General features: G+C 32.1%; 20 protein-coding genes across 25 annotated transcripts; 10 read left to right on the top strand and 10 right to left on the bottom strand.

The window, feature by feature from the left end:
* The first annotated feature begins 8,751 nt into the window (after positions 1-8,751).
* Positions 8,752-11,148, top strand: LOC123906568 (2-methylene-furan-3-one reductase-like). Its single transcript, XM_045956503.1, has 4 exons — positions 8,752-9,294; positions 9,523-9,846; positions 10,098-10,257; positions 10,728-11,148. The coding sequence occupies exons 1-4, from the start codon at positions 9,082-9,084 to the stop codon at positions 10,991-10,993; spliced, it is 963 nt and encodes a 320-aa protein (XP_045812459.1). The 5' UTR covers positions 8,752-9,081; the 3' UTR covers positions 10,994-11,148.
* Positions 11,149-11,168: 20 nt separating this feature from the next.
* LOC123906567 (F-box protein At1g11270-like) lies at positions 11,169-12,630 on the bottom strand. The gene has a single exon (XM_045956502.1). The coding sequence runs from the start codon at positions 12,521-12,523 to the stop codon at positions 11,393-11,395; it is 1,131 nt and encodes a 376-aa protein (XP_045812458.1). The 5' UTR covers positions 12,524-12,630; the 3' UTR covers positions 11,169-11,392.
* An 839-nt stretch (positions 12,631-13,469) lies between these two features.
* Positions 13,470-15,213, bottom strand: LOC123906566 (F-box/kelch-repeat protein At3g06240-like). Its single transcript, XM_045956501.1, has one exon. It carries the CDS (start codon positions 14,944-14,946, stop codon positions 13,678-13,680), a length of 1,269 nt encoding a protein of 422 aa, XP_045812457.1. The 5' UTR covers positions 14,947-15,213; the 3' UTR covers positions 13,470-13,677.
* Positions 15,214-18,411: 3,198 nt separating this feature from the next.
* Positions 18,412-19,621, bottom strand: LOC123906565 (putative F-box protein At3g16210). Its single transcript, XM_045956499.1, has 2 exons — positions 19,055-19,621; positions 18,412-19,017 (listed from the first exon to the last, which is right to left on the bottom strand). Exons 1-2 carry the CDS (start codon positions 19,619-19,621, stop codon positions 18,412-18,414), a joined length of 1,173 nt encoding a protein of 390 aa, XP_045812455.1.
* Positions 19,622-21,079: 1,458 nt separating this feature from the next.
* On the bottom strand, positions 21,080-23,523 carry LOC123904037 (putative F-box protein At5g62660). Its single transcript, XM_045953736.1, has 2 exons — positions 23,509-23,523; positions 21,080-22,358 (listed from the first exon to the last, which is right to left on the bottom strand). Exons 1-2 carry the CDS (start codon positions 23,521-23,523, stop codon positions 21,138-21,140), a joined length of 1,236 nt encoding a protein of 411 aa, XP_045809692.1. The 3' UTR covers positions 21,080-21,137.
* An 850-nt stretch (positions 23,524-24,373) lies between these two features.
* Positions 24,374-27,802, top strand: LOC123906564 (photosystem I assembly factor PSA3, chloroplastic). The gene is made up of 3 exons (XM_045956498.1): positions 24,374-24,853; positions 26,324-26,488; positions 27,221-27,802. Exons 1-3 carry the CDS (start codon positions 24,452-24,454, stop codon positions 27,536-27,538), a joined length of 885 nt encoding a protein of 294 aa, XP_045812454.1. The 5' UTR covers positions 24,374-24,451; the 3' UTR covers positions 27,539-27,802.
* A 325-nt stretch (positions 27,803-28,127) lies between these two features.
* On the bottom strand, positions 28,128-32,079 carry LOC123906563 (formate dehydrogenase 1, mitochondrial). Of its 3 annotated transcripts, none has more exons than XM_045956495.1 (7): positions 31,968-32,079; positions 31,711-31,815; positions 30,430-30,601; positions 29,671-30,211; positions 29,265-29,389; positions 29,000-29,112; positions 28,128-28,410 (listed from the first exon to the last, which is right to left on the bottom strand). In XM_045956495.1, exons 2-7 carry the CDS (start codon positions 31,813-31,815, stop codon positions 28,297-28,299), a joined length of 1,170 nt encoding a protein of 389 aa, XP_045812451.1. In that variant the 5' UTR covers positions 31,968-32,079; the 3' UTR covers positions 28,128-28,296. The 3 variants fall into 3 exon arrangements, with proteins under 3 accessions (XP_045812451.1, XP_045812452.1, XP_045812453.1); XM_045956496.1 differs by having other exon boundaries at positions 31,711-31,845; positions 31,968-32,037; XM_045956497.1 differs by lacking the exon at positions 31,968-32,079 and having other exon boundaries at positions 31,711-31,745; positions 31,782-31,946.
* A 2,045-nt stretch (positions 32,080-34,124) lies between these two features.
* Positions 34,125-40,797, top strand: LOC123906562 (protein farnesyltransferase subunit beta). Of its 2 annotated transcripts, XM_045956493.1 has the most exons (14): positions 34,125-34,707; positions 35,607-35,693; positions 35,808-35,913; positions 36,553-36,588; positions 37,168-37,250; positions 37,365-37,418; positions 37,828-37,879; positions 38,176-38,240; positions 38,939-38,995; positions 39,132-39,204; positions 39,296-39,382; positions 39,464-39,617; positions 39,732-39,856; positions 40,397-40,797. In XM_045956493.1, exons 1-14 carry the CDS (start codon positions 34,565-34,567, stop codon positions 40,631-40,633), a joined length of 1,359 nt encoding a protein of 452 aa, XP_045812449.1. In that variant the 5' UTR covers positions 34,125-34,564; the 3' UTR covers positions 40,634-40,797. The 2 variants fall into 2 exon arrangements, with proteins under 2 accessions (XP_045812449.1, XP_045812450.1); XM_045956494.1 differs by lacking the exon at positions 38,939-38,995 and having other exon boundaries at positions 34,143-34,707.
* A 2,638-nt stretch (positions 40,798-43,435) lies between these two features.
* LOC123906561 (CASP-like protein N24) lies at positions 43,436-45,608 on the top strand. The gene is made up of 3 exons (XM_045956492.1): positions 43,436-43,915; positions 44,595-44,730; positions 45,121-45,608. The coding sequence occupies exons 1-3, from the start codon at positions 43,668-43,670 to the stop codon at positions 45,322-45,324; spliced, it is 588 nt and encodes a 195-aa protein (XP_045812448.1). The 5' UTR covers positions 43,436-43,667; the 3' UTR covers positions 45,325-45,608.
* Positions 45,609-47,951: 2,343 nt separating this feature from the next.
* LOC123906559 (CASP-like protein N24) lies at positions 47,952-49,572 on the top strand. Its single transcript, XM_045956490.1, has 3 exons — positions 47,952-48,444; positions 48,903-49,038; positions 49,266-49,572. Exons 1-3 carry the CDS (start codon positions 47,978-47,980, stop codon positions 49,461-49,463), a joined length of 801 nt encoding a protein of 266 aa, XP_045812446.1. The 5' UTR covers positions 47,952-47,977; the 3' UTR covers positions 49,464-49,572.
* A 3,288-nt stretch (positions 49,573-52,860) lies between these two features.
* Positions 52,861-54,617, top strand: LOC123906558 (2-methylene-furan-3-one reductase-like). The gene is made up of 4 exons (XM_045956489.1): positions 52,861-53,142; positions 53,297-53,620; positions 53,932-54,091; positions 54,190-54,617. Exons 1-4 carry the CDS (start codon positions 52,918-52,920, stop codon positions 54,453-54,455), a joined length of 975 nt encoding a protein of 324 aa, XP_045812445.1. The 5' UTR covers positions 52,861-52,917; the 3' UTR covers positions 54,456-54,617.
* A 932-nt stretch (positions 54,618-55,549) lies between these two features.
* LOC123906557 (nodulin-related protein 1-like) lies at positions 55,550-56,196 on the top strand. Its single transcript, XM_045956488.1, has one exon. The coding sequence runs from the start codon at positions 55,706-55,708 to the stop codon at positions 56,096-56,098; it is 393 nt and encodes a 130-aa protein (XP_045812444.1). The 5' UTR covers positions 55,550-55,705; the 3' UTR covers positions 56,099-56,196.
* A 5,282-nt stretch (positions 56,197-61,478) lies between these two features.
* On the top strand, positions 61,479-68,748 carry LOC123906555 (deoxynucleoside triphosphate triphosphohydrolase SAMHD1 homolog). Its single transcript, XM_045956487.1, has 19 exons — positions 61,479-61,683; positions 61,881-61,918; positions 62,027-62,049; positions 63,629-63,735; positions 63,825-63,876; positions 63,957-64,041; positions 64,224-64,314; positions 66,115-66,153; positions 66,310-66,377; positions 66,462-66,524; positions 66,633-66,688; positions 66,773-66,846; positions 66,950-67,042; positions 67,136-67,237; positions 67,343-67,423; positions 67,526-67,617; positions 67,736-67,751; positions 68,146-68,256; positions 68,342-68,748. Exons 1-19 carry the CDS (start codon positions 61,573-61,575, stop codon positions 68,450-68,452), a joined length of 1,413 nt encoding a protein of 470 aa, XP_045812443.1. The 5' UTR covers positions 61,479-61,572; the 3' UTR covers positions 68,453-68,748.
* Positions 68,749-74,686: 5,938 nt separating this feature from the next.
* On the top strand, positions 74,687-79,314 carry LOC123906554 (serine/threonine-protein kinase STY13). The gene is made up of 6 exons (XM_045956486.1): positions 74,687-75,410; positions 76,815-76,936; positions 77,506-77,702; positions 77,803-77,977; positions 78,252-78,386; positions 78,756-79,314. The coding sequence occupies exons 1-6, from the start codon at positions 75,116-75,118 to the stop codon at positions 78,960-78,962; spliced, it is 1,131 nt and encodes a 376-aa protein (XP_045812442.1). The 5' UTR covers positions 74,687-75,115; the 3' UTR covers positions 78,963-79,314.
* Positions 79,315-81,224: 1,910 nt separating this feature from the next.
* On the bottom strand, positions 81,225-85,905 carry LOC123906553 (peptidyl-prolyl cis-trans isomerase CYP38, chloroplastic). Its single transcript, XM_045956485.1, has 7 exons — positions 85,530-85,905; positions 84,367-84,657; positions 83,952-84,151; positions 83,159-83,394; positions 82,496-82,638; positions 81,887-81,958; positions 81,225-81,755 (listed from the first exon to the last, which is right to left on the bottom strand). The coding sequence occupies exons 1-7, from the start codon at positions 85,719-85,721 to the stop codon at positions 81,528-81,530; spliced, it is 1,362 nt and encodes a 453-aa protein (XP_045812441.1). The 5' UTR covers positions 85,722-85,905; the 3' UTR covers positions 81,225-81,527.
* Positions 85,906-86,374: 469 nt separating this feature from the next.
* On the bottom strand, positions 86,375-90,357 carry LOC123906552 (caltractin-like). The gene is made up of 8 exons (XM_045956484.1): positions 90,222-90,357; positions 88,655-88,711; positions 88,169-88,292; positions 88,046-88,082; positions 87,931-87,958; positions 87,339-87,491; positions 87,161-87,263; positions 86,375-86,570 (listed from the first exon to the last, which is right to left on the bottom strand). Exons 2-8 carry the CDS (start codon positions 88,655-88,657, stop codon positions 86,506-86,508), a joined length of 513 nt encoding a protein of 170 aa, XP_045812440.1. The 5' UTR covers positions 88,658-88,711; positions 90,222-90,357; the 3' UTR covers positions 86,375-86,505.
* Positions 90,358-94,646: 4,289 nt separating this feature from the next.
* Positions 94,647-100,782, bottom strand: LOC123906551. Of its 2 annotated transcripts, XM_045956483.1 has the most exons (6): positions 99,083-99,287; positions 98,390-98,965; positions 97,347-97,801; positions 96,334-96,608; positions 95,550-95,729; positions 94,653-95,470 (listed from the first exon to the last, which is right to left on the bottom strand). In XM_045956483.1, exons 2-4 carry the CDS (start codon positions 98,924-98,926, stop codon positions 96,590-96,592), a joined length of 1,011 nt encoding a protein of 336 aa, XP_045812439.1. In that variant the 5' UTR covers positions 98,927-98,965; positions 99,083-99,287; the 3' UTR covers positions 94,653-95,470; positions 95,550-95,729; positions 96,334-96,589. The 2 variants fall into 2 exon arrangements, with proteins under 2 accessions (XP_045812438.1, XP_045812439.1); XM_045956482.1 differs by having other exon boundaries at positions 94,647-95,729; positions 99,083-100,782.
* Positions 100,783-112,383: 11,601 nt separating this feature from the next.
* LOC123906550 lies at positions 112,384-118,542 on the bottom strand. 2 transcript variants are annotated; one of them, XM_045956480.1, is made up of 6 exons: positions 116,810-118,384; positions 116,117-116,692; positions 115,074-115,528; positions 114,061-114,335; positions 113,277-113,456; positions 112,485-113,197 (listed from the first exon to the last, which is right to left on the bottom strand). In XM_045956480.1, the coding sequence occupies exons 2-4, from the start codon at positions 116,651-116,653 to the stop codon at positions 114,317-114,319; spliced, it is 1,011 nt and encodes a 336-aa protein (XP_045812436.1). In that variant the 5' UTR covers positions 116,654-116,692; positions 116,810-118,384; the 3' UTR covers positions 112,485-113,197; positions 113,277-113,456; positions 114,061-114,316. The 2 variants fall into 2 exon arrangements, with proteins under 2 accessions (XP_045812437.1, XP_045812436.1); XM_045956481.1 differs by having other exon boundaries at positions 112,384-113,456; positions 116,810-118,542.
* A 3,016-nt stretch (positions 118,543-121,558) lies between these two features.
* Positions 121,559-127,083, top strand: LOC123906549 (putative uncharacterized protein DDB_G0290989). Its single transcript, XM_045956478.1, has 2 exons — positions 121,559-124,165; positions 124,780-127,083. The coding sequence occupies exon 1, from the start codon at positions 122,970-122,972 to the stop codon at positions 123,708-123,710; it is 741 nt and encodes a 246-aa protein (XP_045812434.1). The 5' UTR covers positions 121,559-122,969; the 3' UTR covers positions 123,711-124,165; positions 124,780-127,083.
* A 7,439-nt stretch (positions 127,084-134,522) lies between these two features.
* LOC123906548 lies at positions 134,523-139,166 on the bottom strand. The gene is made up of 6 exons (XM_045956477.1): positions 138,957-139,166; positions 138,264-138,839; positions 137,221-137,675; positions 136,208-136,482; positions 135,424-135,603; positions 134,523-135,344 (listed from the first exon to the last, which is right to left on the bottom strand). Exons 2-4 carry the CDS (start codon positions 138,798-138,800, stop codon positions 136,464-136,466), a joined length of 1,011 nt encoding a protein of 336 aa, XP_045812433.1. The 5' UTR covers positions 138,801-138,839; positions 138,957-139,166; the 3' UTR covers positions 134,523-135,344; positions 135,424-135,603; positions 136,208-136,463.
* Positions 139,167-141,171: the final 2,005 nt, after the last annotated feature.

The raw sequence follows: 141,171 nt of genomic DNA, 5'->3' as shown, positions 1-141,171 counted from the left end.
TGTGCATTTTCAGTTTTGTTTGTTTTTACAATTTTTAGGGCCTTTCACCGAATTTTTGTGACGATGGTTGATTGTCATTCCTTGACATATGAAGTGACAACATCATCAGATATGCATATAAATAATATCACCGGGTTGACACTAAATGATAGTGTCAGACGAAAAGTTGAAGAAACGGGTTTTGGGTTCTTGGTCAAGCTCCACGAGATGTTGCCGAAGAAAAAAGGGTTGTTGTTACCCTTGAATTTTGTAAATTCTCTTGTGAGCAACTATAATGCTGAAGCTGACTGTTTTAAAATTAGAAACGGTGCGAATGAGTTTGATTTAGATTTTGGGCTAGAAGATATCCTCTACATTATTGGACTTCCCAATCAATGGGATGCCGGTGATGGGAATAATACCTCAAGATGTTGTCCAAATCTTGTTAACACATTTAGCTATGGAAAAAAACTGATGCATGAAATTTGCTTGAAGTTGAATCAAAACCAAATTTAAAAGTTGGAGTTGATCTACAGAAACTGTTAAAACCTTTTGAGAGGCCTGGTGTTAGATCTACGGTGGATGTTGGGATCCTTGCAAAGGCTTTCATATGTTAGAATTTAGTAATTATTTTGTTTCCTACTCGGTCAAGGACCGGTCAACCACATTATCTGCCTCTTTTGGATGAGGCAATCAAGAATTATGCTCGGGGATCAACAGTGTTGGCCCACATCAAGAGTGATATGGCTGAAATAGTTAAAAAGAGGAAAATCATCAAATCTTTGTTGTTTTAGTTTAGCTTTGACGATATTTGCATTGGAGTGTTTCCCTTCTGTAACGCAGGGAATAGTGACAGCATCCAACTTTCCTCAGATTCTATTTCAGCAAGAAGATCTATAACTAAGTAGTATAATCTGTTGGCCCACATTTCATTCAACTTCACATAGTTATACTCCATCTTCTTTTTCTTCTTGTTAATACCACGAACATAAGATCTAAGATCCATACCTTTATTTACAGATGGTTTGAGAAGACCTCTTTGAAACATCAATATGTCTCACACCATCTTGTGCTAGCCCAAATGTCTATAGCATAAGTCGGGGCAAAACTTATGTATGCTATAAAAGTCAATGCATGGTATGGATCTCAGATCTTATGTTGGTGGTATTAACAGGAAGGTAAAAAAAAAAAAAGAATATAACTATGCGGAGTTGAATGAAATGTGGGCCAACAGATTATCCTACGATGTTATAGATCTTCTTGCTGAAACAGAATTTTAGTTAAGTTGGGCACGTTTCCCTTTCCTAACGTGGGGAATAGTATCTGCGCCCAACTTATAATATCATACACATAGGATTCCTATGTTAACTGATAATCCTTTTTTTTTTTTTTCAGCTACTATTTTTTTCTATTATGTAGCATTCACCATTACTATAGTAACCACCAAATTGCAAACGTTCACATTGACCAAGTATCAAAACGTGCAACAATTCATTAATAGTAATTTATATGAGATTAATGCATTAAGAGATAAGAATAAATAAAAATAAATCAATTTGAGAGTAAAAGAAAAGCATAACTCTTTTCAAATATATTTAATAATAAATTATAAAATGAGCAACTTTTGAAATATACAAAATATCCAACATCTCACCAAAAATGAGGAATTTCGGGAGAATCCAAGTTTGATTCCTGGGTAGAACAATTTCTTGGCCGGACTTTACTTACCTCGCAGCCGAACTTTGAATTAATAGGGCATCATTCCCCTATGAACCAGAGGGTTATAAACAAAAAAAAAAAATCCAACATCTTTCTCTCTAAAAATACAACACGAAATTCATGGATTTGGATCCTCTCCAATTTTTCTCTCATGTTTTCTCTTCTTTTCTTAATTCAATGGTTGATTCTCTCTCTTCTTAAGTGTATTTATTCTTTGTAATTTATTAAGCAAAGGAGAGAATACATAAGGAAAAATTGGTGAGGATTCAAATCCGAAATTCATGCACTCATATTAATGTCAAACTCACCAAAATATGAATCACAATATCACAACACCTAGTATCCAATAAAAAAGAAAATATCACAACACCTACCTAGGTGAATTTATAAGGCATTGTACATTTTATAATTTGAGCTTCTTGAAATGAGTTCTCTTTTCACCGTGTCTTTGTATTCGTAAGCTCGTTCTCTCACTTGGCAACGTTCCTGCAGTAAAGCACTACATAGAAAATGTGAGTATATTGTGGGGTTCAATGGGGCCATTTTAAAAAAATTTATGAGTTGTATTTGTATGAATATTTAAAAAATATAATTAAGTTGTTTAAATAATTGAAAAGTATAAAATAATATAAAAAATATAGTGGAACTCATTTAAAGAACTCAAGTAAGTATAATAGATGTTTATGCTCTTAGACACCGAAAAAATAATTAGGTTAGGAACACTTTAGAAATTATTGTGTCAAAGGAGTGTAACCAGAATGTAAGGGGTGTAACTAGCAAAAATTTAGTGTTTTTTTTCCCTACATTTAGGGGAGAAATGTTTTCAACATTATTGTGTATAGTGTGATTTTCCCCAACAATTTGTCATAGAAAAAATTCACAAACTACTTGAACTAAACATCTTAGTTGACAATTTATGTTGTAAAAATTGACCTAAAATCACATCAATACAAAAACAACGTATAAGTAATCAAACAAATATGAATCAGAATAAAATAAGATAGAGATCATATAGAACTTATCTTATGATTACTGTAATTGTAATCCGCCTCATCCCCCGAATTCAACCGGTATTCTTAATGAGGTAAAGAATTAATTTAGAACAGATTGATGTTAAACTCGGAGACTCAATGTGTGAGAGGAGAAAATAAGCTCCGAGACTCGGTATAGGACAATTTGAGGAATTTAGTTGGCATCGTATTTTTCAGTCTTTCGCCATGCTCTACTGGTCTTTCAATATATATGGTCATTTTAATTATTAAGAAAGTGAATGTTTAGGGTTCCTAGAATTTTGGCATCCAAACCGTAAAACTCAAGAGTGGTTCCTATTCATAAGGAAGCAAAATACATGTGCTTGGAATCAAAAGAAAAAGACACGCGCAATTTTACTAACACATACTGTAATTACTTTTGAAATATATAATTATTATTATAATGAAAATAATAATAATAATAATAATAATAATAATAATAATAACACAACAATTTAATCTTTTGAATTGAAGAAAGTCAATTAATTTATTCATATTCATTCACAACGCAGCGCTGGTCCTGACTATTTGGAGGTCCGGTTTGAATATTAAAAATGAGCATTTAATTAAAAATTATCAAAAAATTAAAAAAGAATTATCATCTATTCAAATTATAAGTAACATAAGAAACATAAAATATAATAAATTGGTTCAAGTGGTAAATGTATGGAGAAAATTCGATTGGAAGGGAAACAATTCATAATCAAGAAACATGTAAGTTTTTCCTAATTAGGATATTATTTTAATAAACGTAAAATATTTTAGGAACATGATCGAGTAATATATAACTATTATTATAGGTCTCAATTAATTTATCGAATACATCTGATATTTTATAATCACTGACAATATATAACTATTATTATAAGACTTCAAAATTTTGAATTGAGACCCCACAATTTTGAGATCTGATGCCGTCGCTCACCTCGAGGCCGGTTCATTATGCCATAATTTTAAAAATCTATGTGTTTTTCAATATTTATTTTTATCATACTTGATAGATCTATTTTAAAAAAATGTTTTGTTTGAAAAGAACTAAAATTTGAATGGTGCTCTATAATTTAAAAGACAAAATTGTAATTTTACAAATTTGAAAGTTTTTTTTTTATAAGCAAAATATGAATTATAAGGAGTACATGAGGTACTCAACCCTTACAATCCAGAAAAAATCACTTTAGATACGTTTCTCTACAATTATCGTATCTTTACAATTTTAAGAACTAAAATGATAATTTGCTTGTTTCTGTCAAATAACCGATTATCCCAAAACCTTAAGGTGTTAGGATAGAGTCATATCAATGGTTTTATATTATTTCTAACACGCCCCCTCACGCAAGAGCCCACTTGGGCTTGAAGCGTGGATAATGCATAGGCCCACCTACCATATGCTTAAATTCCACCTTTTAATTAGAAAGTGAGGGGAGCGGGGATCGAACTCTAGACCACTTAGTCATAGAGGCTCTGATACCATGTCAAATAACCGATTATCCCAAAACCTTAAGGTGTTAGGATAGAGCCATATCAATGGTTTTATATTATTTCTAACAGTTTCTTTCCTTTCTTCATTTGTGAGGTTTCCTTGTATATATGCTTTGTATTGAAAACATGATTGTACGCAACATACATATGCTTGAACGAAATTGCTTAATACTAATTCATTAAACACACACACTACATGCTACAAATTAATTATTTTTACAAAGTGATAGAAAACAAATAAGATTTTGTACCAAAAAAAAAAGAAAACAAATAAGATTGGTACATACATGCATGCTACGGCTACAATTTGGTGTAACAATGTACTAAAAGGAAACTTCTACAAAATAAAAACAGCCACTATGACTTGGATTTAACAATATAATGATGAAATAAAAAATATTTAACCTATATAATAGAATTAATATTTCATATCCAAAGTGTGTATTATAATAAAGACGTGTCATATGATTTTGTAGCACCTCAACCCTCAAGAAAATATATATTTTCTAAGTAAAACAAGTTAAACACTATGGGTGTGTTTGGTAAGTCCAATAAGCTAGCTTATAGCTTATTAGATTAGCTTATAAGCTTGTTTGAAAAAAAAATAAAAGTGTTTAGTAAAAAGTTTTTCTCACGAGTTTATAGCTTTTTTTGAGATGCTATTTCAAGTAGCGTTTGAACTTATAGCTTATAGCTTTTTACAATTTTTTCCATTTTTAACCTTTAATTTAATTTTATTATTTTTTATAAAATAAAAAACTACCCACTAAAAAAAACTACCCCTACATATAAATGTCCTTTTATGTCTTTTTATATTTATCAATCATAAAAAGCTAATTTTACCAAACACTTTAATTTCAACTAGCTAGTTTTTCAGCTATCAGCTATAAGCTAGCTTATAGCTTAATTTTACCAAACAGAACATAAATCGTGGATTTCTTAAATTTATCACAAATGTTCTTGCCATTTGTTGTGAAAACCAAATTGCCGACATAAAAATCGATTTTGTGAACAAGTCGTGTGTTCACTACAACTTCACTATTTCATCCAAAATGGAACTAGCTTTACCCAACCGTACTTCCAATAAGAAACTAATTACGGCTAACAAAATTATTTACTCTTACCGTAAAAAAAAAAATTATTTACTCTTAACAACAAAATGATTTGGTGGGTTAGTTTCAAATATTCTCATAAGTTGTTTTTGGTGGCTTTTTTTTTTGGTACATTTTTTTGGTGGCTTTTATTTATACTTGATATTAGAACGTTAGCAACATATGGGTTCAATAGATACCATCAATTTCACATGGCTTTATATTTGTTATGGTACTATAGTACACTGTTATTTAACCATTATTGACTTTTTGCATTAAAAAAAAACCATTATTGATTTTTTTTTATAAGGTTGAAAGGATATACATGTACATGAAACAACTAAGACATTTCAACTATATATTGGTGTTAGACTTCCACAATTCGATTCGGCATTGCACCTTAAATGTATGATCCGTAATAATAGGCTTCCAAACGCACTTTTTTTTTTGTTGTAATTTCGGAACTGTACTTTCATTACTACACACACTCAACTTGTGTTGTTACGAAAATGGAGTTTTATTTATTTATTTATTATGTTTTTGAGGCATGAAAGCAACATTTGGTCACTTGTAGAGTTTTACGTTCATTTGGCATCAAAGAACAAGTAATGTGTGTGTTTTAAACCATTTATTTTTTGAAATTTTTAAGCATGTCTGTTTACTTGTATTTTGAAATTTACATTTTGAATTGAACTGATATATGTAAATATGCAGTTTTCTTATGAGAAAATCGAGCCAAAACATAACAGATGCCAATTTTCTGTGTTTTGGTCATATAAGACCATTTCGAAACGTATGTTCCAAAGTCGCCTATTTTCGGATTGTAGGTTTCAAAATAAAAGGACATTTTGGATCGTAAGATAAAAAAACTGAGTCCAAATTAAAAATATTTTTAAATTTTTGAGGGCCTGAAAGTATTTAACGGGGTCCAAAGAACAATTTTTATTAGTTAAATTAAACAATTGGGCCATGGGATGGGATGATTTTGAATATTACTTTTGATGTTTTCTCTTCCCCCTCCCATGAATCTTTTATACCCCCAATATTCCAATTTTGTCCTTGTAGAAAAATTCGGTTCGCAGAAACCGAATTTTTTCTAGTGCATATTAAGAGTAAATTTCGGTTTTTAGAAACCGAAATTTGTTTTCAAGGCAAAAAAAAACTTCGGTTTCTACGAACCGAAGTTTTTTCAAGGGCAAAATTGGAAATTCAGGGGATAAAAGATTCATGGGGGTGGGGAGAGAAAATATCATTACTTTTTTCTCGTGGAGATAAGCTTGAGAAGAGGGAAGGTTTTTGTTTTGATGTTCAAACTTCAAAGGGATTCAAAAGTAGATTGAAACCACAATCTTTGTGTATTTTTCTTGTTTAGCCGATTTAATTACGTCTTGAATTTTAATTTGTTTCGTTTTTGTAATTTTTAATTATTCAAAAGTAGAAAATATGAAAGTGAACATTCCGATCAGGGTTTACATAGGTTGGACAAATCCAATCGATCCGGTCAAACTCACCCAATCCAACTTAAAAAAACTGAGTTGAGCAGGGTTGTTGGGTGGGTATGAATGTAAAAATGAAAAATCCGTAAAAAAAAATTGGGTTCCGAACAAAATTGAACTCAAACCCAAAAATTTCACTGAATCAGTTGTGCTATGATTTTTTAATATAATTTTTCATATAAATATCAAAGATTTTCCTCATTAAAAGAGGAAAGCCACAAGTTCAATACCCCAATTTCTAAAACAAGCTGTATATATGTGTGTTTATTTCAAATGGTAAACGCATTATCATTTTTGTGAGAAAAAAAAATGGTGATGATATTATCATTTATGATACTAAAAATGTAGTGAAATCATTAACACTATTTAAAAAAAAAATGTTGAGTTATTTTTATAAAACAATATGATGGGTCGTCATTTAATATTAAAAAAATAATTTAAGTAATCCACAAAAATTTAAGTAATCCACAATATGATGGGTCCAACCCCAAAAATGAGTGGATTTATCCAACCCGGCTCAATGCTAAAGTTGAACGTTATTTTACTCAATCCAATCCAAAGTACCTTATATGGTTCGAATTTTAGTTTTAACTAAACTCAATCCATTCCGACCCACCGTAATTCCGGTACTTCATAATTTAGTTAGGTACCAATACTATATTGGTCCAATTTAGTTAGGTACTTCATAATTCCGTTTTTATTGTTTAATAAGCAACGTTAGTGATTACTACCTCATTCTTAATTATAAGACTCTGTTTGATAAAAATGTACTATTTATTTATCTTGTTTTGATTGTATTTTTTTAATAATATATAAATGTAAATATTAGCATATAAGATCTTGTTTAATTTGTTTTGACAAGTATTTTCAAAATATTAAATTTTTATAATTTTTACTAATAGACAATTAAAAGATATCAATCATCAAAATTGTGCATTGACGTACGTGCAGTAGTCAAACAAGGTCTTATAATTAGGGGCATAACTAGTACTATTTGTTAGGTTATTATTATTTCTATTTGCTCGAGGTTGAATTTTGCTATATAGAAAGGTTTAATGACACAATTTATTGTACGTTTATCTTTCATTTATATGTAATGAAATCTTTAAATAAAAGAAATAATTTTTTTTAACTCAAATTAGGTTTTTGTGTGACTAAAATAATTTATTAATTCAAATCGGTAGAGTACATCAGATAATTCAAGTACAATTCAATACTTCTAAAAAATGAAAAGGATGAATATGCAAACAATCTCACAACATCCAAGTGAATAACATAAAACGGCATACATGCCTACAAATAATGTGATAAAATCAAAGTAAATGTGATAAAATCAAAGTAACCAGAATATCTATGCCTCCAGATCTGTATCTTTGACGAAGTTAATCACTGCGTAAATCAGTAGTTTACCGAAGTTGATCTACCGATTTAATCAAACGAACATCGCAACAAGACAGGAAAACAAACAAACAAACATCGCACCAAGACGGGATATCAAACAATGTCACACCAAGACGACGAAATCACACAAAAAAAACACACAAAAGAAATATGTAATCTATGTGAAAATCACTTATTTAATTTAGATTAAAACAAATGAAAAGAGATGCACGATGGTGATTTCGGGTAAAAAAAAAGACCTAAAATCATCTCGTTTTTAATGAAAGAAGATGAAAAACCTTGAGAAAAAAGATTTATCTCTCTAAGAAAAATTAGGGCATGCTTTCTTGTTTTAGCTACTAGTACTTAACTCAAATTAGTTAAACCGTCTGTCTCACTCACTCAAAACATACATGTAAGTCATGAAGTCACAAATGCTAGTACAAAATTTTGGTTTTATTTTTGTGTGTGATGTCAGTCATGAAGTCACCCAAGGAAACAAAATAGAGCCCTCAAAAAAGAACATTACTCAAAGGAGACATCATCATTTAATGAACTTAGTCGAAAAATCATCTTATCGTACATGCTTCAATGAATTTGGCCTAAATATCAAAAGGGAATCAATATTACTCTCTCTCCGTCACTTAATATAAGAAAAAATTCAATTTTTAGATACATTGATAAATTGATGTATCTAGACTATATTTTAGACTAGATACATTAATTTTTTAGTGTATTTAAAAAGTGAATTTTTTCTTATATTAAGAACCGGAAGGAGTATTAATTATTATTATTATTCCGAAATGTAATGTACAACTCCTATCTATAAAAATAGTAGCCAATTTATGCATCATCACATAAACACAAAGTTCAACTTTCAAAGTCTCATATCATAGTGAAGTGATCATGGCAAACACACCTAGTATTCCATCTCATACGAAAGCTTGGGTTTATTCTCAATATGGTAACATTGAAGAAAATCTAAAGTTTGATACTAATGTACCTACACCACACCCTAAGGAAGATCAAGTTCTCATCAAGGTTGTGGCTGCTGCTCTTAATCCTGTCGATATTAAGAGGGCTATCGGCTATTTCAAGGACATCGACTCTCCTTTGCCGGTAAGATTTTATTGACCATACTATTTTTTTTTTTGTTTACAATGAGCTGAGAATAAAACCAATGACCTATAACGTACATTGACCATACTATTGTTTCAACAAATGTTTTAAAAATTGGGTTGTCAAATCAACCAGTTGAATTGGAAACCGATTAAGTCGTCAAATGATTTGATTAGCATGATTTTATTTCTTGATTTTTAATTCAATATTTTGTGTGGTGGTGTAAAGACTGTACCAGGATATGATGTTGCTGGAGTGGTGGTTAGTGTGGGAAATCAAGTGAAGAAATTTAAGGTCGGAGATGAAGTTTATGGTGATATCAATGAGATCACTTTAGACCATCCAAAAACTGTTGGTTCTTTGGCTGAGTATACTGTTGCTGAAGAGAAAGTACTTGCTCACAAACCATCTAATTTGAGCTTTGTTGAAGCTGCTAGTCTCCCTTTAGCAATAATTACCGCTTATCAAGGACTTGAAAGAATTGAGTTTTCTTCTGGTAAATCTATACTTGTTCTTGGAGGTGCTGGCGGAGTTGGATCTCTTGTTATTCAGGTTTGAATTCTTCTTTCTAAATAAGAATTAATTGAATGTAGTCACATGTGTCAGTGTATTATCAAAGTCATACATCAACACATGTCAGACACTGAACACGAATTTTATCAAAAGTGTTGGTGCTACATATGATTTTTGTATTAATCACTAGTTGAATTCTCTATATATTTCTCATACCACACCTTTTTGGGCACATATAATGCAGTATTTTATCCTCTAATGAAATGAAATTATTTGTTGTGTGACTATAGCTAGCCAAGCATGTTTTTGAGGCATCAAGAATTGCAGCTACTGCCAGTACTACAAAACTTGAATTTTTGAAGAAGTTGGGAGCAGATTTGGCAATTGATTATACTAAGGAGAATTATGAACAACTTTCAGAAAAATTTGATGTAGTGTATGATGCAGTAGGTAAGACATTTGTACTTAATTTGAATCTATATGTTTTGTCTATATATACAGACTAAGTGATTAACACCAGATGAAAACTCACATATAATTGCGATATTCTGAATTTAAACTCGAGTGAAGGTGTTCAACCTGGTAATATCGACCTTACCAATTGAACTAGGGGGCCGTTTGGATTAGCTTATTTTTGAGCTTATGCAAACAACTTATGCAATATAAATTAGGTTTTATGCTATTTTAAAAGTTCACACTAGTGAAAATTGTATTTTTATAAGCTAATCATAAACCACCTTGACAAACTTATAATAAAACATAAAAATTGCATAAGCTCAAAAATAAACTAATCCAAACGGACCCTAGGTCTTACGGACAATATGAATCTATATTACTATGCTTTATTGTATGGTCAATTTTTGATGTATAAATGCAATATAGTTGAAAACTCTTTGAACATTTTTTTATTCCAAAAACAGGTGATAGTGAGAGGGCAGTGAAGGCTGTTAAAGAAGGGGGGAAAGTTGTGACAATACTGCCACCTGGAACACCGCCGGCTATCGCTTTCTTACTGACTTCAGATGGAGCTGTGTTAGAGAAATTGAAACCTTACTTGCAGAGTGGAAAAGTGAAGCCAATATTGGACCCTAAGAGTCCCTTTCCATTTTCTGAGACTGTGGAAGCATATTCATATCTTAATACTAATAGAGCTGTTGGGAAAATAGTTATACATCCTATTCCATGAGAGCTTGATTAATCAATTTCCATGACTTTGGTTTTATACTATTTTGGCTACTTGAATTGAAAGTTTGTTTGTGTGATTATGTAGTAATAAATCTTTTCAGAGATATGTTTGTTCCACAAGTTATAAATAAAACATTGTATTATTATATATTTTTATCTGCATCCAAACTAGTGTCAAAAGCGCTTAACTGGGTGATTTCTAATGCTCATAAAGAATTAAGCAATATGAATTCAAGATAGTACATAAATATTACATAGAACAATACAAATATATGATTAATGTATACCAGTGTATACAAATTCAAGATACTGAGTTTTCAAAAAAAAAAAAAAAAAAAAACTAGAGGCCATTCAATAAGAGAAAAATGTCAATCATTTCATTGATACAGAAAACAATTAATTACTTACTTCCTTCAATTGGAAGAATGCCATCCTTGTATATTATTACCCACAGCCTAGTATAAGGCTCTTGTTTGTAACCAAGCTCCCTAATCATTTGGGTATTTAAATCAAGCCAAACTAGTTCTTCATCTTTTCTGATGAAGACTATTTCTCCTTTTGTCCCAACTATGATAGGACTCTCAACGCAAGGCAATGGTCCAACAGTAAAGAGTTTAGTCCATGATTCCTTCATACCAAATTCACCCAAAATTGATATGTGCAAAGTAGTCGTTTTTGTATGATATGAGATCAATGCAATGGACTCATTTAACACCGCCAAGTTGAACCAATCATCTACATCTGAGGGTATCGGTGTTATGAAGAACTCCTCATTGCTAAAGTAAAATGATACCAAACATTGTTCATTTTCACACAACCAATGACACATTCCATCCATGTAGACTTGGGTGTCGCCATAACATTGCACTGTATATGGCATGTCATTGTCAACATGAAGTTTCCTCCACGAGTTACTTGTTAGGCTATATATCTCCCATAAGTGATCACAATAAAGGTCTTCCAACTGGTCTTGATCCTCAGGGTATGAATCTACAGAAATAGCCACATACCGAATGACCTTATAGTCATTTATAACACGGTCATAACCAAATCCTTGAACATGATATAAAAAAGAAACATCAGCCTCATCTGGGATAAAAAACGACTCGGCCACACTATGAGGAAGGAGCTTGCGTGTTTGGGTAGCTGGTGTCCACAATACAACGTGTGAATCATGCACAGATCCATGGAGACAAAATGTGCCATTAATACTACGAGATCCAAAAATATAGTTTTCACATGAATTTGACCAATCTAATTTAACCTTATTCTCAAACCTCGCACCAGAAAAAGAATAGAAAAGTTCATCACGGTTTTTAAAAACCCTTAGGATGAGAGATGATGGATCATTATAAGATAAGAAATTGTTACGGAACATGTTCATGAAGTGTTGATTTTCAAATAAGAGAGACCATGATTTTTGAACACATTCAAATCGCTTCAAAGATTTAAGAGGTAACTTTGATAGAATTGAGTAAGAAATTTCATCAGGTATGTAGCTGCTTATTACCTTTTCGTTTGTAGAAGCCATTGATTGCAAATTGCTAAGTCTTTCTTCTTTTCTCCGTTTTCCTGAATGCAAAAGTTTTATTTCGTTGACTCTTCTTGAGGGCAAACTCACAATTATTGATGTCTGTGTCTTATGGGCAAACTTTCAGAGCCTATATTTTCAAAATAAACTAATATCATGCCAACTCATACACGTGTGGACTATGAAAAGTCATACCTTAGTTAAGTAGTTCCCATTATTTAATTACTAATTTTGAGTTTTACCAAAATCTGAATGAATATTATCAAATATTGATTCATAGTCATGTGAATGTTGATTTAATTTCCAGAAGTTAAAACCTTCCACAACTCATCATAGAAATTTATTGACAAACAAATTTACAAAGTTCATTTTTCGACAAAGCAGAATCCATTCAAATAAAATTAACTTACAAGTATGTGAATTCTGCGTGTCTACCATAGGTATTTGATTGCTCATCTCAGTCTCAATACTGGTATACCAAATTTGTTCCATAAATTAAACAAAATAACACGTATCCACTGTATATTTCTGTTGAAGTAAAGCTAATAGAGAGAAAAATGATAGAGTGAATTCATTATTGTTCACTTAAAAATCAAAATCTGTTACATCGAGCTAATTATAGAGGAAGTAGTCTGCATCATAAATACAAGCACATACACTAGCTTTACCTAAGGCAGTTACAAACAGTTACAATGGCCAGAAATAACAGAAAATGAAAACTAACACTATAACTTGTTGAACAAGATACAAAATAAGCTTCTTCCATGCTTTCAGCTAAGTATCTTAACAATTTCCACAATGATTCAGCACCTTAACACAGCGAAAATGCACTCCTGCTTGTACTATCTTAACAATTCCTTCAATTGGAAGAATGCCATCCTTGTATATTATTATCCACAGCCAATAATTATTGAAATAGAGTACATCAAATAACATATTGCTGGCAGCATGAAAAAAGTTTCAAATATAGATTTATTGTTCATTAGATTATCAAGTTTTTCAAATAGAAGTTATTTCAACATAAAACTAGAGATCATTCAATAAGGATAAAATGTCAATCATTTCATTGATACATAAACCAAATTAGTTTGCAAATAGGAATAGAGTAAACAAGGTAATATCCCAATAATTACTGAAATAGAGTAAACTATAGATCAATTACTTATTCCTTCAATTGGAAGAATGCTTTCCTTGTATGTTATTATCCGACTAGAACTAGAATAAATCCGTGCTTCATTGTAACCTAGCTCTGCAATCATTTGGGTACTTAAATCAAGCCAGACTAGTTTTCTATCTTTTCTTGTGAAGACTATTTCTCCTTTCATCCCCACTCCGATAGGACGCTCCACACAAGACAATGGTCCAACAATTAAGAGTTTAGTCCACGATTCCTCCAAACCGAATTCACCCAAAATTGATATGTGAAAAGTAGTTGTCTTTTTATGATACGAGATCAATGTAATGGATCCATTTAACACCGCCAATTTTAACCATGTTAATTTATCAACAAAACAATCATCTAGGTCTGAGGGTATCGATGTTTCAAAGTACTCCTCATCGCTAAAGTAAAACGATACCAAACAGGGTACAACGTTAATATAATTTGCTTCACACAACCAATGACATACTCCATCCATGTAGACTTGGGTGTCGTTACTATAAAACAATGAAAACGGCATGTCAACATGAAGTTTCCTCCAGGAGTTACTTCTTAGACTATATATCTCCCAAAAGGGGAAACCAATGAAATTCAAGGGGTCAAAACCTGCGTAACTCAACCAGTCCAAAGTTATAATTTCTTCTTCGAAGTCGTCATCGGATTGGGCTATTGATTCTAAATAAACATTTACAAACCGAATGACCTTATAGTCATTTGTAACAGGGTCATAACCAAATCCGTGAGCATAAGTATCAACAGAACAATGAACAATACCCAAAGCCTCATCTGGGATAGACAAATCAATACCCAGCAGTGCCTCACTGTCAGGAAGGGGCTTTATTGTTTGGGTGACTGGGTTCCACAATACAATGTCGTCATTACCCCCATAGAGACAAAGTATGCCATTAACACTCCCAGAACCAAGAATACGAGTAGTATGAAAACGGTTTTGAGATGAACTTGACCAATCTAATTTAACCTTATTCTCAAACCTCTCACCAGAAAAAGAAATAAAAGCTTCTTCATTATAGTTTAAAAAATCACTAAAGATGAAAGATGATGGGTCATTATTATTAGATAAGAAATTGTTACGGAACATGTTCATGAAGAAATGATTTTCAAATAAGAGAGACCATGATTTTTGAACACATTCAAATCGTTTCAATGACTTAAGAGACAACTTTGATAGAATTGAGTAAGTTATTTCATCAGGTATGTAATTTCTCACCTTTTCGTTTAGATCAGCCATTGATTTCTTCTCCATCGCTTCCAAATTGCACTGCTAAACCCTAAGTAAACCCTAATTTTGAATGTGCTAAGGTATTGGTGGCAAGAGTAGTGAAACAAGAGCGAAGAGACTGAAAGTGAGCGAAAGGAGTGTTGGAGGAGTTCAGTGGGATCGGAGAGTTCCGATCGGAGACAGCAGAGGGAAGATTGGAGGGATGGGAGAGCACAGATTGGAGATTGAAGAAGGTTGTTGAAGATGAAGGGTAATTTTGTCCATATAGATTGGAGTAATATTTAATGAGTCATCAAACTTGAATTGAAAATACTAAAAAGTCAGCAGTGCGTGTGCAAAAACATGACACTTCAGCAATAAATTAGATTCCTCATTCGTATTTCGTAGACTATTTTTAAAATAAATTGAAAGGATATTGACATTATGAAAGTTTTTGAAATTGCTGGGACTAAAATTCAAATGGCTTATATTTTATTAAGAAAAAAAATTATTTATTAATGCTTTAGTTTTTGTTAATATATTAATGGTAAACACATATCCTATCATGTGTTTGATGCACATAGGATAAGAAAGATATTATTATTTTATCATATCTAGTATTTGGTGTACACTTATATTGACATGATATGAAGATACATACTGCATTATATTTAAATGACAAAATTGACCTTAAAAACAAATATTTAATTTTTTTTATATTTTTATTTGACATTAAAGTTTTACATAAAAATAGAAAAAAAAATAATGAAATGAAATGATTTCACATAATTAATAATTAGTTATAAACAAAATTGGTTGACAAAAATCAAAACAATTAACAAACAAGCAAGCACTGGGTTCATTCGTTCTGCCATCGTCTTCTTCATTATTATTCTCCAGCTTTTTTCCCTTTTATAAAGGCAATGTAGACTATTTCAATAATTATCCTGGGGGATTAGAAAAATTTGAAGCATCGATTAGGGATTGCTAGGGATTAGAATAACTTAGAATTTAGAACAAAGCATCGATTAGGGCAAGAAGCATGTCGACCAGAGAATAGAGATAATTAAAAGGAAAAAGGTTTTAAAAATGGTAGAAGCGGTTGCCAGAGAGAGTCGAAGTAGCGTCTTTCACAAATACAAGCGGACATGATAATATTATGCTATCAGGTTGCTAATAGGCATGGAAATAAAACTCATACCCGCGGGTACCCACCCAAACAAAACCCGAGTTGACTGGTTTGGGTTTGGGTTTTCCCCGATTTCAAAAGATGGATTTGGTGCGGGTAATGGGTACATTGATACCCTCCCAGAACCCGTCCATGAACCCGCTCCGCTTATATTAAAAATTAGATTTCACTTCTTTTAAATTAGAAACGCTTAAACAATCTCTTAAATAACGTTCATATATTTACTTTTTTTTTAATAAAAAAATACTAAAATATAATCTAAATTCATGTGAAAAGAGGCGTAATGGGGATACCCGAAACCCGATGGGGATACCCAATCCCCGTTGGGTATGAATTTGGGGTTATCATTTTTATCTCCGCTCGAATTTGGGATGGGTTTGGGGAAAATCGAACTTTATGGGTTTGGGTTTGGGGAAGGCAAAACCCGTCCCCGCCCCGCCTCATTGCCATGCCTAGTTGCTAACCCAAATAAGAATTAAAATAACAAAGAGTGAATAAGATAGGATTAGTGATAGGTTTAAATTATCTTTTTCCTATTGGTGCACCAAACAAAAAATTTAAGTAGAATAGGATAGTACTATCATATCATGTCTCCGCGCACCGAACAGACCTAATATCCATATCCTCATCCATTTGTTTTCAACATTATTATCAAAGAAACCACACAATAAATTGATGCATCCGGATCCTCTACAGTTCTTTCTCTCATGATTTTCATCCTTCCTCATCTCAGTCATCCATTCATCTTTTTCTCTCTTCTGTACTGATCTTTTTTCATTTGTGAATGAACAACAGTTGGAATAGGAAAAGGAGAGAAAATTGGACACAAGCAGCAGGAGAAGATCCAAATCCGAAATTGATCATCTCAAATTTGTTAGTACCATGACCATCTGCAGGATGGGGTATAGGTATAGCTGCAAATTATTATGTATCTTTTTATCATGAAGAGCAAATCTTTCTCAGAAAAGCGGTTTGTGTACTAACTTTAATATTAATTATATTTGTCTTAGCCAAGTTTCATTTCTTGTTCACGTCAAATTTGGAAGCACAAAGAGTGGAACTATTAAAAATAGAAAATTCAAGAAAACTCATTTTACATGTATGGATTATGAAAGTCATACAATGTTCATGAAGTCATACAGGTGTGCACTATTTTCGCCACAGACCGCAAGGATGTGAATACTGTGTGTCTGTCTTCCATCAGTATTTGATTGCTCGTCTCAGTACTGGTATACCAAATTTGTTCCATAAATTCAAAAAAATAACACTTATCCGCTGTATATTTCTGTTAAAGTAAAGTAGTCTTGCATCATAAGCTAGCTATATATACAAGCACATACGCTAGTTTTACCCAAGACAGTTACAATGACCGGAAATAACAGAAAATGAAAACTAACACTATAACTTGTTGAACAAGTTACAAAATAAGCTTCATCCAAGCTTTCAGTTAAGTATCTTAACAATTTCGACAATGATTCAGCACCTTAACACAGCGAAAATGCACTCCCTCTTGTACTATCGTTGTGAACAACGATCTAGAGGAGTTAGAAAAAAACAGAAATAAATGACATTTAAATTAAAGTAACGGCGTCTTAGTTTCAAATGACATTCCACCAACTTCACAGTATCACAAGATTTTGAGTCACTGTCTTACATATATCTACACAATGCAGCTACTATTTCCTCAATTCAGAACACGAGGATGTCTGTACTTCGGTACCATGAAGGTTGAACCAAGCTCAAAGTGACACATACAACAAGTTACCTAAATTAAATCTGTACCAAAATCACTCAAATAACATAATTGAAAAGAGCAGTACATCGAACAACATAATTGAATGACGAAGAAACTACATTGAGAAACTTAGAAGTAGATTGGGAAATTCATAGGGACCATCCAATCTAAGACCTCACGTGAACCGTGAGATTTGACGAGACGAAAATCATAATCGAATTCAAAATAAACTACCAGTTTCGTGTGAATTTCTGAAACTGATATCATTCTTTGCAGTAAAGGCGACATGTAGAAGATTAGTTTGGTTGAACTAAACCAACAAGCTTCAACAAAGCCCCCATAATATTAATCTGGATTTGGAATGCAAAAGAAAATTAAACATATTGGATACATATTGCTGGCACAATGTAATAAAAGTTCAAGGTTTTCATATAGAAGTTATTTCAACATAAAACTAGAGGCCATTCCATATAGGCAAAATGTCAATCATTTCATCGATACACAAACCAAATTAGTTTGCCAATTGAAATAGAGTAAACTTGGGAGGTCTTGGTGAAAACAAGAAAAACAATTAATTACTTATTCTTTAAATTGGAAGAATGCCATCCTTGTATGTTAGTATCCTAATGTGAGGATTCATTACTTTGTAACCAAGCTCCGCAATCATTTGGGTACTTAAATCAAGCCAAACTAGTTCATTATCTTTTCTTATGAAGAATATTTCTCCCTTTCTCCCCACTCCATCAATAGGACGCTCAACACAAGACAATGGTCCAACAATTAAGAGTTTAGTCCACAATTCCTTTGTACCAAATTCACCCAAAATTGTTATGTGAAAAGTAGTCGTCTCTTTATAATATGAGATCAATGCAATGGACCCATTTAACACCGCTAATTTTATCCATGGTTCTTTAACATCAAAACCATAATCTATGTCTGAGGGTAAGGGTGTTATGAAGAACGTCTCATTGCTCAAGTAAAATGATACCAAACATGATTCAACCGTGCTATCAGTTTTACACACCCAATGACACACTCCATCCATGTAGGCTTTGGTGCCGTAAGATAGAAATGAATTCGGCATGTCCACATCAAGTTTCCTCCACGATTTACTTCTTAGGCTATATATCTCCCATGAGTTACCAAACTTTGTGTCTGTCATCCCGCCTAAAGACATAATTTCTTCGAGGTCCTCATGTATTCACCTACTGATCTGATTCTATAAAAACATCCACATACCGAATGACCTTATAGTCATTTCTAACATGGTCATAACCAAATCCATGAAGATAAGACAAAACACAAACATCAGCATAATCTCCAGCATTATCAGGGATAGACAATTCAGCCTCACTGGGAGGAAGGACCTTGATTGTTTGGGTAGTTGGGTTCCACAATACAATTTGGCCAAAATTAACATATCCCTTGAGACAAAGTGTGCCATTAACACTCCCAAAACCAAACATAGAACTACAATTATCGACTTCTTCAGATGAATTTAACCAATCTAATTTAACCTTATTCTCGTACTTTTCACCATAAAAGTGATAGAAAACTTGTTTTTTGTTTTCAGCAACCCTTACCATGAGAGATGCTGGGTCGGAATAAGATAAGAAATTATTACGGAGCATGTTCATGAAGTAATGATTTTCAAATAAAAGAGACCATGATTTTCGAACACATTGAAATCGCTTCAAAGATTTAACGGGCAACTTTGATAGAATTGAGAAGGAAATTTCTTCGGGTATATACTTGCTCACCTTTTCGTTTGTCACAGCCAGTGATTTCTTCACCATAGCTTGCAAATTGCAATGCAAAACAAAACCCTAGTTTTGAAGTTGCTAGGGTTTTGGTTGCAAGAGAAAAGTATCATATGAAGCAGAGAGACTTTATTTAGGTTTCTAATTTCTACCTTATATAGGTTTTCATGATAGAGACTTTATTTTTTTGTTTAAATAAAAGACCATATTTCTGAGTTCATGATAGAGACTTTAAATAAAAGCTTATTCATCAAAATCCTCGAAATCATAGCAGTCTGAGTTCTGTTGTAGCGTGATACAGCCATATTTCTTCTATTCTCAGCAGACCAATATTTCCGTCGTTTAATGCCCCTACCATCACAGCTCCAGTATCAATGAATGCAGCTTGCAGGCTGCAAAGCAAAGCACTATTTCCACCTCAGACAGCAAGGATGTGAGTACTGCGTGTCTTCCATCAGTATTTGATTGCTCGTCTCTCAGTCTCAATACCAGTACCAAATAAGTTCCTCAAAACAAAACCATATAAGATGCATCCATCGTAGTATATTTCTACAATCATTCAGCACCTTAACAACAAACCTTGTCTTCGCACAAACACAATCAGCACAATGATACATGTTCTTATTTCCTTTCCATTCACTCCTTTACATTTCCCATAATCCCACAATGATTATAAAAATAAACCCACACGGAGCTGCCAAGAAACATACCTTCTGATGTGTACGTTGAAAATGCACGTGCACTTCGACTATCTTTGTGAACAACAATCGAGAGCAGTTAGAACAAAACAGATATAAATTAAATTAACAGCGTCTTAGTTTCAAATGACATTCCACAAACTTCATAGTAAATTGCTAATGTTCTGAATTCCAAGAAGATGGAAGCACAAATTCTCAAAGTGACACTTAAAAGATATCTAAAATCAATCTGTAAGAATTAAAAATAACAACAAAAACACAAATTTATGCTTATTATATGACGTTATCAGACAAAACCAAAATCTCGTTGGAAGGTATGGTCAGGTATAGCGAAAAAACATAATTTAGTAACAAAGAAACTACATTGGGAGACTTAAAAGAGACCATCCGGTCCAAGACCACCTGATCCGTAAGATTTGACATGACAAAAATCGTAATGGAATTCAAAATAAACTACCAGTTTTGTCTGAATTTGCTGAAACTGATATCATTCTTAGTAGTAAGGGCCATGTGAAGAAGATTGTTTATTTGAACCAAGCTTCACCAGGCCCATTTTATTAATTTGGATATGGAATGCAAAAGAAAATACAAAGCAGAAAGTTAAACATAGGGATACATATCATTGGCAGAATGTAGTAAAAGTTCAAATTATATTATTTCTTCATATAGAAGTTATTTCAACATAAAAGAGATCATTCAATAAGGGCAAAATGTCAATCATTTCATTGATACATAAATTAAATTAATTTGCAAATAGAAATAGAGTAAACAAGGAAAAATCCCAATAATTACTGAAATAGAGTAAACTTGGAGGTCTTGGTGAAAACAAGAAAAACAATTAATTACTTATTCCCTCAATTTGGAAGAATGCTTTCCTTGTATACTATTATCTCAGTAATACGAGCCTCTCTTTCTTTGTAACCAACCTCCGCAATCATTTGGGTACTTAAATCAAGCCAAACTAGTTCTGCATCTTTTCTTATGAAGAATATTTCTCCTTTTGTCCCAACTTTAATAGGACATTGAACGCAAGACAATGGTCCAACAATTAAGAGTTTAGTCCATGATTCCTTCATACCAAATTCACTCAAAATTGATATGTGAAAAGTAGTCGTCTCTTTATGATATGAGATCAATGCAATATACTCATTTAACACCGCTAAGTTTATCCATGATGGTTGAACATCAAAATCAAAACAATTATCTATGTCCGAGGGTATCAGTGTTACCAAGAACTCCTCATTTCTCAAGTAAAACGATACCAAACATGGTCCAACGTTTCTATAACTTCGACAAAACCAATGACACACTCCATCCATGTAAACTTGGGCGCCGTCAGTACATTCCCATGTATACGGCATGTTAACATGAAGTTTCCTCCACGAGTTACTTCTTAGGCTATATATCTCCCATATAGGATTAAAATTTGTGTCACTCAACCAGTCTGCATCAGATTGAGCTGATGATTGTAAATTATATATTAAAATCCGAATGACCTTATAGTCATTTATAACAGGCTCATAACCAAATCCGTGAACCAAACAATACTCAACCTGTAAATCAACGTAACCAAAAGCCTCATCTGGGATAGACAACTCAACTGACTGTGCCTCACTGGCAGGAAGAGGCTTCATTGTTTGGGTAGTTGGGTTCAACAATACAATTTCGCCATAATCCCCGTAGAGACAAAGTGTGCCATTAAGATGTTGACCAAACAGACCAGTAATTTCAAAATGGTTTTCAAGTGAACTTGACCAATCTAATTTAACCTTATTCTCAAACCTCTCACCAGAAAAAGAATAGAAAATTTCTTCACAGGTAACATTTATGTTTTCAAGAACCCTTAAAAGGATGAGAGATGTTGGATCATTGTAAGATAAGAACCTGTTAAGGAACATGTTCATGAAGTGATGATTTTCACATAAGAGAGACCATGATTTTTGAACACATTTAAATCGCTTCAAAGATTTAAGAGGTAACTTTGATAGAATTGAGTAAGAAATTTCATCAGGTATGTAGCTGCTTATTACCTTTTCGTTTGTAGAAGCCATTGATCGCTTTTGCAAAATGCAATGCTAAACCCCTACTAAAGTGTAGGTCGCAATAGTGATGGCCGAAATTGTTTTGTTTAAATAACCATGTAATAAAATTTAGGGTTTTAACCGATAGTTAGTTGACTTGGACTTGGTACGAAGAATCATAGTTCAATCCTCCGTAATTGGAATCAGGAAGAGGCTGAAACCACTTGATCCCAAAACCGACCCCGAACCAGATTATGTGGTCCACTGAGCTAGATACTGATTGGTGAAACCCAAAAAAATTAGGGTCTTGAAAAAATAAAATAAAATTTAGGGTTTGTTTGACAATACACATTTTATATTTTTTTATGAAGAAAATTTAGAACAAGGGATGATCTCCCAGTTCAAGCCAGCAAAAACTTTAGCTCTTAGAACAATTACAAAAGTAATTACATTTGCTTTCCTCCAAGAGTACTACCTAGCGGAGCTCGAACCCAATACCCGTGTCTTTTTAGGATATGTTTGACAATACACAATTTTTAGGTTAGCTTCTAATATTCATGGAGTATATATCATGAATTTATAATAAGTTATAGTATATTTTGATAAAGTAATTCAATTAGATTATATTTTATCATGTTTTTTTATCGATTTTACTTGTATCATCTTACTTGAATAAAACAATTAAATATTGATTAAATTTATAATATTCAATAAAATTATATATCCTTCAACCGCTAATTTTATTGAATATTATAAATTTAATCGGTTAGCTTATCATTTTTTCTCTTTTACCCATGTCATCTTACTTAGAAAATTTACCCATGTGACCATGTCGTCTTAGTTTTGGTGTAAATCGGGTCACCTCTGCGCGCAACTGCAGAGGCTAATCCTCGAGCCTTGTGAAATTCAATTGGCTGTCAAACTTTTCCGAAGAGTTTTAACACTGCTGGAATCGAACCCATGTCGTCTTGGTTTAAATAATAATGTTAATTTTTTTGAGAAAAAAATTAAATAATATTAATCAACCATTTTTTTTTATGTGATTTCATATTTTTAAACTATTTCAACTACTACCAAATACTAGTTTCAACCTGCTTGTTTCAATACTACTGTTGCGTCTCAAACACTTCACTGACATACCCTCTTCGTTCAATGAGCAAATCAATGGTTGCTGCTACAGACAAAAAGGTGAGTAAGTACATACCTGATGAAATTCCATTCTCAATTCTATCAAAGTTACCTCTTAACAATGTGTTCCTAAATCATGGTCTCTTTTATTTGAAAATCATCATTTCATCAACATGTTTCATAACAAATTATTATCTTATAGTGATCCATCATCTCTCATTTTAAGGGCTGATGAAAACGATGAAGAAGTTTTCTATTATTTTTCTGGTGAAAAGTTTGAGAATAAAGTTAAATTAGATTGGTTAAATTCATCGGAAGAAGACCATGATTGTATTCTTATGTTTGGTTTTGGTAGTGTTAATGGCACACATTGTTTGCATTGATTTGAGAATGATTGTGGAAATATACTGTGGATACGTGTTATATGGTTTTGTTTCAGATCACGTGTTCTGGTCGGAGGTGTGTCCCGGTGTCCGATATGTGTTAGTGTGTAATTACATCATTTTCTCAAAATTTTATCGGTGTTTGTGTCGTGCTTCATAGGATGCAGTTGGTGATTGAGCTCTGAATTGCTCATAGATTACTGCTTTCTTTGTGGACTGTGCTCGCTGTGCTAGGGAAGTTTTTGATAGGATAAGAAGCTGGATAAAAATATGATAACATTATTCTATCATATCCCGTATTTGGTGCACCCTTAATATTTATATGATAAGATACATGTTATATTTAAATGATTAAAGTTATTCTTTTTTTTTTCTTCGGTAAATGATAAAATTATTCTTGTAAAGTGAATATATATATTTTCTTATAAAAAGAAATAACTTTATATTTTTACTATGCATAAAATTTATCCGACTATAGAACAAAAATTATTCCAACATAGAGTTTTAACTATGAAATGAAACAAATGGTCGATCCAACCAACAGGATAACATAACATATATAAACAAGAGGTCAAGAAACAACCTCAAAACAGACAGATAAAACCTCCAAAAACCTCTTAACACTGTCTTCAAACAATGGTTGTACTTTCAAATTTCACATCATCTTCTTCTTCTTCTTCACCTTATTCTCATTTCTTCAATCTCTCATCATTCTCCAAACTCACATCACCATCTTCATCATCACTTCTTTTCCATAGTCACCACCATGTTCATCGCCAAACAAAGCATATCTCAAAAGCTACAACTACACACTTCACCATTAAAGCTTACATGGAGAATCCAAATTCCTTCTCAAATATTGCTAACAAAGTTATTGGTGCTCTTCCTGTTGTTGGTCTTTTAGCTAGGATTATGAGTGATGAAGGTGGTGTTGGTAATGATCTTATTGATTTTGCTGAGTTTAGAAGAAGGGTTGGTAAGAATTGTACTGCTAATGATTCTACTGCTTTTTATCAGTTTCAAGCTCGTAGAGGAAAGGTAATTAATCTTTTTTGCTTATACCCTTTTATTAATTGTTGCATTTTTTTGTTTTCTATGGCGAAATTTTTTACCTTTGAGGTTGATTTTGTGTTCAAAATTCTATCTTTGTGTAGCCTTATAATTTGATTAAGGTTGGTATTATTTAGTAATAAATTGTTTAGCTACTAACCCATGTTCAAATTTTGCATTTTTTTTTTTAATAGTTAGACACATAAATGAGATTGGTTTCGTGCTCAAAATTGTATCTTTGCAACCTTATAATTGACAGATTATGATTGGAAATGAATAAATTGTTTAGCTGCCAACCTGTTGATTATGGCTTACATTTGCTATTAAGTGGTCTATTCGTTTGTTGAGTTACGAATAGGAGGGTTAGGGGTGCGTGGGGCGAAACCCTGTGGTACGATTCGGGGGTAAACATGTAAACTTGACCGTAGAATTTAAACAAAGTTTTGTGTGTGGGGGCGGGGGCGAAACTCCTGTGGCACGATTCAGGGGTAAATTTGTTAACTGGATCGTAGAATTTAAACAAAGTTTTGTACTCTCTAGTCTCTAACCATGAATCATGGCATAATAGAAAAGTATAATAGTCGCTCTGCTGTCGGAAATGTAGGCACAATCGACCGAGTTTCCTGATCAATCGTTATATTCTTGTACTTATGTTAGAGCCGGATTGGTATTCTAACACACACCATGATGAATTTTTTGCAGTTTGGGTGTTTTCTTATAGTTAAATTTATGAGGTTATTTTGTGCTTAAAATTCTTATAATTTCATATGGTTGGCATTTGGCAATGATTAATTTAGTTACCACCCTATGATCAAATTTTGTGTCTTCGTTTTCTTATAGTTAAATACATAAATGAGGTTGGTTTGATGCTCAAAATCCTATTTTTGTAACCTTTTGATTGATAGTTTATTAATGTTGGCGTATATGGCAATGATTATGTGGAATCAATGTCAATCATCAAATGTTTCAATTAGCTAAATTAGTCTATGCCTAAAATGTAAAGCTAATGTGATAGCTACCTTATGATGTGTTTTCTGTTACAGTCAGTGGCTAGTTGAAACCGAATATAGTAGAATTGGGTCGGGTAGTAGCTATATAGGTTATAGCTTAATGCGAGTTGATAGCATAACAACTTGTGAGTGTTTACATGATCATGAAGAGAAATCAGTGAGCATTAGAGGGATTTCTCATCTCGAGCTGCGAAATTCTTGTAACTCTGCATAATTTGATCATGAAATGAAAAACTATAGCCAGCGAGAACGTAGGAGACAATTGCTGCAAACCTCGATAAATCTTGCATTCTTCCTCTTTCCATTTTTTTCGCTTATTCAATTTTCGTAAATGGAATTTCTGCTGCAACCAGTTTTCATCACTGGTTTCAATTCTTAACAGATTATATTTATATGCTACCAACCCATGATCGAAATTTGCATCTAACTCAGTATTTGATGTGTGTAGCCAGGGGAGCCTCTGTATGTTCTGTTATGCTGTTGGCTAGCAGCTATTGGTGCAGGTCTTCTTAAAACTGAGGAGATTTTGGAAGGTGTTGCAAGGCTTAGAATCTCGAACGACATTGAATTTGAAGAAGAAACTTTCATAGCCATGATGGATGAAGCAAGAGAGGTTGGTTTTTCCATCTCTAAAAGCTTTACTCAGTTTTATTATCATGTTGGATTTGAAAAGAAACTATATCAGTAGTAATAGCATGTTTCTGTTGTCTGTACATTCTTACATGGTTATACGCACATTCAAAACCTTAGTTTTGTGAGAAGCACAATTTGTTGGTTTTGTTCAAACATGATTTTTTAGTGTAAACTGGGCATCTCTGTGTGCAACCAAGACTAATCCCTCTAGTCGAGCGCCAAAATATCGTGTCGAATTACAATTCTGGCACGGTCCATTAACAAAATTCAAGGCATCTCAATCTCAACATGTCAAGTACCAACCATGTTGACATAGTATAATGAAAAACTTTATATGTAATCAACTTAATAGATTGAGAAGTTGAAAAGCAATTCCAAGATGCATGACAGACATTCTTGCACTTATAGTCTGTTTGGATTAACTTATTTGAACATATCTACTGACATAAACACTTGTGAAACTAGTTGGACGAATTTATAGAAACAACTTATGACATGTCCTTAAGCTGTTTTCACTTTATTTCCATAAACTCGCAAATGATAGCTTATGAAAACAGCTTATATGAAAACTGTTTGACTTTATTTTTTGTCATAAAAGTAGCTTATACATAAGCACTTATATGTTAAACATTTATGGTATAGGCATTTAACTAAGTTGTTTATCTTTATGCTCCTATCCTAACAACTGGAAAATTTATGTTGAACACTATAGAGAAGGGCAAAACAAAAGGGTGCACCTCCAGTTGTACCAATGGAGGTTCGAGTCGAGAAAGCTCTTGATGCTATTTATGTTTGTTGCTTTGGAAAGGATCCTATAGAGGAAGAAGACGAGAGAATACTACGTACGATACTTGGTGCTGTTTTTCCATCAGTTCAAAAACAAGAGATTCGACGCATAGTTGAAGACATGGTAGAGAAAGTAGAAGATGGAGGTATGGATTATATTCCAGATGCCAAGCCTCTATCAAAAGAAGCTGTTGAAATACAAATGAAAGATCTTAACTTTCTTAAACAAAATAGTGATACTTAAATAAGTGAAGCATGTGTTGTTTTTGACATATAATGCATTGAATGAAATTATATTTTCTAGATAAAGTTGTTTAAGCATTTTGGATACTGATAGGGAAGAAAAATGTATAGTATTCTCTTGTTTCTGATATCCCTATTGAAATGTGGGGTTGTAGGAACATCAATGTGTGAAACAAAGCTAGAAAATAGTATCTCAAATGTAATTTATTTGTTAAGACATTCATGTGATCCAGTTTTTCCTTAAAAAGAAGGTTGTGAGCTTCTACTTCCGAGGCTGGTGGCCGGCAATAGTCATGGTTGAAATTTCAAACAATTTTTAAGTACTAGCCCACCATAGACCACCTAATAAGATGGTTCGCTGTGAAACTTGCCAAACAATATTTAAAATTTGGTTCTCTTTAAACTTCATAAAATCAGTGATTTTAGTATTCAAATTAGTTAAAAATGACAAATACATTTTGAAATAGATAATAACCTTAAATATTTTCAACTCAAAGGTTGAATTGTTTAAATATACCTTCAGAGAAGAGTAACTAAATGCTTGACTCAAACACACACACAGACATACACTAATTACTAGTACATTCAAATTCAGGAGAACACAAGAATCAAACTTGTGTCCATTGCAGTTTTATTAAACTGAGTTTTAACCTCAACAAAGCAAGTATATTATTACAATGCCGCATTAATCTTTATTTAGTAATAATCCATTGGCATTAAAAACAGAAGACACACAAGAACTCTTTGAAACTAATTTATTCACCGATATTGGCTTGCCAATTCACCCTGCTTCACAATGTAGTTCTGTTCAGGAAAGTCTTCACCCTTAAAGTGCCTCTCAAGCATATCTTTCACCCCAGCAGCGTAACGTAACTGAACAAGTTTCAATTATCATCATTATCAGTATTTCACACAAAAAATAGAGCATATGTAGTCAATGAACTTGGCAAAAGAAAAAGGGTATGCTAATAATTCTAAAACATTAACAATGTTGGCCTGATGCTAGCTTTTTACAACAGTTTTTTGGATTCTGATTCATGTCACAATTGGTGCACTAGATTGTGCCTGTGACGAATTTGGATTGCATGCAGATGCAGTCATGATCTCACATCTACGGAGTCAATATATTAGTTGTTGTTGGATTCAAGATCAGACGGTCCGGATTTCACACTCAACATTTTAGATTTTTTTTTAAAAAATAAATCAAAATCTGCACTGAAATCCAAACTGTCCAATCTCAATACAAGAACCACTTTTGTATTGACCGCGTGAACAAGTGGGATGGCTAACTACAGACAATCCAAATCCTCCTATGACATGTTTGCATTTCTCCTAGTAGATGGTGCAACGTATCGATTAAGAACGTGAGACTAAATTGATAAAAAAAAAATTAGAGGACTAATTCGAAACTAGAAATTAAGATAAAGGATCAATGAAGTAATTTTTGTTAAAGTTAAACTACCTGTGCATCAATGGTGGTTCCAGAGATATGAGGAGTCATGGCATGGTTTGGCATGTAACGCCATGGATGATCTTTTGGAGCTGGTTGTGGGAACCAAACATCACCACTGTAACCTATAGATGAAACTCAAGTGTTACATTACTTCAAGCACAGTTTCATATTTTATTTGGAAACATAAATAAAATTCATGTGTTACATTACTTCAAAAATAGACTTATGTTTTATTTGGAAATACAATTTTGTTGTCATAAGGTTTTAGAATTACCTGCAATGTGTCCACTAGAACAAGCATCAGCAACTGCTTGCGTATCCATAATTGCTCCACGAGCATTGTTAACAATCAAGACACCTTTCTTCAACTTAGCAATTCTATTTTTGTCAAACAATCCTCTGAATCAATAAAAAAAAAAACTTTCGTCAAAAACTGAACTATAGTGTATAAACAAGTTGTAATATGTAACCTTGGACTTGAATAATAGAAAGGAACTGCAATCACTCTACAGTCGGAGACTTAGCCACAATTGGCCAAACTCCGTGATCAAATATCGTGTTTTCTCGGTTTACTTTTGACAGGGCTGTTGTTCTAACAATCACCACTCATTAATGTGAAATGATCAAAGAAATCAAATATTCTTAGAATAAAACACCTTGTCTCAATTCTAAAATTATACCTTGTCTTTTCAGTGAGAGGGGTGTTGATAACGATTATGTCGCACTTTGGCAGCATTGCATCAAGGTCCTCTTCATATGTAGCTCCAAGTTCTTTCTCCAATTCAGGCTCTATCTTGAGTCTATCATGATATAAAAGGTTAACGTTAAAGGGTTTCAGCCTTTGGAGTAAAAGCTTCCCGATTCGTCCAGCACCAACCGTTCCAACAGTCTTTCCTTCAAGATCATAGGCCCTATGTGCAATGCCAGCAACATTCCAGTCTCCGGTAATAGCCTGATGGTAACCAGGCACAAAATTCCTCGTCAGAATGAGAATTCTCATGAGCTCATCCTCAGCAACCGACACTGTGTTGCTTCCTGTGACCTCTGCGACAGTTAAACCAGCAGCAGCCGCAGCATTGAGATCGATGTGATCAGAACCAATGCCGGCAGTCAAAAGCAGTTCTAAATTCTTAGCTTTCTTAATTCTTTCCGCGGTGACATAGGCAGGGTGAAATGGTGTTGATATCAGGACATGGAGATCAGGAATGTGCTTCTCAAGTACTGGTAACAGGACAACAAGTACTCATAAGTTAATGCAATCATAAACGTCAGATATTCTATTCTTAAAACATAAGGTAAAATCTAAAAATATATATCAAACAAATATGTAACATTCGTTGAAAAAGAAATTAAATATAACTTTTTGAAGAAAAAAATTAAATATAACTTGGCATGTGTTATTATTGTAGATTAAACGACATTTTGAACATAATGCTAACCAGAATCGAGTCCTTCTTTGTCATCAGTGACAATGTATTCATGTCCTTGTGATTCAAGCCACTCGCGTATACCCAATCCTCCTTCAACACATCCCACAAAATTAGGATTCGATGAAGCATACTCATTGCCTTTGTAGAACACACCTACAATCTTCTTCTTCCCGCCAGAGGCCTATTCTCAATAATAAATTAAAAAATCATGGCAATTAATAAGAAAAGCCAAACAACAAAACAAACATATGTAGAAGTAACATAAAAACAAAACAAACATACAAACTTACAATTTCAATCTTCTGATAAATAGTGAAATATGACTAAATGTCCAAATCAATTTAAAGGGGGTTTAGAAGAACTTATTTGGACTAGACTTCAATTATGACATGTCCGTAAACTGTTTTTAGCTTATTTTATAAATTCTTCTAGATAGAAGGTTTATCCAGCTTATGCAAAAATTTTCCCTCATTTCCTCTTTCATCATACAAATGGCTTATATACAAGCTCCTCTAGATTTAATTAAACTATGTATCCACACACACCCTTATTTTGATAAAAAAAATATTGTCTTGGTTATCCGGAGTTCGACTTTTAGACTAACCAACTAATGGACCAATTAACTATTACTTTATTTTTTATTGTAAAAATAAATAAATAAACTAGTACTTTATATGGCAAACCAACTTTGAGTTTATAATCTCATATGACATAAATATATCTATTTGGTAATAATTTTTTCTCACAAGCTTATAATTTTTTTAAAATAGCTTATATTATTCTTTATATCTTTTTCATATAATTTCATATTTATAAATCAATTCAACCACGCTCGAGTCTGAAAACTTGAGTCTGGAAATCAAGTAAAGTATGACCAACAAATATTTTTATTTTGGTATTAACCATTTGGTTTTCAGGGGAAGAGTCCAGTAATCCACAGCTCGGCCGCAAGCTAAGTACCAGTACCACAATGGAACCCAAAACAAAATTGGGCTGGGCTTGTTGCAAAACTAAGTCCAAATCATTAATGAAAGCCCAAAACAAAAATAAAAGAAATAATAAAAAAATAAAAGAAAAATGGCATAGTAGAGAAAAGTTTGATGAGTTCTATATGTGACAAGTGTGAGAGGAAAAAGGGGGAGACATCACGTGAATGTCACGGATCATGAATTGATGATGCATGCAAGCAAAGAGCAAGGAAAATTGATAGATACCAAATCAAAAGCTTAATAATTGATTAATAATTGATTAAGATGAATAATTAATGATTGAAGAGATGATTGAGCTTACATGAAGGTTTCTGGTGATGATGGAAGAAGCAGAAGATGAAGAAAGAGATGAAATCGTTGAAGAAGTAGTAGTGATCAAGGTGGAAGCAGCACGTTTCATAGCCATCTTCAATCAATTTCAATGAAAGTGAAGAAATTATAGCAATTAGAGAGAAGAAGAAGGAGAAGAAGAATATGGTTAGTGATGAAGTGTGAAGAGTAAAGAGGGGGGTTTATATAGAAATATTTGTGCAGACAGAATAGTGAAAGGCAGCATACCTCTTATAACAACTTAACCTGCTGAGCTGAGGAAGGCTTTACCCTTTTCAGTTCTACTCTCTTTTTAATGTGTAAATAAATAATTGCAAAATTCTAATCCAATTTTTAGTCTCACATATATGAGAGAAATAACTAGAAATGTGAGACTTGCACATCATTTTAGTAATGCGTTTGTTGATTCAAATTGACATATCTACCTTAATTAATTATAGATTTGACGAAGACTTGGATATCAACGTTGTTGATTCGAAAGTATGAAGATTCTGGTTACTTTTATTTTATCATATTTGAAGGCACTTTCATGATGTCGTTGTAATAATGACGTATTTTCAATTTGAATAAATGAATACATATTTTTAGTAAAAAAAATAAAATATAAATGAATGAGAATTAGTGACTTCTTTATTACTCGGTTGGTATAAATATTACATGTAATATATGTAGAAATTGCAATTTTAATTATATCCACTTGTTTTAGGTCCGAATTATATCCTTAAGCCTTTCCAAAAAGAAAATATAGAGATTGAGATTAGAATTATATTCCCTTATCCAATTTTAAAATAGAATTTTAATTTATTTAAAAAAAAACTAAAATAGAAATGAATGGGGAGACAGACATTTTTATGCCAAATTTTGAATTCTAATACGGGGTCGTCACATTTCCTATGTGTGTTTATTTAAATGTGAGGATCATCTATGACTATTTTTTCATATTAATTATTTTTAAATAAACTGAATTTTATCACAATATGATGAATCAAAATATCGACCAAAAAAATGTTAATGTCCGACCATATTTCAAATATAACTATATCTAGTAGATGAAATTTAGAGAAAATCAAAAAGAATTTGTTTTCTATTATTAGTAGTAGTAGGGAGTACAATGTTATTGACTTGTGTTGTGTTATGTAAGTGTCACTTTCATTTCCTATGTGTCACTCTTATCATTATATTGTACTTGCATTTTTTTGGACAATAAAGTATTTGCATGTTTTGTACTTGTAACTTTGAACTTCTAATCCTTGCCAGTTGCCACTTACTTGCAATAGATTCGATTCTGGTCGGGGCAAAGTTAATCTAGAGTAGAGTCTAAAGTCTAAACAATTATAGAAAAAATGATTTTCATTTCTTTTATAAGTCTGCATAAACTACTCCCTCCGGTCCTTATTATAAGAAACACTTTGACAAAATCACACAGACCAAGGAAGGTAAATTTTCTCATTAATGATTCTAACATTTTATGTTATATTCCAAAACTAACCTTTGACTAGCATGGGAAATAAGTCTCTCTAATTAATGCACTAGCATTATAATGAATTATTTGATTGTATTTAATAAGGGTACAAATGGAATTGTGTCAAAGTGTTTCTTATAAAAAGGACCAAATAAAAATTCCAAAGTGTTTCTTATAAAAAGGACCGGAGGGAGTAGTTATTAAGAATATTGCATTTTTTTAACAGCACAGATATTTCTATATATAAAGGATGGGAGAAAAAAGTACAATTTTAATGCTAAATTTATAGAATTATATTGTTAAAAAAAATAATTAAACACAAAAAATAGTAAAATTTAAAAGTAGTTATATTGTGATTTACACGTTTAGAAAATTACAAGTAGTAGTACTATGCGGCTCTGCTTTTAAAAAGAAATAAAAAGGGAAGATGACTAAATCAGTTTTTTTTTTTTGGTCAAAAAAACTCACACATACAAAGTAAAGTGACCGAGGTTCGAACCCCAGTTATGACGTTCGACACTAGCAATTTCGGCATTTCTGCAAGTTGAGCTAGGATTTATGGACGATGACTACTAAATCAGTTCTAATTCTAAACTAAAATGAATTATTATTAAAAAAATAAACAAATAAAAAAATAATTGGATTGAGAACGGTTTTTGATGAAATCTGTACCACACTCGTATGAAATAAAATAAAAAAAAAAACTCAGTACTCTGACAATACGTACGAAGGGGAGTATTGTATGCATACTGGTACCCGGTATGTACCCGATATCGATACTCTGTTTAAAATGACTACTAGTGTCATAGATGTGACTTCAGGTATGCTCCATTTAGTCTAGTCCAACCGGTGGATGGATGACATGTGGCAACAAATAATCCAAGGGATAGTATTAAAAGATTAAAATAACTATTTATTTATTTATTTATTGGACTGTACAACAAAAGTTCATCTCCTTCATCTCACGAACTGCTGCTCCTCCCTCTTCCTCTCCGCCGGTGCCTCCGTCGGTTCCGCCGCCCCCCCCGTCTGTCTTCCCTGATATTGTGCTTCCATATTCTTCATCTTTCTCTTTCCGATATTATCCAAGTTCTCATATTCGTCATTCTTCCAAGTTCTTTCTTCCAGATTTGATTTTCCATAAAATTCTCATTATTTTATTTTGATTCTTTAATACCCAAAGACCCAAGAACAAAGGGTATTTTTTAAAAGGATTTTGAACGAGACAGAATAAAAAGATTGAAGCTTTATTTTGGGTTCTTATTGGGTTGGGCCTGAATTCTCGTTGCATCGGCCCATAAATCTCGAACTTTTCCGTTCAAGTTCAGTTACTAACTAACTCAAACCACCGACGGTGTCACCGATGGCTACTTCTTCACCACCTACGGAGGCGGCGGAGGCACTATCTCCCACGGTGAGTCAGAGAGATCAATGGATAGTTGAATCACATGTCTTTCAGATTTATCAACTCTTCGCCAGTATTCCTCCCAACGCTCAATCGCTCATGTAACATTTCATCTCTTCATCTTCAATTTCTTGCTTTTCAGAATTCAAGATATAAATCTTGTTAATATGTAGTTAATAGTTAGTTAAGTTAGTTATCTTCATTTTTCATTACTCAATATAAGTGAATAGATACTGCAACAATTTTAGATAGTGAGATTATAATGGCTTGAAAATTGTGTAGTAATATTAATTTAGGAATAAATGGCCAAATTAGTCCCTGACATTGTAGTACGCTTTCAAATAGGTCCTCGACTATATGAATACTCCCTCCGGTCCTATATACAAGAAACATTTCACTTTTTAGATTGATCGTAAAATTTATGAATTTAGACTATATTATTGTCTATATACATAAATTCTACAATTAATCTAAAAAGTGAAATGTTTCTCGTATATAAGACAAGAGGGAGTATCATAAAAAGGTCTCTGACTCTATTAAACTATCAAGTTTTTTTTTTTTTGACAGTCTATTAAACTATCAAGTTGGTTGCTACATTTAACTACTTACTACTCCCTCTGGTCCTATATTTAAGAAAAAATGTACTTTTTAGATTCATTGTAGAATTGATGTATGTATACTGAATCTAAAAAGTAAACTTTTTCTTACCATACTTTGAGAAGGACTAATGTGAGTAAAATTTGACAGATTTTGGGACATTTTTGAAATATTCATACAATTAGGGACCTATTTGAGAACATCCTACAAAGTTAGGGATTAATTTGGTGGTTTACTCATTAATTTAGGAGTAAATTTGGAAATAATTAATTAACGTTTCATTCAAAAAGTAAAGCGACGCTTATTTTGGAACAAAATTTCTTTGCTAAAGCGATGCTTATTTTGAAACAGTTTGGTCATAGGTATGTTTGACATTTTCACCAGTCATATTTGCATGTTTCAGGTTGGAGGTGCAGCGAGATAAACACATCGAGTATCTTACTAAAGGACTTCATCACCTCAGTTCAACTTTTTCTGTCTTAGATTCAAAGTATCTATTTCTTTCTGTTTTGATTTTTTCTTTTTGTGATTGTTGTGAATTCTGTTATCATTTTTTTATTTTTGAAAAAAAAAATATGAAGTATTGTTGTGGTTTTTGGTGCAGTCGACCGTGGCTGTGTTATTGGATTATTCATTCAATTGCTTTGTTGGGAGAATTTATTGATGATGAAATCGAAGATAATACCGTTGATTTTCTTAACCGTTGCCAGGTTTCTTTTATTTTTCATATTACTTGACATTTATGAATAATGAATGGATGAAAGCAAACAATCCAGAGAAAATTTAGATGTTGTTTTTTTCATTTTTGAATTTAATTGCTTACAAAGAGTTTTATTTAGATTTCATCTAATTATATCTTAGAGTTTAATGAACATACATAGCCAGTGTAAATCAATTTTACAATGATATCCAGAGAGACTATCATTTTTCCATGACTTATCATCAATTTCAAAATACTCCTGTTAAAGTTGGGTGATGGGGAAAACTAGTTGATTTTTATGGAAAGTATAAAACTAGTTTAGACTGTCTGTGCATATCCCTTCTTATATCTTAATTTTGACATTTGTTTATCTATTTTAGGAAATAGTATTATGAATGACACCATAGTGAGATATGATTATAGACATCTCTGCAAAATATTTTTATGATGTCATTAAACTCTTCATTTTACATGTCTTTAATACAAATTATGGGTCTTTAATACAAGTTTCCATTTTACGCGCTTTAATACAAATTTCCTTTTTAATTGAATCATATTTCATAAAGGGTTTCATTCTTGGATTGTGACATTGTTCTCATTATCCCATTTCTACCCCCATATGAATTTCTTGTTCTTTAAATGCTAACAGGATCCAAATGGTGGATATGCTGGGGGACCTGGCCAGGCAAGCAACTGTTACACTTTTATCTATTTCTAGTCGGACATCAAGCTAGAGTTTTGTTGAATTTGATTCATAGCTTTTCTCTCTCTATGTAACTGCATTTTATTGTCTCTCGCTACCAATTCGTATGCATATGAATAGAAACTAATACCATGGTTAGTTGTAAGTATAATATCCGCATAATTATATATAATATATTATATATAGCTCCTTCTTTTACAAAGATTACGAGAATATGTCAAAGGGTGGTTTACTATCACGGTTTGCGGTTCAGTTAAGTGGCGTAAGAAGGCTGTTGTGTTTGATTCGAACTATATTCAGTTGAATTAGTTTCAGCTTTATTTTTGTCCCATTTCCCTAATTCTGTTGATTGAGTTATAGTCAAGCAGTACGTTATAATTGTTTATTTTTCATGTATTGCATATGTCATGTATTTGTTGGGTCATTTTTTTTTCTTCCGTAACTGCAGTACTTCCTGGAAGGACTACAAGACTTTTCAAAATTTTATGTTGCGTCTTTCCTTTATATTCTTCAATTGTTTGAAAAGCATAATGCTTATAACATCTTTGAAATCTTCCTCAGATGCCTCATCTTGCCACAACATATGCTGCTGTCAATACTCTTATTACTTTGGGTGGTGATAAAGCTTTGGCATCAATTAATAGGTGGTCAGTTTATGCTCTTCAAAGCAAGCTGTAGCAATATTTTGTTTGGTTGAGTGCTATTCTCGTACATTTGGAATTGATCTGTTTTGTACTAACAAATATTATTCATCTCAGAGATAAATTGTATGGGTTTATGCGGCGGATGAAACAGCCAAACGGGGGATTCAGGTTTGATATCTTATTCATCTATGTGCCTTCGATTAACAATAAGAAATTAGATTTATGCCTGCCCATATCCATTTTAGTTGTATCTGGTCTCTGTGAAGCGACAATGCTTGCACATATTGCGATTATTCACACACATGAGTGATGGTAGATCTTGATTTGGTAATGTTTGTGGGGTCTGTTGTGCAAAAATTTAAATCTGCAATCCAAACTGCATGTAACATTCACAGTGTAAAAAGCATTTCTTAATGCTAATTATTTCCTGCACGAATTTAAATGGTGTGACTTTGAGTAGAGTGTTAAAAGCATTTCTTAATGCCAATTATTTTGTTGACACATTCAGAATTTATTTGGGGAACCATCCTTTTTCATTCATTATTTTTTATTTTCAATTATCAAATGCTTCATTCAGCATGCACGATGGAGGAGAGATCGATGCTCGAGCTTGCTACACTGCCATTTCTGTAAGTTGTTTTTCCCTGTATCCTTGTCTTTCTTGCACACATGCTTGTGTGTAGATATGTTAATATGCACAGACATTGCACTTTTTAGATCAGTATCATGTATAGTTGTACACTTTTACTAGTTATTATAATGGTCATTTAATTGTAGTTAGATAAGGTTCATATAACATATTACTAGTTAGGAATGACAGGATGTCAAAGCTATTGGCTAACTTACACCTTTTACACCGTTAGCCTCTATTACTTTCGTTGTTGGAGTGGGACACTTTTAACATTAGGAATCTTGTTGGAGCCAGGTAGCAAGTGTTCTGAATATTTTGGATGAAGAGCTGATCAAGAATGTTGGAGACTTCATTTTAAGGTTAGTTTCAAGAAGAGCTGATCAAGAATTTTGGAATTATATCTGGTTGTATGTTTTGAGTGTGATTGTGCAACATTTTGAGGTTAATTTCAAGAAGCACTAGCAATGTTTAGAATAGAAACTTTGTTTGCACAAGTCAAACTCATCACTTTTTTTCCTACTGCTTTGATTATTGAGTGGTTTTCATTCAGATCAATTTGCAAGGGTTCAAAGTATGCTGGCATTTGAGAAAACATTTTTAATGGTCTCTTCATTAAGTATGTGGGGCCTCACATGGGACCTTTAAACTATATAAACACTGATAACAATTGAAAGCGGCATTAGTCGTGACTTTGGTGGCATGGCGGCTAGGAGTACTGAATTCTCTCCGTTTTTGCTAATCTAATGGTTTTGGCAATAAGGCAAACTGTCATCTTTTCATTAACTATTTCTGGCCTTAAATGGGACCTTTAAGTATAATATTGGGTAATAATTGACAGTCCCAGTTGCCACAATGTTGGTGCCTTGGGGTATGTTGTATTGTGGTACCGTGTTCTCCAATTGTTTTTATTCCTCCTATTTGATGGTTGTCAAACTGAGTTTCGCGCAGTGTAAAAAGTTCTTTGGTCAACTAGAAAAGTAAAATAATTGATTACACATCCGGTGTACTATTTGTTTTGTGTAACACATGTTTTATTCTCCACGTTGTCTCTTTGCAGCTGTCAAACATACGAGGGAGGCATTGCAGGTGAGCCGGGTTCCGAGGCTCATGGTGGGTATGTATCACCATACTTTCCATCCCACCCTTCTCTCATTTCTCTTTTATACCTCTTCACAATGATATGATTTGGAATAAAAAAGAAAAGTGGGTATGGCAAGTCATCTTAGTTTTGTACTTATGTTTTTTATTAGGTATACCTTTTGTGGGTTGGCTGCAATGATTCTGATTGGTGAGGCTAATCGCTTGGATCTGCCTCGCTTACTTGTAAGAGAATCGCTCCTTTCTTAGTGGCTTCCAATTATTTGTAAGAACTTTTTAAGTTGTATTAAATATAAACTATGTTTCCTTTCTTCAGGACTGGGCTGTATTTCGGCAAGGTAAGGAGTGTGGCTTTCAAGGGAGAACAAATAAATTGGTGGATGGATGCTATTCGTTTTGGCAGGTAATTGAAATTTTATATTCTTTTCATCAGTCTTTTTTTGTGATATAGTTGGCTTAAAAGTTAAAACTTGAAATTAATCAGGGAGGTGCTGTTGCACTATTGCAAAGATTACATTCTATCATCGATGAACAAATGGCAGAGGCATCACAGTTTTCTACAATATCCGATGTACATGAAGAAAATGAAAGTTTAGCCGGAACCTCAAGTCATGCTACTTGCCGTATTAAGCATGAAGGTAGGAAACACACATGAAAAATTCTTTAATTACAACATATAAATTTTCCCCACATCCTTCTATTTTCATTTCTCATGACATTAACACTTCACTTTTAAATTCTAATTCTTGCAGGCATGAATGAATCCCATTCACCTGATTTTAAAAATATTGGCTATAACTTCATTAATGAGTGGAGAGCAAGTGAACCACTTTTTCACAGCATGGCCTTACAACAATATATTCTCTTGTGTGCACAGGTTTGCATTTATATTTTGTATATTGGTTCATGTCTTTTGATCTTTGTGTTTTAAATTTCTTTCCAAAGACATATCTTGATCCTTTGATAGCTTGAAATGGAAATCCTGCTTTATATGATCTCATCTTCACCAAGATTTCGAACATTTGTTTTGATTCATTGATTTGACATTATACAGATGGATAACAGGTGGATATTTTAAATTTATGTAACTATAGAAACTGACAGTATCGAAGTATTATTTGAGAGTGAAAAATAAGTATTAATTGAATCAAGTGGCTTTGTCACCTAAAGGAAGATCGATTGCACTTGCATACTACCTAGTATCTATGTACTTGCATACTAGCTTCAATTTGTTGAATTTGCATTACTTTGTTAGTATAAAAATCTAGTGACCATATCACATGTTGGAATGATGCTTTTTGAGTTTTGACTCACTCTTGGGATATTTATTTTGCATTTCATTGTAAATGGCTTTGATTTTTGTTTTTCTTTGACCCTCAGTCAACCATAACCATTAATCTGTGCTTGGTTGATGCAGGATCAAGATGGCGGACTACGGGACAAACCGGGTAAGCGGAGGGATCACTATCACTCATGTTACTGTTTAAGTGGACTCTCATTATGCCAGTATAGTTGGTCAAAGCGCCCAGATTCTCCGCCGCTGCCTAAGGTGGTAATGGGTCCTTACTCCAATCTCTTAGAACCAATCCATCCTCTCTTTAACGTTGTTTTGGAACAATATCGCGAAGCTCGTGAATTCTTTGCTGGGTTGTGATTGGTGACTAGGTTTTAGCTACCAATAGCTGTATCTGTAGAATGTAAAATGTAAAATAATATACTTTGTAATGTTACATAGAAATATGAAATATCAAAAAAACATTATTGGATTGGAATTCATGTGAATCTAATGAACTTGCATGGTTTTCATTCCTTGTTTAATTTTGGCCCTTGTAAAGTGGGTATAATTTACAAGAGTTTTACCAACTAAGATGAAAAGAGTGTGTTACATATCTTATATAGATTTGTTTATAATCTAAGTTGGATGGATTAAATGGAGAAGAGTCTCAAGTGTCTTATACAATACAAATACTGCTCAAACTCAAGGGGGAAAGTTTTATCGCATAGTTGGATGGTATAAAATCAACACATTAATAAAATAAGCGTAGCAGATTAGAGAATGTTGTGTTAGATGTGAGGTAAGACTCAATGGAGTAGAATGAGTAGGACCATAACTACTTTAATGCATATTAACATGTGCCCTTTTAACATGTGCCCTAAGAGTAGGGCAAATGTTAGCAGCACCCTAACACTAATATTTTAAGACTACAAAGTTAAGCTCTCACCGCTTTAATTGACACCTCACGGTCTACTCATTTTATCCTTCAATGAAATGAGAAAATTTATGTTTTCACACACCCCTCCCCCCTTTTTAAATTATTTGTTTAAGGTTAAATTAGAAAAAAAAAAAAAAAAGCCTTTTGGCCTCACGATGCAATAAACTCACAACTGATTTGGGCTCTTGCATGTACGAAATGTTGTAATAATTTGTCAAATTTTTCTACCCCTCCCCCCTCTTCTAGCCCCATCACCCTTTGATTGAAAGAAAGATTTCATCTCTCCTTCTTTCGAAGTTGTAAACAGGTCGAGTAAACGTCGTTGCTATTAGTAGCCTCAAAGTCAATAAGGAATTCAATATCAACTAAATTTAGGAACTAGTGTGTGCTGAAAAATGGACTTTTCTATAAAAACTTCTAAAAATGCGTTCCAAAGTTTTTATTTAAGGGTAAACATAGAAATTTGAGTGGGAGAAAGAGTCACGAGAAAGTGAAAAATTATAATTTGTCAATAGTTATTTGCGGTTAAATTAATCATTTGACCCTTGCATAAACTAAAAGTTAACATTTATAATTTGTTATCACATTTCTAAAATGATAGTTTTGAAATTTGAAGTAGATGAACAACCACAATATGCAAAAGACATTCACATACTTTTCACATTGTAAAAAGGCACCTTTTGGGAGGATGAAGGCAATGAAGGACGGGAAAATTTCTAATCCTCGGGGGTTAACAATGACAAATTGTATGTCGAATGTCGACTGATTCATGGAGCTTAAAGGGTTCAAGGGCAAGGAAAAGACAGCATAAGTGCTTGGGTAGATGAAACCGTTCGACTAAGCGAGGCTGCTACTGTGAAAAAAGTTGGTTATAGGCCGCCCCGGTGCACATAAGTTTTTCAGCAATAAAAGAATGAAGAATTCTTTGGTATCCTTGAAAAAGAGAGTACCAATGTTTGTAAAATTCATTTAAAATTAAAATTCACTTAAAAGTAATTGAATAAAAGTCTAAGGTAACTATTTCATCTTTTGTATATGGGATTGGTTGTGGTACCTCTCATTATGACCAAACGGTATTTCTTTTCCATCAAGAAGAAAAGGTAAGGTCATTTCTAGTTCTTAAGTACCGTGCACACTTATATAATACACACCAAAAGTCAAGAAGTAAACAAATTAAACTAAATACACTTTCATTCTCAATGAACAATAAAAAAAATATCGTTATGAACATGAGCGGATCCAGACGTTTCAGATTCTTGTGGCCAAACATAAAAAAAATTATTAATTAAATTATACTGAAAATAAAAAATAGGTTTTAAGCTTCACCACACCTAATAACATCAATATTATTAGTTGAGGAAGACAAGTGGTAAAAAATAATGACATAAACATAAGGCCCGTCAGCTTCAAAATGTGTGTGGACCATGTGGTGTGTGTTTGCTATTCTTCTTCTTCCTACTTCCTATGTTAAGTGGCGGAGCTAGGACCCTAGACGGCTGGACCAGGGTGTAGACAGTTTAATATTAATAAATTTATTTTTAAATTTATTATTTTTATCATTATTATTAGGGTCTTGTTAACATGTGCCCTAAGGGCACATGTTAAGATATACCAAAATAGAAATTCAATATTTAATGATACAAAAAATTTAATGTTTCAAAAGTCAAAATACACAAATTAGCATTTAATAATTTCTATTTTCGCTTCCTTAACATGTGCCTTAAGGGCACAAGTTAACATTCTCCTTATTATTATTATATATTATATACAATAAAAAAGTAAATCTCCCTTTAAAAAAAATTCATGCTAAATAGTGCCCTTGAATACTTGTTAAGCACACTAAAAAAAGAAATCAAAAGATAAAGTTAATGCTAAAGACATGACTTTTAATGTATTAAATGCACATGTTTTGAGGTAAAACTTTCATGTTGATATGCTTAACTAGTGCATGGGGCACTGTTTAGCATTTTCCTAAAAAAAAAACCCTAAGTGTGGAGAAATATGAATCTTAGATTCGAACTCAAATTCCTACTTATCAGCGTTATTACAGCTATCAACTGAGTTGTACTTATAAAATAAAACGTTAGTTAGCTTTAGAGTAATGTTTTAAATTGAATATAATAATCATAATAATATATATCTTTTATATATGAGAGTATAACAATATATAATATAATATCTTATAAAAAATAAATAAGAGTATATAATGCAACGTGGGGAACCAAAATTCAAATTCCGGCTAAGGAAAGTCCACACACATAATGTCTGACACCATCTTAAATAAGATTACCTTAGGTGAATTTATGGAAAATAAAAAAAATAAAATAAGAGTGTTTAGTTTTTTACTCTCAATAATTTAAAAAAATATAGTGTGTTTAGTTATAAATAAAAAATATAACAAGATAGAGTGTTTTTGTTTTGGTAAATTTTGTATTTAGTATATATTACCTAATAGATTTTGTGCCAGAAAGCAGCATGATGGATCACAAGCACACAAGTGGGGATAGTGAGGCAATCTTGAGGTCTAAGAAAGAGGTGAAGTGGTACATGGCTTTGTTGGGGATTAGGATTGTTGCTTTTGTGTTATGTTTGATTGCTTTCTATATGTTGGGTGCTAATGAGCAAAAGGTTTTGGTAAATGAGGAGATAACAAATTGGTTCTCGATCGGAATCTCTGTTAAAACTCCATACGAATTCCGTTGGTATGACTACGATGAATTCAAGTATGTTGCTCTTCTCACTCCCTTCTATCATATAGTAGCTAGATTTGTGTTTGTAGAAATTGAAATCCTCTCCTATGCAATAATTCTAGCCAAAAATCGAATAATGACTTATGGCTGGACATGATGCATAGGCAGAAAAATTATATTGTTAACTTATTTGTCTTATGTGCAAAATGTCTTTTACTAATCACACATGTCATAATGTTTAGGAAAAGTTTTTTCCTTAGATGCCTTGCGCTATAGCAATTATTCATTTATTACCATTGGAGACATAAGTACAATTAGCTAAACTTCGTTACCAATATTCTTGTATGCGTTTTATTTATTTACTTTAGAACATGACTTAATGTTCGAATAAAATCAAACTATCAAATATATTAGTCTACCAAATGAATATCAATATTTATAGCATAAGAGCTTATTATATAAGGGCTTATGGATTAATTATTTATATAGTTGATTTCAAAAGCTATTTTAGCGAACTTATAGAAATAAGTTGAAAAACAGTTCCTGGACATGTCATAAACTGTTTCCAGACACTCTCCTAAATAGTCTCACAAGTCACGCGTCAATCCAAACACCTTATTGTTATTTCTTCTATATGTTGCAATTGTTATTGTTTGTATTTTCCTATGTGATGATGATGGTGTGTGATTATGGTTTGAGTGTGATTATGCAGGTATAGTTTTTCAGCAAATGTGATTGGATTTGTGTATTCTGGATTGCAAATTTGTTATCTTGTGAAGTACTTAATCACAAAAAATCACACTATAAACCCCAAGTTGCAAGGTTACTTCAATGTTGCTTTTGAGCAGGTAAATCTATAGTGATCTTTAATAAATTTCAAATTAATATAATATTCTACAAACTAATTTTACTATTTGGCTTTTGGTTTTATCAACTCAAAATTTTGTGGTATGCTTGCTCTTGGTAATGAAATAACATGTTTGAGAATCACTTTGTTAATATTTTCCCTTCTCGGCATCTATTCATTTTATATAGCTTCTGAAATTTAAAAATGATTTCACGCCGCAACAATCGCATTGCGTGTTGCAGCAACCGCAATTTTCAAAACTTTTGATTGAGTAGGAATGTGTTATTAAATATCCTTACATATATTTTCTAGCTAGCTTCATGAATCATACATAACATATCCTTACATGCTAAGCAAGTGTGCTAATTAATTGACTTATTTTGAACTGCAGACATTGGCATATGTCCTAATATCAGCTTCATCATCAGCTGCAACTGCAGCTCATCTTTACAAAAGCTATTGGATTGAACATGGTGCACACAAATTCATTGAAATGGCAGATGCATCTGTTGCTATCTCCTTCTTTGCATTTGTAACCTTTGCCTTAGCTTCTCTTGTCTCTGGTTTCATCCTATTTAGGTTCACAATCACATAGTAATAATTACTCTAAATATATGACACATATAGATAATTGAGACAATTAAATTTCAAGTATACAATGGACAAATGATGAAGCTTTATATGTGTCAAGTATACAATGGACGAATGATGAAACTTTATCATTTCTGAATTTTGCAGATTTTCATATTTTAAGAAATAAGGTTTGTTTCAGAGGATCTTTTACTTTTCAAAAATGATAAAATATTACTCTATCTGTACATTTTAAGTGTTACTTTTGACCGTTTTACATACGTCAAAGCACAACTTTGATCGCTAATATATTTAATTAACTATTATAAATACTTATGAAAATTTTATATCTTGAAAATATTCGTCGAAAAAAATTGAACAATATATTATCTGCTAACCTTTATTTTTATATATTAATAAAAATTTATGATCAAAATATATTATGTGAATAGAATACAATAGTCGAAAGTGACACTTAAAAAGGAGCAGAGGGAGTATAACTTTTTTATGCAGAAGCATAAGTTTAATTTATCAATTGAAAATATATTCACAAGCAAACTTTTTCTCTAAATGTAATTGGAGAGCCATGTTGAAAATATATGCCGACCACAAATTTGATTTTCCTCGTCTCCCCTCATTTCCCCTTTGTTTTTGGCGACCGAGTTCTATTGCGAATCAAAATTATAAGTGGTTATAGTAAATCAATACTTAAAAAACATTAAAATTCTAACAACGATCGATAATACTCGTAAGAAGTACTTATTAGCGATTATGTATTTTGAGGAATAGCGACTTCATTAGCTCTCAATTCTACGGCAATTTTGATTGATCGAGAAAGAAATTCAAAAGGAACTTGATTTTTCGTGCAATAGTTAGATAATTGAGACAATTAAATTTCGCTAAAATAGTTTCATTAGCACCCAAGATATTATAATATGTGATTGTTAATTAAATGACGCACATTTGGTAGGATGAAGGGGCAAGGAAGGACGGGAAATCGAATATCTAACCGTTGTTAGGCTTGGCAAGAGGAAATTGATGTTGTCGTCTTCTAACTTCTAAGGAGTGGACCAATTGAAGGGCGACAATAAATTCGAATAGATATAGTTGGACATATGATGATTTACAGGACACATTAGAGGAATGTTGGACGGATAGAAGGGGTGGTGCGATGAGGATTCATGGAGCTTAAAGGGTTCAAGGGCAAGGCAAAGTCGGCATAAGTGTTTGGACAGATGAAAATGGTCGAAAATGTGTTTATCTCTCTCATAAATGAACAAATAATAGAGGACAGTTGAGCAGATGAAAACGGTTGAAAGTGACGCTGCTGGCTGGAGTGGCTGCTATTATGAAAATAGTTGGTTATGTACATAATAGAAAAAAATTAATAACGACAAAAAAAGTATATGAGTGTACATAATTTTTTCACGCAATAAAAGAAATGAAGAATTCTTTGATATCCATGAAAAAGAAGGTACCGATTTTTGTAAAATAAAATTAATTAAAAATTAAATTCACTTACAAATAAATAAATGTAAAAAAATGATTTTTTTTAAGAAAAATGTAAAAAAAATGATGTAGCGTGAAATAATTGAATGTTAAGTAATCCAATAAAAGTCTAAGGTAAATATTTCATCTTTTGTATATGGTATTGGCTGTGGTACCTCTCATTGTGGCCAAACGGTATTTCTTTTCCATCAAGAAGAAAAGGCAAGGTCATTTCTAGCTCTTAAGTAAAATGGTAAAAAAAAAAAAAACGAAGTACTATGCACACCACTTAATACACACCAAAAGTCAAGAGGTAAACAAATTAAACTAAATACACTTTCATTCTCAATGATCAATAAAAAAATAATCATTATTAACCGAATAATAAGAGTGTTTGGTATGTACCAAAAAAAAAAAAAAAGAGTGTTTGGTACTAATTGCATATGATGGAATTTAACTCTCGCAACGTGCCGAACCAAAGTTCAAATTCGAGCTAAGTAAAGTACACACATATAATGTCCGACACCGTTTTAAATAAGATTATCTCAAATAGAGTGAACTTATGGAAAACCAAAAAAATAAATAAAGTGTTTTTATTTGTTTTGGTTTACAATATTGGTAATGAGGATCGAACCTAGGACATTGGCAATGAAGATCGAACGCTATGTTTGGATTGATGGAATATAATGGAATGGAGCGGAGCTGAATAGATGGGAGTGAAATGAGATGGAGTGGAATGAAATAAATCTTTCATTCCATTTTTTGGATATTTTAAAAAGAAGATGAATAAAATTGAAGGTAACTGGTGGTATGGGATGAAATCCATTCCATCTTATTCCATTCCATTATTATTTTTAAAATCCAAACAATGGAACATTATTCTATTTCATCCCGCTCCGCTCCATTATTATATTCCATCAATCCAAACAGAGCATAAAGTCTAGACCTCATGCATACTACTCAAATCTCGCACTACTTGATCAAATTTAGTGGCCTAGTTTCGGAAAATAAAATAAATGATCAGTTTTTTCTCTCAATAATTAAAAAATTACAGAATGTTTAGTTATAAGTAAAAAATATAACAACATATTTTTTATTTATATTTTTTTGCCAAAAAAAAAAAGTTTTTAGTTTTGGTAAATTTTGTATTTAATATATATTACCTAATAGATTTTGTGCTAGAAAGCAGCATGCTTTTTAACCAGTGTTCATTTTACACAAAGTGGAAGCTAAAACTACAACTAGTTGTGCTTTTAGCTGCAAAGGCTTTGATTTTTGAACATAACATTATGAGTATTAGTAGCATTGAAAGCTTAACTCAAGATACTAAAGATGAATCAAAAGAACAAACACAAGAAGAGAACAATGAAGTACTCAAAGTCTTGGAGGAAAAGATCACAATGATAGATCCCAAGCACACAAGTGGGGATAGTGAGGCAATTTCCAATTTCTTGAGGTCTAACAAAGAGGTGAAGTGGTACATGGCTTTGTTGGGGATTAGGATTGTTGCTTTTGTGTTATGTTTGATTGCTTTCTCTGTGTTGGGAGCTAATGAGCAAAAGATTTTGGTAAATGAGGAAATAACAAATTGGTTCTCGAGCGGATTCTCTGTTAAAACTCCATACGAATTCCGTTGGTATGACTACGACGAATTCAAGTATGTTTCTCTTCTTACTCCATTCCATCATATAGTAGCTAGATTTGTGTTTGTAGAAATTGAAATCTTCTCCTATGCAATAATTCTAGCCAAAACTCGAATTTTTTAGTGTACCAAATGAATGTCAATATTTATAGCATAAGAGCTTATAGCTTATGTATAAATTATAAACTATTTATATAACCAACGATAGAATAAAGTAAAACTATTTTTATATAAGTTGGTTTCATAAGCTATCTTAGCGAGCTTATAGAAATAAGTTGAACACAGTTCCTGGACATGTCATAAACCGTTTCCAGACACTCCTAAATAGTCTCACAAGTCACGCATAGTAAATATGTTCAAATAAGTCGATCCAAACACCTTACTGGCATTTCTTCTATATCATGCAATTGTTATTGTTTGTATTGACCTATGTGATGATGGTGTGTGATTATGGTTTGAGTGTGATTATGCAGGTATAGTTTTTCAGCAAATGTGATTGGATTTGTTTATTCTGGATTGCAAATTTGTTATCTAGTGAAGTACTTAATCACAAAAAATCACACTATAAACCCCAAGTTGCATGGTTACTTCAATGTTGCTATTGATCAGGTAAAGCTAAGTGATCTTTAATAAATTTCAAATTAATATAATATTCTACAAACTAATATTACTAATTGGTTTTATCAATTCAAAATTTTGTGGTATGACTTGCTCTTGTTAATGAAAGAATATGTTTGAAAATCATTTTGTTAACATTTTCCTTACATATATTTTCTAGCTTCATATGGATCATAACATGTCCTTAAGTGTTCTGATTGACTTATTTTGAACTGCAGACATTGGCATATGTCCTAATATCAGCTTCATCATCAGCTGCAACTGCAGCTCATCTTTACAAAAGCTATTGGATTGAACATGGTGCACACAAATTCATTGAAATGGCAGATGCATCTGTTTCTATGTCCTTCTTTGCATTTGTAACCTTTGCCTTAGCTTCTCTTGTCTCTGGTTTCATCCTTTTCAGGTTCACCTAGTTTATAAGTACTAAATGTGTCAAGTGTACAATGGATGAATGATCAAACTTTATCATTTCTGAATTTTGCAAATTTTCATATTTTAAGAAATAAGATTTGTTTCAGAGGATGTTTTACTTTGCAAACTTAAAAATTCACCAAAACTATCAAATTGAAGGCTAGAAATTGATAAAATATTACTCTATCAGTTCATTTTAAGTGTTGTTTTTGACCATTGCACGCATGTCAATGCACAACTTTAATTTCTAATATATTTAATTATCTATTATAACAACTTATGAAAATTTTATATCCTAACTTTTATTTTTTATATATTAATAAAAATTTATGGTCAAAATAGATTATATAAATAGTATATAATAGTAAAAAACGACACTTAAAATGAAAAAGAGCTATGTTGCCTAGGCCGGTACGAGTACTGGTATGCGGTACGATATTTTTAGAAAATTTAATGTAAGAGTACGTTAATTGAAATAAATCAACCAAATAATATAATAAAAAATGAGAGATAATTGAAATATAATAAAAAATTATAATATTTTTAAGAAATTTTTCAACAGTCAATATGTTTTAGTCAAATATGTAGTTTAGTGGCTAAAAATTTCACCTCAAAGATAAATAATATAATGTCTCCACCAACTAAGCTAAACTCTTGAGACTTGATCCTTAGATAAATAATATGATATCTTATAATATGCCCTACAAATTTTGAGTGTGGATGACACAAACAACTCAATTAGTTTGAGTTAAAGAAGTTGAAAATATTTCTAGCCACTACTTACCTGACAAAAAAAATTGAAAATTATGTGTTTAAGCTCGAGCACGTAAACAAGATATTAACTTTAGAAAAAACCTAAAAAACAATTTTATTTTTTTTTAAATTGTAACAATTAAAATTTTATTTTTTTGACAGAAAATAATTTTTTTTTTTTTTACATTGAAAAGAAAAAGTTTCTCCTTATATATAACTTTTTATTTTGGTATTTCATTTTGTATAACATTATTTTTTTTATAAGAAAAGGAATTCATTTTGTATAACTTTTGAAATATGAAAATCCGTCAAAAAAAAAAAAAGATCCACATTAAAAAAAAAAATCGTTTGAAATATCCGATATTTATCAACATAACAAACTCTCCAAAATTTACGATCACTTATTTGATATATATACACAAAATAACCAATTCTCCAAAATTTGAGATAACTTATTTGATATATATCCCTCTCTTTTTCCACATACACTCCGCTCTAGTCTGCTGCCTTTGAATTTAAAATAGAAGAAACATGCATCAAATTCCTCTCATGGATCCAAGGTACTATTTTTAGCTTTTATTTTCCTTCAATTCAATAAAATAAAAACCGAAAACATCAATGAATTTATCTATTCTCATTATTAAAATATAGGAACATGATCAACATTAGAGATCGGAGGTTTGAAAAACTAGCTTTGGCCACGGCGATATATTCCATGGTTTTGACTATATTTGTTGGTGCAATAAGTATATCGTCATATATCGGTTATAATTTAGTGGCGGAATATTACACCGTCACGATACTCTCACTTATTTCTATTGCTTTAATTTTTCAAATAGCAATAATTTATTTTACACGACAGCATCTCTCCGATGACAACGACAACAACAACAATATTATGACAATCGTACATATTTTGGTGCTATCAAGTGTAATATCAAGTATGGAAGTGAGCCTTGTTTCAAATATAGCTGCAATAATCACTTTTGTCTTGTGTTTTATCACAATTATATGGTTTGTTACAGTTAATTCACAAGGGATACCAGATCAAATGAAGGGATTTATAGCATGGACTTGGATGGCTCTTTTAATAGTCATTGTTGTTTTCATAGTAATATCTATGTCAAAAATGTAAACAATTTGATGATGATGATCATGATGGTTTGAGTCAAATTTATTTTAATTTTTATTTATTTTACAAATTAAATTGTTCAGCCTATAAAATCATTGATATTTGTATTGAAGTTCTACTAATAACTAGTATTCCTCAATGCCATGTTTTACTCGCTCAAGTTTTTTTATTTTTTTAACTTTTTGATTAATTTCTTCTATTATCTTGATTATTATTTTTTTTACTGCATTCAATTGTCTTGAATGACAAACTATTAATGTAATTAAAATAAAATCAAATATGACTAAGCTACTAAGTTTGATTTAGTGGTTACAGATTTGAGTAGTATGTATGAGGTAAAACATAGTGGTAAGAGATTTCGGTAGTATCTACTCATCTTTACAAAATCGGCTTGTAAAGTGAGAATTGCCATTATTTTATAAACCCACTCAAATCATCTCCCAACCGGTGTGATAGTCATAGGTTCCATCACACCGACTCTATTGTAAACCAAACATGAACTAAATAGTTTATGTGCTGAGAGAGGGCTTCCTCTTTTATTTTGTATAATATATATATATTTTTTACTTTGAACGAAAAAAAACCATATAAAAATGGAAACAAAAAAAGAAAAAACCATATAATTTTTTATTTTTGTTTTGTTTTAACCACCGGTTTAATCTTAGTTGTCCGCGTTCTTAGAGTTATCTTTGTTACACTAAAAAAACACTACATTTGTTTCTTTAAAAAGCAAAATTAAGTGGCATGGCTGTAATTTACGCTTAAGTCGGTGCAGTTGTTTTTTTTTTCCTCTATGCTTTTTTCTTTCTCTTTGACACATTATTTAGAGAGGGTGTTTAGACTTTTTTCTTGTGTAGTTAGTTTAGTGGTTAGAAATTTCACTCATAAGGTGAATAAATGAGATATTCGGCATTCGAACTCTCAACTCATGAATATTAAATGCAATATCTCCATCACTTGAGATAAATTCATGAGAACAACATTAGAGATATTTTAACTATTGAACCAAAATAACATGTCAATATTAATATTGAAATCTTTTTTGTAATGAATGAAAATAAAATTTTATTGCTGGACCAAGTCCATGAACAAGAAAGGTACAATAGTAATGACCTCATTGTGAGAGACATGCATCAGTTTTTCGAAAATGGATTGAGTGGGGTTGATTAAGATGCGGTCAAAATGCAACACAATCATCTGATTAAAATTCAACGGTCCATATTTTATTATAATTTTATTTTTTAAAATATAAAAATTTTGACTTTTAAATTTTAAACGTTCAAATATCAATCGAACAGTCTTGATCTCACTACCTATAATCACAAGGTGTTGACCAACTCAATCCAAGCCTACGGTCAAAGTAAGAGCAGATAGCATGACATCACTTCATGAACTTAGCTCCAAAATCATCTACATGCATGCATGCTCACTGAATTGGTCTATAAAGTAGAGAAAGGGAATGAATTCTTATTTTTATGAAATTATCATCATAAAACAAAATTATTCATATATTAAAACATACAACTCCTATCTATAAATAATAGTCAATTTGATCAGAATCATCATACAAAATGGCAAACACACCTAGTAGCTATAGTACTATTCCATCTAATACAAAAGCTTGGGTTTATTCTCAATATGGTAACATAGAAGAAATTCTAAAGTTTGATCCTAATGTACCAACACCACACCCTAAGAAAGATCAAGTTCTCATCAAGGTTGTAGCTGCTGCCCTTAACCCTATTGATACTAAGAGGGCTCTTGGCTATTTCAAGGACACTGACTCTCCTTTGCCAGTAAGATTTTATTTACCGTGTAGTTATATACTAAAGGCCACTTAATTCATCTCAAGAAATATATTACCTCCTTTTCTTTAGTGACTCTCCTTTTCTTTATGGTGTGTGATTTTGTTTATGGTGTGTGATTTTGTTCTTTTATGGTGGTGTTAAGACTGTGCCAGGATATGATGTTGCTGGAGTGGTGGTTAATGTGGGAGATCAAGTGAAAAAATTTAAGATTGGAGATGAAGTTTATGGTGATATTAATGTGAACAGTATAAACGATCCAAAAACTGTTGGTTCTTTGGCAGAGTATACTGTTGCTGAAGAAAAAGTACTTGCTCACAAACCATCAAGTTTGAGCTTTGTTGAAGCTGCCAGCCTCCCTATAGCAACAATTACTGCTTATCAAGGACTTGAAAAAGTTGAGTTTTCTTCTGGTAAATCTATACTTGTTCTCGGAGGTGCCGGTGGAGTTGGATCTCTTGTTATTCAGGTTTGAATCTAAAGATGAACTTTTTCATTGTTTTGTTGTTTCAATAAAAGTTGGTTTTTGTCCAAGTAATATTCATTTTGATGACTAGATTACTAAAATGATTAACAAAAGACGCAATTAAGTTAATTTTTGTAATTCTCATACATTCAAGGACTATTGTGACAACTTCTCACACATTTAAGGACTAAAGTTGAATTCTCTATGATCCTTGTTTTAGTTCTTGTTTATTTTTAAAGACACAATTTTTGGGCATACAATGAAGTTTATATGCTCTAGTGAATGGAAACAAATTATTTGCTCTGTGATTATAGCTAGCCAAACATGTTTTTGGAGCATCTAGAATTGCAGCTACTGCTAGCACATCAAAACTTGAACTTTTGAAGAAGTTGGGAGCAGACTTGGCTATTGATTATACTAAAGAGAATTATGAAGAACTTGCAGAAAAATTTGATGTGGTGTATGATGCAGTAGGTAAGAACATGAATCTATATTAATACATTTTATCATATGTCTAAGTTTTTCATGTATAAATACAATATAGTTGAACACTAGTTTTGTTCTAAAAATAGGTGAGAGTGAGAGGGGACTAAAGGCAGTTAATGAAGGTGGAAAAGTTGTGACAATAGTGCCGCCCGGAACACCGCCCGCTATCCCTTTCGGACTTACTTCAGACGGAGCTGTGTTAGAGAAATTGAAACCTTACTTGGAGAGTGGCAAGGTGAAGCCAATATTGGATCCTAAGAGTCCTTTTCCATTTTCTCAGACTGTGGAAGCATTTTCTCATCTCAATACTAATAGAGCTATTGGGAAAATAGTTATACATCATATTCCTTAAAAGTATACTATTTTCCCCCGCAACAACTACAAAGAGGGGACTGGAACCACTTACTAGAACTGATCCCCGAACCAGAATAAACCGGTAGTGAAAGTAAAAAAAAATGTATTTGTATGTTTATGAAGTAATAAAAGAATGTGAAATGACACAAGTTATGAATAATTATTGCATTTCTATATGTATAATGTTTCTATTTCTATCTGCATCTAAATTTAAAACACAAGTCTATGAGCAAAGGAGTGTAGGAGTAGAAATTCTGCTGATTATGCAAGTCCCAAATCAACTTGAATTGTCTTATTTAGGATTCGAGACTATCAACCTCCAAGCAATACAAACGATTCATTTTCAAACTCTTCACAACTTCCTATCGTAAACATGATAAGTTGAAAGAAAGTCATGGTTGTGTAGTGTGCTTAATTTCCCACAATGAGTGCATACTTTGCATAAATTTAAGTCGCGCCAAATTACCAAGTAGAAATAGGGGATGGATTCGAACACGCATAATCAATCTTTCTCATCTTATTCTTTCCGAATCTATCAACCCTATCTTTTGATCAAAAGAGAATGCAACTTTATTTTATTGTTTAATTCATAAACAAATTAGTTACTTTGGCACCATTCTTGTGAAGACGAACTTATTATAAATTTATATTTATAGAGTAATGTGTTAGTAATAAAAGTTATCCATTAGACTACTACTATTTTGAAATTTGGTGTTAGTGTGTCTCCTACTATTTTAATCAGTCTCTGCACAAGACGAACAGAGACCTGTATAAAAGTAACAACATAACAGGGCGTTGTATATACGCGGAACGCCGAAAATAAACACCACCTAAAAGAGGTCCACCTCCTAATCCCAAAATCAGAAATGCACCCCTCAGATTTCAGGCCACCAGAAGACACAAACGCAGCCCCAAAAATTGCCACTAGATCGATACTAACTCCCGATCTCGAATAAAAAATTATCGGCCCATCAAAATCTAAAAAACAGCTCCTTCAAACTAAAAGCTGATGAGACAGCGGTAAAATGAGAACCTAGCCATACAAGTCTAGCCCAAAACCGCCTTAAAAGTATCTGAAAGGTAGATTATCTTCGACCACAATTTCTTTAGATATTTTTCCTTTGATAAATCATAATTCATATAATAAACAACTCAACAACCTTATTCAATTAAAGTCTCGCAGAAGCTACATCCTCCTTCTCCGTGAATTAAGCGATTATATAAAAAAAAAAAAAAACAAGAAAAACAATGTCTTCGAAACCTCACAACGCTCCAGAGAAGAAGCATTCAACTAGCGAGCTTATGGCGAGCGCAAAAGTGGTAGCAGAGGCAGCTCATTCAGGTTTCGGGAAAGGAGCTGATGGGAAGGCTGTAGACAAAGGGAAAGTCGCAGCTGCTGCAGCTGATCTTCTAGATGCAGTCGGTCAATATGCTAAATTGGATGATCAGAAGGGGTTAGGACAGTATGTTGATAAGGCTGCTGATTATCTGCATCACTATCATCCTACATCCACCGCCGCCACCGCTGCCGCCGATCATCATCCACCAACTTCCAAACCAGATCATCACAAAAGTGGTAAATCTGAAGGTGGACATGGGATAGGTGATTTTGCAAAAGCTGCTGGAGGCTTCTTTAAATGAAAATAATTATCATTGAATTAGCTTAATTGTTTAATTTGTATGGAAATTTTATTTTACTTTAATAATGTTTGAACCAAGATCTTGCTCTTGTTTGTTTATGGAAATTGTTTAACATAACAATAGGAACAATTTCATGAAACGTTGCTTATGGTTATGAATTATGATTGATGGCTTTCTAGTTCGATTCAGAATCAAGGGAAAGAGATGTTAGATTAGAAAATTCATCGTTGGAGAATTTCCAAAATATATGTAAAATAATGCAACCGTTGGATAGAAACAAATGCGTGGCTTGATTTAATCTTGCAAACTTGTGTGAACAAGAGGGGCTCATATGTATTATTTTTGAGGGTTGTTTTCTTTCATCAATTAGTATTAGTTTCTCTATAAATAAAGTCACTCTAAGAGATTCTCCATTATGCGAAGATGGATACAAGGACGACTGAATTTTTTTTGGTGCAATGTAGTTCCAGCCCGGCTGTTTGGGCTATTGAGGCCGGCTAGCTGGACGATGTTTATAAGTTCACTGTTAACATGCATTCAGTTATGGGTTTGTCTGTTTTCTTTTTCTTTTTTTTTTTTTGGTAGAGAAAGAGGGCAAAAAAGAAAAAGAAAACTATATGGTTACACGAATGTTCCTAGGCATGCAAGCGCCAGAAATGTCATCAAAAAGGAGATTTGAGATTTGTTTATGGCTGTTTTCTTTTTCAGTTTGCATGGATTTGAATTTGCAACAGGCTCGTCTGTTGCAATGTTGGTTTAGGAGTTGTGGTGTAATAGGTAATCTTGTTTTGAATAGAACCAAATAGAGGCCTGGTCAGGTAATTAACAAGGCTATAAGGATGTGGCAAGAATGGAATATGGGCCGCGGGGTAGCAGTTTTGGTTCAGCAAAACACTCAAGTACAACACTGTAATATGTGGAACAAGCTACCAGAAAACTGGCTCATGTGTGATTATGATGCGGTGTTTTTTTCACGAAATGGGTTTGAAAGTTGCATTCGCAACTGGAAGGGCCAGTTTGTCGCGGAATTTACCTCTTGGATCCTTACTTTGGTTCTAACTAAAGAAGGTGAAACTCTTAGTCTACTTGAAGTTATGCAGTGGACTCATCAGAGAGGATGGAAGAATGTCATTTTCGACAGCGATTTGAAAGTCACAGTTGATGGTATCCACAGTTGAACTTAGCAATGTTTTAGAATTTGATTCCACTATTAGCAATACTAGTGTGTTTACCCGTGTATGGCATATTGGCATGGTAAGTTTTGTATAAAACACGTTTGGAGCTGCAATGAGGCCATAATCTTTAAGGAAAAAAGTCTCCAAAGGCTCTTAACATAGCTAGTCCAAGAGAGTCATCATCACACATCCATGCATATTATATATACACTTGGTTCTTCTGCAGCAAAATCGGAAAACTGGTTCAGAATCGGAAAATTTGTATATTAAACTATGTTAACCAGTTCAGAACCAAAGAACCAGTTTAAACTGTTTTTTCAACCAGCTTAGTTTGAAATCACAATTTTGTTCTCAAATTTTAAAAGACATCGGTTCAGAAACAAAAAACATGGGTTATCAAACCACAGAATCAGTCTGAATTTGGTTGAACCTTAACATGTGCACAGATGAAATTAATTGTAGCTGGTTTGAGACTATAGATAGATATTGTCTGAGTATTGTTTGCCTAAGTGAATGGATATTGGAATGTTCATGTCCACTGAACAGTTTTTTCTGCTTTAATGTAAAAATGCATAATTCTGCATTAGTTATGGAACAAGTTGGTTAATTTTATAGCAGTTTCACCTAATTGTTGCCTACATAACTATCGGCTTATTACTGTCAAAAAAAAAAAAACAAAAAAACTATCAGCTTATTATTTATCTTTAGCACCATTTATTGTTCTTAATTTCTGGGCTAAAACAAGGATAACTAAGATATTTATGACTATTTTTTAGTATTGCTAGATGATTTTTATTGTTCTCTGGTTTTGAAAATAAGAAGCATATATGTTTGAGTATTTTCCAGAATTTGAAATGGTTTATCATTTTGAGTGCATGGATATGTGGCCTGAATATGATTTAGTAATTTAGTCATATAATGTCTGAATTGCTCAAGTTTATTTTGTGGTATGGAGTTTTACTGAAGATAGTGGTGAACTATTTTGAGTCATGACTTTTAATTTAGGATATCTTAGACTTTGGTTATTGATACTTGAAAGCATTTTATGCAATTTTAGCTTTTGAAACTTAGTTTATTGTTGACACAAATTTCTTAATGTTTGCTTCAAATCTTGCTTAATGCATTATGAACTAAACTGAATATGTTATATAATACTATTGTGATATATATATTTTTTTTCCTATTTGTATGTATAGATTGTTATGTTTTGTTCTTATCTATAATCTATTTTGTTCATATTTTTAAGCATATCATCTTTCTATATTTCTTTTATATTTATTTTAGTGAAATCATGAAAGATATAAAACTTGCAACATGGTTAAAAATAATAAGAATAAATTAGAGCACGCTGTTCTTTCTGGAAATGGTTTATAGGTAAAAACTCTGATAGCCCATGTTCTTTCTATGAGTGGGAGGTGTAACTTCTCTTGTGTTGGTCCATTAAGGCGATGTGAGGATGCAGTGGCTATATAGTGTTACAGAAGAGTAGTAATATAGGACGGACAACCTATATTTATTTCTTTTCTAGCATGGCGATAAAGATCTTCATCTTCCAAGTCATGATATTGTTTCTAATAAACTACAATATTAAAAATAGAGAATGAATCTATTGACTCCAGGAATAAGTCTTTATACTTACTCCAAATCTTAACCCTTAATCTTAATATCAATTGATGGTTAGGATTAGTCCCTACTAATCCCTATGATAAGGCTTCCTAATATTATTTCAGAAAGAATAATTTTTTATTGAATCCCATAGAAAAATTCTGATAGTAACCGAATCGGAATTTTTTTATTCAGAGTTAATCTAAACCCAGTCGAATTTTTTTTATTTAGTATGCAATAAATTTATTGAACAAAATAATAAAGGTGTTGTCAATCGAATTACATGACCGTCTAATTAGCCAATTCTTTGAGGTTCAAGCTATTTAGGTAAGCTGATTGAAAATAAAAAAGGCATATAGGTAAGTTATTCTTTGGATCGATTATTCTTTGGGGTTGATAGGTTTCAAATTTCTATATACCTTGTACAAAAAAGGATTTTTAATATTTTATTCAAGGCCTTTTCTTATTGGGATGATGAATAGAAAATTCTTTATGTGGAGATAATTAAAATCGTAATGCTTGTTTTGTAGGGTTACGCGGTTTGAGTTTGAGTTTGTGGTCTGATCAGTGTTTTGGTTTTAGGTTGTTTGTGAAGAAAGGACTAGAGTAAAACTTATGATGGATATTAATAGTAATTAATCTTAATCATTAATTGATATTAAAATTAAGGATTAAGATTTGGAGTAACTATAAAGACTTATTACTGGAGTGAACGGATCTCTCTTCTCTTAAAAATATATTAGTTTTTCTTTAGGGTCATGCTAACTAGTGCCCCCGGGCACTAGTTAAGGATACAAAAAAAGCAATTTTTGCATTGGGAATGACATTTTTTATACTTTACAAACATTGACTACACAAGTTTCAATGTAATTTTACTATAATTAGTATCCTTAACTAGTGCCTCAGGAGCACTAGTTAGCATTTTCCTTTTCTTTATTAGGAATAAGTTAATTTTATTTACTTTTTGGAAAACTATTTTATAGGAATAAAGTACAAATTATTCTTCTTTTTTTTTTGGATTCTGTTCCGGCTGATTTCCCTGCCGCAAATTATCAAAAGCCACCGAAAATGTTTTCGTGGGCTCAAGGCCGCCCGTAAATTCAGCTGGTAATACAAAAACATTTTCGATGACTTTTCAGCTATCAACTAGCTTATAACTTATTTTTACCGAAAAGAGTCATAATCTAATATACGTGGTCCCAATTAAATTTTTGGATAAAATAAAAAATAAACGTCTTTATTATGACACTTTAGTTTGTCTCCACTTACCAAAGGTTACACATTTGGCAACAATTTTGGGAACTATACCATGAGAATAACATTCCCAGAGTTTGGCAAACAAATTAAAAGACAAAAAAATAATCTTAAGTGGTGGTCTTCTTCTACCTCAATGATGTACATCATGTGCTCATCTATCAGGGCTTTTTTTATTAAGAGGGGAAAACTCGTTTCACAATAGAAATTTTGTAAAGGATCAAATTGAATCTTTATTGAAGAAATAAAATAAGTACCAATATAATTCAATTTATTGAATCTTTATTGAATTTTGTAAAGAATAATGCTAGCAACACACTCTTTAATGAACACACTTCAACACACTCTTTTTTATTGGTTGAAATTCACATGAGTCTATAAAAAAATGTGGACCCATATAATTTTTATGGGACCCATATAAATTTTAACCAATAGAAGATAGTGTGTTAGAGTGTGTTTGTTAAAGAGTGTGTTGCTAGCACTCCTCATTTTGTAAATTTATTTGAATTTCAATCAAGATAGATATTTATATTTAACGCGTCTCAAATAAAACGATGAGTATTGAAAAACTTGTCTGTTATTCTGATTATTTACCCTGTATCCAAATATTATATTCATGTTGTGTTGATTAAGATATAAAGGAGTTGATCTTTCAAACTAATGTTTCTCCATCACAAAGAGAAGGAAATTAGTGTACAAATTTCTTCGCTAAACATTGAGCCTCATCAGACTTCGACTTCTTGAGTCATATATTTTTCCTCTAGAAGACGTTCATGATTTTCTTAGCAATGATGCAATGAAAACCTTATTTTTTTTGAATAATTTTGTTTTTTTAGCTTTCTTACAAAAAAATAAATCTCTATTTAGTATTACCAAAACGAAATATCTCTAAAAAAATGAAATTAAAACAATTTAATTTATATACACTATCAGTGTAAAATTATTTTACTCCAATAATATATTAACCTATCATGTATAGTGTTTATTGTTTAAAAACATATGATGTGTCACATTCATTAAATAATGTGGCAACACCAATATAGTGTGACACAAGTGGTAGATACTTGGGTACCTTAATCATTTGGTTTTGTGTTCGATCCCGACCGGTGCGTATAGAGAAACATTTGTTGGGAGATGTTAACCCCTTAAATAGATCACAGTTAACTCGATAATTAGTTTCTACAATTATGTGCAGAAAATATTTTTGGTTTACAAAAAAAACTTTACACGCATACAAATTAAACTCAAATTAAAAATACAGCTAAGTTTAGTATTTTAAAATTCCAAGTTTTTATAAATAAAAGAATATTATTGTTATTATTACCTCAAAAAAGAATAAACAGAGGAAGAATAAACAGAATCTGGATTGAGTGAACAGTCAGTTCTATTTCTCTCTCTCTCTGATAGCACTTCGAGAGACAGAGAGAGTCAAGCAACAAAATGGGCGCATATTGCAACGACACCGTTTCTTTCCCTCCTCGTTACGACGTCGTTTCATCTCGAGACAAACACATTCATGACAACCTCCATGGCAACATCTTCATCGATTCTGTAAGTAAATTTTTCGTCAATTTCATTTTTCAATTTTTTTTTATTTTCTTTTTCGTTTTTCTTTTTTTTTTGTGTATGTTGGTATCTCATTGTTAGAAAGAAAGTTCTTTACTATGTGATAATGTTGATTCAATTTCATTTTTAATCTTTTATCATTTTTTTCTCAGTTTTATGATTTTTTTTTGTTGTTTTTGCAGCTGAGTTTGAAGTTCATTGATACTGAACAGTTTCAAAGGCAAGATTGAAACTTTTTTTTTTCTTCTATTAAATGGGTTATTTTCACAATTTTTTTTTGTTTCTTTATTGGATACTTATTTTTTTGTGTTTTTGTTCTTTTTTGCAGGCTTCGTGAATTGAAACAACTTGGTGAGTTTATATCCACTGAATCAATTATATTATGAACTTATTTTTAAGCTACTATAGTCCCCGACTTTGTAGGACACTCACAAATAAGTACCTGATATTAAGCATATTTCAAAAAGTTTGCTTGACTTTGTCAAATTTTACTTATATATTATTGGTCTTTATGATAGTCGGGGAACAAATTTGATAGTAATGTTAGGGAACTTTATGAAATATTCATAATCTCGGGAACTGCTTGAGAGTGTCGTGTCCTACAATGATAGAGACTAATTTGGTGGTTCGCTCGTTTTTTCTTCATCAGGAAGTTATACCAAATTTAAATACACTTGTACAATTACTTGTTCTAAATTATGTTTTTTAGGATTTTACATTGTGATTTGCTTAATGAAATTAGTAATATTTTGCTTGTTTTTTTATATAGATTAGTTGTTCTTGTTATGGTGGAGAGAGCTCTGTAATATTTATGATTGGAGTTTGTGTATCTTATGTGTGGTAAATTAGGTTATAATGAGCATAGTTTATGTTTTATTGCTTTTCTTTTAAGATAGTCTTAAAACGTTTCTGTTTGTAATGGTTCAAACCATGTTGTTTCATATATTGGAATAAATATCAGACATTGAAGTAGTACATTGTTGAATGTGTTATTATGTTTTAAATTTGTTCATGTAAACTCTCATGAGAAGATAATAAGTGTATTGAGACCCAAGTGAGTCAACTGTTATCGAGGAACTCATTAGTGTCTCCTGGCTGTATATGTGTACGTGTCAAGAAAATTTTATGCACCTTCCTTAGCCATAAACGTCGCTGTGTTTTACTTGCAGAAAATGAATTGCAAGTATTTTTTTTATATGCATAACAGGTTTTATATTGCCTTGGAGTCTTCTTTTGTGTTAGTTTTATGATGTAGATTGCCTTGGAATCTTCTTTTTTATATGTACTTTGCTTTATACTCTCTCCGGTCCTATATATAAGAAAAACATTGCTATATAGATTCATTGTTTAGATTCATCAATTTTACAATGAATCTAAAAATCAAATCAATTTTACAATGAATCTAAAAACATTGTTTAGATTCATCAATTTTACAAGTTTAATATTACACAAATGTGGCCTTAATCATATGATGTAAAATTGTGTTTGGCAAAGTACAGCTTCACTATTATAGTTTTGGGCAATTATTATTACATGATGTTAAATTGTCAATGTATGTATATATATGTTTGGCAATTATAATTTCAGGCTTATATATAGTTTGTCATAAGTTCTGCAAAAGAAGAATTTATTTCCTTCTACTGAATTAAGATTTTTCACTATTATGTCACATATGAAAGCACACATAACACAATTGAATTGTATGGAAATCTTAAATGGAATAGTATTTGCATTTATGCCATGACGCAAGGTCCCCCAGTTTGGTTCCTCAATAAATAATGACAATAATTAATCTGTTTATAATTATAGGAAAAATAATTGTTTCTTTGATGCAATTGAATATACAGAAGATCTTATGGAATATCTATCACTGCTAGGCCTTTAGTGTATGTATGGTCAGTCGAATTGATCAATTTGTTTTATGTTTCAGGTTTCACACACTTGGTGTATCCGGGGGCTGTCCATTCTAGATTTGAGCATTCTCTTGGAGTGTATTGGATTGCTAGTCAATCTGTTGAAAAGCTTAATAGCTATCAAGTATATTATTTTTTAAAATTTATATTTTACTCTTTTAAAGGTACAATAAATTCTTTTGGATGAAAGCATCACATCACATGATCTTGTAGGGCATGGAGCTTGGTATTGATAAGTTTGATATTCAATCGGTGAAACTTGCTGGTATATAATTTTTTTCAAAACTTCTCAGGATTTTCCATTATTTTTTTTAGATATTTCTGACCTTGTCATCCTTGTTTTAGGACTTATGCATGATGTTGGACATGGACCATTCAGTCACTTATTTGAACGCGAGTTTCTTCCCCAAGTTATCAGTGGTTCTAATTGGTACTCTTCTCGTTTAAATTCATATTATGTTTCTCTACATTTTTCCTTGTAATGTCATACAAAGAAGTTTTTGTGTTTCTATGTCCTGAAAAAAGATTAGTACGTTCTACATAACCGTTACACAATTTTATGGGTCATGATACAAGCTATTATTATGATGTGTCATATTTTTTACTTTGTAGGTCGCATGAACAAATGTCGGTCAAAATGGTTGATTATATAGTTGAGGAACACCATATTGATATTGACCCTCAGATGTTAAAAAGAGTCAAGGTAGTGCTACTATTTGCAATTGTCTTTTGCCCTTTTTATATTAAGTATGGTGTCTTTATGAATAGTATTCCTAAGCATCCTAAGCATGGTGTTTTTAAGTAAATTGGTTAATTAAGTTGTCATTATAAGAGACTGAGTTCTTAGTAAAACTGGACTTTGTGACACCTCTCTTTTGAAGTCCAGTGAAATGGTGAAGGTGAAGATAAAATAATGAAAAATAATACAAATATATTTTTTGGTTTATATATATATATGGGGCTTACTAATTTAGACCCACCTAAAAACATGAAGGTCTAAATTAGCAATGCGCATCTTTTCACTATGGATCAAAAAACCATTCATATTTATTATTTAAAACTAGTAACTTGAGGGATAATTTTGTAACTTTCATAAAAAATATTCCTTAATTTGCACCCACTTTGCTAATTTAAACCCACTTTATTTATAAACACCTTTATGTTTGGATTGTGTTTGGATTGTATCAAATTGTCTTTTTTGATTTCTTAGGTTTTTTATTTACGTGCATATATTTATAATTAAGTGGGTGTAAATTAGCAAATGGGTGCACAACATTTAATAAAATTTACCTAACTAACCCTCAATTTTCTAATGTAAAATAACTAAATGTCAAGGGTTTTTTGTCCAAAGTGAAAAGGTACACATTGCTAATTTAGACCTTCATGTTTTTAGGTGGGTCTAAATTAGCAATATATGTGTGTGTGTTCAAAAAAAAAAAAGAAATGAAAGAAAATAAAATAAAATAAAATAAAATAAAATAAAATAAAATACAAAAGTATATATGAAGAAAAATGAGAGACCAAGAAAATAATTAAAGCTGATGGTGTTAATTGTGTAAGTTTAAAGTTATAACAGGTGGAATTTATAGTTTTTTCAAGAAATAATGAAAAATTCTATGTGATTATTTAAAATTCATTTATTTTATAAATAATTTTAAATGTAACACAGGTTAAAATTTATTAGCATTTTGTATTCTAATTTATATATTCATTGTCACATGACATGCATGATTCTAAAAATTTTATTTAAGACATGATGAATTGAGGGAGAATGAATTCTTCTGAAAAAGATATCGGTAGTATATGCATGTAGCATGTGTTCTTGTTGATGATTGACATGTATGATCCTAATAGTCATATTCAATACATGAGAAGGAACGTCAATTGTGTATGATTTGTTCACATCTCATGTTTCTGATGCAATTCGAGTGTTATGGAGGGAGAGACTTAATCAACATAGGGTTGGTAAAATCTCAAATTCAAACAATTAACAAACCAAAAAATACATGAGAACAGAAGTGAAGGTGATGCAGGCAGGGGTTATGAAATATGAGAGTCGGTAGTGGGTTTGTTTACCTATAGGTAGTGGGTTCAGGGTAATATAAACCCACCCACACCAACTCAGCACCCACTCCACCACTTCACATTGTTTTTATTTATTTTTAATATGCGTCAATACATAGCGGTTATACCGATTTATGAAACATTAACCAATAAAAGCCTGATATTTAACAACACTGGATAACCAAAATTCCGATACGCAATACCGATATACCGGCTATTTAACAACACTGGTTCCATGTGAGGTTGTCTAGAAACCACTTTCCCATGCTAGTGTGGATATTCTATGTTCAAAGAGATTTTACTTGTGTTGGAATTATTTTCATATAGAGATGTAGTTATTCACTCATTCTGCATAATAGGCTTGTTGCCTCACTCATATATAAACAAAAAGTAGGAATAGGTTTGCATCTTCATATCCTAATTGGTGGTTATTTGGCAGGAGATGATATTGGCGAGCTCCGAATTTGCTCTTCCTAGGGTAAGATTTTTAATATTTTGTATTTAAATTATTGATTTTCCAGACATATTTGCTGATAGAATTGATGAGTTTTGTTTATTCTTAATGTAGGTAATTTATTTCAAACATCTCTTTTCTCCTTTTAATACATTTGTTTTCTTTTTGTTGGTTATTTAGAGCTCAAGTGAGAAACGTTTCTTGTATGATATTGTTGCAAATGGAAGAAATGGAATCGATGTTGACAAGTAAGTGCACAAAATTTAACAGTCGAATCTGTGCATCTGAGTTATGCTATATTGTAACGCGTTTTGGAAACTATTGATTTGCAGATTTGATTATATTGCTCGTGATTGTCGAGCTTGTGGTCTGGGATGCAACTTTGAATTTCAGAGGTTTCATAAATTTCTTCTAAATAACTTTTTCTTAGCAATAAATTAAAACTATATAATATACAGAGGTTATATGTCTCTTTAAGATCTTAAATTTTAGTACCCTTACAGGTTAATGGAGACCATGCGGGTTTTGGATGATGAGATTTGTTATCGTGCAAAGGACTGTTAGTGTTAATACATTTTTTTAATGCTTGCTTCTTCAATTCTTATTTCTAACTTTTCTTACGTTTGCCTTTGTAATTTCCTAGATCTTACTATCCACAAGTTGTTTGCGACTCGTGCTGATCTGTATAGAACAGTTTATACACATCCAAAAGTAAAGGTACGGAGTAGTTACTTTATTAGGAAGTTAATTTCATTTAATTGTTGATTCATCTATAAACTTCATGGTTTGATTGTTTCTAATCTCATCTTGATGTTTCCAGGCAATAGAGCTTATGGTGGTTGATGCGCTTGTGCTAGCAAATGATTATTTGCAGATTTCATCTAGCATTCAAGATCCTGCTGAATACTGGAAGGTTATGAGGGCTTCTTTCAAATAAAACTGTATTAAAATCATTTTTATATCGCTCGTTTGAATCATATAATAAATTTCACTTTGAAAAATGCAGCTGGATGATTCAATAATTAAAACCATTGAGACTTCTCCCTGTCCTGAACTGAAGGAAGCTAGAGAGTTGATCCTGCGCATTCGAAGGCGGAATCTGTACCAGGCATGTTTGTACTGGTTACTTTTCTGTAATGTTTTCTTATCTACTCAACAATTACTATTGTTCAGGGTTTACTTAATCTGTGGAAGTTTCTGTTTCGTTTTGCAGTTTTGTAACGAGTATGCTGTTCCAAGGGATATAATGGACAATTTTAAGAAAGTCACTCCTCATGATATAGTTTGTTCCCAGGTCCTTAATCATTTTAATCATTCTCATTTGTGCATGCTTTTGATTTTTGCCAAGGTTCAACACGGAACTTTATATTGTTTTTTATGCAACATCCTTTTACAGAAAAATGGTGGAGTTATGTTGAAAGAGGAGGATGTAGCTGTTTCTAATGTCAAAATCGATTTGACTCGTGGAAAGGATAATCCTCTTGAAAGGTATTCAATGAAGAAATTATAATATGCTTACAGTGGACCTTCAATTTGTTTTACTTTCCTAATATCGGTTACTAATGTAATATTTTCACATCTCTTTCTATGCATGTTTTGGTGGCAGCATCCATTTTTTCAAGGTATAACAATGAACCTATCTATCTTTTATCAAAATATCTTACCTATAAGCTTCTTATATTTTATTGTTAATGGTGTCTATATTATATTAGGTGATTTACTAGGTGATAATGTCTCTGTGCATGCATTATTCGATTTTTTCATGATTGTTCTTTGATTTTATATTACTAAGACATTTGTTTTAAATAGGTTAGCAATATGTGAAAATTAACGAAACTTAATTATTAAATAAAACACTTCTCTCTCATGAATGCTAATTTTGAGGGCTATATGGATGAGTTAGACAATATAAATCATTCAATAGAGAAACTACAATTTCTCAAATGCGAAACTTGAAGAGTTATTTTATATTTGCTACTGACGATATTTCATTTACATATTCAATAATCTATTCAGGATTATGAAAGTGATGAAAAATTTACAATACCTGACGAGCGCATAAGCCACCTGTTGCCTGCATCTTGTCAAGATATGATAGTAAGAGTGTACTCGAAAAAGCCAGAACTGGTCAGTTGAATTAAATCCAATTCAAGTTTTAATCTTGTTGTCTTTTTACACATTCAACGACCTTATGCTTTGAACAATCCTATAGGTGGAGAAAATTTCAGAGGCATTTGAAAATTATCAGCTAAAAACATATGGAATCAAAGCACAGGTACATTCAACACCAACGAAGAAACGTCGTTACAATTCATGTATATGAAAGCTGTCTCTTTTGGCGTTTTTGTATAATCTTCCTTATTACTACCACTATTGCTGCTACTTTTTTTGGCCTGTTTTTGGTACAATGCTTCTTTTCCTTGTTTGTAAGTATAGAAGTATTCGTATTTTCCGCAATGAAAATATAGTTTTGAGTCAATAGCAGCAACTGTACTTCTTTAAAGGATGGTATTATTTCCACACCAAAAACAAATGTTACACTCTGTTGAATCTATTACCATATTAAAGAATCTATTACATGTATAGCAATTAATTACTATTTTCAATGGTTACTGGTTAGTTGTAACTTATGAAGCGTTGTCACAGACACTAGACACTGACTCGTTGACACGGGTAATAATTTGAAAAAAAATATGAAATATTTGAATGTAACTACATGTATTGGTGCCAAACTCTGACCAGACACGCAATCAATCTATAGCGTCGGTGCTACATTAGTTGAAAGTGTTCATTTCATTGCTAGTTAGAAAATGTTCCCAAAATTTGTTGTGCCCAAATAGTTGTGTAATTTTCATGGGAGAATGATGTACCAAAAGTCTGATTAGTTATGCATCTCCACTGTCATTGGATTATAGTTTGAAAACTCGATATTGGATAAAATATGTTTCTTGAAATAACATCTCAAAAAAAGTTATACGTTGAATGAAAGCTTTTTGTCAAACACGGTTTGTTTATCAAATAAATTTATAAGCTAATTTAACAATGTATCGATTAACTTGATAACCATGAATTAACTAACCCTAAGTGAAAAATCACAGAAAATTAGTACCACTTGCGAATAGTACAATATTTTTCTCTTTCTATCAATTAACTTTTATTGATAACCATGAATTTGGAGCACTATTTTTTTTGCCATTTTTTCTTACTTTTTTTGGTATGATGCTTCTTTTCCTTATTTTTAAGTATAGAAATATTCATATTTTCCACAATGTATAATCTTCCTTATTACTACCACTCCGTTGAAGATGTAATTGAGTTTACCATATCAAAGAATCTATTACATGTATAGCTTTTTTTGACGGAAAAAACGATATTCATTCAAATTGATTACTTTTTTCGGTGGTTAGTTGTAACTTATAAAACAATGATATGAACACTAGACATTGACCCGACGATACTTATTAATAATTTGAAAAAATTGAAATATTTGAATGTAACTACGTTACATTAGTTGAAAGTCTTCATTTCATTGATAGTTAGAAAATGTGCTTTTGTAATTTTCATGGGAGAGAATGATGTACTATAAGTCTGATTGGTTATGCATCTCCACTGTCTTTTTGGAGTAAAGTTTGAAAATTCGATATCGGATAAATATATTTCTGAAAAAATAGTTTTCTATAAAGTTTGAGTGAATTGATATGTATTCATAAATTATATATTTTTCATCAATAATTATATAAAAATTACACATCAATGAAAGATAAACGGACAAAAAGCTGAGCCGCTAACCCTTTTTGCGATAGTCTCGTCATATGTAATTTGAATTCTTTTTAAAAGCCTTAATCATGTATTAAGAATGTTGACAAAAAAAAAGTTGTGATGTAAAGAGTCTTAATTTCATAGTTTTGAGATCACGGGTGTTACTAGTTACTACTAGTGATAGGCTCTAAATAAAAATCTCGAGAGTATTATATGATTCAGTTGAAACTTAGCCTCATGATTCATGACTCTATTGAAACATCTTTTTTGTGTTCACATTGAAGTCAGAATGAAGCTTTCACGGGCTACAATTATTAATATGTGTTGTATTATTTATCAACGTAGAAAAATACCTATGCTACTTGCCCTTTGATTCATTAGAAAAATTTGTTAATAGTCTAGTGGTTAGAAGTTCCACTCTTAAAGTTAATAAGTGAAATGTTCGAAGTTCAAACACCAACTCCTATATATAAAATGTGATATCCTTACCAACTGAATTAAACTCACTGTTCACGCATACATAGAATGTAAATGTTGGTATATTTAAAATCTTACTGTTCTTTAGTGAGTCTATTTATTCATTTGAATATACTTACCTCAAGAAACTATTTTTCTTTCACATATATTTGCACCTTCCTTGTTGCTCCACCAATGAGACACGTTGTTTGACCACTGTTGTTAGAAAGATTTTTCATACAAGGAGCCGATCAAAGTATTGACTATGATGCCTCTATTGTGGGTTAAAAGAAGAACAAATATCATCTCATTGGATTAAGATCAATCACATAAGTGAATTAGATACCACTCATACTCAAAATCTTAAAACATTTGGTGTATGTGTTGTGTCACTTATATGTACGTTACTCATAATAAACGTATCTATCAAATGCGAGATTTTTTTTATTTATTTTAAATAGAGTGTTCGAAATTCAAACTTCAATGTGATATTTATACTATCTAAACTAAACTCCCAAGACTCAAATGAGAGATTTCTAAATCCCATGCCACTTGATACACAACACATTTGGTTCGCATATGTTAGTGTGTTTTATGTAAATTTAAGTGTATAAAGAGTGATTAATTTTTTTTTTTAAATTTATTTTTAACTTTAAGTAAAAGTACATTAGAAAAACACCCATAGTCAAACTAATTATTGTTAAACAATCAAATATAAACTATTAAAAGGTGGATTATATAAACTCATTGAAATGCCCAAATTAACATTTGCAATTGAAATTAGTTCACATCAGGCACCAGCCAACAAACATCTTTCTATATTTTCTTCATGAATTTTGCATAGATATCACTTGATTGAAAAAGATCATTATTAAGTGAAGGTTGTATTCTGAATTATAATAGTCTGTCACGTTTCTATATCTTGATTCCAAATTGTTAGACACCAACCAACTCATCTTAATAATTGATAAATGAAAGAAAAATAGAAAGAATCTACAAGAACTGGTTCATCCATCTATATATTTATTTCATTTATTTTATCGATAGACGGAGTGATAATCACCATCAGAAACTTATCCATAACTGTGAAATTTTGAGTTTAAATTTAGGCGGAAGAGTTCAGCCTAATAATAGCGACATTTGTCAGCTAAACTAAGACTCGTGGACTTTAAAGAAATATCCTACTGTGTGTTATATTAATATTTTTTCTCACCCCAAACAAATATATATAATACGACATTTTTGGTGGCCATATCTTTCTATTTTCTTTCTTTATCTAGACCGATGTATTTCTCAGATATGCAACCTTCACCAGATCTTTAGCCTATTCAAGCTTGTCACAATTGAAATTATTTTTCATAATAAAAGAAATCTTATTATTAGAGATAAGATGTTATTGAGGGTTCTGGGCCGCCAATAACACTTACTAGCGAGCCTTTTCTTGAGGGCCTAGGGCCGCCAATAATGCATACATTATTGACGGATTTTAGTTCTTCTTGGAGGCTTATGGCCCTCAATAATTCAATGTTTTCTTGTAGTGTGTGTCTATATATATATATATATATATATATATATATATATATATATATATATATATATATATATATATATATATATATATATTAACGTTATATGCTTTTCTTGCCAATAGAGAGACATTGTTTGGCATTGAAGGTTAAACAAATAGATTATAAGAGAAAGGAATTAATAGATCATATTGCTTGCTAGTTTTGTCTCAAAAATCAGTATTTAGTCTTCATATATGTTGATATTTTCTTTACTACGTACAAGCGTTATTATTTGTCCTTTTCAAGACTATTTTGGATTTTTGGTGCATCATGTTCAGTACTGTTGCTTTCAAGACTACCTTTGTGAATATTATAAAGTAACATTTAAATGTATACATATATTTATTTATCACCAAAACCCGATTCACTTGACTGTCTAATTTGATTTGAGGGTTATTTTTGCGTCAAGTAACTTCAGTCTCTATCTCAATCGCAGTTGCGAGAATTAAACTTTAATCTTTCCTATTAAATTCAACATCAATCACCACTTAAACAACTAAATTATATACATATATTTAATGCAGCTATTTTTCGTTTACATATCTTGATTTGGAGTCAAATCAAATATTAACTTTATAAAGAAAAAGTAAGAAATGTAAAAAGGAAATTCATTTCAAGTTGCAACCAAAACTTTACATAATAAAATAATAAAGAGTTTAATTAAATTTTAGAGTAAATATATCTCCTTTCTCTATCACTAACCTAATCCATTATAATTCTCTTCTCTTTTTTATTTAAGACATATCATGTTAGTTTGTAAAAAAAAAAAAAAAGTTAGTTAGTCTTAGAATTTATAGTTGCGGGTCTAATTCAATTTTATAAAATCGACTTGTAAAAGTGAAGATTGTCTCTTAGTTATAAATCTTTGTTCAGCCCAACTCACATATAATGTTGGACTTCTTAACACACCTCTCACGTACAATACTATTGAGTTTGGTTCGTAGATATAAATGGCTAAAGAAAACAATAAATATAACTTTTTCCTATATTCTTTTTTAAATCATACATGATTGTAGAACCCCTTAATCTATTATAAATTGAGTCAAACTAATTGACTCTAACAATATTGAGCTTCTAAATCATAAAAGACTGGGAAGAAGTTCTAATAAAAAACTCCATGGTTCATATATATCCTATAAAATAGAATAGTAAAATATTGAGTGTAAAAATAATAATATAAGTTTTGTTCTGTTACTATGTCGGTAAATGATGGTCAAAGTGAGTATTAATTAATTGTAAGATACTATGAACTTTGCTAAAATAATAAATTAAACCATGATTTAGTGATATGTGAGAATCATCTGATCAGTGTGACTATTTTATCCAATTCTGTAAACATGATTACAAAGTCACACATTTTTCTTTGTGGCTAATTAATAAGTGGTACTTTTTTTTTTAAGAAAACCATTTGTATATGATCAACTTATTAATGAAATGAAAAAGGTACAACAACCGTGAATCCCATAAAAGAAATCAAGAAAAAGGAGACAAAAATAGAGAGGAAACATACTAGTCCATCTCTAAATATAAGACATTGTTGTTTAAACTATGAGATTAAGAAAATTAATAGTATTAATAAATTTATTAATAGTGATGTTTTTTTTTTTTACAAAAGGGCCTAAACTGAAGAAAAGAAATTAAACAAAGATGATTCTAGGGGTAATAATTCGAATTATATACATAAGCAATAAACTACTCAAACTAGCCAGACATTGTTCATAAACACTAAGTCCAGGTCCATGATCAACATCCTATGTTGGCAAGAGCATTCGCACATGCATTTGCTTCACGATATGAGTGATAAATTCTAATCTCCTGATCCAAAGCTAGTAGATTACGAATCTCCCAAATAAATCTTCATCCAACGGTGCTTCCAATATTAGAATTATTTAATGTATGGACCACAACTCTAGAATCCACTTCCACCTTAACTTTGTGATACCACGTTCCCGCGTAAGCCTAAGTCCATCAAGAACACCTCAGAACTCTGCAAGATAGGCATTGCACAATCCTAAGTGACGTTAGAATCCACCTATCCATTGACCATAGTATTGCCATGGATGGACGTGACCATAGTGATGTTGTTCTTACAACTTTATCTTTTAAGAGAGAGAATTTGTTTACAGCGTATGATTTATCATAGTATTTATTATAAGTTGTAGAAAAAGAAGTAAAATAATTAAGGGTGTATATAGGTAAAGAAATAATAAATATGATCCAAAATTGGAATAACGTCTTATAAAATTGAACAAGAAACATTCTCAAAAAAGTCTTATACATGGTAGTAGTAATTTTTTTTTTGTTTTTCACCGTCAGTTGAATCTGGTTTGGGGGTCAGTTCTGGCATCAAATGGTTTCAGCCTCCTCCCGATCACAGTTGCGGGGGATCGAATCGCGGTCCTCCGATAATAGTAATATTTTATACTTAAAGATAACGGTAGTAATAAATATTACTAGTACATAATAAATTCAAATTTTCTAAAACAATTTATTTTAGGGTGCTGTTAACATGTGCATATAGGGCATATGTTAAGGTTTTTATAATTAGAAATTTGTATTTAATATTATAAACGAATTTAATGCTTAAAAGATATAATACACATGTTTCGAGAAAATATTTCTATATTTATATTCTTAACATGTGTCTTAGGTGCACATGTTAACATTTGCATTTTAGAATGAACTAATTAATTCCTTGAGCTAATGTATTTTGGTTGGTTAGTGACGAAATTTACTCACCAAATATATACAACCAAACAAACCTCCAATAAGGCATATCCACATAGTAAAAAGAGAGAGATCTTTGGTTTCAATAAATTGAGACAAAAGTAGCTCAAAAACAGACGTCGTGTTCAGGCAAAATCCATGTGCCCACATGGATGATTGAGAGAGAGATTCACAAAACTGAAAAAAGAAAAAAACAACTTATTTATGTTTCTGTTTATGTTACATTATTATTAAACACAGCCACCATTATATTTATGTCTTCACTCTTCACCAGAAAGATGCAGCACATAGTATTAGCAACAAAAAAACAAAAACTGACCCACCAATGAAAATTTGCTCAAAACAAAAACTTGATTCCAAAGTTTGAAACTTTTAATGCTTCAAACTAGTTTTAGTAGAAAAAAAAAACTAAAGGGTTGTTTTTTTTTTTTGTGAATTTTGTTTTGAAACATTTTGAGTTGAGTTGAGTTGAAAAAATGAAGAAGAGTGAGAGTGGTGGATATGTGAGAGCAGATCAAATAGATCTGAAAAGTTTAGATGAACAATTACAGAGACATCTTAGTAGAGCATGGACTATGGAGAAGAAGAATAAGGAGAAAGAAGATGAAGGTGTTGGTGAAGTTGAAGTTGGAAGATCTTCTTCTAATACTACTTCAAGAAATAGACAAGAATGGGAGATTGATCCTTCAAAACTTATTATCAAAACTGTTATTGCAAGGGGTACTTTTGGTACTGTTCATCGTGGTGTTTATGATGGCATAGATGTTGCTGGTATATTCTTCTTTTAACCACTTTCATGCATTGCATTCTTTCTTTTCTAATTTTGGCATTGCTACTTTTTTTGTTTGTTTTTGTTTTTTAATGATGTATGTATGTATGTTCTTTTATGTAAATGTTTCTAGAAAGACATGCACACTTGTTGTCTGTGTTTATGTTTGTGTTGGAACTTGGAATAGTGACTCGACTCCGGTTCAAAAGTTAACATATACGAAAAAAATGTAAACAAAGAACACACGAGATTTGATTATGGAGTTCGGCCAATTGTGCCTATGTCTCTAACTGCATAGTGGCTGTGGTTTATAGATTATAACTTGTGTTTAATTAAATACTCACTAGCTCGAGTGACCTGTCTACTTATCAGTAAACTATGAGTCATATCCAATCGTTTGTGTGTGTGTTTTAATTAATTTCTTATACCATTTTGTTTAACATCATCACATACATATATGCAAGGGGTGATCTTATTCTTGAAAAGCTCATGTACTTGTTTGTTGGTGTCCCTTTGTCATGAAATGTGTAGTAAGTACATGAGGTGCCAAGCCAATGTAAATGCTAAATTGCTAATATTCCAAGATATACATGTTTGAAGTTGTAGACTTGTACGTTGCGATTCTTGATAGTGCCGAAAATCGTAGTCAAATGAGAGTGAAATTTTTTGATGTTGCTCAAATCTCCATATAGAAAAGTGATTCATGTAGAATTTTATGTAACTAACTCCTATTTGTTAAAGGTCTTAGCTTTATTTGAAAGTTTAACAAAGGATAATGAAGAGTTTAATTTGAATTAAAAATGATTTTTATTGTTAAGTTTTGCAGTTTCCTCAACTTTGTTAAGTACTTGTTATTGTGATTTTACCTTTTTTACAATAAAAAACAACAGTTTCTGTTATTTTGCTGTATTTTATTTCCTCGAGTTCTTTAAAGAACCATTTAGATTGATAAAGTTCGGTTATTTTATCGATTGTGGACCACAATATTGGAACTTTGTAGATCATGATTTCAAAAATCTGTGATTCACAAGATTGTGTGTACTTTGCCTTTTTCTTCTTCTTTCTTTGAAATCACAAGATTCACTTGACTTAACAGTTGTGTCCATGAACTTTTATATTCTTCTCTCCTTTTTTGAACTTTCATGTGTTTTTTATTTCAAAAGAAAAAATAAAAACTTTCATGTGTTTTTTGTTTATTACTGATAGACACCTGATTTATTTTTATTACCATAAGGTGGTATAAGGATTGAAAATAAAAATAAAAGGTAAAATATAAAAAAATTGAAAATAAAATTATTATCTGCTAATTACATGTGATCATGTTGCAATATTATTTCAAGTCTTAAGGTTCATGGAACGCTAAACTCGTTAACTGTGCAACTTATCTTTTCATTTTGGTTATGCAGTTAAGCTTCTTGATTGGGGGGAAGAAGGACATCGGTCAGATGCGGAAATAGCTTCATTGCGAGCGGCTTTTACACAAGAAGTTGCAGTTTGGCACAAGCTTGATCATCCTAATGTAACCAGGGTAATATTTAGTTTTTTTAGAGTTAAATCATGGTAGACAAATCGCGTTTTTAATCGTAAAACGATATATATAAGGGGAAGAGATAAGTTGAAGATATTGTTGAAGATAACCATGTTTTTCCTTAATCTTGCATTGTTGAAGATATTGTGAATAAGCGTATTATGGCTGGTTTATGTCCTTCATTTGCTACTATGAATCTAACATTTATGGCCAAAAATATTGTGTGAAGTTTAGATTGTTCTGCACCGTTGAAATGCTGCTTCTCGCTAGGCGATCCACTTGCTTCGCTAGGTGATAGAAACAGAACAAAACTATAAAAAAAGCTCAGTTAACATGAAAATGAGAGCATAAACACATTAGTTAAATTCAATAACTAATAAGCAACAAATGAAACCATTTAAAGACTAATAGCAATAAAAATGAAAATACTATGAAGAGTTAACGACACCTTCATAGTATTCACGTGATATCATACCATGTGAAATTGCTTGTATTGACTTTTTCTTTAGGTTCAAACATTCATGTTCGAGTTTTGTTATTTGCACTTAATGTCAAAGTCATTTTTGCAGTTTCTTGGTGCAACAATGGGAACATCAGACCTACAGATACAAACGGAAAACGGTCATATAGGCATGCCGAGTAATCTATGTTGTGTTGTCGTAGAGTATTGTCCTGGTGGTGCTTTGAAGTCGTATCTAATTAAAAATCGAAGAAGGAAGCTGGCTTTTAAAGTGGTTGTTCAACTAGCTCTTGACCTTGCAAGAGGGTCCAATCCATATGCCTAATCTATGTCATATAAGTTTTATTAAAATGATAAATTTTCTTTCTATAATCCTAAGAACTTTTCATTTTTTTACTCTATATAGGTTGAGCTATCTCCACATGAAGAAAATTGTCCACAGAGATGTTAAAACAGAAAATATGCTTCTAGACAAGACACGAACGTTGAAAATCGCTGATTTTGGAGTAGCTCGTATCGAAGCTTCAAATCCTCACGACATGACTGGTGAAACTGGAACGCTTGGTTATATGGCTCCTGAGGTACATTCATTTTTTTTCCATCGAAAGTATCTCTCTCTCGTGTGCATTGATATTGTCCTGTGAGGTCATACCTGCGTCGCAGTCGTAGATATTAGAGTCGCGGTCAAATAAGTTGGTGTGGCCTTGATCACAGTTGCGCAGACATAGATGTTGCTTATTTTGGAATCGTTTAGTTTAATTTTGTATAAATATTAAGTGGTTCCTGTTTTGTTTATTAAGTTGCTTCGGATCATCGAGATTTTGTCTATTAAGCTTACCTGAAGAAATATGGCAGGTTCTAAATGGAAGTGCATACAATAGAAAATGCGATGTGTATAGTTTTGGCATATGCTTATGGGAGATATACTGCTGTGACATGCCATATCCTGATCTTAGTTTCTCAGAAGTAACATCAGCTGTTGTACGACAGGTAAATGCAATACATTAAGCGGCTTTAGCATCATAAATTAACACATATTCAGTAGAAATTGGAAACCTACACGAAAAACTATTAGGGTGTATTTATTTCAAGTTATAAAATCACGTTCTCGGGAATGACATTCCTTGGTCCTTGAAATATTATTACCAGGTGTAGTTCATAATTTGTTTGCCAAGTACTTAGTATTGCGAGGACTATTTTATGGCGACACAATCGGCCAAACATGTTTTCATAAGCCTTTATTTATTTTAGAAATGAAAAACAGGAAACAGTGAAAGTAAACGGGCCTTAGGTCTTATTCAAATACAATGATGTCAAAGCTTAGCGTTGATAAATCCAAAATGGCTGTTTTTACTGCAGAATCTAAGGCCAGAGATTCCGCGATGTTGTCCAAGTTCTCTCGCAAATGTGATGAAAAGATGCTGGGATGCTAATCCTGATAAGAGACCTGAGATGGATGAAGTTGTCACCATGTTGGAAGCCATAGACACTTCAAAGGGCGGAGGTATGATCCCTCTTGATCAGCCACAAAGTTGTTTATGTTTCCGCAGGTATAGAGGACCTTGAAAGATTTTTCACTATCAAGGGAAATCCATTCTCTACCTCAAGGACTAAAATGTCTATTTACTCAGAGATGTTCGTTACACGATATTCTGGAAAATCAGTTTGTATTTTATTTCATTGGAGGAAGAATAGAGAAGAAAAGAAGACATAAAAAAAGAGATGAAAAGCATAGTTAATGAAGAGCTCTACAATTACTTTGTTAGGCTATAATTTTTGTAAAGCTAATTTGTACTCCTCATTTTCATTCCAACCATTTTTATAATATGTTTCTCTATGTAAGATGTAGCACTTGATAGTAGTAGCATGGATTGTACCAACACTAATATCAAGGTCCTCATGGTTCCATTTGATGTGATCTATATTTTATGAGTATGAATCGAACTCGATATTCCAGAGTTTACAACACTCACACACATTGCACACCAACTAAAATACATGACCTATAATATAACATTTGAAATAAGTATACAATTTGACACTTAGTCTTTGCAACGTTTGTACAGTCTTCCTCTCAAGTTAGTTTTTAAATTGAGATAGGCCTAACTCCAAATTTCGTGTATACGGTAAAAATAGATGCAAAATTTGTTAAATGATATCTTCAACTTATTTGCTACCTCTGCAAATAAAGATCATTTTGGTAGAAGCTGGTTGAAGCTACTAACCTTAGGGGATGTTGAAAATGGTATAAATATAAGCAAAGGGAAAAGCTTCACCTAATATTTGAAATTAAAGGGTAGAAAGGTATTTGCATATTTACATAAAGATTTGTATATTCTTGCACAAGAGATTGAACTTGAATGGTGCATATCCACCACCATATGAGGATGCTTTTCTTTTCATTTTAATATTTCTGAAAGTGAACCTTTAATATGCATGCATATAACAGCAAACATGTTTGTGTGCTCTTTGTAATATTGAGGAAGAGGACAACTTACATGTGCTCTTCAACAGGTTGGAGTATGACTTCTTTTTTTCAGGTTGTTTCTTATGTCATTAATAATGAAAATGATGCTTCAACAGTAGTATTTCAAATGCTACGTCAATTAAGTGCCGCAAGAAGTCCAAGTGCTTCACCAATATGCATTTCACTCTTGAAAACCATTCAGTCTTAGCTAAAATAAAAGCACCCTGATCATCTCTAATACATATGTCAATGCCAACTTTATTATTATGAGACGGAAAAGAAGCATCGACATTACATTTGACATGTCCAGCTGGCGGTTTTCGCCAAGTACAAGTTGCATCAGGTTGTTGGTTTGAAGCTGGTGGAGCAGCAACATTTCGGACTGCGTTCCATTCTTGCAACATATTATTAGCACGAGAGAAAACAAAACTCTGAGCATCAGTAATATTATTCCAAATTTGATTGTTTCTTTGCATCCAAATACTTCATGAGCTTAACTTAGGCCATGTGGAATTCGACTTGGATTCGAAAAGAGTGATTGATAGTTTTCATTCCTCAAAATGCGACTTCACAGAGTTTCGGGTGATTGTTGAGCATTGTAAATCCATTTTTTCCAACTATTATAGAAACTCAAGTGTAGAGTTTGTGCGAAGACAGGCAAATGAGGTTGCCCATAAACATGATGCTATAGTATAAGCACCTTTTCGTCAAAAAAAAAAAAAAAACAGCAAACATAAACTAACTACTCTTACATTAGAGCTAAAGTACCTTTGCGGATAACTGCAATCAAATACAATTGATTTAATCGCGGTCATGTTGTGGAGACATAAAAAATACCGTCATGCTAATGGCCACAATGACAATCAACTCAAGGAGAAAGGATCCTCTCAATTTTTTTCTCTCAATTTTCCTCAATTTTTACATCTCAACCATCAATCAACTTTAGTCTATTTCTTTTAGATTTAAATATTGTTTTATATTTACAATCCAATGATCCAAATACCAACATTATTTCCTCAATTTTTTTTCAACTTGAGACAATCCTTTCTCCAACTCAAGGACTGCTTTTTTTTTAACAGTACTGTTAGAATTTTGATCATGCGCTTACTTGGTAATGAGCTATGTTGCACAGTATACTAACAGAACTAGGTGCAAGTACATACAATCTGGTATGTATCCAAAAATACTCGCATGTACTAAAATGAAGTACTCGATTTTTTATTTTAAAAATAATTTTCGGTACTCAGTAATACATACTGAGTACCGACGATATATCAGATATGAGTATGGATATGGCATAAATTTTAGACTAGCCATGTTTCAGTAATGAGTGAAATAGTTATTTTCTTAGGTAATCTAAGTAGACAATAAACAAACAACATATATATTCTATCTTCTCATATGAATAGGTCCAGTACATGCATGACCTACATACAATTTCCTCATACAACAGTCATAACTCATAATTTCAATGACGAATTGATTGAATAAAAGCTACAAGCCGTTTTCAATTCAGTTTTATAAAAACAGAATATATCTCAAGCTGTTTAACTCAATGCTAGATTCTGATAACAATCGTGGTTTCTCCAATAGCCTTGAAAGTTGAAGCAAGTGTCGATGGACACTCGTGCACGGTATTTAATAGCATGAGAACATAGAGATCGTTAACCGGCAATCTTGTAACTTGGATTCACCAAATTATCTAAACCGGAAACAACTTGAATAGATTCTATGACATCACCAACCTTAAGGTCTGCTAAGAAATCTTCATTTTGAGTTACATAGCCAAAAACTGCATATCTACCATCCAATATATTGGCATTGCTCGGAGTTAGCTCACTTTCTTTCAATAGCCAAAATACTTGGCTAGAACCGGAGTTGTCCTCAAATTCCTAATCAACAACATAAAAGGAGTAAATTAAGGGTATATTTACTCACATAATCTGTAATCAACAGGCTTTAAAAAGAAAGAAAGGTGATTAGGATTCTTAAAGAATGACTATGTCAAAGAATAGATTCTTACATCTCTTGCCATTGCCATTGTTCCAAACGCATTAAACGGAAGCTTTGTTTGAGCCTTGTATAGACCAAGCTCCTTTCCAAATAGGTTATTGTCAACAAACAAGAAACAAGGTTTGAAAATGTAAAATAAAGTGACACTTCATGCAAGAAACTTATAGCAGTGTAACACTTATTTCTTCTGATCATACATTGATTGAAGATATAGACCTCAATAGGTAAGAAAAAGATTGGTAAAAAATGAAATTTCTTGGAGCAAATAAGAATTCTTCTAAAAGATATCAACTTATAAGTCTTAGGCTATGTGCTCTTTTCATGGTGTATATACATATGAATTTAATTAGTATGCACTGTCAATGTAAAAAAGTTTTAAACATGCATCTAATCATATCTTACCATTATGTCAATATGTTAGATTAATTCCTACAATATCTACATTTTGAAAAGAGCACATAGTGTAAAACTTTTTTACATTGACAATAATTCTCTAGATGTGATATCTTACCATTCTCATAATTCACTGACTCACATACACTTAGCTCACTGTTGGCACAGCTAAATGCAAATATACGAAAATATGTATTTCTCTAGAGTGATAAACAATGAGGATTACCTCTAGAGTTTCACCATAAACAGGTGCCTTTTCTCCTTCTACCATAAGTTCTAATGGTATAGTCCTTGTTTTCTCTGTACTTGGATCAATAAAACCTTCAGCAGGACCTTCAGGGTCACCAGTTTGGACAACAAATCCATCCGCTGCATAAAAAAGATGAAAACAAAACAACTATTTTAGTGAAATGTATATAACTAGAGAACCTATTTTGGATATCCATATAAAAAATTACATATTTCAATAATGGTACAAGATAATGCAGTTTCGATCACAAAGAAATGGAGTATTAATTATCTAGGGCCTGTTTGTATTGACTTATCTACTGGCATAAGCACTTGTGAGACCATTTGAGAGAGTTTAGGGAAACAACTTATAACATCTCTGTAAGTTTTTAGCTTATTTCCAAGGTATCTAGTATAGCTTTTGTGAAAACAGTTTGATTTATTTTATCTTTTGTTATAAAAATTAGCTTATACATAAGCACTTATATGATAAGCCCTTATGCTATAAACACTTAATTAAGTTGTTTATCGAAACAACACAAATTTATTCCAAAATATAGTTGTAGAAGATCTAAAACATTCTTTACCAAACCATCTACAACTATAAGATAAATCAGGAGTAAAAAAAAAAAACACATCTACTAAATATCGAATTTATTACCTCTCTGAATCTCCATGCCATCATAAAAGTGTCTTTCTACCAAGTCAACGAAATTTCCAGCAGTTACAGGGGCATTATAACCATCAAGAACTATGTGGAAAACACATTCCTCCAAGTTTGGATTGTCTTTAATCTTGACCTTCATATCTACAGCTGCTCTCCCCTTCAATAAAGGCAAGTTTCGGTATTCCTCAGGCACTTCATATGGAAATCCATCAACCATGTCTTCTTCAATACTGCAGAAATGCAATGCCCCAGGAACATCTCAGCTGCAGTCAATCAAAGGTTATATATGAGAAAAATCTTTCTCAGAAAGATTAATTCCTCAATCTTCTATTGTTAGAAGGAGGATTGTTGTTTTTGTCGGTTCGTTAAACCAGTGATCCAGAGGCCACAAACAGACCATGTTGTCAAAATGAATGTTTTTCATCGGCTGATTTACTAAATGTTATCACTTGCCGCATAGTTAGTCTGACATTATGATTTTCGGCCCAGTTGGTTGTGATAACCATAACAAATCAACTGGTGATCCACCAATTGGACCAATGGCCTAGCCAGTTGACTAGGTAGATGTTTAGTCAAGGTTTAGTGACTTGGTCTGATAAATTTATCTTTATGCTGACGCCTATAGTACAATTAATGATTGCGGTAACATTGATAGATTAGAATAGTACAAAACCGTCTCTTATTTCCTCGAGAGAAAAAACCATCTTATTCTCAGTGAGAACATCAATGGAAAGATAGGGTCTTTATACAGTTTATGTAAGTGATTTAGTAATCAAGAGATACTCACCCTCCAACATATTGAAGAAGTTCTTTCTGTTTTGGTCCAACAGCGACTCGATTCCTATCTTGTAGTATCAGTTCAAACTCATCAATACCAGCTTCCAGCTTATTAAGCAATTCGACTCCATGTTCTTTCTTTGATTCAGCTAAACCAGATTCAATTAAAGTCCTCCCTTGCTTGAGAGCTCGAGATGCCTGTCTCAAATTCTGCATCGCATGTAAAATAACTCAGTTTCAAACCTTATGAAGGGAGGAAAATTAAGAAAAAAGATCATATACAATCTGCATGGGAAATGTTTGTGGCACTAATAATCATTTTACAATTGTCTATGAAGGAACTTGAACTCTGTCCCTTAAGGTTACAATTGTCTATGGATGCATTGAAAATCTAAAACCTCCAGGTAACAGAATAAGAGTCTTACTCTTTCGACAGAGTCGAGTGCCTTGGTTCCAGAAATTTTGAGAGACTCTGTAATATCTTCAAGTGGTTTTTGAACTTCTCTAATCGCCTTATTGTCAATAGGAAGAGCATATCTCAACAATGCCCCAGGGTCTTTAATTGGCGGTCCAGATATCAATACAGATAGATCAGATAACACAGAGTTAGCTGCATGTGCATTGTTCGGCTGCCCCAATGTAGGAACTCCCGTTATTAACCCAACTGCAAGTGCTATAGATATCGCACATTGCTTGAAACAAAATGACTTTTCTTTCTGCACCAAAATTTAACACAATTAGCTTCATGACTCGAATCATATGTAGCAGTAATCTAATCTCAAGCCTCATATAAACATAAGAAAACAAGGTAAAGAATAACAATCAAGTAGATGAAATGCTTCTAATTAAAATGAAAAGAAAAAACAACAAATGTGTAAAATTTACTAAATTGGCAGTAATGGTCATTTTACGACTATTTCCAAGGAGAGTTGAATTCGTTCTCTTAAAGTTACAAAGTAAACTCTTATTACTGAGTTGAGCTAACATATCATCGACACTTAACAACTTAGAAAAACACAATGCGACCTATGGAGCACAGACACTCTCCGGATTAGGCGTACTCCAGTGTCGAACATGCATTGGTGTCAAACACCAAGACATATTACATTGAATAATGTCATTTTTCTCAAATTATTATCACTGTCGGACACACGTCAATGTCCATATCTATGCTTCACAGAAAGCAACTATTCAGTATTTATTACAATTACTATTGGAGATTGAGCAACTAATCAATAATCATAATTCATAAGGGCAAAAAAAGTCATTAGTAGTTTCTTATTAGTTTGCTTACAAATACTTACAATGCTTTCAAATCTAGGCTGGAATAAACTAATTGTGCATGAACATTAAATTGAAATGAAGAAAAAAAAAACATTAAAAATACAAAATTTCATCTTCCAAACATCCATTATGAACAAGATAAAGACATTAAACAAAATTTCATCTTCATAATTACATGTTATAAAAATTCAGAAATACAAAATCAAATTTGTTCATAAAAACAACATCTTTCACTTACACAATCTATATACCAATGAAATAACATGTGTTACATTAAAAAAGAACAAATTTTTAAGAAACTTACATGTTTGTGATCAAATTGAGAATGATGGGTTGGTGGTGGTTGGTAAGAGCAACGAGTAGTGAAACTTCGAAGTCCAACATTGGTATGAGAAAATGGATTTTTAAGACGTTTAGAGTGATTATTGGAGTGAAACAAAATGGGGGTAGTGGCAAAGTTGGAACAGTAGTGACAAGAGATGATGGATGATGCCATTGAAATCAGAGAACAAATCTCAAGTGACAATTAGAAGAAAGAGACAGACAGTGGAAGTGTAAGTTACAACATGGAATAGATAGATAGATAAGGTTTTGAGCAAAGTTGAGGTTTATGTGTTTGTTTTGTAAAAGAGGACATAATAATAACATTGGTGGGAATGTCTTCATCCATTCATCTTGATACTCTAGATAAGATAACATAACATTGGGACCACTTAATAATGTATACTGGTAAACTACTAAATTCGTCTCTAACTTTGTAACCGCTCTCAAATAATCTAAAATATCATGAATATTTTAAAAATGTCTTTGACTTTGTCAAATTTTACGAATATTAGTTCTTAAAATACGTTAAGAACTATCAACCGTTAGTTGGTCAATTACATCGAGTGAGGCCGAATAAATAAAGTTAGAAACCAAATTGTGAGTAAGTTGTTAAAATATATAAACGAATTTGATTGTTTACTCAATTTGTCTATGTATCAATTGTTTACTCAATGGTTACTTCCAGAAATGTTATTAATCATGTATGATTTGCTACACAACCATCATAAGCAAGTGTTTCCACACTAAGTGGTCCTGACATCTTGATATCTTGTGTTTGATGCAAAAACATTTGGATTCTGTGCATTCCGTGCTATTCGATCAAGATTGAACGGTAAAAATCATAATTTAATTTTATAATAACTCAAAACATAGAATTTAAATTACAACTTCATCTGATTTTTGTATATATATAGTCAAGCCAAATAAAGTTAACTACTCCATGTAGATATACATGACTAGTGACGGAAGCTTGTTCTGTTCATCATCATGATAAACTCCTCTGGATCAACCTCTCGATCATCTGCATGTTGTAAAACCGAAAATGTTGCGTTAAAAATATCTCACAAACATAGGAAGAAATTACAAAGAATTAAACATGTATCATTGCAAAAAATATGAGAAAATCAGAATTAGTTATTAAATCTACAGTTAAAAACAATACAAAGTTTTATATTGCTCCCTTAACACATTTCATAACTCAGTTTTCTGCCATTCATTATTAGTGTAAATCCTTAAATTAAATGGAGGAAAGGAACCAATAAAAAGATATCATTTCAAATAAACAAGAGCCAGAAGGCAAAAAAGAAACACTATTTCCCACACAACGACTCTGCTATAAAAAAACTAATTATGGAAAAGAAACTTCAAGCACATGAAACTAAAACAACATCAGTGTGCATAGTTTATTTTCAATTCAGAAAACCACACATTCGAAGCTCAGAGTAATGATACTATTTTCATATACAGACAACACAAAGTCGGCATAACCTAAGCACAAATATCTCCACCCAGTTCACCATAGAATGCAATTAATACAAATACACTGTGAGAGATGTAAAAGTTTTACTGAAAAATTAGACAGTTAGAGAGGATATAACTGCGATAACTTACGATTTTGGTCTGCTTCATCAACCATCTCCTGAATCTCTCTATCAGTAAAATTTTCACCGAGCTCTTTTGCAATGCGCTTGATGTCTGTTGTAGATATCTTACCCTGCAAATGACCACAGATATGCAATGAGAATCAAGAAAAAGCAGTTTAATGATGTATAGCAGTGAAGATCTTCACATTTTTGTCTTGATCAATAATATGGAAAGCTTTCATGAGCTCCTCTTTAGTGTCCCTTTCTCCTATTTTGGCTGTCATCATGTGCTCAAATTCATCATAGTCGATCGCTCCACTCCCATCCTTGTCCACATCTGCTATCATTTGCTCAATTTGCTGAAACACCACGGTGGATTATCTATTAGAGAAATGCATATAGAACTCTAACAAAGAATGACATCACAAAATCCCAACAATGTTGTACATAATTCATTGCTATTTTACGATCACATTTCAGTAACCACTGAATCCCTATATCTGAATAAATAGAGAAGAACCACAGCTAAATGTTAAAACAATAAAAGAGGAAGGGTAGGGGAAGTTAAGCTTCAATTATGACACACACACATGGAGAGAGAGAGAGAGAGAGAGAGAGAGAGAGAGAGAGAGAGAGAGAGAATTGGCTCAGTTTATCGTGATATTTACTAAGAGACTGGGAATTATTTTCCTTGGCAAGTTGGCAACAATCAATGACAGAAATAATTTTAACTTGCAAACTCTGCTCAATCGTAAGAAAATTGAATGAAAGTACTTGGATATTATATATATAATATACCTCTTCCGTCATCTCAAATCCAAGGGCCCTGCAAAGATAAGATATATGTTATGTAAACACCATAGCCAATTAATTAATATGACAAACATTTTTAACGTATGAATAACAACAATACCTCATGGCAACATTCAACTCCTTAGCATCAATAGTACCTAAGAATCATCAAAATATTAGCATAAAGGGGAAATAAAATATTTGACTACATTGCACTTTTGATGGTAAAGTGTATTTATAAAACCTGAGCCATCAGTATCAAATAACTCAAAAGCTTCCTTGATCTCCTGTCTCTTCTGTGGTGTCAAATGATGTCGTGCTCTTTGTTTATTGTTGAACCTCCTCGACTCCCCTTTAAGTATAGATGACTGATAAGGAAATTGCACGTCAAAAGAGAGTCAATAATTGTTTCATGAATTTTTGTTCTCGACCATTTATGTGATACAATCAAAATAAAGGGAACACAGTCATTTATATATTGAAAAGAAGTAATAATTTGCAAAATTTAATAATGAAAAAAAGAATTAAAAAATAAAAAGTGCAACAGGAAATACAAGCAAAAAGAAACTCAGCGAGGTAAGACAATAGATTAGATTAAAAATGTTGATAGAGAATATCGTAGAAAATCAAGTGAATCAAGTAGTAGATAAGATTAACAGTTAGTTAGCAAATTGGAAAGGGAAATGTTGAGCTGAAGGAACGATTAGAGAAAAAGGGATCAAGATCATACCATTGTTGTTTGAACAAGGGCACCAATTCACGACCACAATTGTCAACAAAATTAAACCTACAAAAACACAGTACCTTATCAGTTTCAAGAAATAACATAGTAGGAAGAGAAGATATTGATAAATTACAACTTTCTTTTCAATAAAGGCATAATCAAATCAAACATCTCAACATCATTAGCCACTCCTAAAACTTACGGTGAAGATGAATCTATACTAGTGATATCAGATCCTGATTTTTGCCGAAAGCATCGTGACTTATGTATAGATGATATTTGAAGTGTCAGCTGATATTATTTATAAAGTACACTTGAAGTGTGTATACAAATGCAATATATAGAGTTAATTGCATGACTCCCAGAAAAAGATTTCACAATTGACATACAACAAACTTGACAACTTGTGCCACTGAGTTCTTGAGATTAAACAATGCATGCATTGCATATATCAGCAAGAAAGATCAAGTAGTAAGAAGCTAAAACAAATGGCAACAAATGAGATAATAGTTTTTCAATAAACACGATATTATGAGAATTGAAAGTGGAGAAACTAGCACACAGAACTCAAACTGTGTTCACTCTTAGAGAATCAGAATCTGATATCACTAGTACAATATTTTCGCGTGAAAGGATTCATTTCCCGTTTTATTAATATCATGTCCACAAGAATGGGTTCTAAAACACAACATAGTACTGCAAATGTAACTACATAACATTAAACTCTCATTTGCTCGATTGATAATAACAAAAAGCTGAGTTTCTGAATCTAAATTCAATAAAGCAGTATCAGCATTGTTAAGTCGCTAAACTATTAAAGATCACCAAATGTTTAAGGGCTACAACAATCACTTAAGAGCCATTGAGTAGTGCATGAAAAATGAGTAGCAAAAAACATTGAAAAGTTGCTAAAATCCCACATGAAGTTGTTTGTGCTGAATTGCTAATTTCACATAACCCTAAATTTGGAAGTATATTTCTGATCATCTACATATATATCAGCAAAATCAAAACACAGAATATGTTTAATTGAATATACAATGGCCTGTTTAAATTGGCTTCTTTGAGTTTATCTACTGCATAAGTTTTGTGAGACTGTTTGGGAGAACTTACGAAAACAACTTATGACATGTTCATAAGCTTTTCTAGCTTATTTTCATGAGTCTTCAAGATAGCTTATAAAGATAGTTCATAGCTTATATGAAAAAAACTCCAATTTATTATCTTTTGTTATAGAAATAGCTTATGCAAAAGAGCTTATCATGATAAGCGCACTTAATTATGCTATAAGCTGCAAATAAAGTTAAGTAGTTTATCCAAACAGGGCCAAAATCAAATTTCATAGATGCAAATTACCAAAAGCATTCAAATGTAATACAAGAACAATCACAAGGAACAAAAAAAGACCAAAAATCACAACACACATACACATTAACAAGAAAATTCTGAAACAAAGAATCACACATGATAGCATTCAAATCATAGATCGAATAAGCGAGTTAACAGTCCAAGCAATAAAATCATAGATGATATCAATCGAAAATTAAAGCAGAAGGAAATATTAGAAGGTTACCGGAGATAAAGGTTGCGTCGCCGGAGATAATGGTTGCTTCGCCGGAGAGAATGAATTCGCTTTCGATCTTTTTTGATAGAAACACTTTCGATCAAATTTATTATCACGATTTGTAAAAAGGGCAAATTAAGCGATTATCAAGATAATCAATTTATTGCGTCAAAAAAAAAAAGATAATCAATTTATTGGGGGTATTTGTTATAGATTTTTTCAAAATAGATTCCTGTAATGTTACATAATTTCGAGTAAAAAAAATTTATAAAGAATTTTTTTATAAAAGTTTCAAATAAAAATTTGGTTTGAATAGTTATTCTTAAAATGTTATTTTAGGTATTTGATCATTTTGTTGAAATTTTTTTCGGATATCAAAATTTCGAAAAATCATTTAATTTTGAAGCTATTTCAAATAGATTTTCATAAAAATCATTTTTGAAATACAACATTTTCAAAAAATTGTAATTTTGACTATGTTTTGAACTTCAATAATGTGTGTTTATGTTATATGATGTCAAAATTAGTGTTTCAATTTAGAAAAAACGAATAAAAAAAAAAACTTGTAATATTTTGAAAATCGGTTTTAGAAAATCTATTTTCAAAAATACAAAGGAAAATCCATTTTTTTTAAAGCTGAAACAAATAGGCCCATTATCTTTTTTGACATAACAAGGGCAAATTGGTAAAAAGAAAAAATATTTTAAGAAAAAATATTTTTAAAAATTGTAACAATCAATTTAGTCGGTTACGTTTAAAAAGTATTAATTTGGTCTTCTACTCATTTTCATCACTTGCATTAGTTTTTCTTTTTCGTTAGTTTTGTCACTAATACTATTTCAACTATACATGTGTCAACGTGTCTGTCCCTATACACAAATTGTCTACCATATGTGACAAAACTGATGGAAATGATTAACTAATGGCAAACGGTAGAAAAGTAAGAGATGAAATTATTATTTTTTAAATGTAAGGATCAAATTAAAATATAAAATAAACGTAAGAGATTAAATGTATAGTTAACCCAAATATATTATGTGTATAACTGTGTAAGTAGGTAAATTCTAATATTTACATTATTCACGGTGGTAGTGGACCACATGAATAAAAGTGTTTAAAATATTAACGATGATAAATGTCATATCTTTTTAGAGAATAATGAATCTTCTCCATACACATGAGTCAGAAATCAAACCCTTGAACTCCTACACTTGGACCAATTCATTGTTGGCTAGTTCAAATATCTTTTAGTTGATTTCAATATTTGAAAGATTAAATTAATAAAAGATTTATATAATTTAGAAAAGAAATTGACTTATTTAAAAAATTAAGTGAAGATTAAACAATTGAATTGGTTACCAAATTGGAAAGACAATTGTTGAGACGAATGAAAGTTTAGAGAAGAGGGAATCATGCATACCATCCTTGTTTGAGGTAGAGCACCAAATGATCACAATCACCATTGAAATTTGGAATGGTCCCAAAATATTTCTTCTCTCACTAGGCTTCGAAATAAGCTTATAATATAAGAGATAACTGGAACTCCAACTTTAAGTCTCAACATTTGGAAGCCCCGGCGTAGAAATCGTGTTCAAAATGTGCAGATTGAATGAAAAATGTACGACTTTTTTAATCTTAGTTAGCCAAATGAATCAGGATAAAAAAATGTAAATTTTTTCGTAAAATAAAACACTAAGAAAATGTATGATTTGATGATTTGTTAGATTTCTAATTATCGATGTTTAATTGTTTAAATTGTGCAATGAAAATTGATGGTGCTTAATTGTCGTAAGAAATTTTTTCTATGAAAATTGATGTTGCTTAACACTTTGTGAACATAATTTAAATCACAATTGGTGTAGTTGTCATAGTGGTTGAAATGCTGTATTGCAATGAAGGGTTGCGGGTTCGAATCCTACTCAAGACAAAATTTAATTTTTTTTAATAAAAAACTGCAAGATAAAAGTGGAGGGAAAACAAATTAGGTTTAGGGAAAACAAATTATTTTTTTCCTTTTCTTTTTTCCCTTTCTTGAGTGTTAGATTTAACCCCTTGATTGTGTTCGAAGGTGTCAACTTAGTTGAGATATTTAAATTTCTCTCTAAAAAAACCTATATCTATAAGGAGATATAATATTAAGATCCGTTGGGGAAAATCCACCCAACAAAATCATGGTCAAGTTGGCTGGCTGTGGAGGGATTCTTAGAAATTCCCATGTGCAATGGAATTGTGGCTTTTCCAGAAACTTGGAAAAAGGTGTCATCCGCATATAGGAGAGCTATGTGGAGTTTTCGACGGTCTCCGCATGAAAGGGGCAACACAAAGTTAATGGTTCATGTAGACTCTCAAGTTGTTGTTCAGACTATAAATAACACAAAGAATGGTTGTGTTATAGGGTGGAGGCTTATTAAGGAAATTCGTCAGATGCTAGCTTTGGAGTGGAAGAACAAAGTGTGTCATTATCACGAGGCAAATGCTTGTGATGATGCTCTTGTCAACATGGGTTGTGAGCATGGGCCTGGGCTTCAAATTTATGACAAGTGCCCTATTATATACATGTACTCATACACGAAAATTTAAAATTTAACTCCCTTGAAACAATTAAATAGGTTACTATACTCAACAAAACCTTATGGTACCATGAACAATATATATATATATATATATATATATATATATATATATATATATATATGGGGGCTGCTAATTTAGACCCAGTTGGGTCTAAATTAGCAAGGTGCACCTTTTGAGTTGGACAAAAATACCCTTTCTTTTTAAAAAAAAAAAAAAAAAAAACATATTGGAGCTGATCCAGTGTCGCGCGCCTACCGCAGGACCACCGTTACAGACCGTTGATTTCCATCAGACGGCCAAGAGATGATCTCATCATGGCTGTCAGATCAATCAGACAGTCCAGATCATCCATCTCCATGATAAGCCAGCGCGTGCACCACACTAGATCTGCGCCTGGAGAGAGAAAATTTCATTTTAAAAAAGCAGGACACGTGTCAACTGCTGGGTGGTTGGCGTGTTTTTTTTTTCATTTAATACTTTAAACTCAATTATTTCGTTGTAAATTAATTTTTTATTTTTTTATTTTTATACCAAAATTCATAATTTTTTTTTGTTTACAAATAGAGACTTGGTTCGTTTGATTTGGACACAAAAAAAAAAACTCAATTTTTCACTACCTTTAATTATCTTTATATAATACTGTGAAACCATTTAGCTGGTAGAATGGTTTCACAGTATAACTCTCTGAAACCATTTTACTGGTAGAATGGTTTCAGTGAGTAATTTCTTATTTGTTTGTTTCTGAAACCATTTAGCTGGTACAATGGTTTCAGAGCGTTGTACTTTGAAACCATTTCACTGATAGAATGGTTTCAGGGGAGTTGATTTTTAATTGTTTGCTTCTGAAACCATTTTACTGCTAGAATGGTTTCACAGTATAACTCTCTGAAACCATTCTTCCAGCTAAATGGTTTCAGAAGCAAACAATAGTTTTTAATTACCGTTTTATCTCATTTAATTAACGAAAAATAGTTTCAGGTCTCAAAAAATTTCATAAAATATACCAAAAGTTCCAGAATATTATCTAATATTTTATTAGAAACAAATAAAAAAACAATTGGTTTCAGAGTACAAATCTATGAAATTATTATTATTATTTGTTAAATGGTTTTAAATAATCAGCGGAATTTGTGAAAATAATTTCATGACTTGAACTAGGGAGAATGAGGTACACAAGAGGGTTTTAAATAATTCATAGTACTTTACATAAAATTTTGGAAATTTTTTATGGAATTATAATATTTTTAATTACTTTTTTACTCATTTAATTAACTAAAAATAGTTTCGGGTCTCCAAAAATTTCATACAATATACCAAAATTTCCAGAATATTATCTACTATTTTATTATGAAAAAATAAAAAAAAAATAGAGCCTCCCTGAGGCCGCACGCGCCCCCACGCGCCGCCGGTGAGAGTGGGCGTGAGCGACGCGCACTGTTCATCGTCCCTCCCACCCGTTTTATGCAGAAACGGGTCGTGCGACCCGGTTTTTGACCCGGTTCGATCTCCCTCAATACTCAACGAAACTCGACGTTCCTTATATGGATTTTGATCGTTTTTCAATTTTACAAAGGTTTCCGGTATTAGTTTTTGAAATCGGCGTTCGATTCGCACGTAAAATGAGGTCGAAATTTGGAAGAAATTTAAAAAATGTAATAGTTGTTCTATTGTTTCAAAAAAAAAAAAGGGTATTTTTATGATGCAAATTACATACATGCCCCAGTTGCTCTATTGTTTCAAAAAAAAAAATGGGTATTTTTGTCTAACTCAAAAGGTGCACCTTGCTAACTTAGACCTAACTAGGGTCTAAGTTAGAAAACCCCTATATATATATATATATATATATAATAGTGTGTAATATGCTTAGAAGTAGATTGCTTGTGATATACTATATCCAAAAAAATGGGAATAATGGTTCTGAGAAAACGTCTACAAATTCGATGAAACTATAAAAGAAAATAAAGAGACCAATTAATCCTTCTTAACTATAGAATGCATATCATAAAAGAAATCAAACTACCTATATAAAATGTATACTGTCATTGTTATAAGAACAATGGCACCAAATAAAATTGCCTCACCGAGAGGATAAAGTCCCACCTTTTTCTGAAATTAAAGGAAAATGATTCAATTCTCTTTTCCTGTACCAAAAGACAAAGATTCAATTCTAAAAGCAACTATAGCCTAAAAACATAGTATTTTGTCATCAATCATAACCAGACCAACATCCGAGGAGTACTGGTGTAATTTCTATCAGGATCGTCAACCGAACTTGTCTCGCTAACTGCAACAATATCTTCATTGGAATTTTCACTAGTCTCCAGAATTGTATTTGTCTCACCAGCAGCAATAACATCTTTGATTATAGGTGCACTCAGCTCATCTGACAGCTTACTAGAACTAAGAATGTTGACTTCCTGGTTTATCATGTGAGTTGATGAATAATTTCTTGTAGGTATATGATCAATTTCATGAGCTGAAAATGGATCTATCTGATGATGGCTTTGACCGTGAAATGTGTTTTTGCAATGATGACAGCGAAGCAAATGGACTTCTTGGTGGTGTGGGTGAATCTAACTGCTTCACAGCATATCCTACATCCTATCTAAGAGGCGTCTTAATATTCATTCCCCTCAACAAATTATCTATGTCAGATAAAGCCTTTTTTGGCTTCGGCGAATTCCCTAGCAAAGATTTCAGATCAATCGGTCGGATATCTGGGAAGTCTGGAACATATAATTTCTCCATACAAATGGGTTTTACCTGTAACCTCTCCTGCAAAAGATTGATTGCTCCATCCCCCTATAGTTCTTTAGAATCACAAGTAAGCAATCCTTGCAAAATGTCATTGATTTTATTCTCTTCAGTAGGTGATGTCTCTTGGATTTTTAGCAAATGGGGCTGCAGCTGGATCTAGACCGTTCTTTCTGTTGTGAATAGACCCTGAAAATTCAAGATCGCGTTGTTATCAGACTTAAATCAACAACAGCTAAACATGAAATAGCAGCATCCATAAATTGATTGCACACAACACAGTTATTTATTTCTTTTATATGCAAAAAATATTAAGTATTAAGACAAATCAATCAAGACAGAATATGATGAAAAAAATAAAAAAAATAATCTGTTTGTATTACACAAAGTTCAGTCGATCACAATAGAATTAGACATTTTGTTATGTATATGAAAGTCAACAACACAATTATGATTTTTATGCATTCCAACTTGAAGCAAAAATCATGCATTCCAACTTGAAGCAAAAAGTACCAATAATGAGGCACTTGATAAAACAAAAGAAAATGAACACCGAAAATTATGCCCATTATGTTAAAAACTTAGTTCAAAACTATAAATTAAATTACACGATCACTTGCATATTATACACTAGACGGCAAGAACCAATTATGTTAATATGTTAGGCAAAATATGCGGTGAAACCATTTCATCAGTCCAACAAAAATAGCAGTTTCACACTAGTCTTGGCAATGTCTATGTACATGCACTCAAAAATAGATATATAAAAAGGAGAAGAGTCACTGAAGAGCACCTTTGTTGGTCCAGATGCATTGCCCTTGTGCACTTCCTTACTAACTGAGCCAATCTGGCGGATTCTTATCTAGAGCATCACTAACACATTTTTTGATTCGGGTTCCCACATTTGTTGGTAGCTTTCTGACAGGTTCCAGCACCTGCGCCCATTCAGGAATTTTACCATCATTTGCCAATTTAATTTCAGCAGCACCCTTCCTCTTCTTCTATGATGAGTACATCATTTTCTCTGCGCAAAGTACCAAAAATCTTCTTCATAGCCTCCGCGAGCAACTGAGAGCAAAGTTTCATGTACAAAAAAGAAAAGAAAAAAAGCTTCAGCACCACTTCTATCATTTGTTTCAGTTTAAATACTTAACTTGTAGTCTAGAAAAGCTCAAACAGTCGCAAACTAGGAAAGATACTTCCAGAAATCAAGTAGCAAAAACACGCACTCAAGAAATACCATTCGAACCTGAAGTGAGTCAAGCTAAATCTAGTCAAAATGCCTATACCAGTGCATCCCATGTGCTAGTCCTTATAACTTTATAAGGAAAATTTAACAACATTATAGAAAAAATGAGAGTGGAACTCAAACAGTACAACATTTTGACAAGCATTTTATGAACAGCATGTTTGCTAAAGCATAACGAAATATGAAGTATAATGAGAAGCATTCAGGTTTAGCATGATTCAAAGAATATTCCAAGACTATAGTTGAAATGAATCCTAAAATGCAAAAAGTAGGTCTTAGTCTTTTAGATGTAAGTATTCTTAATTTTAATATGCTTTGCAACTTAGCATAGTACTACATGCATATTAAAGCGATCATCTTACAATCTATTTCTTGTATTAGAACCACAAAATTTCTGATTTTAGAATTGAGTTGTAATGCAAAATTAGTTTACATCGAGACCCATATGTTAGCACTGTGAAGAAAAAGAGAATGAAGAAAAAGAGTATCTAATCATATTAGACAAGGTGGAGATTAAAGTTGTCAATCATTTCTTAAGACAAAAGTTATGCTCTCACCAGTGCATCAGCTTGTATCCCAGCCACGCCAGTAAGGGAACCGCACAGCAAACCACCATCGCCTCGTAAGCAATGAAATGCTTTATCACTTTCACGGGCAGTAATTTCCGCAGACTCAAGTAGATACATTTTCCTTGCTGGTATGTTGCACAAGTAGATACATCCCTTATCTCACATTTCTGGTAGTTATTACCCTGAATATGAGTTGCTCCACTGTAGCCATTTATTGCTTGATGCATATGATTTGACGATGGAAAAGACTTGAGGGATTTATCTGTACATTGAGACTCCACAGCCACAGGAACAGGCCTAAGTTGTCCTTCTATTGAATTCATATGTTGGTTATCAGAATCTGAAATGTGTAACAGATATGCTTTTATCCGCCCTTTTATGATGAGTACATCATTTTCTCTGCTCAAAGAACCAAAAATCTTCTTCATAGCCTCCTCAAGCAACTGAGAGCAAAGTTTCAAGTACAATAAAGAAAAAGAAAAAAAGCTTCAGCACTACTTCTATCATTTGTTTCAGTTTAAATACATAACTTCTAGTCAAGAAAAGTTGAAACAGTCGGAAAGTATAAAATCTAGAGGCAGTGTATAACACAGGAAAGATACTTCCAGAAATAAAGTAGCAAAACATACACTCAAGCAATACCATTCGAACCTGAAGTGAGTCAAGCTAAATCTAGTCAAAATGCCTAAACCAGTTCATCCCATATGCTAGTCCTTATAACTTTATACGGAAAATTTAACAACATTACAGAAAAAATGTGAGTGGAACTCAAACAGTACAACATTTTGACAAGCATTTGATGAACAGCATAATTAAATATGAAGTCTAATGAGAAGCATTTAGGTTTAGCATGATTCAAAGAATATTCCAAGACTATAGTTGAGTTATAAGCATGACTCCTAAAATGCAAAAAGACGGTCTTAGTCTTTTAAATGTAACTGTAAGTATTACATGCATATTAAAGTGATCTATTTCTTACGATCTATTTCATGCATATCAATCATTTCTGAAGACAAAAGCTATGCTCTCACCAGTGCATCAGCTTCCATCCCAGCCACGCCAGTAAGGGAACCGCTCAGCAAACCACCATCGCCTCGTAAGCAACAAAATAGTTTACCACTTTCACGGGCAGTAATTTCCACAGACTCGAGGTTACCATCCATTGATAAGAAAGCCAAGATATATCTACGAGCTAGTTCTGGCCAAGTCAATTCATTGATAGGAAGCATATTGACCTTGGTTCGTTTAGAAGGAACTGCACGTCTTGTCCGAGTTTCTCCGGGTTCAGAATTCCGATCCACCAAAGCAGGCACCTTTGATTGCAGTTCACCCATTAGCACTCTTAGTAATGAATTATGGGCCTTGGTCAAAGCTACACCAAAGCATCTGACATAGGTGAAAGATGCGAGCAAAACTTGGGCTTCCTCTTTCATTGCTTCTGTTTCCACTTGAATAAAAGAACTTCCTGTGGAACCCGATGGATCAGCTTCACATATTAGTCGGCGATCACCATCAGCCCCTTGTGAAGTTAAAACTTGACTTCCACTCATTCCCCTCTCAGATTTCATGTCTAGAATTTCACGGAATCGCTCTAAAAGCTCCCAAACCTGAAAAACAGAAACAAAAAAATGCAACTGTGCATCATAGCAATAAAAAATAAAGCCAAAGAATGTAAAGCGGTAAAATAAAGATATGAATTTCACTGCAGTCTGGAACATATATACCTGAAAAATGTCACCAATCTGTTCGGTAGGAGCCCTAGAGCACAGTGGTTACCCAGGAGGTGGATGTCGGTCTTCCTTAACGAATGTTTCAATCAATTAATATTTCCTTCTTAGGTCTCTCCGGGTTCAGAATTCGCTCTTCCACCAAATATAGGTCCAGAATCAAACTTACTATCTATTATTTACTAGTACTAAAAATTATTATTCTACTTTATCTAAAAATCATTTACTACTACTTTGATTCAAAAATACTACTACTACTATATCCACTACATTTTTATTATTCTACTTTATTTACTATTTACTACTTACTATATCTACTACTACTGCTCTTTATTGTGATGCGCTACTAGTTTCCCATTCAAAATCATTCTGACCTTCCTCCCACCCCTGTTCCAAATTGAAACCATCGTCAAATTCCAAAACAGGCAGAACAGCTCTTCCGAAGAGAGTCGCTATTCTCTCTACATCGGTCAGGGTTTTGAACTGGGGTCCGACAAAGTTGCATTTTTCGTCGTAAGAATCATAATGATCATCGAAATGTGGTTCCATTATTATATGTTCCTCAACAGTGTTTTGTGCCACTAGAATTGTTTTGAACAACGTGTCAGGCTTAGCTGTTTTTATCTTCCTAAAAATATAATCCTTAACATCCCACACAATTGCCTCAGTAACAAAAGTGTGGGATGAAGGAGGCAGCACAATCTCAAATTGAATGGCACGTGGTTTTATCAACAAAACCCTATTCATCGGGTCCTTCAGAAAACCTTTAATAGTATGAGCAGTATGATCATTATAACGTAGGTATAGGGAAGATGCTATATGCAAACCGGTTAAAGCTCTATTGAGGCACGTTAGAGTTGCTCCAGATGAGGAAACCACAACGATCTTTGATTCAGCATTCGCCTGCTGTTTCCATTCATCGAGCAGTTTTTGAACTTGGTCGATAACATATTTCGACTTAGTTGACATGGCAGAAACAAGAAGATTACGATCATCAAGCAACGTTTCAACAATGGTCGAACAAACCGGACATTTGATAATCACCGGCTTTTGCTGTTCCTCCAACTCCGCCCTTGTATTGTAGTAGTATTGGTCGTAGCATGGAGAACAGAAGAGATGAGAACATCTTGTAATGGAATCAAGATCTTTGTCAGTGTTATGGCAAATAATGCAATGAGCACCCGCAAATTTTGCCTCGTACAATTTTTGAACTAGTTCATGAGTAATAGGATCTGCTAGCTCGGCAGGTGAAATAGATCCAAAACAAGTATACCTGAGAGATTTAAATAGAGATTGAAAAACATTCTTCCTATGGTCATTCCAGAGAAGTCTTTCATTGGGGGTTTGGATGTTAAGGTTGATTACTATGTAAAGACAGGCGTAAGAATGCCATTCCCAATCACTGAGAGGTAAGGGTAAAACAGTTTCCAAGTCCATCATTCCAATTCCATCGACTGAAGAAGAAGAAGAAGAAGAAGAAGAAGAAGAAGAAGAAGAACCTGGTTCGTTCATTTCTCTAGGGTTTAAAGTGACAGAACACCTCATTAGAACTCAGACGCAGAACAATTTCCATATCAATCGCGTTCGATATCTGCCGAGAATGTTAACCCTTGCTACCAATTTCACAATGCTCTAATGAGGTGAATCTGGTTCGTTCATTTCTCTAGGGTTTATGCTCTTTTTAAGGTTTTTGAAACTTGCATTGGCGTTGGTGTGTGTGTGTGTCATATTTGTGTGTGTAACAAGAAAATAGGGATTTGGAATTAATTAGATTTCAATTTTTTTTTATTTATTTATTTCAATTAATTGGATTGGATAGGGTAGAAAACAAGAAAAGACGCGGGTTCTTTTTATTTATTCCTTTTTCTTTTACTATTAAATAAATAAATAAATAAACAATTATTTAAATCTTTTAATTTTACTCATTAGATTTTTTAATTATTTAAACATAAAAAAAATCTCTAAAATTAGCGTCAATCATCACTGAACCAACTAACGATGGTGGTGTGGTGTGTGCTCCTCCATAAGTCCGCTAATACATCTAAGTGTGGGGTGGTATACAAGATAACTATCACAATCAAAAGAAAAAAAATTAAAAAGATACGGAATACATAAAAAATTCCATAAAAAAATACTCTCTTCAAAAAAAAAATTGAGAAAGAAAAGGAAAATAAGTGATAGAAAATGCCCGCACAAAGACACATCCGGTCCTAACATCTCTTGTACTACATCAAAAAGGTACCACAGGTAACAGGTTGCACCCAAATAAGGACAAGTAGTCACACTTAACTCCAAATATTTTAACCTACTTTCCCAAAAATTATCCTACCTTTACCTAAGCCACATTACAACCCATAAAGACCTCCAATAATGCGTATTTCTTTTAACTTTGATTGGTTGCTTTGAATCCTTGCAAGCCTATGGTAAAATGGCATGTCTCACGTTGATTGAGAGATACCCTTTCAATATTGAGTGAAAATGTGTGAGAGAAAAAAAAATTGAACATGGACTCTTGTGGACATATGTTGTACTTGCTAAGATTGACGTCTCTTGGGCCAAGTGCTGATGGAGCATGATCGCTGCAGTGAAGATCAGTGGTACCATTACCGACATATAAACAAAGGTTGTGAATTTCCTATCATTTGAGTTACTTGTTGTTTCACTGACGATTTTGTTTGACAAACATGTTACTCGAGTACGAGCAACGATTTAAGTGTGGGGTTGTGATGACAGTTAATTATTAGCTATTTAGAGTAGTATTTTAGGTAGTTTTTATAGTAATTGAAGACAAAAAGCAAGCAAAAGCCAAGAAAGATGAAGTTACAAGACCAAAAAACAAGCTCCAGCTGTAAAATTAATTCACAGTAATTACATATTTGTATTTAAGGTATAAGAATCATTATTTTGAATGAGCAACATTATAGAAATTAATTACCGTAATTACTAGCGATTTTGAATGAGCTTTATTTTATGAATTAAATTATCACAATTAATTATAAATTTTTTTTTACCACAATTACATTAATTAGCCTTTACTACTATTTATATACATGTATTATTTACATTATCCTATACTACTATATTTTTATTTATATTTATATATTAATACGAGATTTACTTTATTTTTGTAATTTATATTATAATTTATATTTCTATTCATGTTAATACGAAAACATTTTTTTTTCTCTATAAGATCTATATTTTTACTCATACATCAATATATATGCCTTTTTTTTTATTAAAAATGTCTATCGATACATATACTTTTTTTTTGACACAATGAATACATATCCTTTTACTCACATATTAATATGAATGACTATTTTATTTATTTATTTATTTATTTATTTATTTTGTAATTTCTAAGGGAACTTATTTCTATTAATATATATTTCGATATGAAGGCCCATCTCTTTTTTTAATTTTTTTTACAAAATCTATATTTTTACTCATATTAATATGAGAACTATTTTTTTTTATTACTACATAAACTTATATTTATTTTCATATATTATTACCGTATCTATTTTATTTTTGTAATTTATACTATTGTTTATATTTCTGCTCATATATTAATAGGAAAGATTTTTTTTTTAATTTCTAAGTGGCCTGTGTTTCAACTCATTAATCAAGGGGACCTATTTCTTATTGTAATTTCTACGAGAACATATATTTTCTAATTTTGCATTAATAAGAATGACTTTTTTTTTTTATAATTTCTATTAAGATCTATATTTTTACTCATAATAATATGAGAACTATTTTTTTATTATTGCATAAATTTATATTTCTTTTCATATATTAATACAACATCTATTTTATTTTTTTAATTTATATTGTAGTTTATATTTCTACTCATATATTTATACGAAATTTTATTATTTTTTTTAATTTTTATGTGGCCTATATTTTAACTCATACATCAAAGGGGCCTATTTTTTATTGTAATTTTTACGGGAACATATATTTTCTACTTATATATGTATCATTACAGGTAATTGTATTTTATTTTATAAAATGATCCTTTTCTTTTTGTTGTTGCTCTCTTTTTATATATATATTTTTTTGGTAGGATCTTTTTATATATTTATTATATTGGGTGTTACATATGATTCTTCATCTGCGTCCTTTTGCTTAAAACAAAGGTGTATATTTTATACTCATATATTAATATATGAAAACCTATTTAATTATTGTATAATTTTTACGGAATCTATATTTTTAGTCATATATTAATAAGGAGATTTTTTTTTTTAATTTCAACGGGAACCTATATTTCTGTTTAAATATTAACACGGGAATCAATTTTTTTGTTATTTATATTGATAGACATACTTTTTTTTTTGTAATTTATATCCATCTCAAAGCCTTTTTACGAAACCTCAAAGTCTCTTCCATATATCTCATAGAAAAATTATTTTTCATCAACTTTATAATTCTTTTAGTGTAGAATAATTGAAACAACAACTATGATACATTTTTAATTTGATAAATAAATACAAACTATGGAAATCTCTCCTAAGAAAATCTATAATACTATATACATAAATTTTACCGTTAGTTTTTTTCACAGTGTTATTTTAATTATTAAATTATATAAGATTCTAAATATTTATGTAGTTGTCATTAATTATCATCAATTAGCAATTAAAATTTTTCTTTTTAAAGTAAAATATATAATTTATAAGTCAATAAATCTACAAACGCATTTCTACCTGTGCTTGGTGATAAGTGCTCAAAAACAGTGATTTTACCTATTTATTTTAAGCACTTATTGACTTGTTTTATAAGTCATTTTAGGTAAAAACCCCAATTAATTTTAAATATTAATCTCTACTAGCAAATTAGTATTTTAGCTATTTTCCCTCATTTTTGTAGGTTTTGTGAGCTTAATGGACAAATGGAACCAAGTAGAATCACATACTTCAAGACTAAGAAATTATTATTGAATCAAGAGGCAACTTTTGTCCTTATTGTTTAAGAGATAAGATAGTTTTTATTGGACCAAAACAAGATTATGCAGCACCTTTTTGACTTAAAGTTACTTAACTATGAAGAATATATTATCATAAGTAACTAAGAACCGCCTTGTTCCAGTTGTGGAAGCACTGCCTAGTTAGTTCCAAGCCTATAAAAGGACGCAAGGCCATTCCAAATAATTCATTCCATTCTTGGCAACACTAGAAACAGAGAACAGAACATAAGAGAAACAGAGAGAAGGAGGCAGATTGAAGGAGATTTGAAGACGGATACACAACAATAGTTGAGACATCATCATTGATATGTTTGTTCATCTCTTTTCTTCTTTATCTTTTGTAAAGCTATCATGAAAATGAATAGCTAATCTCTCTTTTGTTGGGATTAGATGTAACTAACTCTAGTAATATGTATATTTTATGATCATGGTATTATATATGATTTTAGATTATCCATTAATATTGGTGTTGTTCTTGATTTTTATGTTTTAATTATATGGTTTAACTTGTTATAGACATATACTTTTTGAACCCAAAGAATTAGGATAATATCTATTAAATTCTAAATTCTAGATATAGATTTAGGTTTAATATTCACTTAGAGTATCGAAGCTTAATGCTATTATATCGATTGACGATCCGAGACATCTGATGTTAATAGGTATAATAGATATCTCGGCGTTATCTGGACACGGAAACGTACGACGAGCGGTACGTGATAATATTGAGGGATGTCTAAAATCTATATAACTGATTTGGAGAATACATATGAATGAGTTAGCGATGTCTAAATCCCAGCAAACTTATCTCTCTGTGATTCCAATCATTTCTTTAACATCACTATATTTTCGTACTTTCTCATAAACAAACTCCGTCAACCACTTTACTTGAAGTTATATTAATTGTTGAACGGCATCGATATCGCATCAGTCCCTGTGGAGACGATAAAAATATACTTACTTTTGTACTTCAACACTTGGCATGGGTCTGGAAAATTGTAATTTTATAAGCTATTTTATCTAATTTATATTGCATAAGCTAATTTATATCGCATAAGTTGTTTACATAAGCTCTAAAAAAAGCTGGGCCAAACGAAACCTTAATATAAGCAGAAATTTATTTTTTAGATACATTGAAAAATTAATGCATCTAGACTATATTATAGACTACATACATTCATTTTTCAATGTATCTAAAAAGTCAAATCCTTCTTATATTAAGGATTAGAGGGAGTATATCATTGGACGATTTTACATATAGTACAATTTAAAGTATGAGAAATTCCTCACATGTACAAATCAACTCATATGCAATAATTGCAATATTAGTTTTATAATAATAGTCATCAAATTTATTGTTTGCATAATAGTTTACTACATATTCCCACATATAAAAATAATAATTGAAAGATATATTTTTACAAATATATATTTTATAATTATTTAGAGACTTTATATAACATATATTATAATAAAGTAAATTATTAAAGTAAATTATAAAAAATATATAATTCATAATGCAATAAATCTCCAAAAGCATTTTCACTCGTGCATGTAGGGTTGGGAATAGGCCAGGCGGCCTACAAGGGCCTTCGGCCTGGCCTATATAAGCCTGGCCTGGCCTGGTTATTAAAAATGTCAGGCTTAGGCTTTGAAAACGGCCTGTTTACATAAATAGGCCAGGCTTAGGCTTCAAAAAGGCCTACGAAGCCTGATAGGCCGGCCTGTTTATAATAATTATTATTTATATAATATTATTATTTATATCTTATAAAAAAAATATTATTTATATAAATATTATTAGCTTTTAATTATTGCGACTTTTCGTAATCGTATTTGTTATTTGATTAGTTTTTAATTATTGTGTTAATCATATTATTAGCTTTTTCTTAATGTTGTAGAAATTATAAAAATTTAAATGTGAACTTTTTAAGGCCTGTTTAGCCTATTTAAAAAAACTATATAGAGAAGTTTTAATGTAACACAGACTTTTAAACAGGCTACAAGGTCAGGCCAGGCTTTTAAAAGGCTCAGGCCAGGCCAAAAAAAATATCATTTGATAGGCCACAGGCCAGGCTTAGGCCTGAAAAAAAATCGTAGGCCAGGCTCAGGCCTGTCAAGGCCTGGCCTGGCCTATTCCCAACCCTACGTGCATGGCACGGGTCTGGATACTAGTTAACAAAACATATAAATTAAAATTGAAAATTTGAATGAACTAAAACAAAAGAACGAAAAAATAAGAATTTATTTTGCAAAAGATTGGAAGAAAGAAAAAAAGCGTGATAAACAATGGTGAAGACTATAACTATATATAGATTTCAGACAGTATACCCTAAAACATTTTTTACTGTCAAATGACATTAAATGCACAACGATAATTATGATTAATATTAATCATGATTAGAATTTTCTTTTGTAAAGTCAATAAACATTTCCCCAAAATAAAAGAAAACTTATTTAATGTTAATAAAGAGCAGTAATATACTATTCACACACAAAAAATCGCTAAAAAAAAAGTGATTCATACGAAATTAAAAAGCAACATAGTATTAATATCATGTCCACAAGAATGGGTTCTAAAACACAACATAGTACTGCAAATGTAACTACATAACATTAAACTCTCATTTGCTCGATTGATAATAACAAAAAGCTGAGTTTCTGAATCTAAATTCAATAAAGCAGTATCAGCATTGTTAAGTCGCTAAACTATTAAAGATCACCAAATGTTTAAGGGCTACAACAATCACTTAAGAGCCATTGAGTAGTGCATGAAAAATGAGTAGCAAAAAACATTGAAAAGTTGCTAAAATCCCACATGAAGTTGTTTGTGCTGAATTGCTAATTTCACATAACCCTAAATTTGGAAGTATATTTCTGATCATCTACATATATATCAGCAAAATCAAAACACAGAATATGTTTAATTGAATATACAATGGCCTGTTTAAATTGGCTTCTTTGAGTTTATCTACTGCATAAGTTTTGTGAGACTGTTTGGGAGAACTTACGAAAACAACTTATGACATGTTCATAAGCTTTTCTAGCTTATTTTCATGAGTCTTCAAGATAGCTTATAAAGATAGTTCATAGCTTATATGAAAAAAACTCCAATTTATTATCTTTTGTTATAGAAATAGCTTATGCAAAAGAGCTTATCATGATAAGCGCACTTAATTATGCTATAAGCTGCAAATAAAGTTAAGTAGTTTATCCAAACAGGGCCAAAATCAAATTTCATAGATGCAAATTACCAAAAGCATTCAAATGTAATACAAGAACAATCACAAGGAACAAAAAAAGACCAAAAATCACAACACACATACACATTAACAAGAAAATTCTGAAACAAAGAATCACACATGATAGCATTCAAATCATAGATCGAATAAGCGAGTTAACCGTCCAAGCAATAAAATCATAGATGATATCAATCGAAAATTAAAGCAGAAGGAAATATTAGAAGGTTACCGGAGATAAAGGTTGCGTCGCCGGAGATAATGGTTGCTTCGCCGGAGAGAATGAATTCGCTTTCGATCTTTTTTGATAGAAACACTTTCGATCAAATTTATTATCACGATTTGTAAAAAGGGCAAATTAAGCGATTATCAAGATAATCAATTTATTGCGTCAAAAAAAAAAAATAATCAATTTATTGGGGGTATTTGTTATAGATTTTTTCAAAATAGATTCCTGTAATGTTACATAATTTCGAGTAAAAAAAATTTATAAAGAATTTTTTTATAAAAGTTTCAAATAAAAATTTGGTTTGAATAGTTATTCTTAAAATGTTATTTTAGGTATTTGATCATTTTGTTGAAATTTTTTTCGGATATCAAAATTTCGAAAAATCATTTAATTTTGAAGCTATTTCAAATAGATTTTCATAAAAATCATTTTTGAAATTCAACATTTTCAAAAAATTGTGATTTTGACTATGTTTTGAACTTCAATAATGTGTGTTTATGTTATATGATGTCAAAATTAGTGTTTCAATTTAGAAAAAACGAATAAAAAAAAAACTTGTAATATTTTGAAAATCGGTTTTAGAAAATCTATTTTCAAAAATACAAAGGAAAATCCATTTTTTTTAAAGCTGAAACAAATAGGCCCATTATCTTTTTTGACATAACAAGGGCAAATTGGTAAAAAGAAAAAATATTTTAAGAAAAAATATTTTTAAAAATTGTAACAATCAATTTAGTCGGTTACGTTTAAAAAGTATTAATTTGGTCTTCTACTCATTTTCATCACTTTCATTAGTTTTTCTTTTTCGTTAGTTTTGTCACTAATACTATTTCAACTATACATGTGTCAACGTGTCTGTCCCTATACACAAATTGTCTACCATATGTGACAAAACTGATGGAAATGATTAACTAATGGCAAACGGTAGAAAAGTAAGAGATGAAATTATTATTTTTTAAATGTAAGGATCAAATTAAAATATAAAATAAACGTAAGAGATTAAATGTATAATTAACCCAAATATATTATGTGTATAACTGTGTAAGTAGGTAAATTCTAATATTTACATTATTCACGGTGGTAGTGGACCACATGAATAAAAGTGTTTAAAATATTAACGATGATAAATGTCATATCTTTTTAGAGAATAATGAATCTTCTCCATACACATGAGTCAGAAATCAAACCCTTGAACTCCTACACTTGGACCAATTCATTGTTGGCTAGTTCAAATATCTTTTAGTTGATTTCAATATTTGAAAGATTAAATTAATAAAAGATTTATATAATTTAGAAAAGAAATTGACTTATTTAAAAAATTAAGTGAAGATTAAACAATTGAATTGGTTACCAAATTGGAAAGACAATTGTTGAGACGAATGAAAGTTTAGAGAAGAGGGAATCATGCATACCATCCTTGTTTGAGGTAGAGCACCAAATGATCACAATCACGATTGAAATTTGGAATGGTCCCAAAATATTTCTTCTCTCACTAGGCTTCGATTTTTAAATATACTAGAACTTCGACTCGTACGGTGTACAGGTCTATTTAGCCTAATATGTAACAAAAAAAAAAATTCTAACGTTAAAAATTAGTTTAACAATAACTTTGGAAAAATATTCTTACAACAGAAGTTACGGTATATTACGAAATACTTCATAATAGGTTACATTGGAAGTGTTATTCGTATCTTCACCGTCTTCGTCGATAATCAATATTTTTAATCTTTCTCTAGAAGTAACTCTTGAAATCGCAACAAACAACTGACCATGTAAAAAACTGGCGACGAAAGATATACCCCAAATGCTTAAGTGATTGTCATTAACTCTTATTAATACTCATCCCAAAAGGATTAGGTTTAGGTGTAGCCTATCGGAATAAGCTTATAATATAAGAGATAACTGGAACTCCAACTTTAAGTCTCAACATTTGGAAGCCCCGGCGTAGAAATCGTGTTCAAAATGTGCAGATTGAATGAAAAATGTACGACTTTTTTAATCTTAGTTAGCCAAATGAATCAGGATAAAAAAATGTAAATTTTTTCGTAAAATAAAACACTAAGAAAATGTATGATTTGATGATTTGTTAGATTTCTAATTATCGATGTTTAATTGTTTAAATTGTGCAATGAAAATTGATGGTGCTTAATTGTCGTAAGAAATTTTTTCTATGAAAATTGATGTTGCTTAACACTTTGTGAACATAATTTAAATCACAATTGGTGTAGTTGTCATAGTGGTTGAAATGCTGTATTGCAATGAAGGGTTGCGGGTTCGAATCCTACTCAAGACAAAATTTAATTTTTTTTAATAAAAAACTGCAAGATAAAAGTGGAGGGAAAACAAATTAGGTTTAGGGAAAACAAATTATTTTTTTCCTTTTCTTTTTTCCCTTTCTTGAGTGTTAGATTTAACCCCTTGATTGTGTTCGAAGGTGTCAACTTAGTTGAGATATTTAAATTTCTCTCTAAAAAAACCTATATCTATAAGGAGATATAATATTAAGATCCGTTGGGGAAAATCCACCCAACAAAATCATGGTCAAGTTGGCTGGCTGTGGAGGGATTCTTAGAAATTCCCATGTGCAATGGAATTGTGGCTTTTCCAGAAACTTGGAAAAAGGTGTCATCCGCATATAGGAGAGCTATGTGGAGTTTTCGACGGTCTCCGCATGAAAGGGGCAACACAAAGTTAATGGTTCATGTAGACTCTCAAGTTGTTGCTCAGACTATAAATAACACAAAGAATGGTTGTGTTATAGGGTGGAGGCTTATTAAGGAAATTCGTCAGATGCTAGCTTTGGAGTGGAAGAACAAAGTGTGTCATTATCACGAGGCAAATGCTTGTGATGATGCTCTTGTCAACATGGGTTGTGAGCATGGGCCTGGGCTTCAAATTTATGACAAGTGCCCTATTATATACATGTACTCATACACGAAAATTTAAAATTTAACTCCCTTGAAACAATTAAATAGGTTACTATACTCAACAAAACCTTATGGTACCATGAACAATATATATATATATATATATATATATATATATATATATATATATATATATATATATATATATGGGGGCTGCTAATTTAGACCCAGTTGGGTCTAAATTAGCAAGGTGCACCTTTTGAGTTGGACAAAAATACCCTTTCTTTTTTAAAAAAAAAAAAAAAAAAACATATTGGAGCTGATCCAGTGTCGCGCGCCTACCGCAGGACCACCGTTACAGACCGTTGATTTCCATCAGACGGCCAAGAGATGATCTCATCATGGCTGTCAGATCAATCAGACAGTCCAGATCATCCATCTCCATGATAAGCCAGCGCGTGCACCACACTAGATCTGCGCCTGGAGAGAGAAAATTTCATTTTAAAAAAGCAGGACACGTGTCAACTGCTGGGTGGTTGGCGTGTTTTTTTTTTCATTTAATACTTTAAACTCAATTATTTCGTTGTAAATTAATTTTTTATTTTTTTATTTTTATACCAAAATTCATAATTTTTTTTTGTTTACAAATAGAGACTTGGTTCGTTTGATTTGGACACAAAAAAAAAAACTCAATTTTTCACTACCTTTAATTATCTTTATATAATACTGTGAAACCATTTAGCTGGTAGAATGGTTTCACAGTATAACTCTCTGAAACCATTTTACTGGTAGAATGGTTTCAGTGAGTAATTTCTTATTTGTTTGTTTCTGAAACCATTTAGCTGGTACAATGGTTTCAGAGCGTTGTACTTTGAAACCATTTCACTGATAGAATGGTTTCAGGGGAGTTGATTTTTAATTGTTTGCTTCTGAAACCATTTTACTGCTAGAATGGTTTCACAGTATAACTCTCTGAAACCATTCTTCCAGCTAAATGGTTTCAGAAGCAAACAATAGTTTTTAATTACCGTTTTATCTCATTTAATTAACGAAAAATAGTTTCAGGTCTCAAAAAATTTCATAAAATATACCAAAAGTTCCAGAATATTATCTAATATTTTATTAGAAACAAATAAAAAAACAATTGGTTTCAGAGTACAAATCTATGAAATTATTATTATTATTTGTTAAATGGTTTTAAATAATCAGCGGAATTTGTGAAAATAATTTCATGACTTGAACTAGGGAGAGTGAGGTACACAAGAGGGTTTTAAATAATTCATAGTACTTTACATAAAATTTTGGAAATTTTTTATGGAATTATAATATTTTTAATTACTTTTTTACTCATTTAATTAACTAAAAATAGTTTCGGGTCTCCAAAAATTTCATACAATATACCAAAATTTCCAGAATATTATCTACTATTTTATTATGAAAAAATAAAAAAAAAATAGAGCCTCCCTGAGGCCGCACGCGCCCCCACGCGCCGCCGGTGAGAGTGGGCGTGGGCGACGCGCACTGTTCATCGTCCCTCCCACCCGTTTTATGCAGAAACGGGTCGTGCGACCCGGTTTTTGACCCGGTTCGATCTCCCTCAATACTCAACGAAACTCGACGTTCCTTATATGGATTTTGATCGTTTTTCAATTTTACAAAGGTTTCCGGTATTAGTTTTTGAAATCGGCGTTCGATTCGCACGTAAAATGAGGTCGAAATTTGGAAGAAATTTAAAAAATGTAATAGTTGTTCTATTGTTTCAAAAAAAAAAAAAGGGTATTTTTATGATGCAAATTACATACATGCCCCAGTTGCTCTATTGTTTCAAAAAAAAAAATGGGTATTTTTGTCTAACTCAAAAGGTGCACCTTGCTAACTTAGACCTAACTAGGGTCTAAGTTAGAAAACCCCTATATATATATATATATATATATATATATATATATATATATATATATATATATAATAGTGTGTAATATGCTTAGAAGTAGATTGCTTGTGATATACTATATCCAAAAAAATGGGAATAATGGTTCTGAGAAAACGTCTACAAATTCGATGAAACTATAAAAGAAAATAAAGAGACCAATTAATCCTTCTTAACTATAGAATGCATATCATAAAAGAAATCAAACTACCTATATAAAATGTATACTGTCATTGTTATAAGAACAATGGCACCAAATAAAATTGCCTCACCGAGAGGATAAAGTCCCACCTTTTTCTGAAATTAAAGGAAAATGATTCAATTCTCTTTTCCTGTACCAAAAGACAAAGATTCAATTCTAAAAGCAACTATAGCCTAAAAACATAGTATTTTGTCATCAATCATAACCAGACCAACATCCGAGGAGTACTGGTGTAATTTCTATCAGGATCGTCAACCGAACTTGTCTCGCTAACTGCAACAATATCTTCATTGGAATTTTCACTAGTCTCCAGAATTGTATTTGTCTCACCAGCAGCAATAACATCTTTGATTATAGGTGCACTCAGCTCATCTGACAGCTTACTAGAACTAAGAATGTTGACTTCCTGGTTTATCATGTGAGTTGATGAATAATTTCTTGTAGGTATATGATCAATTTCATGAGCTGAAAATGGATCTATCTGATGATGGCTTTGACCGTGAAATGTGTTTTTGCAATGATGACAGCGAAGCAAATGGACTTCTTGGTGGTGTGGGTGAATCTAACTGCTTCACAGCATATCCTACATCCTATCTAAGAGGCGTCTTAATATTCATTCCCCTCAACAAATTATCTATGTCAGATAAAGCCTTTTTTGGCTTCGGCGAATTCCCTAGCAAAGATTTCAGATCAATCGGTCGGATATCTGGGAAGTCTGGAACATATAATTTCTCCATACAAATGGGTTTTACCTGTAACCTCTCCTGCAAAAGATTGATTGCTCCATCCCCCTATAGTTCTTTAGAATCACAAGTAAGCAATCCTTGCAAAATGTCATTGATTTTATTCTCTTCAGTAGGTGATGTCTCTTGGATTTTTAGCAAATGGGGCTGCAGCTGGATCTAGACCGTTCTTTCTGTTGTGAATAGACCCTGAAAATTCAAGATCGCGTTGTTATCAGACTTAAATCAACAACAGCTAAACATGAAATAGCAGCATCCATAAATTGATTGCACACAACACAGTTATTTATTTCTTTTATATGCAAAAAATATTAAGTATTAAGACAAATCAATCAAGACAGAATATGATGAAAAAAATAAAAAAAATAATCTGTTTGTATTACACAAAGTTCAGTCGATCACAATAGAATTAGACATTTTGTTATGTATATGAAAGTCAACAACACAATTATGATTTTTATGCATTCCAACTTGAAGCAAAAATCATGCATTCCAACTTGAAGCAAAAAGTACCAATAATGAGGCACTTGATAAAACAAAAGAAAATGAACACCGAAAATTATGCCCATTATGTTAAAAACTTAGTTCAAAACTATAAATTAAATTACACGATCACTTGCATATTATACACTAGACGGCAAGAACCAATTATGTTAATATGTTAGGCAAAATATGCGGTGAAACCATTTCATCAGTCCAACAAAAATAGCAGTTTCACACTAGTCTTGGCAATGTCTATGTACATGCACTCAAAAATAGATATATAAAAAGGAGAAGAGTCACTGAAGAGCACCTTTGTTGGTCCAGATGCATTGCCCTTGTGCACTTCCTTACTAACTGAGCCAATCTGGCGGATTCTTATCTAGAGCATCACTAACACATTTTTTGATTCGGGTTCCCACATTTGTTGGTAGCTTTCTGACAGGTTCCAGCACCTGCGCCCATTCAGGAATTTTACCATCATTTGCCAATTTAATTTCAGCAGCACCCTTCCTCTTCTTCTATGATGAGTACATCATTTTCTCTGCGCAAAGTACCAAAAATCTTCTTCATAGCCTCCGCGAGCAACTGAGAGCAAAGTTTCATGTACAAAAAAGAAAAGAAAAAAAGCTTCAGCACCACTTCTATCATTTGTTTCAGTTTAAATACTTAACTTGTAGTCTAGAAAAGCTCAAACAGTCGCAAACTAGGAAAGATACTTCCAGAAATCAAGTAGCAAAAACACGCACTCAAGAAATACCATTCGAACCTGAAGTGAGTCAAGCTAAATCTAGTCAAAATGCCTATACCAGTGCATCCCATGTGCTAGTCCTTATAACTTTATAAGGAAAATTTAACAACATTATAGAAAAAATGAGAGTGGAACTCAAACAGTACAACATTTTGACAAGCATTTTATGAACAGCATGTTTGCTAAAGCATAACGAAATATGAAGTATAATGAGAAGCATTCAGGTTTAGCATGATTCAAAGAATATTCCAAGACTATAGTTGAAATGAATCCTAAAATGCAAAAAGTAGGTCTTAGTCTTTTAGATGTAAGTATTCTTAATTTTAATATGCTTTGCAACTTAGCATAGTACTACATGCATATTAAAGCGATCATCTTACAATCTATTTCTTGTATTAGAACCACAAAATTTCTGATTTTAGAATTGAGTTGTAATGCAAAATTAGTTTACATCGAGACCCATATGTTAGCACTGTGAAGAAAAAGAGAATGAAGAAAAAGAGTATCTAATCATATTAGACAAGGTGGAGATTAAAGTTGTCAATCATTTCTTAAGACAAAAGTTATGCTCTCACCAGTGCATCAGCTTGTATCCCAGCCACGCCAGTAAGGGAACCGCACAGCAAACCACCATCGCCTCGTAAGCAATGAAATGCTTTATCACTTTCACGGGCAGTAATTTCCGCAGACTCAAGTAGATACATTTTCCTTGCTGGTATGTTGCACAAGTAGATACATCCCTTATCTCACATTTCTGGTAGTTATTACCCTGAATATGAGTTGCTCCACTGTAGCCATTTATTGCTTGATGCATATGATTTGACGATGGAAAAGACTTGAGGGATTTATCTGTACATTGAGACTCCACAGCCACAGGAACAGGCCTAAGTTGTCCTTCTATTGAATTCATATGTTGGTTATCAGAATCTGAAATGTGTAACAGATATGCTTTTATCCGCCCTTTTATGATGAGTACATCATTTTCTCTGCTCAAAGAACCAAAAATCTTCTTCATAGCCTCCTCAAGCAACTGAGAGCAAAGTTTCAAGTACAATAAAGAAAAAGAAAAAAAGCTTCAGCACTACTTCTATCATTTGTTTCAGTTTAAATACATAACTTCTAGTCAAGAAAAGTTGAAACAGTCGGAAAGTATAAAATCTAGAGGCAGTGTATAACACAGGAAAGATACTTCCAGAAATAAAGTAGCAAAACATACACTCAAGCAATACCATTCGAACCTGAAGTGAGTCAAGCTAAATCTAGTCAAAATGCCTAAACCAGTTCATCCCATATGCTAGTCCTTATAACTTTATAACGAAAATTTAACAACATTACAGAAAAAATGTGAGTGGAACTCAAACAGTACAACATTTTGACAAGCATTTGATGAACAGCATAATTAAATATGAAGTCTAATGAGAAGCATTTAGGTTTAGCATGATTCAAAGAATATTCCAAGACTATAGTTGAGTTATAAGCATGACTCCTAAAATGCAAAAAGACGGTCTTAGTCTTTTAAATGTAACTGTAAGTATTACATGCATATTAAAGTGATCTATTTCTTACGATCTATTTCATGCATATCAATCATTTCTGAAGACAAAAGCTATGCTCTCACCAGTGCATCAGCTTCCATCCCAGCCACGCCAGTAAGGGAACCGCTCAGCAAACCACCATCGCCTCGTAAGCAACCAAATAGTTTACCACTTTCACGGGCAGTAATTTCCACAGACTCGAGGTTACCATCCATTGATAAGAAAGCCAAGATATATCTACGAGCTAGTTCTGGCCAAGTCAATTCATTGATAGGAAGCATATTGACCTTGGTTCGTTTAGAAGGAACTGCACGTCTTGTCCGAGTTTCTCCGGGTTCAGAATTCCGATCCACCAAAGCAGGCACCTTTGATTGCAGTTCACCTATTAGCACTCTTAGTAATGAATTATGGGCCTTGGTCAAAGCTACACCAAAGCATCTGACATAGGTGAAAGATGCGAGCAAAACTTGGGCTTCCTCTTTCATTGCTTCTGTTTCCACTTGAATAAAAGAACTTCCTGTGGAACCCGATGGATCAGCTTCACATATTAGTCGGCGATCACCATCAGCCCCTTGTGAAGTTAAAACTTGACTTCCACTCATTCCCCTCTCAGATTTCATGTCTAGAATTTCACGGAATCGCTCTAAAAGCTCCCAAACCTGAAAAACAGAAACAAAAAATTGCAACTGTGCATCATAGCAATAAAAAATAAAGCCAAAGAATGTAAAGCGGTAAAATAAAGATATGAATTTCACTGCAGTCTGGAACATATATACCTGAAAAATGTCACCAATCTGTTCGGTAGGAGCCCTAGAGCACAGTGGTTACCCAGGAGGTGGATGTCGGTCTTCCTTAACGAATGTTTCAATCAATTAATATTTCCTTCTTAGGTCTCTCCGGGTTCAGAATTCGCTCTTCCACCAAATATAGGTCCAGAATCAAACTTACTATCTATTATTTACTAGTACTAAAAATTATTATTCTACTTTATCTAAAAATCATTTACTACTACTTTGATTCAAAAATACTACTACTACTATATCCACTACATTTTTATTATTCTACTTTATTTACTATTTACTACTTACTATATCTACTACTACTGCTCTTTATTGTGATGCGCTACTAGTTTCCCATTCAAAATCATTCTGACCTTCCTCCCACCCCTGTTCCAAATTGAAACCATCGTCAAATTCCAAAACAGGCAGAACAGCTCTTCCGAAGAGAGTCGCTATTCTCTCTACATCGGTCAGGGTTTTGAACTGGGGTCCGACAAAGTTGCATTTTTCGTCGTAAGAATCATAATGATCATCGAAATGTGGTTCCATTATTATATGTTCCTCAACAGTGTTTTGTGCCACTAGAATTGTTTTGAACAACGTGTCAGGCTTAGCTGTTTTTACCTTCCTAAAAATATAATCCTTAACATCCCACACAATTGCCTCAGTAACAAAAGTGTGGGATGAAGGAGGCAGCACAATCTCAAATTGAATGGCACGTGGTTTTATCAACAAAACCCTATTCATCGGGTCCTTCAGAAAACCTTTAATAGTATGAGCAGTATGATCATTATAACGTAGGTATAGGGAAGATGCTATATGCAAACCGGTTAAAGCTCTATTGAGGCACGTTAGAGTTGCTCCAGATGAGGAAACCACAACGATCTTTGATTCAGCATTCGCCTGCTGTTTCCATTCATCGAGCAGTTTTTGAACTTGGTCGATAACATATTTCGACTTAGTTGACATGGCAGAAACAAGAAGATTACGATCATCAAGCAACGTTTCAACAATGGTCGAACAAACCGGACATTTGATAATCACCGGCTTTTGCTGTTCCTCCAACTCCGCCCTTGTATTGTAGTAGTATTGGTCGTAGCATGGAGAACAGAAGAGATGAGAACATCTTGTAATGGAATCAAGATCTTTGTCAGTGTTATGGCAAATAATGCAATGAGCACCCGCAAATTTTGCCTCGTACAATTTTTGAACTAGTTCATGAGTAATAGGATCTGCTAGCTCGGCAGGTGAAATAGATCCAAAACAAGTATACCTGAGAGATTTAAATAGAGATTGAAAAACATTCTTCCTATGGTCATTCCAGAGAAGTCTTTCATTGGGGGTTTGGATGTTAAGGTTGATTACTATGTAAAGACAGGCGTAAGAATGCCATTCCCAATAACTGAGAGGTAAGGGTAAAACAGTTTCCAAGTCCATCATTCCAATTCCATCGACTGAAGAAGAAGAAGAAGAAGAAGAAGAAGAAGAAGAAGAAGAAGAAGAAGAACCTGGTTCGTTCATTTCTCTAGGGTTTAAAGTGACAGAACACCTCATTAGAACTCAGACGCAGAACAATTTCCATATCAATCGCGTTCGATATCTGCCGAGAATGTTAACCCTTGCTACCAATTTCACAATGCTCTAATGAGGTGAATCTGGTTCGTTCATTTCTCTAGGGTTTATGCTCTTTTTAAGGTTTTTGAAACTTGCATTGGCGTTGGTGTGTGTGTGTGTCATATTTGTGTGTGTAACAAGAAAATAGGGATTTGGAATTAATTAGATTTCAATTTTTTTTTTTATTTATTTATTTCAATTAATTGGATTGGATAGGGTAGAAAACAAGAAAAGACGCGGGTTCTTTTTATTTATTCCTTTTTCTTTTACTATTAAATAAATAAATAAATAAACAATTATTTAAATCTTTTAATTTTACTCATTAGATTTTTTAATTATTTAAACATAAAAAAAATCTCTAAAATTAGCGTCAATCACCACTGAACCAACTAACGATGGTGGTGTGGTGTGTGCTCCTCCATAAGTCCGCTAATACATCTAAGTGTGGGGTGGTATACAAGATAACTATCACAATCAAAAGAAAAAAAATGAAAAAGATACGGAATACATAAAAAATTCCATAAAAAAATACTCTCTTCAAAAAAAAAATTGAGAAAGAAAAGGAAAATAAGTGATAGAAAATGCCCGCACAAAGACACATCCGGTCCTAACATCTCTTGTACTACATCAAAAAGGTACCACAGGTAACAGGTTGCACCCAAATAAGGACAAGTAGTCACACTTAACTCCAAATATTTTAACCTACTTTCCCAAAAATTATCCTACCTTTACCTAAGCCACATTACAACCCATAAAGACCTCCAATAATGCGTATTTCTTTTAACTTTGATTGGTTGCTTTGAATCCTTGCAAGCCTATGGTAAAATGGCATGTCTCACGTTGATTGAGAGATACCCTTTCAATATTGAGTGAAAATGTGTGAGAGAAAAAAAAATTGAACATGGACTCTTGTGGACATATGTTGTACTTGCTAAGATTGACGTCTCTTGGGCCAAGTGCTGATGGAGCATGATCGCTGCAGTGAAGATCAGTGGTACCATTACCGACATATAAACAAAGGTTGTGAATTTCCTATCATTTGAGTTACTTGTTGTTTCACTGACGATTTTGTTTGACAAACATGTTACTCGAGTACGAGCAACGGTTTAAGTGTGGGGTTGTGATGACAGTTAATTATTAGCTATTTAGAGTAGTATTTTAGGTAGTTTTTATAGTAATTGAAGACAAAAAGCAAGCAAAAGCCAAGAAAGATGAAGTTACAAGACCAAAAAACAAGCTCCAGCTGTAAAATTAATTCACAGTAATTACATATTTGTATTTAAGGTATAAGAATCATTATTTTGAATGAGCAACATTATAGAAATTAATTACCGTAATTACTAGCGATTTTGAATGAGCTTTATTTTATGAATTAAATTATCACAATTAATTATAAATTTTTTTTTACCACAATTACATTAATTAGCCTTTACTACTATTTATATACATGTATTATTTACATTATCCTATACTACTATATTTTTATTTATATTTATATATTAATACGAGATTTACTTTATTTTTGTAATTTATATTGTAATTTATATTTCTATTCATGTTAATACGAAAACATTTTTTTTTCTCTATAAGATCTATATTTTTACTCATACATCAATATATATGCCTTTTTTTTTTATTAAAAATGTCTATCGATACATATACTTTTTTTTTGACACAATGAATACATATCCTTTTACTCACATATTAATATGAATGACTATTTTATTTATTTATTTATTTATTTATTTATTTATTTTGTAATTTCTAAGGGAACTTATTTCTATTAATATATATTTCGATATGAAGGCCCATCTCTTTTTTTAATTTTTTTTACAAAATCTATATTTTTACTCATATTAATATGAGAACTATTTTTTTTTATTACTACATAAACTTATATTTATTTTCATATATTATTACCGTATCTATTTTATTTTTGTAATTTATACTATTGTTTATATTTCTGCTCATATATTAATAGGAAAGATTTTTTTTTTAATTTCTAAGTGGCCTGTGTTTCAACTCATTAATCAAGGGGACCTATTTCTTATTGTAATTTCTACGAGAACATATATTTTCTAATTTTGCATTAATAAGAATGACTTTTTTTTTTATAATTTCTATTAAGATCTATATTTTTACTCATAATAATATGAGAACTATTTTTTTATTATTGCATAAATTTATATTTCTTTTCATATATTAATACAACATCTATTTTATTTTTTTAATTTATATTGTAGTTTATATTTCTACTCATATATTTATACGAAATTTTATTATTTTTTTTAATTTTTATGTGGCCTATATTTTAACTCATACATCAAAGGGGCCTATTTTTTATTGTAATTTTTACGGGAACATATATTTTCTACTTATATATGTATCATTACAGGTAATTGTATTTTATTTTATAAAATTATCCTTTTCTTTTTGTTCTTGCTCTCTTTTTATATATATATTTTTTTGGTAGGATCTTTTTATATATTTATTATATTGGGTGTTACATATGATTCTTCATCTGCGTCCTTTTGCTTAAAACAAAGGTCTATATTTTATACTCATATATTAATATATGAAAACCTATTTAATTATTGTATAATTTTTACGGAATCTATATTTTTAGTCATATATTAATAAGGAGATTTTTTTTTTTAATTTCAACGGGAACCTATATTTCTGTTTAAATATTAACACGGGAATCAATTTTTTTGTTATTTATATTGATAGACATACTTTTTTTTTTGTAATTTATATCCATCTCAAAGCCTTTTTACGAAACCTCAAAGTCTCTTCCATATATCTCATAGAAAAATTATTTTTCATCAACTTTATAATTCTTTTAGTGTAGAATAATTGAAACAACAACTATGATACATTTTTAATTTGATAAATAAATACAAACTATGGAAATCTCTCCTAAGAAAATCTATAATACTATATACATAAATTTTACCGTTAGTTTTTTTCACAGTGTTATTTTAATTATTAAATTATATAAGATTCTAAATATTTATGTAGTTGTCATTAATTATCATCAATTAGCAATTAAAATTTTTCTTTTTAAAGTAAAATATATAATTTATAAGTCAATAAATCTACAAACGCATTTCTACCTGTGCTTGGTGATAAGTGCTCAAAAACAGTGATTTTACCTATTTATTTTAAGCACTTATTGACTTGTTTTATAAGTCATTTTAGGTAAAAACCCCAATTAATTTTAAATATTAATCTCTACTAGCAAATTAGTATTTTAGCTATTTTCCCTCATTTTTGTAGGTTTTGTGAGCTTAATGGACAAATGGAACCAAGTAGAATCACATACTTCAAGACTAAGAAATTATTATTGAATCAAGAGGCAACTTTTGTCCTTATTGTTTAAGAGATAAGATAGTTTTTATTGGACCAAAACAAGATTATGCAGCACCTTTTTGACTTAAAGTTACTTAACTATGAAGAATATATTATCATAAGTAACTAAGAACCGCCTTGTTCCAGTTGTGGAAGCACTGCCTAGTTAGTTCCAAGCCTATAAAAGGACGCAAGGCCATTCCAAATAATTCATTCCATTCTTGGCAACACTAGAAACAGAGAACAGAACATAAGAGAAACAGAGAGAAGGAGGCAGATTGAAGGAGATTTGAAGACGGATACACAACAATAGTTGAGACATCATCATTGATATGTTTGTTCATCTCTTTTCTTCTTTATCTTTTGTAAAGCTATCATGAAAATGAATAGCTAATCTCTCTTTTGTTGGGATTAGATGTAACTAACTCTAGTAATATGTATATTTTATGATCATGGTATTATATATGATTTTAGATTATCCATTAATATTGGTGTTGTTCTTGATTTTTATGTTTTAATTATATGGTTTAACTTGTTATAGACATATACTTTTTGAACCCAAAGAATTAGGATAATATCTATTAAATTCTAAATTCTAGATATAGATTTAGGTTTAATATTCACTTAGAGTATCGAAGCTTAATGCTATTATATCGATTGACGATCCGAGACATCTGATGTTAATAGGTATAATAGATATCTCGACGTTATCTGGACACGGAAACGTACGACGAGCGGTACGTGATAATATTGAGGGATGTCTAAAATCTATATAACTGATTTGGAGAATACATATGAATGAGTTAGCGATGTCTAAATCCCAGCAAACTTATCTCTCTGTGATTCCAATCATTTCTTTAACATCACTATATTTTCGTACTTTCTCATAAACAAACTCCGTCAACCACTTTACTTGAAGTTATATTAATTGTTGAACGGCATCGATATCGCATCAGTCCCTGTGGAGACGATAAAAATATACTTACTTTTGTACTTCAACAAAATGGCGCCGTTGCCGGGGACTGGCGTTTAGATATTGGAGCATTTCAACAATTTGTATTCTTTTAAGTATTTGTATATATTTGTTTATATTGTATAGTTTTTCTTGTGCTAATCCTTCTTTGCTAGACAAAGAAAATTGTTTTTCTTGTTTGTTGAATCCTTTTTCAGATTCCCTATTAAAAGTAAAACCATGACTGATCGTGGTTATTACAATTTCTATACTCCGGATGAGTATGAATCATATCAACAGTTTCCTCCTTATAATTATGGGCAAACTTCAGAGGCTAAATTGGAGGAGACCATGATTAAATTCATGGAAATGCAGCAACAACAAATGCAACAGATGCAAGACCAGAACCAACAATATCTGAAAAACAGTCTTGCACGGGCCAAAAATTTGGAAAATCAGCTTGTTCAGTTGGCTAAACAGTTAGCCAATAACAATAACCATGGAGAAACATTTCAAACCAACACACAAACCACTCCTGACGAGAAAGATAATAATCCAATGAAAAATGAGGAAAGTGGAGAGAGTGTGAAAGGTGTTGAAAACAATGAGGAAGAAAGAATGTTCGAAGGATGTGGTGTAAAGAAAATAGTGAAAGAAATAGATACACCGCATGAAGTTGAACTTCCTCAAGAATTGCCATGTACGGAGGAAGCTAACACTGTTGATAAGGAACAAGTGATGATGGCTGCGGAGGAAAATGAAGGATTATTTAGCAAGGAAGAATCATGTGAACAAAAGAAGGAGATGGAAAACAAGGCGGAGATTGATCGAGTCATAGAAAAAATTTGTGCCTTGTTCAACAAGAAGGAATTGGGGAGGATATGGACTCCGCAACATCTATATCTAAAGTTCATGGAGTTCCTCCCTAACCGAAGGAAAAAGACGGATGATGTTCTTTCCGCTTCGTTTTGGCCACCCTAACATCTCAGGCGTCGAGCTACCGACGTTAACCAAGCGCTTGTTGGGAGGCAACCCAATCTTCTATCTTTACTATTTAATTTTTGCAATTTATCATTTTAGTATATTTAGGCATGTTTTGAAAGATTTTATATATGAGCCAAAATTGAACCATTGCATCTGAAGGAAAAGTTCTGCAATTTTTTGCCTGTTTTCATGACTTCGCTAAGCGACCGTTTCTTGGCTAAGCGAAGAAGACTGAGTTTTGAAACATCCACACACTCCTTCACGTTAAAACCCTCAACTATTCTTCCCTCTCACGAATTTTGATCTTCTGTCACTCAAATTCATCCAATTTTACTCATCCCATCCAAAAAAAAAATCATCTTTTGACTCATTCAGACTCACAAGGGTTTGCAAAAGAATTCATCCATTTATTTAAAACCCTAAATTTCATCTCATTCTTCATCTTTTCACAAGTAAGTCTATTCTAATGCTTTAATGTTCATTATTATTGAAGTAGGTTTACTTAATTTGTGAATTTGAGATTCAATATAGATGAATTAGGGACTTTTGTGGTTTATCACTCTTCATGGAAAACGAAATTAGGATTTATAATCCTTCATTTTTATTTGGAAAATCTCTGTTTGAGTGTGGATTTACATGTTTAAGGTGTGTTACTTGGGTAATTAGACAAGAACAGGGCTGGTGTCTGTTTCCAATGAATTCATGTTTCCTTGCTTCACCTTTTCATGAAACTTAATTTACTCTAGTTTTTCATCACAACAATTGCACATAGGAATGCTTTGCACTTCATTTACTCTAGTTGGATATACTTGGTTATGTGATGAATTACAATGTCAGATTTTTTTTATTTTTTTTTTTTTTTCTATACCCAAAACAAAGCATGAATGGTATGATGGTACTTTCATTGAAACTTGTTAATCACTTCCATATTTTAATCTTGGATTAATGGTGCCTTATTTTAGGAACAATAATCATGTGAACCAAGTGGTGAATGCTTTTTAGAACATTGATTATCACTTTTATATGCTAACCATCGAGCAAACAATTTTAATGGCTATATGCACAGGTTTACTATGCATATGCAGCAATGTGCAACATGTTAAATGGCCTACACCTGAGGTTTTTGCTGCATTTGTTAAATGGTCTGAGGTCAGTCCACATGTACCGAAGGAGGCAGCTCATCAAAATGATGTTGAAGTTGGAGTTAATAATGAGCAAGATGAAGCAGAATATGGAGCTAAAGCACGCCATATTATGTGAACTTTTATTGTTTCAGTCATTAACATTCATGTTTTATGTTTCATTGCAAATGTTGACTGAAATTTTTGTGAACATACATGGTGTTAAATTTTTGTGATCGCTAAATGTGCATATGAATTGAAATGTCTAGGTTTGTGATTAATCAAATTCAAATGCATGATTAGAATGAATTTTTCAAATTGCATTGCTTGAGGTGAAATCTTTGTGATTATCTTTGAATGATAGGATGAATTTGAACTAAGTAGCTTTATTCAATTTGATTTCATTCATTCCTTCTTAACATGATTAATTGATTATGAATCACGTAGACCTAGCCGAGTGAGATTGTGTGAACCTTCCATTGTTTATATATTTGAGAGCCGACAATTGTGTTTAACTCTATTGATTTTAACTGAATCTTGCTATTACTTGATGTGTTTGATGTCATGGATATGATCAAGGCCTTGTTTCTTTTTGAGTGGTAACTACTTAAGCCAAAATAACCTACCTTGTGACTTAGTGTGATCCTTTGCTACCCCCTTGAGCCAAACTTTTGAAAATTTGTTTGTTTTGAACCCTTGAACCACAATAAAGAAAAACAATGACTTAACCCTTGTCTTAGGATGATTGAGCATTGAATTTAAGTAGGGTTGAAAATAAGTTGGGGAGAAAGAGGTTATTTGTTTGTTTGAAAAAAAAGAAAGAAGTAGTTGAAAATGGTGATTGTGAAAAAGAAAAAGAATTTTGAAAAGATGTTACAATCAAAAGAAGTCATTCAAATTGAAAAGAAAAAAAGAAAAAAGAAAAAAAGAAAAAAAAAAAGAAGAAGAGATTGTAGCATACAAAAAGAATCCCAAAAGTAAAGAATGAGGAAAGTGAAAGAGGATGAATAGCTTATGTAATGTAATAAAGATACTCAAAGTTTATGCTCTCTCATCCTTAAGGCTTTTTGAATCCAAAGAAAAACAATTATTTTTTGTAGCCTAGCCCCATTACAAGCTTAAGAAAGACCTTAGTGATCCATGATTGATAACATGTCTTGTGATTTGTTGAGATGTATGTTTGAATTGATTTGTTGTGAACACATTGCTTGGATTGAGAGAAACACTACACCCTTGAGTTGAAACACTTGTGAGAATTGTGATTCTAGTTGATTATCTTGTTGATTTGGAAAGATTGAAATCTTACTTGAATTTTGAAACTATTTCACATTCATGCTTTGATTCTTTGATGATTATGAATGATTGATTTTGAACTTGCAATACATTGAATCATGCAAACTTGAAATGATTTAAAACCAAAGTTTTTGATTGATTGCAAAGCTTGAATGAATCATGCACCAATGATGTTTGAAACATGTTTTGAGAGTTTATTTTGGACTTTTGTTTGAGGACAAACAAAGTTCTAAGTTGGGGAGAGTTGATAAGTGCTCAAAAACAGTGATTTTACCTATTTATTTTAAGCACTTATTGACTTGTTTTATAAGTCATTTTAGGTAAAAACCCCAATTAATTTTAAATATTAATCTCTACTAGCAAATTAGTATTTTAGCTATTTTCCCTCATTTTTGTAGGTTTTGTGAGCTTAATGGACAAATGGAACCAAGTAGAATCACATACTTCAAGACTAAGAAATTATTATTGAATCAAGAGACAACTTTTGTCCTTATTGTTTAAGAGATAAGATAGTTTTTATTGGACCAAAACAAGATTATGCAGCACCTTTTTGACTTAAAGTTACTTAACTATGAAGAATATATTATCATAAGTAACTAAGAACCGCCTTGTTCCAGTTGTGGAAGCACTGCCTAGTTAGTTCCAAGCCTATAAAAGGACGCAAGGCCATTCCAAATAATTCATTCCATTCTTGGCAACACTAGAAACAGAGAACAGAACATAAGAGAAACAGAGAGAAGGAGGCAGATTGAAGGAGATTTGAAGACGGATACACAACAATAGTTGAGACATCATCATTGATATGTTTGTTCATCTCTTTTCTTCTTTATCTTTTGTAAAGCTATCATGAAAATGAATAGCTAATCTCTCTTTTGTTGGGATTAGATGTAACTAACTCTAGTAATATGTATATTTTATGATCATGGTATTATATATGATTTTAGATTATCCATTAATATTGGTGTTGTTCTTGATTTTTATGTTTTAATTATATGGTTTAACTTGTTATAGACATATACTTTTTGAACCCAAAGAATTAGGATAATATCTATTAAATTCTAAATTCTAGATATAGATTTAGGTTTAATATTCACTTAGAGTATCGAAGCTTAATGCTATTATATCGATTGACGATCCGAGACATCTGATGTTAATAGGTATAATAGATATCTCGGCGTTATCTGGACACGGAAACGTACGACGAGCGGTACGTGATAATATTGAGGGATGTCTAAAATCTATATAACTGATTTGGAGAATACATATGAATGAGTTAGCGATGTCTAAATCCCAGCAAACTTATCTCTCTGTGATTCCAATCATTTTTTTAACATCACTATATTTTCGTAGTTTCTCATAAACAAACTCCGTCAACCACTTTACTTGAAGTTATATTAATTGTTGAACGGCATCGATATCGCATCAGTCCCTGTGGAGACGATAAAAATATACTTACTTTTGTACTTCAACACTTGGCATGGGTCTGGAAAATTGTAATTTTATAAGCTATTTTATCTAATTTATATTGCATAAGCTAATTTATATCGCATAAGTTGTTTACATAAGCTCTAAAAAAAGCTGGGCCAAACGAAACCTTAATATAAGCAGAAATTTATTTTTTAGATACATTGAAAAATTAATGCATCTAGACTATATTATAGACTACATACATTCATTTTTCAATGTATCTAAAAAGTCAAATCCTTCTTATATTAAGGATTAGAGGGAGTATATCATTGGACGATTTTACATATAGTACAATTTAAAGTATGAGAAATTCCTCACATGTACAAATCAACTCATATGCAATAATTGCAATATTAGTTTTATAATAATAGTCATCAAATTTATTGTTTGCATAATAGTTTACTACATATTCCCACATATAAAAATAATAATTGAAAGATATATTTTTACAAATATATATTTTATAATTATTTAGAGACTTTATATAACATATATTATAATAAAGTAAATTATTAAAGTAAATTATAAAAAATATATAATTCATAATGCAATAAATCTCCAAAAGCATTTTCACTCGTGCATGTAGGGTTGGGAATAGGCCAGGCGGCCTACAGGGGCCTTCGGCCTGGCCTATATAAGCCTGGCCTGGCCTGGTTATTAAAAATGTCAGGCTTAGGCTTTGAAAACGGCCTGTTTACATAAATAGGCCAGGCTTAGGCTTCAAAAAGGCCTACGAAGCCTGATAGGCCGGCCTGTTTATAATAATTATTATTTATATAATATTATTATTTATATCTTATAAAAAAAATATTATTTATATAAATATTATTAGCTTTTAATTATTGCGACTTTTCGTAATCGTATTTGTTATTTGATTAGTTTTTAATTATTGTGTTAATCATATTATTAGCTTTTTCTTAATGTTGTAGAAATTATAAAAATTTAAATGTGAACTTTTTAAGGCCTGTTTAGCCTATTTAAAAAAACTATATAGAGAAGTTTTAATGTAACACAGACTTTTAAACAGGCTACAAGGTCAGGCCAGGCTTTTAAAAGGCTCAGGCCAGGCCAAAAAAAATATCATTTGATAGGCCACAGGCCAGGCTTAGGCCTGAAAAAAAATCGTAGGCCAGGCTCAGGCCTGTCAAGGCCTGGCCTGGCCTATTCCCAACCCTACGTGCATGGCACGGGTCTGGATACTAGTTAACAAAACATATAAATTAAAATTGAAAATTTGAATGAACTAAAACAAAAGAACGAAAAAATAAGAATTTATTTTGCAAAAGATTGGAAGAAAGAAAAAAAGCGTGATAAACAATGGTGAAGACTATAACTATATATAGATTTCGGACAGTATACCCTAAAACATTTTTTACTGTCAAATGACATTAAATGCACAACGATAATTATGATTAATATTAATCATGATTAGAATTTTCTTTTGTAAAGTCAATAAACATTTCCCCAAAATAAAAGAAAACTTATTTAATGTTAATAAAGAGCAGTAATATACTATTCACACACAAAAAATCGCTAAAAAAAAGTGATTCATACGAAATTAAAAAGCAACATAGTATTAATATCATGTCCACAAGAATGGGTTCTAAAACACAACATAGTACTGCAAATGTAACTACATAACATTAAACTCTCATTTGCTCGATTGATAATAACAAAAAGCTGAGTTTCTGAATCTAAATTCAATAAAGCAGTATCAGCATTGTTAAGTCGCTAAACTATTAAAGATCACCAAATGTTTAAGGGCTACAACAATCACTTAAGAGCCATTGAGTAGTGCATGAAAAATGAGTAGCAAAAAACATTGAAAAGTTGCTAAAATCCCACATGAAGTTGTTTGTGCTGAATTGCTAATTTCACATAACCCTAAATTTGGAAGTATATTTCTGATCATCTACATATATATCAGCAAAATCAAAACACAGAATATGTTTAATTGAATATACAATGGCCTGTTTAAATTGGCTTCTTTGAGTTTATCTACTGCATAAGTTTTGTGAGACTGTTTGGGAGAACTTACGAAAACAACTTATGACATGTTCATAAGCTTTTCTAGCTTATTTTCATGAGTCTTCAAGATAGCTTATAAAGATAGTTCATAGCTTATATGAAAAAAACTCCAATTTATTATCTTTTGTTATAGAAATAGCTTATGCAAAAGAGCTTATCATGATAAGCGCACTTAATTATGCTATAAGCTGCAAATAAAGTTAAGTAGTTTATCCAAACAGGGCCAAAATCAAATTTCATAGATGCAAATTACCAAAAGCATTCAAATGTAATACAAGAACAATCACAAGGAACAAAAAAAGACCAAAAATCACAACACACATACACATTAACAAGAAAATTCTGAAACAAAGAATCACACATGATAGCATTCAAATCATAGATCGAATAAGCGAGTTAACCGTCCAAGCAATAAAATCATAGATGATATCAATCGAAAATTAAAGCAGAAGGAAATATTAGAAGGTTACCGGAGATAAAGGTTGCGTCGCCGGAGATAATGGTTGCTTCGCCGGAGAGAATGAATTCGCTTTCGATCTTTTTTGATAGAAACACTTTCGATCAAATTTATTATCACGATTTGTAAAAAGGGCAAATTAAGCGATTATCAAGATAATCAATTTATTGCGTCAAAAAAAAAAAGATAATCAATTTATTGGGGTATTTGTTATAGATTTTTTCAAAATAGATTCCTGTAATGTTACATAATTTCGAGTAAAAAAAATTTATAAAGAATTTTTTTATAAAAGTTTCAAATAAAAATTTGGTTTGAATAGTTATTCTTAAAATGTTATTTTAGGTATTTGATCATTTTGTTGAAATTTTTTTCGGATATCAAAATTTCGAAAAATCATTTAATTTTGAAGCTATTTCAAATAGATTTTCATAAAAATCATTTTTGAAATACAACATTTTCAAAAAATTGTGATTTTGACTATGTTTTGAACTTCAATAATGTGTGTTTATGTTATATGATGTCAAAATTAGTGTTTCAATTTAGAAAAAACGAATAAAAAAAAAACTTGTAATATTTTGAAAATCGGTTTTAGAAAATCTATTTTCAAAAATACAAAGGAAAATCCATTTTTTTTAAAGCTGAAACAAATAGGCCCATTATCTTTTTTGACATAACAAGGGCAAATTGGTAAAAAGAAAAAATATTTTAAGAAAAAATATTTTTAAAAATTGTAACAATCAATTTAGTCGGTTACGTTTAAAAAGTATTAATTTGGTCTTCTACTCATTTTCATCACTTGCATTAGTTTTTCTTTTTCGTTAGTTTTGTCACTAATACTATTTCAACTATACATGTGTCAACGTGTCTGTCCCTATACACAAATTGTCTACCATATGTGACAAAACTGATGGAAATGATTAACTAATGGCAAACGGTAGAAAAGTAAGAGATGAAATTATTATTTTTTAAATGTAAGGATCAAATTAAAATATAAAATAAACGTAAGAGATTAAATGTATAATTAACCCAAATATATTATGTGTATAACTGTGTAAGTAGGTAAATTCTAATATTTACATTATTCACGGTGGTAGTGGACCACATGAATAAAAGTGTTTAAAATATTAACGATGATAAATGTCATATCTTTTTAGAGAATAATGAATCTTCTCCATACACATGAGTCAGAAATCAAACCCTTGAACTCCTACACTTGGACCAATTCATTGTTGGCTAGTTCAAATATCTTTTAGTTGATTTCAATATTTGAAAGATTAAATTAATAAAAGATTTATATAATTTAGAAAAGAAATTGACTTATTTAAAAAATTAAGTGAAGATTAAACAATTGAATTGGTTACCAAATTGGAAAGACAATTGTTGAGACGAATGAAAGTTTAGAGAAGAGGGAATCATGCATACCATCCTTGTTTGAGGTAGAGCACCAAATGATCACAATCACGATTGAAATTTGGAATGGTCCCAAAATATTTCTTCTCTCACTAGGCTTCGATTTTTAAATATACTAGAACTTCGACTCGTACGGTGTACAGGTCTATTTAGCCTAATATGTAACAAAAAAAAAAATTCTAACGTTAAAAATTAGTTTAACAATAACTTTGGAAAAATATTCTTACAACAGAAGTTACGGTATATTACGAAATACTTCATAATAGGTTACATTGGAAGTGTTATTCGTATCTTCACCGTCTTCGTCGATAATCAATATTTTTAATCTTTCTCTAGAAGTAACTCTTGAAATCGCAACAAACAACTGACCATGTAAAAAACTGGCGACGAAAGATATACCCCAAATGCTTAAGTGATTGTCATTAACTCTTATTAATACTCATCCCAAAAGGATTAGGTTTAGGTGTAGCCTATCGGAATAAGCTTATAATATAAGAGATAACTGGAACTCCAACTTTAAGTCTCAACATTTGGAAGCCCCGGCGTAGAAATCGTGTTCAAAATGTGCAGATTGAATGAAAAATGTACGACTTTTTTAATCTTAGTTAGCCAAATGAATCAGGATAAAAAAATGTAAATTTTTTCGTAAAATAAAACACTAAGAAAATGTATGATTTGATGATTTGTTAGATTTCTAATTATCGATGTTTAATTGTTTAAATTGTGCAATGAAAATTGATGGTGCTTAATTGTCGTAAGAAATTTTTTCTATGAAAATTGATGTTGCTTAACACTTTGTGAACATAATTTAAATCACAATTGGTGTAGTTGTCATAGTGGTTGAAATGCTGTATTGCAATGAAGGGTTGCGGGTTCGAATCCTACTCAAGACAAAATTTAATTTTTTTTAATAAAAAACTGCAAGATAAAAGTGGAGGGAAAACAAATTAGGTTTAGGGAAAACAAATTATTTTTTTCCTTTTCTTTTTTCCCTTTCTTGAGTGTTAGATTTAACCCCTTGATTGTGTTCGAAGGTGTCAACTTAGTTGAGATATTTAAATTTCTCTCTAAAAAAACCTATATCTATAAGGAGATATAATATTAAGATCCGTTGGGGAAAATCCACCCAACAAAATCATGGTCAAGTTGGCTGGCTGTGGAGGGATTCTTAGAAATTCCCATGTGCAATGGAATTGTGGCTTTTCCAGAAACTTGGAAAAAGGTGTCATCCGCATATAGGAGAGCTATGTGGAGTTTTCGACGGTCTCCGCATGAAAGGGGCAACACAAAGTTAATGGTTCATGTAGACTCTCAAGTTGTTGTTCAGACTATAAATAACACAAAGAATGGTTGTGTTATAGGGTGGAGGCTTATTAAGGAAATTCGTCAGATGCTAGCTTTGGAGTGGAAGAACAAAGTGTGTCATTATCACGAGGCAAATGCTTGTGATGATGCTCTTGTCAACATGGGTTGTGAGCATGGGCCTGGGCTTCAAATTTATGACAAGTGCCCTATTATATACATGTACTCATACACGAAAATTTAAAATTTAACTCCCTTGAAACAATTAAATAGGTTACTATACTCAACAAAACCTTATGGTACCATGAACAATATATATATATATATATATATATGGGGGCTGCTAATTTAGACCCAGTTGGGTCTAAATTAGCAAGGTGCACCTTTTGAGTTGGACAAAAATACCCTTTCTTTTTAAAAAAAAAAAAAAAAAAAACATATTGGAGCTGATCCAGTGTCGCGCGCCTACCGCAGGACCACCGTTACAGACCGTTGATTTCCATCAGACGGCCAAGAGATGATCTCATCATGGCTGTCAGATCAATCAGACAGTCCAGATCATCCATCTCCATGATAAGCCAGCGCGTGCACCACACTAGATCTGCGCCTGGAGAGAGAAAATTTCATTTTAAAAAAGCAGGACACGTGTCAACTGCTGGGTGGTTGGCGTGTTTTTTTTTTCATTTAATACTTTAAACTCAATTATTTCGTTGTAAATTAATTTTTTATTTTTTTATTTTTATACCAAAATTCATAATTTTTTTTTGTCTACAAATAGAGACTTGGTTCGTTTGATTTGGACACAAAAAAAAAAACTCAATTTTTCACTACCTTTAATTATCTTTATATAATACTGTGAAACCATTTAGCTGGTAGAATGGTTTCACAGTATAACTCTCTGAAACCATTTTACTGGTAGAATGGTTTCAGTGAGTAATTTCTTATTTGTTTGTTTCTGAAACCATTTAGCTGGTACAATGGTTTCAGAGCGTTGTACTTTGAAACCATTTCACTGATAGAATGGTTTCAGGGGAGTTGATTTTTAATTGTTTGCTTCTGAAACCATTTTACTGCTAGAATGGTTTCACAGTATAACTCTCTGAAACCATTCTTCCAGCTAAATGGTTTCAGAAGCAAACAATAGTTTTTAATTACCGTTTTATCTCATTTAATTAACGAAAAATAGTTTCAGGTCTCAAAAAATTTCATAAAATATACCAAAAGTTCCAGAATATTATCTAATATTTTATTAGAAACAAATAAAAAAACAATTGGTTTCAGAGTACAAATCTATGAAATTATTATTATTATTTGTTAAATGGTTTTAAATAATCAGCGGAATTTGTGAAAATAATTTCATGACTTGAACTAGGGAGAGTGAGGTACACAAGAGGGTTTTAAATAATTCATAGTACTTTACATAAAATTTTGGAAATTTTTTATGGAATTATAATATTTTTAATTACTTTTTTACTCATTTAATTAACTAAAAATAGTTTCGGGTCTCCAAAAATTTCATACAATATACCAAAATTTCCAGAATATTATCTACTATTTTATTATGAAAAAATAAAAAAAAAATAGAGCCTCCCTGAGGCCGCACGCGCCCCCACGCGCCGCCGGTGAGAGTGGGCGTGGGCGACGCGCACTGTTCATCGTCCCTCCCACCCGTTTTATGCAGAAACGGGTCGTGCGACCCGGTTTTTGACCCGGTTCGAAGTGTGTAATATGCTTAGAAGTAGATTGCTTGTGATATACTATATCCAAAAAAATGGGAATAATGGTTCTGAGAAAACGTCTACAAATTCGATGAAACTATAAAAGAAAATAAAGAGACCAATTAATCCTTCTTAACTATAGAATGCATATCATAAAAGAAATCAAACTACCTATATAAAATGTATACTGTCATTGTTATAAGAACAATGGCACCAAATAAAATTGCCTCACCGAGAGGATAAAGTCCCACCTTTTTCTGAAATTAAAGGAAAATGATTCAATTCTCTTTTCCTGTACCAAAAGACAAAGATTCAATTCTAAAAGCAACTATAGCCTAAAAACATAGTATTTTGTCATCAATCATAACCAGACCAACATCCGAGGAGTACTGGTGTAATTTCTATCAGGATCGTCAACCGAACTTGTCTCGCTAACTGCAACAATATCTTCATTGGAATTTTCACTAGTCTCCAGAATTGTATTTGTCTCACCAGCAGCAATAACATCTTTGATTATAGGTGCACTCAGCTCATCTGACAGCTTACTAGAACTAAGAATGTTGACTTCCTGGTTTATCATGTGAGTTGATGAATAATTTCTTGTAGGTATATGATCAATTTCATGAGCTGAAAATGGATCTATCTGATGATGGCTTTGACCGTGAAATGTGTTTTTGCAATGATGACAGCGAAGCAAATGGACTTCTTGGTGGTGTGGGTGAATCTAACTGCTTCACAGCATATCCTACATCCTATCTAAGAGGCGTCTTAATATTCATTCCCCTCAACAAATTATCTATGTCAGATAAAGCCTTTTTTGGCTTCGGCGAATTCCCTAGCAAAGATTTCAGATCAATCGGTCGGATATCTGGGAAGTCTGGAACATATAATTTCTCCATACAAATGGGTTTTACCTGTAACCTCTCCTGCAAAAGATTGATTGCTCCATCCCCCTATAGTTCTTTAGAATCACAAGTAAGCAATCCTTGCAAAATGTCATTGATTTTATTCTCTTCAGTAGGTGATGTCTCTTGGATTTTTAGCAAATGGGGCTGCAGCTGGATCTAGACCGTTCTTTCTGTTGTGAATAGACCCTGAAAATTCAAGATCGCGTTGTTATCAGACTTAAATCAACAACAGCTAAACATGAAATAGCAGCATCCATAAATTGATTGCACACAACACAGTTATTTATTTCTTTTATATGCAAAAAATATTAAGTATTAAGACAAATCAATCAAGACAGAATATGATGAAAAAAATAAAAAAAATAATCTGTTTGTATTACACAAAGTTCAGTCGATCACAATAGAATTAGACATTTTGTTATGTATATGAAAGTCAACAACACAATTATGATTTTTATGCATTCCAACTTGAAGCAAAAATCATGCATTCCAACTTGAAGCAAAAAGTACCAATAATGAGGCACTTGATAAAACAAAAGAAAATGAACACCGAAAATTATGCCCATTATGTTAAAAACTTAGTTCAAAACTATAAATTAAATTACACGATCACTTGCATATTATACACTAGACGGCAAGAACCAATTATGTTAATATGTTAGGCAAAATATGCGGTGAAACCATTTCATCAGTCCAACAAAAATAGCAGTTTCACACTAGTCTTGGCAATGTCTATGTACATGCACTCAAAAATAGATATATAAAAAGGAGAAGAGTCACTGAAGAGCACCTTTGTTGGTCCAGATGCATTGCCCTTGTGCACTTCCTTACTAACTGAGCCAATCTGGCGGATTCTTATCTAGAGCATCACTAACACATTTTTTGATTCGGGTTCCCACATTTGTTGGTAGCTTTCTGACAGGTTCCAGCACCTGCGCCCATTCAGGAATTTTACCATCATTTGCCAATTTAATTTCAGCAGCACCCTTCCTCTTCTTCTATGATGAGTACATCATTTTCTCTGCGCAAAGTACCAAAAATCTTCTTCATAGCCTCCGCGAGCAACTGAGAGCAAAGTTTCATGTACAAAAAAGAAAAGAAAAAAAGCTTCAGCACCACTTCTATCATTTGTTTCAGTTTAAATACTTAACTTGTAGTCTAGAAAAGCTCAAACAGTCGCAAACTAGGAAAGATACTTCCAGAAATCAAGTAGCAAAAACACGCACTCAAGAAATACCATTCGAACCTGAAGTGAGTCAAGCTAAATCTAGTCAAAATGCCTATACCAGTGCATCCCATGTGCTAGTCCTTATAACTTTATAAGGAAAATTTAACAACATTATAGAAAAAATGAGAGTGGAACTCAAACAGTACAACATTTTGACAAGCATTTTATGAACAGCATGTTTGCTAAAGCATAACGAAATATGAAGTATAATGAGAAGCATTCAGGTTTAGCATGATTCAAAGAATATTCCAAGACTATAGTTGAAATGAATCCTAAAATGCAAAAAGTAGGTCTTAGTCTTTTAGATGTAAGTATTCTTAATTTTAATATGCTTTGCAACTTAGCATAGTACTACATGCATATTAAAGCGATCATCTTACAATCTATTTCTTGTATTAGAACCACAAAATTTCTGATTTTAGAATTGAGTTGTAATGCAAAATTAGTTTACATCGAGACCCATATGTTAGCACTGTGAAGAAAAAGAGAATGAAGAAAAAGAGTATCTAATCATATTAGACAAGGTGGAGATTAAAGTTGTCAATCATTTCTTAAGACAAAAGTTATGCTCTCACCAGTGCATCAGCTTGTATCCCAGCCACGCCAGTAAGGGAACCGCACAGCAAACCACCATCGCCTCGTAAGCAATGAAATGCTTTATCACTTTCACGGGCAGTAATTTCCGCAGACTCAAGTAGATACATTTTCCTTGCTGGTATGTTGCACAAGTAGATACATCCCTTATCTCACATTTCTGGTAGTTATTACCCTGAATATGAGTTGCTCCACTGTAGCCATTTATTGCTTGATGCATATGATTTGACGATGGAAAAGACTTGAGGGATTTATCTGTACATTGAGACTCCACAGCCACAGGAACAGGCCTAAGTTGTCCTTCTATTGAATTCATATGTTGGTTATCAGAATCTGAAATGTGTAACAGATATGCTTTTATCCGCCCTTTTATGATGAGTACATCATTTTCTCTGCTCAAAGAACCAAAAATCTTCTTCATAGCCTCCTCAAGCAACTGAGAGCAAAGTTTCAAGTACAATAAAGAAAAAGAAAAAAAGCTTCAGCACTACTTCTATCATTTGTTTCAGTTTAAATACATAACTTCTAGTCAAGAAAAGTTGAAACAGTCGGAAAGTATAAAATCTAGAGGCAGTGTATAACACAGGAAAGATACTTCCAGAAATAAAGTAGCAAAACATACACTCAAGCAATACCATTCGAACCTGAAGTGAGTCAAGCTAAATCTAGTCAAAATGCCTAAACCAGTTCATCCCATATGCTAGTCCTTATAACTTTATACGGAAAATTTAACAACATTACAGAAAAAATGTGAGTGGAACTCAAACAGTACAACATTTTGACAAGCATTTTATGAACAGCATAATTAAATATGAAGTCTAATGAGAAGCATTTAGGTTTAGCATGATTCAAAGAATATTCCAAGACTATAGTTGAGTTATAAGCATGACTCCTAAAATGCAAAAAGACGGTCTTAGTCTTTTAAATGTAACTGTAAGTATTACATGCATATTAAAGTGATCTATTTCTTACGATCTATTTCATGCATATCAATCATTTCTGAAGACAAAAGCTATGCTCTCACCAGTGCATCAGCTTCCATCCCAGCCACGCCAGTAAGGGAACCGCTCAGCAAACCACCATCGCCTCGTAAGCAACAAAATAGTTTACCACTTTCACGGGCAGTAATTTCCACAGACTCGAGGTTACCATCCATTGATAAGAAAGCCAAGATATATCTACGAGCTAGTTCTGGCCAAGTCAATTCATTGATAGGAAGCATATTGACCTTGGTTCGTTTAGAAGGAACTGCACGTCTTGTCCGAGTTTCTCCGGGTTCAGAATTCCGATCCACCAAAGCAGGCACCTTTGATTGCAGTTCACCTATTAGCACTCTTAGTAATGAATTATGGGCCTTGGTCAAAGCTACACCAAAGCATCTGACATAGGTGAAAGATGCGAGCAAAACTTGGGCTTCCTCTTTCATTGCTTCTGTTTCCACTTGAATAAAAGAACTTCCTGTGGAACCCGATGGATCAGCTTCACATATTAGTCGGCGATCACCATCAGCCCCTTGTGAAGTTAAAACTTGACTTCCACTCATTCCCCTCTCAGATTTCATGTCTAGAATTTCACGGAATCGCTCTAAAAGCTCCCAAACCTGAAAAACAGAAACAAAAAATTGCAACTGTGCATCATAGCAATAAAAAATAAAGCCAAAGAATGTAAAGCGGTAAAATAAAGATATGAATTTCACTGCAGTCTGGAACATATATACCTGAAAAATGTCACCAATCTGTTCGGTAGGAGCCCTAGAGCACAGTGGTTACCCAGGAGGTGGATGTCGGTCTTCCTTAACGAATGTTTCAATCAATTAATATTTCCTTCTTAGGTCTCTCCGGGTTCAGAATTCGCTCTTCCACCAAATATAGGTCCAGAATCAAACTTACTATCTATTATTTACTAGTACTAAAAATTATTATTCTACTTTATCTAAAAATCATTTACTACTACTTTGATTCAAAAATACTACTACTACTATATCCACTACATTTTTATTATTCTACTTTATTTACTATTTACTACTTACTATATCTACTACTACTGCTCTTTATTGTGATGCGCTACTAGTTTCCCATTCAAAATCATTCTGACCTTCCTCCCACCCCTGTTCCAAATTGAAACCATCGTCAAATTCCAAAACAGGCAGAACAGCTCTTCCGAAGAGAGTCGCTATTCTCTCTACATCGGTCAGGGTTTTGAACTGGGGTCCGACAAAGTTGCATTTTTCGTCGTAAGAATCATAATGATCATCGAAATGTGGTGATGACTTCACGTCATTACTATGTTTTAACCACATTTTAGGGCATTTCTAGATAGCATTTAGTATGTTTTTATGCAAGAATAAAGAGGAAAAGAATCATGACAAGAATGCTCGGAACACAAGGATTTGAGGCCAAAAAGTGAAGGAATAGAAGTGTACTGCGCCTAGACCAAGGAAGCATCACGCGCCGCGCCCAGAAGCTGCTAGAAGTGTCTGTAGATTCTGCCAAGCTGGCGCGCCGCGCAGAAACGATGCTAGAATTGCCTGAGGATTCTGTCAGTCTGCGCGGCGCGCAGACGGGCTGGCGCGGGGCGCCGGTACGCAGATTACACCATATATATACTTTTTCTGTTCAGAATTAGGGTTGGACAGTTTTGACGGCGACAGAGGCACTTTTGAGATCAAGATCAGAGCACGAATTTCTTCATTGTTCTTCATTGTAATGAATTCTTTCACTCTAATTATTGTTGTTTCTATGATTATGAGTAACTAAACTCTATGATTGGATCCTAGGGGATTCTAGTTATTATTGTCTTGAACCATGAATTTCATATGATGTTTTAATATAATTACGAAGTTAGTTTCATTCTTTTATCTCTTGTTCTTAATGCTTTATACAACGTCGCGAATTGTTTGATGATTATAATTGTTTGTTTACTAAGACATTAGAAACGAATTGATTGACCTAGAGATAATTGTACAATTAACTTATTCTTTAGACATATAGGTTTGTTAATTGTGAATTCAAGGATTAAAGGGAAACAAACCTCAATTGATTATAGGTCATCCTAAGACATTAGGGATTGATAATCAATTGAGAGGACTATGTACCAAGACATTGGACATAGTTATTTATTTTAATCGAATCATGGAACTAAGTTTGTAATTTGTTAATACGCATGAGATATCCGAGACAATAGTGACCAGATGAACCGAAAAGATCCAATCGCCTTCGCATCTTGAAAGATAACCTTATTTTCTTGTCATTTACTTTCTCAAGTCTGAAATCTGAACACTTCCCCCTATTTTATTTTATTGCAAATTACTTTTATATGATCCAATTTACTCGTATTTGATTCGGAACAATCCCTGTGGATACGATAATTATATACTTACTTTGATACTTCATCAAATGGCGCCGTTGCCGGGGATTGTTGATTGAATCAACAAGGCAATTGGACCATACTAGGTAGTTTTATTGTTTTATTTTTATTTAGCATTCCTCTAAGAAGAAAAACATATAAAAATTAGTTCTAAATTTTTTTTTATTTTCTTTTTCATTCTTGTGTAGTGCAGTTGCTTCTAAAGGTATTTTCTGGTTGTTTATGCAAGGTAGGAAAGCAGCAAGAGAACTTGTCTTTGATCCTGAAATAGAGAAAACAGCTAAAGCAAACAGAAAAGCAGTTCGGTTAGCCCGAGAGGTTGCCCGGTTAGCAGGTGCTGCACAAGAAAGTAGTGAACAAGTGGTTTCTAGTCCAGACACATCGGACAACGAAGCCAACATCATGGCTGGAAATCCACCACCACCTCCACCAGTTGTGCCTGAAAGGACGTTAGGTGACTATGGCCAAAGGAACAACGGAGAGCTTGCCAATCTGGGTTTTCAACCTAGGAATCCCGTGTCTTTTGACATCAAGAATTCAGTGCTCAGCGCCCTTAAAGAAAATCA

This window comes from Trifolium pratense, linkage group LG2 (genome assembly GCF_020283565.1).
Source record: "Trifolium pratense cultivar HEN17-A07 linkage group LG2, ARS_RC_1.1, whole genome shotgun sequence".
Lineage (NCBI taxonomy): Eukaryota > Viridiplantae > Streptophyta > Magnoliopsida > Fabales > Fabaceae > Trifolium > Trifolium pratense.
This window is presented reverse-complemented; position numbering and strand designations above follow the sequence as displayed.

Coding starts and splice junctions, on each gene's coding strand:
- LOC123906568 (XM_045956503.1), top strand. CDS start 9,082: ATGGCAAACACACCTAGTATTCCATCTCATACGAAAGCTTGGGTTTAT. Junction 9,295..9,522: donor ACATCGACTCTCCTTTGCCG/GTAAGATTTTAT, acceptor GGTGGTGTAAAG/ACTGTACCAGGATATGATGT. Junction 10,258..10,727: donor TGTAGTGTATGATGCAGTAG/GTAAGACATTTG, acceptor TTCCAAAAACAG/GTGATAGTGAGAGGGCAGTG.
- LOC123906567 (XM_045956502.1), bottom strand. CDS start 12,523: ATGGCTTCTACAAACGAAAAGGTAATAAGCAGCTACATACCTGATGAA.
- LOC123906566 (XM_045956501.1), bottom strand. CDS start 14,946: ATGGAGAAGAAATCAATGGCTGATCTAAACGAAAAGGTGAGAAATTAC.
- LOC123906565 (XM_045956499.1), bottom strand. CDS start 19,621: ATGGTGAAGAAATCACTGGCTGTGACAAACGAAAAGGTGAGCAAGTAT. Junction 19,018..19,054: donor AGGTCATTCGGTATGTGGAT/GTTTTTATAGAA, acceptor TGAATACATGAG/GACCTCGAAGAAATTATGTC.
- LOC123906564 (XM_045956498.1), top strand. CDS start 24,452: ATGGTTGTACTTTCAAATTTCACATCATCTTCTTCTTCTTCTTCACCT. Junction 24,854..26,323: donor TTCAAGCTCGTAGAGGAAAG/GTAATTAATCTT, acceptor TGATGTGTGTAG/CCAGGGGAGCCTCTGTATGT. Junction 26,489..27,220: donor TGATGGATGAAGCAAGAGAG/GTTGGTTTTTCC, acceptor TGAACACTATAG/AGAAGGGCAAAACAAAAGGG.
- LOC123906563 (XM_045956495.1), bottom strand. CDS start 31,815: ATGGCTATGAAACGTGCTGCTTCCACCTTGATCACTACTACTTCTTCA. Junction 30,212..30,429: donor CAAAGAAGGACTCGATTCTG/GTTAGCATTATG, acceptor TCCTGTTACCAG/TACTTGAGAAGCACATTCCT. Junction 29,113..29,264: donor TTCTAGTGGACACATTGCAG/GTAATTCTAAAA, acceptor TTTCATCTATAG/GTTACAGTGGTGATGTTTGG.
- LOC123906562 (XM_045956493.1), top strand. CDS start 34,565: ATGGCTACTTCTTCACCACCTACGGAGGCGGCGGAGGCACTATCTCCC. Junction 35,914..36,552: donor ATTTTCTTAACCGTTGCCAG/GTTTCTTTTATT, acceptor AAATGCTAACAG/GATCCAAATGGTGGATATGC. Junction 37,251..37,364: donor GCTTTGGCATCAATTAATAG/GTGGTCAGTTTA, acceptor TATTCATCTCAG/AGATAAATTGTATGGGTTTA.
- LOC123906561 (XM_045956492.1), top strand. CDS start 43,668: ATGATGGATCACAAGCACACAAGTGGGGATAGTGAGGCAATCTTGAGG. Junction 43,916..44,594: donor TATGACTACGATGAATTCAA/GTATGTTGCTCT, acceptor GTGATTATGCAG/GTATAGTTTTTCAGCAAATG. Junction 44,731..45,120: donor TCAATGTTGCTTTTGAGCAG/GTAAATCTATAG, acceptor TTTGAACTGCAG/ACATTGGCATATGTCCTAAT.
- LOC123906559 (XM_045956490.1), top strand. CDS start 47,978: ATGCTTTTTAACCAGTGTTCATTTTACACAAAGTGGAAGCTAAAACTA. Junction 48,445..48,902: donor TATGACTACGACGAATTCAA/GTATGTTTCTCT, acceptor GTGATTATGCAG/GTATAGTTTTTCAGCAAATG. Junction 49,039..49,265: donor TCAATGTTGCTATTGATCAG/GTAAAGCTAAGT, acceptor TTTGAACTGCAG/ACATTGGCATATGTCCTAAT.
- LOC123906558 (XM_045956489.1), top strand. CDS start 52,918: ATGGCAAACACACCTAGTAGCTATAGTACTATTCCATCTAATACAAAA. Junction 53,621..53,931: donor TTGGATCTCTTGTTATTCAG/GTTTGAATCTAA, acceptor CTGTGATTATAG/CTAGCCAAACATGTTTTTGG. Junction 54,092..54,189: donor TGTGGTGTATGATGCAGTAG/GTAAGAACATGA, acceptor TTCTAAAAATAG/GTGAGAGTGAGAGGGGACTA.
- LOC123906557 (XM_045956488.1), top strand. CDS start 55,706: ATGTCTTCGAAACCTCACAACGCTCCAGAGAAGAAGCATTCAACTAGC.
- LOC123906555 (XM_045956487.1), top strand. CDS start 61,573: ATGGGCGCATATTGCAACGACACCGTTTCTTTCCCTCCTCGTTACGAC. Junction 66,378..66,461: donor AATGGAATCGATGTTGACAA/GTAAGTGCACAA, acceptor ATTGATTTGCAG/ATTTGATTATATTGCTCGTG. Junction 66,689..66,772: donor TTGTTATCGTGCAAAGGACT/GTTAGTGTTAAT, acceptor GTAATTTCCTAG/ATCTTACTATCCACAAGTTG.
- LOC123906554 (XM_045956486.1), top strand. CDS start 75,116: ATGAAGAAGAGTGAGAGTGGTGGATATGTGAGAGCAGATCAAATAGAT. Junction 76,937..77,505: donor ATCATCCTAATGTAACCAGG/GTAATATTTAGT, acceptor TCATTTTTGCAG/TTTCTTGGTGCAACAATGGG. Junction 77,703..77,802: donor GCTCTTGACCTTGCAAGAGG/GTCCAATCCATA, acceptor TACTCTATATAG/GTTGAGCTATCTCCACATGA.
- LOC123906553 (XM_045956485.1), bottom strand. CDS start 85,721: ATGGCATCATCCATCATCTCTTGTCACTACTGTTCCAACTTTGCCACT. Junction 84,658..85,529: donor CTCAATTTGATCACAAACAT/GTAAGTTTCTTA, acceptor ATTTTGGTGCAG/AAAGAAAAGTCATTTTGTTT. Junction 84,152..84,366: donor CACTCGACTCTGTCGAAAGA/GTAAGACTCTTA, acceptor CATGCGATGCAG/AATTTGAGACAGGCATCTCG.
- LOC123906552 (XM_045956484.1), bottom strand. Junction 88,083..88,168: donor ATTTGATACTGATGGCTCAG/GTTTTATAAATA, acceptor GATGATTCTTAG/GTACTATTGATGCTAAGGAG. Junction 87,959..88,045: donor GAGTTGAATGTTGCCATGAG/GTATTGTTGTTA, acceptor TTATCTTTGCAG/GGCCCTTGGATTTGAGATGA.
- LOC123906551 (XM_045956482.1), bottom strand. CDS start 98,926: ATGAAATCTGAGAGGGGAATGAGTGGAAGTCAAGTTTTAACTTCACAA. Junction 97,802..98,389: donor GGATGGAAGCTGATGCACTG/GTGAGAGCATAG, acceptor CTTTGCTCTCAG/TTGCTTGAGGAGGCTATGAA.
- LOC123906550 (XM_045956481.1), bottom strand. CDS start 116,653: ATGAAATCTGAGAGGGGAATGAGTGGAAGTCAAGTTTTAACTTCACAA. Junction 115,529..116,116: donor GGATGGAAGCTGATGCACTG/GTGAGAGCATAG, acceptor CTTTGCTCTCAG/TTGCTTGAGGAGGCTATGAA.
- LOC123906549 (XM_045956478.1), top strand. CDS start 122,970: ATGACTGATCGTGGTTATTACAATTTCTATACTCCGGATGAGTATGAA.
- LOC123906548 (XM_045956477.1), bottom strand. CDS start 138,800: ATGAAATCTGAGAGGGGAATGAGTGGAAGTCAAGTTTTAACTTCACAA. Junction 137,676..138,263: donor GGATGGAAGCTGATGCACTG/GTGAGAGCATAG, acceptor CTTTGCTCTCAG/TTGCTTGAGGAGGCTATGAA.